General features: G+C 43.4%; 1 protein-coding gene across 6 annotated transcripts; it reads left to right on the top strand.

Annotated features, from left to right (window-relative positions):
- Positions 1-28507: 28507 nt before the first annotated feature.
- On the top strand, positions 28508-115805 carry LOC140189937 (glutathione hydrolase 1 proenzyme-like). 6 transcript variants are annotated; one of them, XM_072246303.1, is made up of 13 exons: positions 28508-28855; positions 34208-34363; positions 36903-37033; positions 41776-41844; positions 50693-50885; positions 60870-61033; positions 65060-65206; positions 71708-71844; positions 74391-74572; positions 79123-79247; positions 82866-82978; positions 93845-93973; positions 114925-115805. In XM_072246303.1, the coding sequence occupies exons 1-13, from the start codon at positions 28737-28739 to the stop codon at positions 114970-114972; spliced, it is 1713 nt and encodes a 570-aa protein (XP_072102404.1). In that variant the 5' UTR covers positions 28508-28736; the 3' UTR covers positions 114973-115805. The 6 variants fall into 6 exon arrangements, with proteins under 6 accessions (XP_072102404.1, XP_072102403.1, XP_072102405.1 ...); XM_072246302.1 differs by lacking the exon at positions 114925-115805 and adding an exon at positions 113212-114911; XM_072246304.1 differs by lacking the exon at positions 114925-115805 and adding an exon at positions 109303-109375.
- Positions 115806-144179: the final 28374 nt, after the last annotated feature.

The raw sequence follows: 144179 nt of genomic DNA, 5'->3' as shown, positions 1-144179 counted from the left end.
GTGCCTCCTACCAATCAGCCAATGCTCTAACCATGGCAGTAACTTTCCTGTGATGCCATGGGCTCTTAACTTGGTAAGCAAACTCTTGTGTGGCACCTTGTCAAAGGCCTTCTAAGAGTCCAAATATACAACATCTACTGCATCCCCTTTATCTATCCTACTTGTAACCTCCTCAAAGAATTCCAACAGGTTCACCAGGCAAAGTATTTGGTATTATGGCAATACTTAACTCCTTTCTTTTTCTTGTAGCACTTGTCAAGATTTGAGCAAAGCACGGCAACGTTACGCTGCCTGCTCACATTTGGCCTTGCCTGAGAAAGTCGACTATCAAATCGACTGATGCTGAAGACTAGCAGTATTCATTTTATACTCAGATATTCCCTTTCAGCCAAGGTGTTGGCATCTAGCTTTCCATTTGAGAGTTTTAGTTAATGGCCCTGTTTGGCCTAGCGTTTATTGTTTTCTTTTCCCTTAAAGTCCCTTTTGCTTCTGTCTGTCTCTCCCCGCACTTGGGCCATGTCCGAGCGTAACTGACAAAAGGGTCTCGGCCTGAAACGTCGACTGTTTATTCCCCTTCATTGATGCTGCCTAGCTTGCTGAGTTCCTCCAGCATTTTGTGTGTGTGTTGCTCTAGATTTCCAGAACCTGCAGAATCTCCTGTGTTTACACTCGCACCGACCTACAATAGAAAAAAGACATTCAAGTTTACCGTTTCTATATAAAGACTGTGTGTTCTGTATTGAATAATCAAAGTGATCTTTAGATTCCCATTCAGCCTTTCCTAACTAACCTGCCTGGAATGATCCCAGAAATCTTCTAACAGCTAACTTTTTCTGCCTTTAATTCACATCAGTAACCAACTGTTCTGTGAAGGATCATTTCTTGATCTTATGGAGGCTACCTCAGTAAATATATCTAAGACAAGATTGAATTGATTTTTGCATTGTAGAGGAATTAAGGGTTATGGGGAAAAGGCGGGTAGGTGGAGACGAGTCCATGGTCAGATCAGTGATGATCCTGTTGAATGGTGAAGCAGGTTTGATGGGCCAGATGGCCTACTCCTGCTCCTATTTCTTATGTTCTTATTGTGTTTTCAGCCAGTGTCCTCTTTTATATAAAATACTCTGAATCTGTCCTTCTTATTCCATTACATTTTATGTCCCATTATCCCATATGATAATTTCTCAAATGCTACTCCTCTGGAAATAATTCAGTGGTAAACAGGCTTAGGAGGCCAGGCTAATCACTTGGCCGAGGGCCAGATCACAAACTGGGTGTTGTTATGTTATGTTATGTTATTCAAAAACATTAAAACTAATTGAAACTAAAATAAGAGTTGGGGCATAAGTTACAAACTTCGCTCTCTCTTTAAGTGAGGTAATCACGTATCATGTGGAGGCATCATGACGTATGCAATTCTGGTATTTTTACATGTAAGAGGTTTCTTCTTTTATGTTACTGCATAGGTTAATCAAAATGGCTTCTTTGTTATTTTATAATTAAAATGGCTTCTTTGTTATGTTAAACGCTGAGAAAGTTCTCTCGCTGCAGCTTGTTTGGGTTATATTATTGATAAGAGAGCGAATGGACCAATGGGTGTCCATGTTATTCTTTTTTTGGGGTGATATTCTGTCTCATATGCCTGGGAAACGGTGTTTTTGGCGGGCTTTTGAAGGAGAGACCAGGAGTAAGATGGATAATATAGCTGGGCGTTACATACATATGGAATACTTAAACAAAGAATAGTTACTCAAACTATAAATGTGCAATAGCATTCAAATATTAAATATACGACACTCCTCTCTGCCTAGCTATAAAATTCAACTCAATAGAGAATGAATGCATCAGCTGTACACACAGTGTGGTATATAGTACAACAACTAAATATAAACATCCATAGCATTGTGTATTTTTAAATTGTCCCATTCAGGCCTAAAGATTTGATCACTTGTGGAAGATTTCTTGTGGGATAACAACTTTCCTGACAAGGGAGGTCACTCTGCTTAGCAGGAGAGACTTGAGGCCTCCTCCATGACGGTTGTAGGAGTTGACTCTGACACTGCAGGAAGTGGTTCTGAGAACTCTGGACATCTATCTTCTCTCTTTTCCTTCTTCTTCTTTTTCTTCTTCTTCTTCTTCTTCTTCTTCTTCGGATTTGTCCATCCTGATCTTGGGAAGATGCATTTAGTTCACTGGAGTGTTTTTTTTATTGTGATTCCTTTATGATCTGATCTCTCCTCTTGGTTTCCTCATCCACAACATCATCTGACGAATCCTCTGTTTTTGTATCTCCATCCACTCCCTTCTTTTTGGCCTTCGCTAGGCTTTACTCTTTGAATTTACTTTTACAAGCAACTTCTTTGACTCCCCCTTGAAGTTCATGCAATAACTTTAATGCACGCAAAATAAATTCTGGTTCTTTATCTGCACAAAAGCTGAATGCTTGCAACTTCCTTGAAGCTCCTTGCACTTTCTTCCAGCACGAAACCAAGCCACTTTCTGCAAGTAACTGCCTGATTAACATATCAAAAGCTTCCTTAGATATGTTGCCTATAAAATCTGTTGTAGCTGAGCCACTGCTTTCAACACTTTCACAGTTCCTCTGAGCAGCATGGTCCTTCATTGGTCTAATATGCTTTCCAACCAGAGGCCCAGAGGTTGGCGCCAACTCTTATTTTCCTTCTGTTGGGCAGTGGCTCATGGTCTACAGCATCGAGATAGATCTGGCATCATTAATTACTTTTTAAAAATTCACTTTCAGTTTACTCTATTGCAGAGGATGAAGCATGCAAATGGTGGATGGATCTCCAATCAAGTTGTAGTTGTCTCAGCCAATCATCCCCTACAATGCTGGCTTTCCTGCTTTAACCACACAAAAAGCTCTGTGGCTTGTTAGTTGTTGTATTTCACTGTTACAAATGGCATTCCCACAGGGGTTATCTTTCCTCCAGTATAAGTTCATAATTGGGTATCTGCAAGTTTCAATTTGGTATCTTTGAATGTTGTTCAAACTCATTTTGTGGAATGACTGAAACAGTTAAGCCAGTGTCCATTTCCATTTTAATTAATTTTCTGTTCACTTCTGGTGTAGGCCATATTATTTATCTATTGTCAGTTTTCACATTGTAAAACTCAAGGCTACTCAGCTATGTGTCTCACTCACCATTATCAGATTTTTCATCAACAGCATGCAGATTAGTGCTCTTTATGAAATTGCAACTTGACTTTTTATCTTTTCCTCTTCCCTGTACAGTCCACTTATTTTTGTCTGCTCAGCATGCTCTTTGAGTTTGTCCTACTTTGTATCCTGATTGAAGTCTATTGCATCTCTCTCTGCTGTTTCCATTGATACTGCAATTTCAACTGCTCTTTTAAATGTAAGTTGTGCCTCAGTTACGAGCTGTTATCAAATGCTTTCTTGTAAGATTCCACAAACTGAACAATCTCTCAGTGCATTATTAAGCCCATCACTAAACTGACAATGCTCAGACAACTTCTTCAATTCAGCCTCAAATGCTGAAATGGACTCCCTTTCCTTTTCATTCTGCAAGTGAAACTCAAAGAATTCTGCAATCAACAGTAGCTTTGGTTCTAAATGTTCCTGTACTACTTTCACAATATCAGGAGAGCTCATTTCAGCTGGTTTGGTTGGAGCAGGTAAACATCAAAGAAAACTGAATGCCTTTAAATCCAATCCATTCAGCAAAATTGGCATTTATTTCTCATAGTCTATTTCATTTGCTTCAAAATACTGTTCAATTTGCTCGATATACAAAATCCAGTTATCTGTTGTGTAATCAAATGTATTAATATTTCCAATGTAGCCAGCCACCTGCTCTTTTTTTATGATTATTATCACCCAGTTCTCACTGTTTATGAACCCATGAATACTTCCATTTCCTACCTTTTGAAACTCGACTAACTTTGGTACATGCAGCGTTGTCTTTTTTTGTAACTTGACCATTTCTCGCTGCACTTTTGTTGTAACTTAAATGTCTTGCTGCACTTCAACAGGTTCGTAGCCATCGCAGGTTCATTTTAAAAATGCCTTGTCACCATATATAATTAATTAGTTAAATTACATAAGTAGTGCAAAAAATAGAAATTTTAGAAAAGTAGTGAGGTAGTGTTCAAGCGTTCAATGTCCTTTTGGAAATCTGACGGCAGATGAGTAGAAGCTGTTGAGTGTCTGCCTTCAGGTCCTGTACCTCCTCCCTGATGGTAGCAATGAGAAGAGCGCACGTCCTGGGTGATGGGGATCATGGAGGGTCCTTAACGATGTATGCCACCTTTTTGAGGCATCACTCCTTGGATACTACAGAGGCCAGTGTCCATGATGGAGCTGACTAAGTGTGCAACTCTCTGCAGCTTACTTCAACCTCGTCCAGTAGCAGCCTCCTCCCCTCACCCCACCCCCAACCGCCCATACCATACAGTGATGCAGCCAGTTAGAATGCTCTCCAAAGTACATCGGTAGAAATTTGCGAGTGTTTTAGCAGACATACCAACTCTCCTCAAATTCTTAATGAAATATGGCCGCTGTCTTGCCACCGTAATAACTGCATCAATATGTTGGGTCCAGGATCGATCCTTGACACCCAGGAATCTGAAGCTGCTCACTCTCTCCACTTATGTTCCCTCTATGAGGAACAAGTCGTTAAAAAATCCAGGTTCTGAATTTTAACGCCTTAGATGGTTGTAAGTTATTCCATTAAAAAAAAATTCCAACGATTGAAGCAGTTCCAATCACAAATTTTGGCAATTCTTCAACTTCATCAAATGTTGCAAACCCACTCAGGTGGATGTTAAGTGCTCAGAAACAATCCAGGTTTTCCTCCATATCTCGTCCTTGCGAACGCTGGCAGACTTCAGGGCTGTCAGCAGCAGGGAAATATTATCGGACAGATTTACGATCAGCGAAAGTGACACCAGATTGTGAGTCCATTCAGACATGTGGAGCTGTGTTTATTTTTTCCGAATGTCATACATCAAAATGCCAACCATTGTTAAAGCAGAAAGAGTGGCTGTCATTCGCAGTGAGTGAGGTTCGAGAGGTGTGTACTTATCTTGTAGAGAAACTGACAAGAAATCAGTTTCATTTTAAATTGATCAACCAAGCTCTCAAACGCTGCAGATTTTCTCCTATTAAGTCAAAGGTCAGAGGCTAGATATTAGGCAGTCACACAACAAGCTCAATAAAGCTGTACAGCGCAACAAAAAGCCCCTTGGCCCAGCTAATCTACGCTGACCCCTAATCCCATGCGCCAACATTAAATAAGCAGATAATGATATTCTAATTTATTCATAAACCCATGCAGCGAAATGCGTCATTTGTGTTGGCAGTCAACACACCCAAGGATGGGGGGGGGCGGTAGCCCACAGGTGTTGCCACGTATTCCGACGCCAACGTAGCATGCCCACTATGCTTAGCAGAGCAGAACAAAACAGAAAATACCAAGCCACGAAGCAACAGCAGCAAAGCCTCCCTCGCACGTAGTGAGTCTACTAACCCCAGGACAGGTGGCGGCAGCACCCCAGTCTCCAGCAGACTCACGGATTCGCAGACATCGTCCCATTAAGCCCATAACCGTCTACACCTTTCCCATCCATGTAGGCATCGGAATTCCTTTCAAACATTGTGATTGTGCCTGTCTCTATTACCTCCTCCGGCAGCTCGTTCCATCCTCCATGTGGAAAAACACGTCCCTCCGATTTCCTTTCAATTTCCCTCCTCTCGTCTTAAACTTCAGTTATAAATTCCCTACCCTAGAAAGAAGACGCTGGCTATCTATGCTCCTCATAATTTTATAAACCTTTTTAATGTCATCGTAGCCTTCTAGACTTCACTAGGAATGGTCCCAGTCTCACACACAAAACGCTGGAGGAACTCAGCAGGCCAGGCAGCATCTGTGGAAAAGAGTAAACAGTCGACGTTTCGGGCCGAAACCCTTCATCAGGACTGAGAAGGAAGGGGGAAGGTGCCAGCATGAAAAAAGAGGGGGGGAGGGAAAGAAGCTAGCTGGTGAAGCGTTGGAGATCACAAGGAAAATGGGGGGGTGTGGGGCAAAGTCTGTCCTTGAAAGTACAGCCTTCCATTCCAGGCAAAGTTCGAGTGAATCCCTCCTGCACTCTCTCTATTTCCACCGCATCCTTCCCGTAGCATGGTAATCAGAGCTGTACTATAAAACTCCAAGTGTTGTTAAACAAATTTGTTGTGCAGCTGCAATATGGCGCCCCGGTTCTCAGTGTCCTGGCCTTTAAAGGTGGGCATGCAAATGCCTGTGTAGCCCCTCCCCCCGGCCACCCTCAGGGTCGCTCGGCTCGCTGTCGTCTAGGGAAACAGCCTCGGCCCCGGCAAACTGGGTAATTCGTTTGTGTGGATGCTGTGTGATGTACCCCATCCCGCCCAAATAATAGACAATACACCAGATACGATTAAATGATTTACAGTTTATAGATATTACTGGAACTATATAATTAAGAGAGAATAAAATATAAAAGGAAAATAAAAGGTGCCACACTTATCAAAGTTCAATCTCTTCATGCACAAAAACCGTTGGAGCTCAAGGACCTTCTTCTTCATCCGGCGACCCCCTCGGACCACCTCGACCGGCCGCCTGGGACCAACAACAGTGGTCGACCAGACGCTCCACACGAGTCCGTCTCCATCTCCTCGCCGAACGCCCTCCTCAGGGTCTGACCCCGTTAGCGGACATCACAGCACATCGTCCATCCTCTGTCTCGCTCTCCCGCCTTCTGCCCCAAAACCCCGCGCATACAGTATCCTCAAATACACCGAAACCATAACAACTATCCCAATGGTTAATATCACTCTCTTATCACACTCTAAAGCAAAACAAGCTGCTAGCGCAAACTTTCTCAGCGTTTAACACGACAAAGCCGCATTCCTCAGATTAACATAACAAAGACGCCATTTTAATTAGCCTCCGCAGTAATATAAAAGTCAAAACCCCCTTACACCTGCACCACCCTACATACAGTCTCTAGAAGTTAAGAAGCATAGATTATACATTTTTTTTATTTGTCTCATGTACAGGACTGTGCAAAAGTCTTAGGCACATAAATATAGCTGGGGGGACTCTGCCTTCCACCTGTGGACATGTAAGACACAGTATCTTTCTGTCTGCCTTTAATTTCTCCCTTTCCCAACTAAACTGTGAAATTTTAACTTTATTCAGTCGGATCTTTCAGAGTGATAATTATAACTATGGCTACCTTGAGAAGCTCTAAAAGGAATCCAGATACAGGTAATGGTAAATCTAAAAAAACTGACAAAGCTTCTGAAGAGCCAGCCTGGGTTAATAGATTAGAGACTCAAATGAGCTCTATTGTCGCTGAATTAACTCACCTAAAAGAAAGTCTTCTTCCTTGGGAGTTTGGAAATCTTGCAGGAGCAACAATTTACTTACTGCCCGTTACGCCTTTTGACGCTTCAGGCAGCAAATGAAGGTCCACCATCTCTGTCTGCCCTTGGTCATCTTCTCTACTGTGCCCCAGGTGTAGTTCAGGGTCCTCATTTCTGCCTCTATGGAATGGCGCCAAGTTGTCTTTGGTCTCCCGCGTCTCCTCCAAACTTCAAGGGTCCAATGAGGTGCTGCCCTGATGATGAAATTGGCCTCTCTTCTCATCACGTTCCCAATCCACTTCCAATATATCCTCATGACGGTTGTGGCCATGTCCTCTTGATGACACTGAAGGAGTAGGGCATGGTTGGAGATCTTTCTAGGCCAGAAAATACGAGGGTTCTTCCAAAGGCCCGTGGTGTGGAATGACGACAGCTCGACAAGATCCTTCTCTGTCTTGCGCCAGCATTCTGACCCGTACAGGAGGATGGACAGAACACAGCTCAGGTACGGCTTCACCTTGGTGCGGACGCTCCCTGTACTTGGTTGATTCCAGTGTGTTGCACTTTGATTTGAAGACGTTTCTAACTGTTGAAACTTCAATAGACATGTAAAGAGAAAAAAAAAAGAAAAAATATCCCAAGTTACTGTGGGTCCCTTATGGAGAAAGGGGAAACTATGTTGGGGAATAAGAAAATGGCAAAAACACTGAACATTTTTTTTTGTTTCTAACTCCATGGAAGAATATGCAGAAAACATTCCTCAGAAGATGGAGTACTGCAGGTTAGTGTGAAGGGGAGCTCAAAAAATTAACATTTGTTAAAAAATTAGTATTGGAAAAATGAATGAGATTGAAAGACAATGAATCTGCAGGAACTGACGGCCGGCTTCCTAGGATTTTGAAGGATATGACTATAGAGGTAATGGATACACTTACTGAAATCTAATTTAAAAAGTGTATAGATTTTAAGTTGATTCTCTATAAGAGAAGGTGGAAAATGTAGTTCCACTATTTATAAGACGGAAAGATAAATCAGAGAGCTGTAGACATCGTATCCTGATAGGTAACAAATAGAATTATACAATCTATTATTCGGGAGTGGTAATGAGGCACTTTGAAGACAATAATAGGATTGGGACCAGATGGATTAATGGAAGGGAACACCATATTTGGCAAAACTGTTGGAAATTCTTGAGGATGTAACAAACGTAATGGGCGGTGGGGTGGAGATACATCTCTACCAAAGAAGTTGTAAGGTGCTCCTTCCCTCTGTTAGCCTGCATATCACAAGTCCTGGTGACGCAACTTCTGACGCCAGGCAGACAATCTCTGAAGAGTATCGGTAATGGCCGGGGTCACCCGTCTTGTAAAGACACTGCCCAGAAGAAGGCAATGGCAAACCGCTTCTGTAGAAAAATTTGCCAAGGGCAATTATGATCGTGGAAAGACCATGATCGCCCACGTCATACGACACTGCACATAGCGAACAATTGAACTAATGTAGGGGAATAAGTTGAGATGGTGTATCAAAACTTTCAGAAGTCCTTTATTAAGGTGCAACCAAGAGGTTATCAATTAAATGTATTGTATAAATAGCAATGTATTGAATTGACTTTATTACCTTCATCCTTCACAGACATGAGGAGTAAAGATCTTTACATTCCAATTCTGTCTAAATGTGCAATGTGCAATTTATATTAGTTTACAATAAATAGTATGTACAACAGAACAGTTAATAAACATAGAAATACAATTGTATCAGCATGAATTAATCAGTTTGATGTCCTAGTGGAAGAAGCTGACGCGGAGCCTGTTGGTCCTGGCTTTAATGCTGCGGTACCATTTCCCGGATGGTAGCAGCTGGAACAGATTGTGGTTGGGGTGACTCAGGTCCCCAATGATCCTTCAGGCCCTTTTTACACACCTGTCTTTGTAAATGTCCTGAATAGTGGGACGTTCACATCTACGGATGCGCTGGGCTGTCCGCACCACTCTCTGCAGAGTCCTGCGACTGAGGGAAGTACAGTTCCCGTACCAGACAGTGATGCAGCCAGGCAGGATGCTCTCAATCGTGCCGCTGTAGAAAGCTCATAGGATTTTGGGGCCATACCAAACTTCTTCAACCATTTAAGGTGAAAGAGGCGCTGTTGTGCATTTTTCACCACGCATCCAGTATGTACAGACCACGTGAGATCCTCGGTGATGTTTATGCTGAGGAACTTAAAGCTGTTCACCCTCTCAACCCCAGATCCATTGACGTCAATAGGGGTTAGCCCGTCTCCATTCCTCCTGTAGCCCACAACCAGCTCCTTTGTTTTTGCGACATTGAGGGAGAGGTCGTTTTCTTGACACCACTGTATCAGGGTTTTGATTTCTTTTCAGTAGGCTGCCTCGTTATTGGTGTGTGCAGAGGTCTGGTTAAAGCACAAAGGAATGAGTAGTAATAACTGAATGAATTTTGGGTTGAGAGGACGTAACGATGGAGTCAGAGCTGGGAATTCAGATATCCACAATCTATATCTCTTGGGTGTCAATATCTCTGAGGACCTGACCTGGACCCAACGTATCGATGCAGCTACAAAGAAAGCAAGACAGCGGCTATGTTTCATTGGGAGTTTGAGGAGATTTGGTATGTCACCTAAAACACTCGCAGATTTCTATAAATGTACCGTGGAGAGCATTCTGACTGGCTGGTATGGGGAGGGGGGCACTGCACAGGATCGAAATAAGCTGCAGAGAGTTGTAAACGTAGCCAGCTCCATCATGGGCACTAGCCTCCGTAGCATCTTCAAGGAGTGATGCCTCAGAAAGGCGGCGTCCATCATTACCGACCCCCCACCACCCAGGACATGCCCTCTTCTCACTGCTACCATCAGGAAGGAGGTGCAGAAGCCTGAAGGCTCACACTCAGTGATTCAGGAACAGCTTCTTCCCCTCCGCCATCCGATTTCTGAACGGACATTGAACCCGTGAACATCAGCTCACTACTTTTTTTTAATTTCCTATTTTTTGCATTACTTATTTAACTACTTAATATATATTTACTGTAATTTAGTTCTTCTCTTTCTCTCTATTAACATGTACTGCATTGTACTGCTGCCGCAAAGACAACAAATTTCATGACATATGCCAGTGACATTGAACATGATTCTGATTCTGACATCAGTTAAGTGGATAAGAGAATCATAAAGAAAAACACCCAAGGTTTTGCAAATAATTCAAAGGGTGGCAAGGATAATGTAGAGATACTTCAGGGAGATATGCAGAGGCTATATGAATGAATAAGAGCAGGGCAGATGGAATTTAGTGTGCAAAAACATAGGCTCATCTGTTTTGGTTGAAAAAAGAGACAGGATTAGTATTTTTTTTCAGTGGGGAGTGATGTAATGGTGTTGGCCTTCAGTGGAACCTGATTGTCATTGTACACACATCAATGAAATTTAACAAGCAAGCAATTAAGGAGACAAATTGAATGCAAGCTATTTCGATCCTTATTAGGTCTATTGTTTTTGACTCTCTTGTGAATTATGCAGTTTTTCTGAAGGCACCTGAAAAGAAGGCTCAATTACTGAGTGTATTCAAGACAAATATTGATAAATTTTCAATCGTGGTGGGCATCAAGGGATATGGGATTAGTTCGGTCAAGAGATTCTGAGGCAAAGCATCAGTCACGGTCTTTCGATAGCAAAGCAGGCACGAGGGGCCAAAAGACATAGGCAGGCTTCTGTTTCTTACATAGACACAGTGATATATGTTCTGTTCAGGAGATCTCAGCTGATATTGGCAATTCTGGGGCACCCTGGTGAGTCATAATCATTCAGGACTGGAATAATAGTGATTGCTTTGATCCTCGGCTCTCCAGTGAAAACTTCTACCGTGCCCAAAGGCTTGTTGGAACTGGACAGTTTTATAGCCAGAAATGTAACCTAATCCTCCTTTCTCAAGGTAGTCTGTGCATAGATTGAGCTCACCAGGCAATCAGTGTCATGTCACTGATTAAAGATTCCCGTTGACGTTGAACTAAATTTCTCAACCCATAGCTGGACAAAGAGCCACAGCTATTATTTAGGCTAAAAAAAAGGAGTTTGGTCCCTCTGTGTTTAGAGACGGTAGCGTAGCGGTCAGCACAATGCTTTATGGTACCAGTGACCCGGTTTCAGTTCCTGCCACTGCCTGCCGAAATTGTACATTCTCCCCGTGACCGTTTGGGTTTCCTCCGGGTGCTCCAGTTTACTCCCACAGTCCAAAGATGTGTCGGTGTACATCTTGTGTACACTCCACACTGTATCTCAATAAATAAATAAACAGATCGATAAATAAATAGATAGATAGATAAATAACATGCATGTTCCTGAAGTGAATTTCTTAGGACTAGAGAAGACCTTTGTATCCATCTAATCATCTCCTTTCTTCACAGAAAACACCCACGAACCAGTCTGTTCCTCCTAAATCCTTTCTTCTTTGAAAACACATCTGATTCCATTATGAATCCAGTTAAAATTTCAATTCTCCATTCCAAGAAGCATTCCCCAAGGCTATTTTCTTTTGGATGAAGAAGATTTACGGCTGACAAATAAAGCCGCTCTTCTGAAATCCTAAGACAAAGCTCTTGAGCGTGCTTGGTGCTGAGAATCTCTGCAGCAACCACTCTAGTAATACCTGACGTTAGCAGTTGGGATTATTTACCTGCTCAACAATGAGTTTATTCAATGTTTCATTTCGCTTTTGAGTTGGTGCTTCATTTTCTGCCACTTCTCTTGCAAGAAGTCTCACCATGAAGAATGCCAGAGATTCCGCAGATCCTGGAAGCCTTGAGCAGCACCGGAGGAACTCAGCAGGTCAGGCAGCACTGGTGAAGGATCTTGGCCGGAAATGTTAGCCGTTTATTCCTCTCCATAGCTGCTGCCTGACCTGCTGAGTTCCTCCGGCATTTTGTGCATGTCACCATGTAGAAGATTATAGGACCATGAGATACAGGAGTAGGGCTAGGCCATTTGGCCCATCAAGTCTGCTCCACCATTTCATCATGGCTGATCCATTTCCATTTCAGTCCCAATCTCCTGCCTTCTCCCCGTATCCCTTCATGCCCTGACTAATCATGAACCTGTCATCCTCTGCCTTGGATGTACCCAATGACTTGGCCTCCACAGCCGCCTGTGGCAACAAATTCCACTGATTTACTATTATCTGGCCGAAGAAATTCCCCCTCAATGGACATCCTTCTGTGCCTTCTTGTCCTATACTCCCCACATCCTCTCCACATCCACTCTTGCCCTTATCCTTTTTTTAAAATTTTGTTTAGTTTTTTTAACTTGTTTACAGTCATCTTTTCCCATTTCTCTGGTTTGATTCTATTATTCCTATGCCATATATTAGATTAGATTACATCAGATTCAACTTTATTATCATTGTACCAAGTACAGATACAAAGCCAATGAAATGCAGTTAGCATCTGACCAGAAATGCAAAGAATAGTGTTATTTACAAAATAACTGCAAATAAAAAGTGCTACAGCACACAAATATAAAAGTACGGAGACAGTACAATATGGGCGCGATACCGCTTAGCACTGTGATGTGAGGTTCAGCAGGGTCACAGCCTCAGGGAAGAAGCTCTTTCTGTGCCTGCTGGTGCAGGAGCGGACACTCCTGTAGCGCCTACCGGATGGGAGGAGAGTAAAAAGTCCATGGTTAGGGTGAGATGCATCCTTGATAATGCTTTTCGCCCTGCCCAGGCAGCTTTTATGGTAGATGTTCTCAATGGTGGGCAATTGGGTGCCGCTGGGCAGTTTTCACCACCCGCTGGAGTGCTTTGCGGTCCGATATGGGACAATTGCCATACCACACTGAGATGCAGTTGGTGAGTATGCTCTCAATGGTACAGCGGTAAAAGTCCATCAGTATCCTGGTGCAGAGGTGAGCTTTCCTGATGCTCCACAGGAAATAAAGGCACTGTTGCGCCTTTTTGACCAGGATGGAGGAGTTCAGGGATCAGGTGAGATCCTCAGAAGTGTGGACACCAGGGAATTTGAAGCTTGATACACGCTCCACTACAGCTCCATTGATGTAGATGGGGACATGAGTGTGGTTCCTAGCATGCCTGAAGCCACAATGATCTCCTTGGTCTTCTGGGTGTTAAGGGCCAGGTTGTTGTCGGCACACCACGCGGCCAGGTGCTAGACCTCATCCCTGTAGGCCGTCCCATCATCCCCTCTGATAAAGGCCAACCACCGTGGTGTCATCTGTGAACTTGATTATGGAGTTAGAACCATGTACAGTATATGTATATATTTTCATGTATGTATTTTCCTCTCTGGCTTTCACAGTATCGCACATTTTACCAGTTCTTTGTTGTCTCTATACTTGATTTAAAACTGATTTCCTCATTGTTTACCAAATCTGAGATATCCAAAGAGAGATCTCTTTTTTTCTCTCACAGCACACATGCTGCCTAATCTGTTAAGTATTTCCCTGCATATTTTGAGCCACACATGATTAATGCTGAAGGAACTCAGATGGCTAGGCAGCGTTTATGGAAGGAAATGAACAGTGACGTTGTAGACTGAGACCCTTCATCCAGACTGTCAACATTTTGGGCTGAGTCCCTTTATCAGGATCGGAGTCACCTCCCCCCACATATTTTCTTTTCCTTTTTTTTTGTTTTTAAGACCATAAGACAAAAGAGCAGAAATAGGCAATTCGGCTCATCAAGGTTGTTCCTCCATTCCATTGGCAGATTGATTATCTCTCTCAACCCCATCTACTGCCTTTTCCCCATAACCTTTGGCGACCTTACTAATCACGAACCTGTCAACCGCCACTTTAAATGTATCTAATGACTTGGCCTCCACAGTCGTCTGCGGCAATGAATTCCACAGACTCACCACTCTCTGGCTGAACAATTTCCTCCTCATCCTTGTTCTAAAGGGATGTTCTTCTATTCTGGGGGTGTACCCTCTAGTCCCAGACTGTACCACTATAGGAAGCGTCCTCTTCACGCCCAGTCTATCTAGACCTTTCTATATTTTAGATTATGAGAACACTCAGTCCTCTTTTTATTGTCATTTAGAAATGCATACATGCATTAATAAATTATACAATGTTTCTCCAGAGTTATATCACAGAAAACAGGACAAACCAAAGACTAACACTGACAGAACCACATAATTATAATATATAGTTACAGCAGTGCAAAGCAATACCATAATTTGGTGAAGAACAGACCATGGGCACAGTAAAAAAAAGTCTCAAAGTCCCCGAGTTGATCGAATCCTGAGTCCCCGATAGCAGGCAGCAAAAGGGGGAAACTCCCTGCCATAAACCTCCAGGCACCGTCAACTTGCTGATGCCTTGGAATCAGCCGACCACAGCCGACACTGAGTCCATCCGTCTGAAAACTTCAAGCTTCCCACCAGCCTCTCCGATACAGCCTCCCGAGCGCCATCCTCTGCCGAGGGCCTTCGACCTCGCCCTGGCTGCTGAAACATGCAAAGCCAAGGATTCGGGGCCTTCTGCTCCGGAGATTCCAGTTACCACACAGTAGCAGCAGCAGCGAAGCAGGCATTTCAGAAGTTTTCCAGATGTTCCTCCATACCCTCACGTCCATCTCCATCAAATCAGAATTGTGCACGGTCTCCTACTTGACAGATAACAGACATCATCACCGAAGTGGCCACGCGCGCTGCCGCCTTGCCGCCATCTTCTCCTCCCTCAGAGTATTTTATAGTTTTCAATGGGATCCCCATCAACTCTGATAAGTGCAGGCCGTGAGCTCCACATAAGCTCACCCTTCCATTCCTAGGATCAATCTCACGAACTTCCTCTGGACTCTTTCCAACGCCAGCACATCTTTTCTTAGATAATAGGTGCAATACTGCTCGAAATACTCTGAGTACAGTGTAACCAATTACTTATAAATCCTTAGCTTTATCTCTGCTCTAGGATTATCAGCACAGGCAAATCGAAACCAGGAAATGGTCTGAATTCTCTATGGAACCATTAGAAGATATGAGGCTTTGAAGCTTCTTTGTAGTTCGACCTCCAGTTTTGTTAGAGAGCAGCTGTAAATGTTAATACAACCTTGCCAACAAATTGGAAAATAGTATATAGCTACAAGACCTTACACTGAAAATATGGTGTTGATGAGGAATAACATACCTTTAAGAAGAAATGAGTATTCTACATTATGTGGTCTAACTTTTGATGCATTGATGTACTAGATACTACAGTGGGAAGTTGTCTGCCTTTCATAATCAATGTTCCGTTTCTGATACTTGCCTTGCAAAGTAGCAACAGGACAGAGCCTACAGGCTTTATAGAGAGCTCATTTACCTTTGATGCTGAAAGATGCATTTTCCTTTATACAAATTAACTGATTAACATTCATTTTCACGCTATTGAATGGAATTGACTATTACTTACATCCTTCAATACATCAGGAGTAAAAATCTTTACGTTATATCTCCATCTATACTTAATACTTCATACTTTATACTTTATTGTCGCCAAACAATTGATACTAGAATGTACAATCATCATGGCGATATTTGATTCTGCGCTTCCCGCAATCTAAATGTGTAATGTTCAATTTATAGTAATTTGTAATAAATAGTATGTACAACAGGACAGTCAATATAGCATAGAAATACAATTGTATCAGTGTGAATTAATCAGATTGATGGCCTGGTGGAAGAAGTTGTTCTGGAGCCTGCTGGTCCTGGCTTTTATGCTGTAGTGCCATTTTCCAGATGGCAGCAGCTGGAACAGTTTGTGGTTGGGATGAATCGGGTCCCCAATGATCTTCCAGGCCCTTTTTACACAACTGTCTTTATAAATGTCCTGAATAGTGGGAAGTTCACATCTACAGATGCGCTGGGCTGTCTGCACCACTCTCTGCAGAGTCCTGCGATTGAGGGAAGTACAGTTCCTATACCAGGCAGTGATGCAGCCAGTCAGGATGCTCTCAGTTGTGCCCCTATAGAAAGTCCTTAGGATCTGGGGACTCAATACCAAACTTCTTCAACCGTCTGAGGAGAAAGAGGCACTGTTGTGCTTTTTTCACCACACAACTGGCATGTACAGACCATGTGAGATCCTCGGTGATGTGTATACTGAGGAACTTAAAACTGTTCATCCTCTCAACCCCAGAACCATTGATTCATTCGTTTGTTGTGTGACATGTTATATGACATCATTATGTGCTTTGTCATGTGATGTGGGTGATCATGGTCTTTCCATGACATGATTGTTCTTGGCAAATTCTTTCCACAGAAGTGGTTTGCCTTCTTCTGGGCAGTGTCTTTACAAGACTGGTGACCCAAGCCATTATCTCTTCTGAGATTGCCTGCCTGGCGTCAGTGGCCACATAACCAGGATACGTGATCTGCACCAGCGGCTCATATGACCATCCACCACCTGCTCCCACGGTTTCACATGACCCTGATAGGGGGTGGGGGGGGGGTTGCTAAGCAAGTGCCACACCTTGCCCAAGGGTGGCCTGCAGGCTAGTGGAGAGAAAGAGCGCCTTTAACCTCCTTTGGCAGAGACATATCCCCACCCCGCCACCCATTTCACACTGTAAATATATACTAGATTTCTGACTAACCAATTATCCAAAAAAAAGGGATTGAATTTTAAACTGACTCAAATTACTTTGCTGCATTCACTGACACTTGTGGACATCGGGTGTGTGTGGGTTGGGGGGGTGGGGGGATAGAGTCTAGTGCAGTCTCATGGTAAAGAAGCTCTAATTGAATCCTTGACAATTTGATTCAGTTAGCTCCTGGATCAGCCACAGTGATGGCCGGCTTCGTGGCTGTGGACTCACTTTCGTGAACTTCAGCTCTGAGTGTTACTTGCACAACTGTTTTCTGTACATTGGCGCGTTTGATGGTCTTTTTTAGAAAATGGGTTCTATTACGTGTCTTTGTTTTGTGGCTGCCTGTAAGGAGACGAATCTCAGAGTTGTCTACAGTAAACATTCTTTGGCAATAAATGTACTTGAACCTTGAAATGTTGTTTCCTTAGAGTCACTAGCTGCGTTCACGCCAAGAATCGTAAAATTACAAAATATCGAGACGTTAACAATTACAATTAGCAATTGTGGTCTGTCCGGAATTGCAACACGATTAAGTTACTGTGACAAAGGCATATCGCTTAGACAACAATGTGAGTACTCGATGCACCAGAGGTTTGCTTGATTAGTCACAGATACGTGACTTAGTACCCAGGGGGATGATTCCACACAGTCAGAATCAGATTTATTATCACTGGCATGTGACGTGAAATTTGTCAACTTAGCAGCAGCAGTTCAATGCAATAAATAATATAGAATAATAATAATAATAATAATAAACAAGTAAATCAATATTGAATAGATTAAAAAATCATGCAAAAATCAGAAATAATATAAATTTTAAAAGTGGGGTAGTGTTCATGGGTTCAATGTCCATTTTGGAATCAGTTGGCAGAGGGGAAGAAGCTGTTCCTGAATCGCTGAGTGTGAGCCTTCAGGATTCTGTACCTCCTACCTGATGGTAACAGTGAGGAAAGGGCATGCCCTGGGTGCTGGAGGTCCTTAATAACGGATGCTGCCTTTCTGAGACTGACATAGGGTGGAGCGCTGGGGGCGGACCCAAATGCAAGACACAGACATTGAAGTACTAGGAACAGGACTTGACTAGAAAGCGGGGACAAGAACACAGACTTGGGCTAGGACATTGGCTAGGCAAGCCGGATCAGGACAAGGAACTGGGGACTAGGAGCCTGAGCTTGGACTCTAAGCCGGAGACCGGACAAGGACCCAGAACCTGGGTCTTGACTCGAGCTCGGACCCCAGAACTAGGCGAGGACATGATGTGGCTGCAGGACTGGACATGGCTTGGGTTCTTCATGGCTTAGGTCCTTCAAGGCGAGGACATGACGAGGCTTGGGTTCTTCAAGGCGAGGACATGATGAGGCTTGGGTCCTTCGAGACGAGGACATGACGAGGCTTGGGTTCTTCGAGGCGAGGACATGACGAGGCTTGGGTTCGGACTCCGAGCCAGAGACTGGACAAGGACCCAGAACTTGGGTCTTGACTCAGTCTCGGACCCCGGAACTAGGCTTGGACATGATGTGGCTACAGGACTGGACTTGGCTTGGGTTCTTCATGGCTTGGGTACTTCATGGCTTGGGTACTTCATGGCCTGGGTACTTCATGGCTTGGGTCCTTCGAGGCGAGGACATGATGAGGCTTGGGTTCAGATTCCAAGCCAGAGACTGGACGAGGACCCAAAACCTGGTTCTTGACTCGGGCTCGGACTCCGGAACTAGGGGAAGACATGACGTGGGCTAGGGAGACAGGACTAGGCGAGGCTACAGGACAGAACAAGAGACTCCAGAGCAAGACCAGGGAACTCCAGTACAGGTCAAGGGAACTCCAGCACAGGACGAAGCACATGGACAGGATGAAAACACAAAGCCTGAGCCTTGGTCTTGGGAGACAGGAACCTCGGAACCTTTGGGACGACAGGAATGCAGAACACAGAGCCTTGCCTGCAACCTGTGTCTGGAGCCTTGCCCACAGCCTTGTCAAGTTCTACCACCAGAGCGAGACCGGAGCCTTGCTATATCAAGATAAGGAACTGTCTATCGCTGAGATCGGAACTATCTCTGTGTCCACACCTTCGCTAGGTAGGTCCGGCTGTTTGCCGCTACCCTAGTGTTGGGAACCGTCTCGTCGTGTTCAGCATTCTGTGTATGAGTCCCGGCCCTATGTCCTGCTCCCAAGGAGGGGTCCCGGCTCTGTGTTCCATGTTCCTGTCTTTCAAGTCCGAGGCTCTGTGTTCCTGTGCTCTAGACCAAGGCTCTGTGCTCCTGTCCATGTGCCTCGTCTTGGCATCTTCTGGACGCGCCGGCATTCTAAACAGTGCACGGTAAGCTGCTCAATCTACCGATCTATCCTAGGCTACAAGACAAAGCTTCGAGCCAATGCTTTCTTTCAACCGATATGTAGCTCCCACAACACTTTAGCTCTCAGTCTGGCTGGTACAGCAACTCTCAATCCTCACAATCTCCATCAAGGGCAAGTTCATCCAGTGCTGGTAAAATTGAGGGGACTGGAATTTCTGTTGCACATTCCCGACTCTTTGCGTTACCATGTATACCTGAGACAGGTGTGAAATCCTTTCTGGTTTCTCTTGGGATCATCTCTGCCATAATAGGAAGAGTTTCTATTTGCATTAGATTAGATTTAGATTATGAGGACACTCAGTCCTCATTTATTGTCATTTAGTAATGCATGCATTAAGAAATGATACAATGTTCCTCCAGTATGATATCACAGAAACACAAGACGGACCAAGACTAAAACTGACAAAAACCACATAATTATAACATATAGTTACAACAGTGCAAAGCGATACCGTAATTTGATAAAGAACAGACCATGGTCATGGTAAAAAAAAGTCTCAAAGTCCCAATAGCCCTATCATCTTATGTAGATGGTAGAAGGAATAAAAACTCTCTCTGCCATGAACCTCCAGCGCCGCAAACTTGCCGATGCAGCACCCTGGAAGCACCCGACCACAGCCGACTCTGGGTCCGTCCGAAAACTTCGAGCCTCCGACCAGCCCTCCGACACCGAGCACCGAGCACCATCTCTGCCGAGCGCTTCGACCCCGGTCCCGGCCGCCAAGCAACAGGCAAAGCCGAGGATTCAGGGCCTTCCCCTCCGGAGATTTCGGATCACACAGCAGCAGCAGCAGCGAAACAGGTATTTCAGAAGTTTCACCAGATGTTCCTCTGTGCTTCTCACGTCCGTCTCCATCAAATCAGGATTGTGCATGGCATCTTACTTAACAAATAACAGATATTCATTCCGGAGTGGCCACCCTCTTCTCTTCGCATTAGGGAGAATACGTCAAGAGGAGTCTCCCGTTTTGTAAATCCTTCAGGTACTTCCTTTTCCAAGGGTAAGCAGGACAATCCATCCATGATTGGGTGCCCTCTTGAATTCAATCTTGTAACTGTGTCCTCCTAGAAACAGAGGCCATCTCTGCACTTGTGCTGCTGCTGTTAGCAGAACACCTTTCTGTGGGTTGAATGTAGGCACTAGTGTTTGATGATCAGTAATGAGGGTAAATTCTCCCATTCAAGAACTGGTTGAAGCATTTTCCACTCCAAACTAGACTCAAGGCCCCCCTGTCAATCAGCGAATAATTTTTCTCTGCAGTGGTAAGAGAATGTAATGCAAAGGCTATGGGGTTCTCTTCCGTCATTCATAACATGTGACATGACCTCACCTGTACCGTAAGGCAAGGGGTCACAGGCAAGCTTCACTGAACCATGTGAATCATAATGTGTAAGTACATTACCTGACGTCACAATTTCCATTGTCTTTTGGAAAACCACCTCACAATGCTTTGTTCATTGATATTTCTTTCCAATCTGTAGTAGTGAGTTCAAGGGGTAGAGTGCAATAGCCAGGTTTGAGTAGGGACCAAGTATAGTAACTGACAAATCCTGAAAAGGACCACAACGGTGACACGTCCTTCAGCCTTGGGGCATCCACTCCTCGAGCTTTCTCAGCACAAATGTAAAACTTGTGTGTCAATGGTGTGACCACAGTAAGTGATGCTTGGTTTAAAGAATTCACACTTGTTGCGTTGTGCTCTAAGCCCATAGTCTTCTAATTTTTCTAACTCTGTCTTGAGCTTTTGGAGATGATCCTTGTCATCCTTACTGGCAACAATGATGTCATCCAGGTAACACTGAGTGCCTGGACAGCCTTGTAGCACCTCGTCCATAGCTTTCGGCCAGAATGCAGATGCAGATGTTACTCCAAGACTAAGCCTATTACAGTGATAAAGCCCTTTGTGAGTGCTTAAGGTGAGAAACACTTTGGACTCTCCTTCCATCACCATCTGTTGGCAGGTTTTCTCTCTGTAGCTAAATCCGCTTTGCTGAAGTGTTTCCCTCCAGAAAGGTTTGCAAAGATATTCTCTATCTTGTGCAGAGGGTATTAATCAAGTTTCACTACTGGGATAATGGTGACCTTAAACTTACCATAGATCCTGTCAGAACCATTTATCTTAACTATCGGGAACCACTAGTGTTGTCCATAGTTTCCACACAACCTTGGAAAATATTCATTCAGACTTCATGAGATCTAGCTTATTGGCTACTTTATCACAGATGGTATAAGTAACCGGATGGGCTTTGTAATACTTGGATGTCGCATTTTCATTTAACATTATTTTTCTCCTGATATGTCTGAGTTCTCCAGTACTGTCTTGAACACTGCTGTGGCATCTTTCAGTACCTTTCTTAATTTAGATTTTTAGATTATGAGAACACTCAGTCCTCTTTTATTGTCATTTCGAAATGCATATATGCATTAAGAAATGATACAATGTTTCTCCGGAGTGATATCACAGAAAACAGGACAGACCAAAGACTAACGCTGACAGAACCACATAATTATAACATATAGATACAGCAGTGTAAAGCAATACCATAATTTGATGAAGAACAGACCATGGGCACAGTAAAATAAAGTTTCAAAAGTCCCCGAGTCAATCGACTCCCGAGTCCCCGATAACGGCGGCAAAAGAGAGAAACTCCCTGCCATAAACCTCCAGGCACCGTAAACTTGCTGATACCCTGGAAGCAGCCGACCACAGCCGACACTGAGTCCATCCGTCTGAAAACTTCGAGCTTCCGACCAGCCTCTCCAATACAGCCTCCCGAGCGCCATCTTCTGCCGAGCGCCTTCAACCTCTCCCCGGCCACTGAAAGCCGAGGATTTCGAGGCCTTCAGCTCCGGAGATTCTGGTTGACTCATAATTCATTTTCAGATGACTCTGTTGCATGGGATGTGGCATGAAAATGGTAGATGGATCTCCAATCAAGTTGTAGTTGTCTCAGCCAATCACATCTCCACAATGCTGGCCTTCCTGTTTTTACCACAAACAAGCCCAATATGGTTTGTTGGTTGTTATATTTCACTCTTGCAAATGTCATTCCTACAGGAATTATCTTTTCTCCATTATAACTTCTTAGTTGGATACCTGAAGGCTTCAGTTCGGTACCTTTGAAATGCCGTTCAAATTCATTTTGTGGAATAACTGAAGCAATGCTCTGACAATCTCTTCAATTCTTCTTGGTACACTGAGAAGTACTCCCCTTACTTGTGATTCCACTTATGAAACCTAGAATGTTCTGCAGTCAACAATGGTTTTGGTTCTAAATGTTCCTGCATTATGTTCATGATATCAGCAAAGCTCATTTCAGCTGGTTTGGCTAGAGTAGTCAAACTTCGAAGCAAATTATATGCACACAGAAAAACTGGCAGTCAGTTTTCATTAGCTATTTCATTTGCTTCAAAATGCAGCTCAATTCACTTAGTATACAATATCCAGTTATCTTTTATGTAATCAAATGTCTATCTTTCTGATGTAGCCAGCAAATTTTGAAATTTTTATGACGACTACCATGTAGTACTCACTGTTTATGAACCCATGAATTTTATCTGTTTTATTCCTTTTTAAAATACTTCCGTTTCTGTCCCCTTTTGAAGAGACATGCACTGCATTTTTAAATACTCAACTATTTTTCTCCTCTTGTAAAGAAAGCATCTTGAACTTCTTTAAAAACTCAGTCGTCTTGCTGAACTTCAACAGGTCATCTAGGATTCATTTTAAAACTTCCTCATCACTGTTATGTTTTGTAACTCCAAAACTTAAAGCTAACTGAATGAAAAGCACGGAGCCAGGGATAACTTGTGTACATAGTTCATTTTACTTTAGCTAGGCGCGCATTTATGACATAGTGGTGTAATAACGTATGCCATTCACGTACTTTTACATATGACTGTAATTAATTATGCAAACAACAAAGAATGCTTAATCAAAAAATATACTTACAACATTACCCAAACATTACTGTATTACAACACAGCCAGCATAGCTTTCTGGGTCATTGAGGCAGGCAAACATCCAAAGCATGACAAGGTTGTGGTCCTCTTTGAGAAGTAAATTAATTAGCCAATGTGAATCACCTCTTGTGAAAGCAAGTGGTAGAATCCACAGGCAGTCGATGAGAATGTGGGGAGAATACAAAAATGGGATTAATATAGAGTTAATGTAAGTGGCTGGTTGACGGTCAGCAGGACCTGATGGGCCAAAGAGCCTGACTCAATGTCACACCTCTCTCTGACTCTTTGAGCATTTTTAAAGTTTCACAAGCTATGGGATCTGAAAATTGATGGAAAGATTTGCCATTTTCCTTGATCATCCAATTTTCAGCATCACGTTGCTCAATGCTTTCCAAGAAGAAAATGAAAAATGTCAGGAAAAAAACAGACCCCATTCCCATTCCTTTAACTAATAAAGTGCACATATCAGGGTATGAACAAGGTCTCAGCCTGACATCATCATCAACATTGTAACTTCAGTTTGCTAGAAAGGGAAAAGATTGGCCTGGTCAGTGGATTCCTGGCACCCGAGGCAAGACAGCACTTAGATTATGAGAACACTCAGTCCTCTTTTATTGTCATTTAGAAATGCATACATGCATTAAGAAATGATACAATGTTTCTCCGGAGTGATATCACAGAAAACAGGACAAACCAAAGACTAAGACTGACAGAACCACATAATTATAACATATAGTTACAGCAGTGCAAAGCAATACCATAATTTGATGAAGAACAAACCATGGGCACGGTAAAAAAAAATCTCAAAGTCCCCGAGTCGATCGACTCCCAAGTCCCCGATAGCAGGCGGCAAAAGGGAGAAACTCCCTGCCATAAACCTCCAGGCACCGACAACTTGCCGATGCCTTGGAAACAGCCGACTACGGCCGATACTGAGACCGTCCATCCGAAAACTTCTAGCCTCTGACCAGCCCCTCCGATACAGCCTCCCGAGCGCCATCCTCTGCCAAGCGCCTTCAACCTAGCCCGGGCCGCTGAAACACGCAAAGCTGAGGATTCGGGGCCTTCTGCTCCGGAGATTCCGGTTACCACACAGTAGCAGCGGCAGCGAAGCGGGCATTTCAGAAGTTTTCCAGACGTTCCTCCATACTCTCACGTCCATCTCCATTAAATCAGAATTGTGCACGGCCCCCTACTTGACAGATTACAGATATCATTCACCGGAGAGGCCGCGCGCACTGCCGTCGTACCACCATCTTCTCCTCACTTGCTGGCTCTGCAAGATGATCTGGCACCCCTGGTCCAGGAACTGATTTCCATTCCCATCCCAACTTGGCCAAGCCCACGAGGAAGCTATTTGGTCTTCTCTCCAGCTTTGATCTTCACCTTTTTCATTTCTCAAACCCTCCTCAAGTGATGACCTCAGTGTGCGTTTTTGCAAAGATGTTTCCAGCTAGTTTTCTCATTATAATTGTTTTGCACTCGATAATACTTGTTTTAATTATTAACAAGTCCCAATTCATTTAATAAATGCAGCTCCAGGGAATGTTGGTTCATTTTAGTATATCATAAAGATGAGAAACCTCAGGAGGATCACAACCTGTCATTGGGTTTGGAGGCTTGCATACCTCAATAACCTAGAGCTATGTTGGTTGGAGTCAAGGCTTTATATGCTTTGTCTCTTGCCAAAAAGGTCAAAGGGTAGAGGACAGACTATGACTGGTCCACCGGTCCTCCAGGTTTTGGGGGTTCAGCTCCGGGCTAGCAACCCTGACTGGTGAAATAAGTTGTCACAGAAACAAAAATGAAGAAACCTTCTATATCTCGGTGTGATGGTATCCCTGAGTCTCCACCCAGGAATTCCATGACTGATGGGATTGAGAACTGAGACGAAGCTACTGACGTGATGAAGGAAGCCTTGAACACCGCCAGGGATGGAAGGCCTTCACTGCTGCCTATACGCCAGCGGTGTATCGGGCAGCAAGTAAACACGAGAAAGTCTGCAGACACTGGAGAAACACACACAAAATGCTGGAGGAACTCTGCAGGTCAAGCAATACCTATGGAAATGGATAAACCATTTCAGGTCGAGGCTCTTCTTTATTTTCGTGTATCTCTCTGTGTACTGTGAACTAATCCCAGTTACTCTGGTTTGTCTCTCCTTTCCTGGGGTTAACCTACAATCTGGCAATTGAGCGGAAAGAGAAAAAACAACACAGATAAGATATCTGCTCTATTTGCAGGAACTTGCATTCTTTCTGGTCACTGAATGTGCCCTTTAAATGGAAACAAAAAAGACAAATCCTTGGGATGGGGGAAGATTTAGTCTCTGGTTACAATGCATGAGCAACATTACAAGTGCAATGGGAAGAATTGCTCTGATTGCTAAAATAAAAAAACAAATTGCCAACTTAGCTTTCACAATGTCACCAACAGTTTTGACGAACAGAAAATATCCTTCCAGTCATAAACTTCATTGGCTGAAGGGGGCTGAATGATTTTATCTTTCTGTTTCACACCTAGTGACTCATAGAACTTAGAACATTAGAGCCCACTACAGGACCTTTGGCCCATGATGTTGTGCCATCCTTTTAGAGTCATAGAAAACTACAGTAAGGAAACAGGCCCTTCAGCCCATCTAGTCCATACCTATCCATTTTGTTATGTTTTGCCACTTCAAAACATGAAACTAAGTCAAAAGAAGATTCAGCAGTCTGAAAATGTGTGTCTAAGTTCGAGTTTACTTTAGGCGAGGCACACACGTATCACATAGTAGCGTGATGACATGTGCAATTAACGTATTTTCACATATAACTTGCAATGAATTATTTAAACAATCAAGAATACTTAAACAACAACATATTTACAAAATTACAGGCAGCACGTTTGCATAGTGGTTAGCACAACGCTATACAGTACAGGTGACCCAAAATTCATTGCCTACCACTGCCTGTAAGGAGCTTGTACATTTTCCCCATGACTGCTTAGGTTTCCTCTGGGTGCCCCATTTTCCTTGCACAGCCCAAAGATGTACTGGTTGGTAGGTTAATTGGTCATTGTAATTTGTCCCATGGTTAGAGTAGGGTTAAATTGGGAGATTGCTGGACTGTGTGGCTCGAAGGGCTGAATCTCAATAAATAACTTACTCAAGTATTAATAGGCATCTGTTAGTCTCGTGAGACCATGGATTTGTGCCTTGGAAGGTTTCCAGGGCGCAGGCCTGGGCAAGGTTGTATGGAAGACCGGCAGTTGCCCGTGCTGCAAGTCTCCCCTCTCCACGCCACCGATGTTGTCCAAGGGAAGGGCATTTAGAACCCATACAGCTTGGCATCAGTGTCGTCGCAGAGCAATGTGTGGTTAAGTGCCTTGCTCAAGGACACAACATGCTGCCTCAGCCGAGGCTCGAACTAGCAACCTTCAGATCACTAGACGAACGCCTTAACCACTTGGCCACGTGCCAACACTACTCAAATATTATTTAAATATTAAATCACAACATATTTAAACTACACCAGAACCATTGCCCTCCAAACCTCTCCCATGCATGTACCTATCCAACCCTATTCCAACTCCAACCTACTCTAAGAGTAATCTAACCCTTCCCTATTGCATAGCCCTCCATTATATCTTCAAGATGACCTTTTTTTTCTGGATCCTGAAGCCAGTATTTGAATAACTATGGCGTTTGATGGATGTGTACATAAATTTGTAGAAAACTATATACCAAATTCTGGAGAGGAGATTTTTGTGAGAGCGATCTTGACTTCAAAGTTCAAAGTAATTTTTATTATCAGACTATATATCACCATATACAACCTTGGGATTTATTTTCCTGCAGGCATACTCGGTAGATCTATAGAATAGTAACTATAACAGGGTCAATGAAAGGTGCAGAAGACAACAAACTGTGAAAATGCAAATATAAATCATTAGCAATAAGTAATGAGAACATGAGGCAAAGAGTCCTTAAAATGAGATCATTGGCTGTGGGAACACCTCAGTGGATGGGCAAGTGAGTGTAGTTATCCCCTTTTGTTCAAGAGCCTGATGGTTGAGGGGTAGTAACTGTTCCTGAACCTGGTGGTGCAAATCCTGAGGCCTCTATACCTTCTACTTAATGGCAGCAGCGAGACGAGAGCACGGCCTGGATGGTGGCAATCTCTGACAACGGATGCTGCTTTCCTACGACAGCACTTCATGCTCAATGGGTGGGCTTCACCCGTGCCAAATTCACCACCTTTTGTAGGACTTTCTGATCAAAAGCACTGGTGTTTCCACAGCAGGCCATGGTGTAACCAGTCAATTCACTCTCCACCACACAGCTAGAGAAGTTTGTCAAAGTTTTTAATGACGTGCCAAATCTCGGCAGGCTCCTGAGGAAGCAGAGGTGCTGCCGTGCTTTCTTAGCAATCGCATTTACATTCTGGGTCTAGGACAGGTCTTCATGAAATGGTAACATCTAGGAATTTAAAAGTTGCTAACCCTGTCCACCTCTGATCCTCTGATGAGGACTGGCTCATGGAACTCTGGTTCCCTTCTCCTGAAGTCTATAATCAGTTCCTTGGTCTTGCTGACACTGGGTGAGACATTATTGCTATGGCTCAACTCAGCCACGTTTCCGGTCTCCTTTCTGCATGCCGATTTATCACCACCTGAATGGGAGTTGAAAGCTGCCGCAACAAAGCATTAAGAAATGCAACTAAGTTGAGGGGCACCTTATTGGCGGAGAAACCCAGTTAGCATCCGAGCTAAAATGGAAGGTGTTCGAAATAGTGTAAGAATGGAAATTAGGAGCATAATGGTCTCACGATGTCCCAAAGCACTTTCCAGCAATAAAGTGTTTTTGAAGTACAGCTACTGTTGTGATACAGGGCAGGCCAGCCAGCAACTGAGAAGAGAAGCAACATTTTGTCGCTAACCTACATTCAAGGCATTAACCTCCTTCTTTTGTCTCAGTTGCTGATGGAACTGGTGTGCGATCTCAACATTTTCTGGTCCCTTCGCAGCTTCCCGGCAATTGCACTTCACTTTTACAGCTGCGCTCGTACAAAATATTGTAGCTGCCAGGGTGACCTAGAATCTATCCCTCCTGAATATTCTGAAGCATGATTATGATTCTGTGAAGGCATTACTACTTACCCTCCCCCACCATTATTTTCACAGTGCCCACAATCTTGCTTTTAATTGGATAAATGCTAATCCAATCATAATCAATGTTGTAGCAAGGTTGGCTGTTGACATCAATATCATGACCAGCAATCTTTTCATTTCAATCCCACTGAAACCTCAACTTTTATTTTAAAAGCAACAGTTGCAAGGCGATTGCCATGGTGATTTGAGGGAGGAATTACAAACGATTGCTGTCAATTGAGAGAAAGGAGCAACTGTTCATGTGAAGAGAGGGCCCTGGTCAGAAAATCTATGCTGCACAGAACTTACTGAGGAAATGCAAAAAAATGGGTGATGAAAATCCATCAGAAATCGGGGCTCTTAATGAGAAAAGCTCCAACATTACCCCACTACAACCCAGAATTCACAGCCCTGCAACTTTTGACTCCGGGCATTTTGGAAACAGGTAAATCTCCTTTTCTTCTCTTGTTATGATCTGGATGCACTGTCTGAGAGGACGGAGGAAGCAGAAACGACAGTAGCTTTTCACAAAGGAATTGGGTGTGTAAAAGGGGGTAACAGAAAGAAAGAGCGCTGTGGAATGGGATAACTTTGATGACTCTTTTAAAGAAGGTGCATAAGGCGCTGAATGGCTGTCAAGTCAAGTCGAGTTTAGTGTCAGTGAGATACAAGTGCAATGGAAAAAAGCTTGCTTTCCACAGCATCAGTTTTAGACGACACTCAGATTAGAATATATAGTACATAAACTATTACCAGACAGTGAAGAAATAAAGATTTGTGCCAAAAAACAAGACATTATTGCAAAACGAGGCAAGTCCATGCTTGTGTAAGAAGTGGTCTGTGACTTTTCCATCAAAGTTTTGTGATTCCCTGTCATACCAAAGAGACTGATGAACGTTGGGATTCTTTTAAGTGATAGTTCTTTAACAGGAAGTCTAAGCTCAGTGTGAGACAAGAATGTTAGCTCCACATTGATTACTTGGAATGAAAGTGTCCTCAGAATATTCTAGACCTAGTCATAGTCATAGTCATACATTATTGATCCCAGGGGAAATTGGTTTTCGTTACAGTTGCTCCATAAATAATAAATAGTAATAGAACCATAAATAGTTAAATAGTAATATGTAAATTATGCCAGTAAATTATGAAATAAGTCCAGGACCAGCCTATTGGCTCAGGGTGTCTGACCCTCCAAGGGAGGAGTTGTAAAGTTTGATGACCACAGGCAGGAATGACTTCCTATGACGCTCAGTGTTGCATCTCGGTGGAATGAGTCTCTGGCTGAATGTACTCCTGTGCCCAACCGGTGCATTATGTAGTGGATGGGAGACATTGTCCAAGATGGCATGCAACTTGGACAGCATCGTCTTTTCAGACACCACCGTCAGAGAGTCCAGTTCCATCCCCACAACATCACTGGCCTTATGAATGAGTTTGTTGATTCTGTTGGTGTCTGCCACCCTCAGCCTGCTGCCCCAGCACACAACAGCAAACATGATCGCACTGGCCACCACAGACTCGTAGAACATCCTCAGCATCGTCCAACAGATGTTAAAGGACCTCAGTCTCCTCAGGAAATAGAGACGGCTCTGACCCTTCTTGTAGACAGCCTCAGTGTTATTTGACCAGTCCAGTTTATTGTCAATTCGTATCCCCAGGTATTTGTAATCCTCCACCATGTCCACACTGACCCCCTGGATGGAAACAGGGGTCACCAGTACCTTAGCTGTCCTCAGGTCTACCACCAGCTCCTTAGTCTTTTTAACATTAAGCTGCAGATAATTCTGCTCACACCATGTGACAAAGTTTCCTACCGTAGCCCTGTACTCAGCTTCCCTTGCTGATGCATCCACCTATGGCAGAGTCATCCGAAAGACCTGGGTGCGCTAGTTAATGCATTTACTGCTTATCTGCTACTGTAGTTTATTGGCTTACTTTTTTTTTCGTCATATCAACAGATATTTGTTGGGGGCAATCTTTTAAAGAGAATGGGTACTGCCCAGTTCTGGAGGGAAGACGCTTCTCTTCAGGAAAATTAGCTTGAGGTGCTCAAAGCTCCAGGGGTCCAAGTACATAACTCCTTGAAAGAGGCTACACAGGTCAATAAGGTGGTTAAGAAGGTTTATGGAATACTTGCTTTTGAGTTCAAAAGTCAAGAGGTTATGTTGTAACTTTATAAAACTCTGGTTAGGCCACATCTGGAGTATTGCGTACAGTTCTGATCACCCCACTATAGGAAGGATGTTGAGGTTTCGGAGAGGGTACAGAAGAGGTTCACCAGAATGTTGCCTGGTTTTGAGGGCATGTGCTATCACGAGAGGCTGGTTAAACTTGGGTTGTTTTCTCTGGAGTGCCGGAGGCTGCGAGGAGATCTGATAAATGTTTACAAGATTATGAGAGGTGCAGATAGAGTGGACATAGAGTAGCTGTTTCCCAGGGTTACAATGTCTAATACCAGAGGGGCAAAGGTGAGAGGGGGTAGGGGTTCAAGGGGGATGTGAGGGGAACACAGACAGTGGTGGATGCCTGGAATGCACTGCCTGGTATGGTGGCAGAAGCAAATACATTAGAGGCTTTTAAGAGGAGTTTGGATAGGCATGTGGATGTAAGGAAGATGGAAGGATATAGACATGGTGTAGGTAGGAAGGATTAGTGTTTGTGTGTTTTTGAATTGCTTTTTAGCCAGTGCAGCACAACATTGTGGGCCGAGTGGCCTGTTCCTGTGCTGTACTGTTCTGTGTTCTATGTTCTAAACTACTACGGAGTTCAGGGCAGGCATCCAGCAGGGAGAACAGATGAAGGGCTACGTCTTCAACACGTGGAAAAAGAAAGTTTGCAAAAAGTATTTTATTTCACCTGGGTTTTTCCAATTAGCAGAATTTGTTGCCAATTTTTCAGGTTCAAGTGGATTTTAAGTGTTGTTCTGAATTAATTGCGGTAGAGCACACAGAAAGGACCAAGCAGCCATTTACTTATCCCAAGGGTTGGGAGTGAAGTTTATGAGTGGTAGACAGATTACTATGAGATGAGCCAACAGAAAATTGTGAGAAGTATTAGGCCTGAAGTACTTAGACAGTGTTGCAAACACTAAGAGCATAAGACGTAGGAGCAGAATTAGGCTATTCGGCCCATCGAGTCTACCTAACCTTTTCTTCATAGCTGGACCATTTCCCTCTCAACCCCGTTCTCCTACATTTTTCCTGTAATCTTTCACACCCTCACTAATCAAGGAGCTATCAACCTATGCCTTAAATACACCCAATGGCCTGGCCTCCACGGCTATTTGTTGAATAAGCACTGTAGCTGAACATATACACAGCAACACTTTTTGAATGGATTCTCTGTCCTTGAGATTGGCAAGTATGGTCTACAAAGTTGCCAGAACCATCCTATTTGTCGTCTGACTTTTAGAATAGGTTTATTGTATCTTCATTGTCATCATCATCATCATGTGCTGTGTCATATGACTTATGGTCTTTCCATGACCACGATTGTTCTTGGCAAATTTTTCGACAGAAGTGGTTTCCCATTGCCTTCTTCTAGACAATATCTTCACAAGCCATGATCAATACTCTTCAGAGATTGTCTGCCTGGCATCAGTGGTCGCATAACCAGGACTTGTGATGTGCACCAGCTGCTCATATGACCATCCACCACCTGCTCCCATGTCTTCATGTGACCCTGATTGGGGGAGGGGGGGCAAGCAGGTGCTACACCTTGCCCAAGGATCACCTGCAGGCCAGCAGAGGGGAGGAACATCATACATCTCCTCTGGCAGAGAGATATCTCCACCCCGCCACCCATTTTAGAAACTGGCCCATTATTCGAAGAAATGGGGCAGGAGGATTAAAATTTTAGATTCAGCAGGTAAAGGTCACTCTTGAAAGTCTTTGGAGCCCCCTGTCATAAGTTTGAGACAGATAAAGAGGCTGAGAAGAACGATTGTTTATCCAAACACCGGCAGATTATCAAAAAATGCTGGACTACGATTTGCTGACGGTTACAAGTTTGAAGACTTTGTACCTCTGCTGGGAGCAACTGGCTCTCCAAATGGTGGAAGTTCTAACACCAATTTCATGACGTGTGGGTGATGATAAACCTGATTCTGATATGGGTCTCCACTGTGGACTGAGAGCGGGAAGGGGGCAGGGAGAGGGGAATCATGGTTGGGAAAAGGGGAAGGGAGCAGGAAGTACCAGAGAGACATTCTGCAATGATCAATAAGCCGGTTGTTTGGAATCAAATGATCTTGCCTGGTGTCTCAGGGCTGGGTGTGTCTGCACCCGCGCCACCCGTCCCCGCCCCGACCCTCCTCTGCTGCCTGTTCCAAACCCATCCCACAGTGCTCCTACCTCGCCATTCCCAACATCCTTTGCTCGCATCAGATTTATATTTACATTTACATTCGCATTCATTGTTTGGAGTTTTTTTCCCTGTTTCGCGGATGTCTGTGAAAAGTAAGAATTTCAGGTTGTATACTGTATACATTCTCTGATATGAAATGGAATCATTAAACCCTTGAACCAAGCTCGCTCTCCGCTCCACATTGACAAATACAGTACTGTGCAAAAGCCTCAGGCAGCTAGCTACATACATGTTCTGTACGACAGGTTGCTGACCAATACTCTTTATGCATCCTGTCTCACGATCCTATCAGACTGGCAGTAAATGATTGATCTGCACTGCCAGTAAAATCGGCACTACTCTTGTCCTAGTCTACTGACGTACCAAGGTCATGATGTTTGTCATGGTTGTAATTAAACATTGGAAACCTACAGAAGCGCAGAAGATTAGCAATGCTTGGGTTTTACACCTAACAAAATAGACCTTAATAACTTCACGGTTACTATGGTGGTGGAAGTAGATATATTCATCATCATCATTGTGTGCCATGTCGGGCGATCATGATCTCATGACCATGATTGTTCTTGGCAAGTTTTTCTACAGAAGTGGTTTGCCATTGCCGCCTTCTGGGCAGTGCCTTTACAAGACGGGTGACCCCAGCCATTGTCAATACACTTCAGAGATTGTTTGCCTGGCGTCAGTGGTCGCATAACCAGGATTTGTGATATGCACCAGCTGCTCATACGCCCATCCACCACCTGCCTCCATGGCTTCACCATGATCAGAGGAGGGCTAAGCAGGTGCTACTCCTTACCTAAGGGTGACCTGTGGGCTAGCGGAAGGAAGGAACCCCTTGCACCTCCTTTGGCAGAGATCTATCTCCACCTTGCCACCTTGTAGCTACATTAGGGACATTTAAGAGGCACTCAGATAGGCACATGGGTGAAAGAAGAATGCAGGGCCATGTGTGAGAGAAGGATTAGGTTGATCTTAGACTCACTTAAAACATCACAGGCCAAAGAGTCTGCAGTGTTCTGTGTTCGAAATTTGTAAGTTTGCTGAAAACGATAATCATCAAAATTTTTGATTTAGAAGAACCCTGTTGGTCAAGTCTTCAGGCTGTTCATTTGGCCTTTCTCTTTCCACCAATTTAATCAATAAAGCAAAGTTGTGTTCTATTTTGTATCATTTCTTAATGCATGCATTACTAAATGACAATAAAAGAGGACTGCGTGTCTTCATAATCTATTCCAGTTATTAATCTCCCTAGGAGCATCTCCTCTACAAATTTAGAACTTAATTTAGACTACAGCCACAAAGATGGAAAAAAAAACACATTTGACAAAGTACCTTATTACGTGTTTGCCATCATTGCAACAACTTGATTTGATGGGTCTGAATATTATTCAAATTTATTGGAGGCTAATCCATGACGCCTGAGTTGTTCTTCCAGAAAGAAGATGGGCTACATCACTGGGATCCTCCTGATTATCACTGTTATTATTAGTGTTGGAGCAATTATGCATCTGACCAGTGGATGTACGGCCTGCGAGATCCATGAAAACACCGCAGTGGCATCCGATGCAGCACGGTGTTCTAGAATTGGCAGGTAAGCCACCGTGGTTCTTCATTGGAATATTGGAGAGGCATCTGTAATGCATCAAAATCCATGTGTTTCTCGGTAATCTTTCAGTGAAAAACATGATGAAGTGTCACCTTGGTTAGTTGAAAAGTCTTGGATGTGGATGTGCTTAAGTTACTTTCAGTTTCAGGGGAATTGGCATGAGAAGTGTATTGCTTAAGCCAAAGTTGTAAAAACACTGTGATGTGACTTCACATTGAAATCACACACCCCTGCCTGTACCACTTGTTTACGCCCTGAACTGCCAAGCGCTACACCCTGCCAGAGAAACCGCCCCAGAACCGCAGAACACAACCACGCCATTTTAATTCCTCTGGTCCGTTTCACCATCAAGTGAAATCGTGGCCGACTTGTAAATTAACCGTCATTGAGCCACATCACTTGGATTACAAATATTTCTCAGGTTTAAAAATTAATCAGTATCATCCACCATTTGCAAAGAGAGCTCAAGGGGTCTTGTATCCAGAATGAAATGTTTCTGAACTTTCCTCCGAAGAGACCTGACTTGATCGTCTAAAAAGTTCAAAGTTCAAATTAAAATTTATTATCAGAATATGTGCACGTCACCACGTGCAACCCTGTGATTCTTTTCTGTGGGAGTATGAAATAACAGGATAAAGAGTCCTTACATAAGAAAATAAGAATATAAGAAACAGGGCCAGGAGCTGGCCATCTGGCCCATTGAACCTTCTCCGCCATTCAATAAGATCATGACTGATCTGGCTATGGACTCATCTCCACCTACCAGCCTTTTCCCCATAACCTTTAATTCCCCTACTGTGCAAAAATCTATCCAAAGTGAGATAATTAGTCATCTGCCTTGATTGATAGATAGATACTTTACTGATCCCAAAGGAAATTACAGTGTTACAATAGCATTACAAGTGCACAGATATAAATATTAGAAGAGAAGTAGGAAGAATAAAACTTGAGTTACCACCGAAAGTCTAACAGGAGGGGGTCATCACTTCCCCGGCTATAGGTTCACTCTTTATGGAGCCTAATGGCCAAGAGTAAGAATGAGTTACTTTGGAGCAGCGCAGTTGTCTTAGTCTATTACTAAAAGTCTATTACAGTGGGATCAGCACCGGACTCCGGAGCAAAGGTTCCCGAGTTCCAATCCAGGTCGGGCCACCCCCGAGCACGCTTTCCATCCGTGCTGGGTTGAGTGTTGAGCCAGCCACTCGGCCTGGTAAAAAATACAAGGGTTGAGTCAGGAACGTTCAATACGTGACCCAGTTAATCCTGACACCATGTGCCAGACAAGAATGGCTGAATGTCTGGTACGACACATTTAAAAAAATCTATAAGTGCTCCTCTGTTCAGCCTAGGTGGCACGCAGAGAGTGAGAAGCATTGTCCAGAATTGCCAGGATTTTCTGTAGGGTCCATTGTTCTACCACAGCCTCCAGTGGGTCCAGTCTGACTCCTATAACAAAGCCAGTCTTTCTAATCAGTTTATTGAGCCTGTTGGCATCACCCGTGTTGATGCCATTGCCCCAGCACACCACCGCATAGAAGATTGTACTGGCAACAACGGTCTGGTAGAACATGTGAAGGAGAGGCCTGCATACTCCAAAGGACCTCAGCCTCCTTAGGAAGTAGAGGCAACTCTGGCCCTTCTTGTACACAGCCTCTGTTTTCGTGCTACACTCAAGTCTGTCATCCAGGCGCATTAGATGAGTTTAATGATTTTATTTATTTATTGAGGTGCAACGCGGAATAGGCCCTTCCGGCCCTTCGAGCCATGCCACCCAGTAATCCCCCGATTTAACCCTAGCCTAATCACAGGACAATTTACAATGACCAATTAACCCACCAACCAGCACGTCTTGGAACTGTGGGAGGAAACCCACGCGGTCACGGGAAGAACGTACAAACTCCTTACAGTCGGCAATGGGAATTGAACCTGTTCACTGAGTAGTGTTCGAGTTACCTACCCTCACGTGGATCTGGTACAAGACTCTTTAGATTTCACTTCAGGGTCAACTCAAGTTTTAAAATCTGATTTAGACTATACAAGATTAGAACCATTTTGCAATGATACTCAATTTTAAATATAACTAAATCCTACCACTTCCCATAGTTCCGAATTCAGAGGGCATCAAAATGAATAAAATTGTAGCCATACCTTTCCTGTCAATGCAGAGACCATCTCCCGGTTTTGCCCCAGGACTATAATTTGAATAATTTTATGAGACTTAAATGGGAAAGGGATGGCCATTGTAAACGTCTGCAGGGAAGCGTTATAATTGCTCTTCTGACATTAAGGCTGCTATTCATGTTCCCTGCCAGTGGACCAAGGAGAGAGGAAAATGTATGTCTTTTGAAATTTGCACTTGCGTCAGGAGCAAAGAGGGTTTACACAGCTTTGTAGGAAAAGGTGGAAAGAGGGCAGATTAATTGGATAGCTCTTTCAAAATAATGAATACAGTCATATTGAGTCAAATGCCTCTTCCTGCACTGTACGATTGCTCCTTGACCTTTGCATTTCTGTGTGGTTGCAGAGACGTCCTGATGTGGAACGGATCAGTGGTTGATGCGACCATTGCAGCTCTGCTCTGCATTGGACTGGTGAACGTCCACAGTATGGGAATCGGTGGAGGGCTAATCCTCACAGTCTACAATGCATCTACTGGTTCACTTCTCATCATTGAATGTTTCCCTCTTGTTTTGATTCTCTCATGCTTTTTTTTAAATGAACTGATGTTATATAAAAGGAGTAAAATGTAAAATGGAGGAATATGTGGGGGAGAGAAAAAACAGCTTTATTTTTAACACACACAAAATGCTGGAGGAACTTGGCCCAAAACGGCGGCTGTACTTTTTTCCATGGATGCTGCATGGCCTGCTGAGTTCCTCCAGCATTTGTGTGTGTTGCTCGGATTTCCGACATCTGCAGATCTTCACTTGTTTGAGCGTTACTTTTAGCATATTTCACTCGCATTGCTTCATTCCTTCTTCCCAACTCAGCAGAGTTTGCTTCCAACATTGCGTGTGCTGTGAATTGTACAGTTCTTTGGAACATAGAAGAGCACAGCTCAGGAACTGGCCTTTTGGCCCACAATGTTATGCTGAACCAGCTAAAAAGCACCTAAACACTATCCTTCCTACCTCCACCATGCCAAATATCCCTCCATCTTCCTCACATCCATGCGCCTATCCGAACATCTCTTAAAAGCATCTAATGTATTTGCCTCTACCACCATACCAGGTAGCACATTCCAGGCATCCGCCACTCTCTGAGTGAAAAAGCCTACCCCCTCTCACCCTCAATGCCACCCTCTGGTAGTAGACATTTCAACCTAGGACGTCCACTCTATCTACGCCTCTCACAGTTTTGTAAACCTCTATCAGATCTCCCTTCAGCCTCTGGAGCTCCAGAGAAAACAACCCAAGTTCATCCAGCCTCCCCTGATGGCATATGCTTTGGCAGTGTTCTGGTAAACCTCCTTGACACCCTCTCCAAAGCCTTAACACCTTTCCTATAGTGGGGAGAACAGAGCTGTATGCAATACTCCAGATGTGGCCTAACCAGAGTGTTATAAAGTTCCAACACAACTTCTTGACCTTTGAACTCAGTGCCTCGACAAATAAAAGTAAGCATTCCATCAGCCCTCTTAACCATTTTATCGACCTGTGTACTGAAGTGCATTTATGCACAACGTTATCGATTGGCTCTGACTCAAACGGCGGCTGTCCAGACTGGAGCCCATTGGGATCTGTCTTAGTATCACCTTGTGACCAATTTACCTACTGACCCCTATCCGTTTGGGATGTACGAGGAAATCGGAGCATGCAGTCACTCATTCCTGATGGTGGCAGTATTGATCCTGCTGCTGTAATGGCATTACGCCAAGCACTACTCTACCACGCCGCCCCCAAAACCTATTGGGTGTGGGTTGGGTATTACCTTGACGTTGCAGTTATACCCAGCCAGATTTCAAGTGCTTTTACCTCTGAGCCAGAAGCTTGTGGGTTCAAGTCTTGCTTCATGAAAAATCATGATGATGTTCCAGTGCAAGACTGAATGGACGCTGAGTTGTTCGATTGTGCCATTTCTGGATGTTCTCTCTTGGGCAGACATAAAAAGCTTGAATGGCACTCTTTTGAAGAAGAGGTCAGGAGTTGTACCTCATGTCTAGCCAAGACTTGCCTCTCACTCATTATTAGTAAAGCATGTAATCTAAGCATTATCACATTATTGTCTGTGTGAGCTTGCTGTGTATAGATTGGTTCCTGCATTTCTTGCATGGTAGAGTGGCTGCGTTTCAGATAAACTTTATAGTACCACACGCAAAAGGCTATGACTCAGCAAGTCAGGCAGCATCTGTGGAAGTTAATAAAAAGTCTATGTTTCAGGCCGTGACTCTTCTTCAGGACTGGAATGGAAAGAGGGAGATGCCAGAATAAAATTTTGGGGGGTGGGTGGATGAGGATAGTTAGAAGGTGATTGGTGAAGCCAGGTGGCTACAAAAGGTAAAGTGCTGGAGAGGAGGGAATCTGATAGGAGAGGAGAGTGAACGATGGGAGAAGGGGAAGGAGGAGGGGCAGCACTTGGTGGGGGAGTGATAGGCAGGTGAGAAGAGTTAAGAAGCCAGAGTGAGGAATGGGGGGGGGGGGAATTTATTTTACTGGAAAGAGAAATTGATATTTATGCCATCACGGTGGAGGCTACCTAGATGGAAAGATGGAATATAAGGTGGCGCTCGTTCGCTCTGAGGGTGGCCTCATCTTGGCACAAGAGGAGGCCATGGACCAACGTGTCAGAGCAGGAATTAAAATGCTTGGCCATAGGGAAGTTCTGATTTTGGCGGTTGGAGCAGAGGTGCTCAACAAAACGGTCCCCCACTTTACGACGGGTTTCACCAATGTAGAGGAGGCTGCGTCAAGAGCACTGGACACAAGAAATGACCCCAGTAGATTTACAGTATACATTATATATTTTATAGTGTATAAAGTGGCTTGGAATGCCCTAAAAGTGTGGTGAAATCATGCTATCAATTCTGGTTCCTATTTTTATGAAAAATAGCAGCTGCTACTACGTATGAAAGACTGATTTGTCAGAAAATTTATGAGATTGTGTCCTTACCAGTCAAAAACAAAATTGACCCAGTCTAGTTCCAGCGTCCAGCACAAAGTCCTCGTCCCCTGCAGACCACCTCTCAGTGAATGCACATCCCAATGCTTTTCGAATGTAATGAGGGTCTTTCTGTCTACCACCTTACAGGCAGTGATTTCCAAAGATCATCTGAAAATGTTTCTGTCCTTTCCCCTCCAGTCCTTTTCCCAATTATTTTAAATCTCTGCTCCTCGATTTTGTGTCTGACTCATTTCACTAAGAGGAAGCAAAAGATCCTTTCTCTTCCATTTGGGTCCTGCGTAGTTGAAATAAAATCACTGTTATAATGTGGGAAACTTTCAGTGAAGTCCCCTCTTCATGGAGTGATGGCATAATGTTCAATAGTGATGTAGAGCTGGGACACGCGATAGTTTTATATAAAGCTCCTTGGCAGTGGTCGCCCATAAAATGGGAGATCCTAGTCTAAAAATCTTTCCTTGACAAGCTTGGAAATCGTGGAGGAAAAGAACACGATTTCGTGGAGAATCAGGGAAGTGTTGGCTCAGAGGAACTGCAGGACATCCACGTTGGGGCAGGAGTTGGAAGGGATGTTCCTAGCAACCAAGGTCTGCAATCACACAGAAGTCCTACTAGAAGGAAAATTAACATGTTCAGTTGCTTGGAAGTGCCACAGGTCAGACTGGAACACTTCGTTAGGTGAAGTTGAAAAGGGTGACATTGTAACATCGCAGCTAGCATAACACTTTACAGTAGCAGGGCTGGGGGTTCAATTCCCACCACTGTCTGCAAACAATAGGTACCTTCTCCCTGTGACCATGTTGGTTTCCACCGGGTGCTCTGGTTTCCTCCCACATTCCAAAGTTGTACGGGTTGGGCTTAGTAGGTTGTGGCATGCTGACTTGTCACTGAAAGCATGGTGACTCTTGCCGGCTGCCCCCCAGCGCATCCTTGGACTGTGCTGGTCATTGACATAAATGATGCGTTTCACTGTGTGTTTTGGCATGCATGTGACCTTTAACCTCAGCACTCCCATTGAGACTTGCTTCATTGTGTGAGAACTGAGACCTTTACGTAGAATAAATTTGTGCTAATGATGCCCAGAGGTCTTGGAGAAAGGAATTCAGAAATAGGCTGTTTGGATATTTCATAATGTTCGAATGCACAGCACGCAAAAACATTGGTAGAATTCCTTGCGTAGGGTATTAGAGGAACGAGTGGTGAACGGTTTTCTGCTTGAGATCATTAAGGGTAGCATGTTCGCATGAATAAAAGAACTGATTACAGGAGATGGGATGTTATGTTGAATTTGTATAAGATATTGGTGAGGCCGAATTTGGAGTATTGTGTGAATTTTGGTCACCTACCCACAGGAAAGATATGAATAAAGTTGAAAGAGTACAGAGAAATTTTACAAGGATATTGCAACGACTGGAGGCCCTAAGTTTTATGGAAAGACTGAATAGATTAGGAAATTATTCCTCAGAACGTAGAAAATTGAGGAGAGATTTGATAGAGTTATTCAAAATTGTGAGAGGTATAGATAGGGTAAGTGCAAGCAGGCTTATTCCACTGAGGTTGGGTGGGACTATAATTAGAGGTCATGGGTTAAGTAGGAAAAGTTTAAGGGGAACATGAGGTGAAACTTCTTCACTCAGAGGGTGGTGAGAGTATACAAGTGGTGCTTGCAATCTCGATTTTAACGTTTAAGGGAAGTTTGGATAGCTTCATGGATGGTTAGGATATGGAGGGCTATGGTCCAGATGCAAGTTGATAGGACTAGGCAATTTAAATGGTTTGGCTCGGTCTAGATAGGCCAAAGGGTCTGCTTCTGTGCTGTAGTTTTTTATGACTCTAACCGCAACTACCTAGTCATCTCACATGACTGACAGCTCTGACGTTGAAGAAGTCCCTCAGGGCTCCACTGATGTCAGCTTAATTTGAGAACTCGGATTCTGAAGATGGGCATGAACAGAAAATGCATTGACATCAAGCTGACAGTGTAATTTTACATGGAATTAGATTGAAGTTCCTTTCTTCCTGACTGGACATTAATCTCTTCAATCAGAAAGAAAGGAAATTCCATCTTGGTCTGCATATTCCGTAGTCTGCCTATTAACGAGTCATTGCCAAAAGCAGCATTGTAAACAACAACAAGCTTCGTTGATTGTCTCTGATTGAGGACACAAAATAATGCAAGAGGAATGTAAATCCATTAATATTATTGAAATGTGTAAAAGTGATAAATCTCCCCTTGTGATTTAATTCAACTTTTGTTAATATAATTTTTTTTTCTTCAGGAACTGTTGAAATTATCAATTCAAGAGAAGTGGCTCCCGAGCAAGGCATTCGCAGCAACGAGGAAACAGGTAAAACATAAGATTCAGAAGCGAGGCACAGTTAAACTATAATCGGTTCAGTGATGCACAAAATAATTACAGCTCAGGGCGCCTGAGTTCGGAGCTCATTTCTGGCGCCGTCAGGGAGGAGACTGTACGTTCTCCCCGTGTAACCATGTCGGGGGGTTTCCTCGGGCTGCTCCGGTTTTCTCAAACCGCCCAAAGACGTACCAGTTAGTAGGTTAATCGGTCATTGTAAATTGTCCTGTGGTTAGGCTAGGATTGAGTAGGTGGGTCACTGGCTCAGAAGGGCCTGTTCCACACCATATCTCTAAATAAGTAAATGGAGTGATAATGCTGGCACATGGCCAAGTGGTTAAGGTGTTGGTCTAGTGATCTGAATGTCGCTAGTTCGAGCCTTGGCTGAGGCAGCGTGTTGTGTCCTTGAGCAAGGCACTTCACCACACATTGCTCTGTGACAACACCAGTGCCAAGCTGTATCGGCCCTAGTGTCCTTCCCTTGGACAACATCGGTGGCGTGGAGAGGGGAGACTTGCAGCATGGGCAACTGCCGGTCTTCCATACAACCTTGCCCAGGCCTGCGCCCTGGAAACCTTCCAAGGCGCAAATCCATGGTCTCACAAGATTAACGGATACCTAAAATAAAATGCTTTGGGATTGCAGTTAATACCATTCTCAACTGTATATATGAGGAGGTGGCTTCTGCTCCCATTGTTATGTCAAACACAAGGTAAAATACATTATGAACCTGGAGGAACTCAGCCGGTCAGGTAGCATCTATGGAAAGGACTGAAACCCTTTATCGGAACTGGAAAGGAAGGAGGAAGAAGCCAGAATAAGAAGGTGGGGGCAGGAGAGGAAACAGTTCCAGCTGGAAGGCGATATGTGAAGAATAGGAGAGCAGCAGAGGTCATCGAGGGGGAGCAGTGAGAAAGGGTCTCGCTGAACTGCCATTGAAAAGGAGATTTCTTCTTCTTCGGGGTAGGCATCTCTTGAAGAGACTTCACAGTGGAGGAGAAAATGATAAATTCTCAAGAGATGCTGTAAGTCCAGAGAGACGCTCATTAAACACTGGAGGAACTCAGCAGGTCGGGCAGCAACTATGGAAGGGAACAAAGAGTCGGCGTTTTGGGCCGAGACACTTCATCAGGACCGGAAAAAGACGAGAAAGAAGCCAGAATAAAATGTTCTTGCAGTGCCATTGATCCCTCATTCGAAATGAAACCACTTTACAGTCCCGCGCAAGGTTTCAACCCAATATCTCAACGTCCCCTTTCCTTTGGCAGATGCTGTTTGCCCTGTCGTGTTCTTCCAGCAGAGTGTCTGCTGTTGTTCTACAGAAATTGTATATGGATGAACACAATGAACAAGAAGAGACCTCATTCCTTTAGCCACTTATATAGTGCATCTTTAAACTAGAGATTGCTATTAGCAGTGTGTCATAGTGCTTTACGTATTTAATAGTTTACAAACAGTTGAAGGATGTTGTCAGTGCAGTTTTTATTGAATACCAGGTTATTTCTGACAACTTTGTTGGTTTGGTGTCTGAGCATCCTTGACATCTATTGTTCATTCCCAGCTAAGATCACTGGAACAAGCATCATGGGTAACTATTAACCCCTCAAGCCTGCTCTGTCACCAGGTAGATCATTGGCTGAGATACATTGATCTCAAGTCCAATAACAATTGCTGTGGTATATTTTTCTCATCTACAAAAACACATAAATAACTAGCTATATTGATGATAAACATAAGTTGCACCATATATCAACTTTTGAACCTGTATTAGTGAGGAACACAGTAGCTTGTTAAACTTTGAATTTTCCCCACAAGATGTTTCCTTAGGAACCACTGATTGGCCTTGTAATGAATTTCTACATCTAGGAAGTATATGGTGCTTTAATTACTCATTGTTAAGTGGACTATAGAGGGTATGTTTCATATATTTAGAATAATTGAGATATGTCTCCTAAACCTGTGACCTCTCTACAGCAGAGGATGAGGGCAGCAAGACCATGGGACTGGCATCACCTTCATTTCTAAGTTGCACACTATCCATTTGTTACTACGTTATGTGCCGTGTCATATGATATCAGCGATCATGTTCTTTCCATGACCATGATTGTTCTTGGCAAATTTTTCTACAGAAGTGGTTTGCCATTGCCTTCTTCTGGGCAGTGTCTTCACAAGAGGGAGCTAGGGCTTTACTCTTTGGAGAGAAGGAGGATGAGAGGAGATATGATAGAGGTGTACAAGATAATAAGAGGAATAGATAGAGTAGATAGCCAGCACCTCTTCCCCAGGGCACCACTGCTCAATACAAGAGGACATGGCTTTAAGCTAAGGGATGGGAAGTTCAAGGGGGACATTAGAGGAAGGTTTTTTACTCAGAGAGTGGTTGGTGCGTGGAATGCACTGCCTGAGTCAGTGGTGGAGGCAGATACACTAGTGAAGTTTAAGAGACTACTGGACAGGTATATGGAGGAATTTAAGGTGGGGGCTTATATGGGAGGCAGGGTTTGAGGGTCAGCACAACATTGTGGGCCGAAGGGCCTGTACTGTGCTGTACTTTTGTATTCTACTTTTCTATAAGACTGGTGACCCCAGCCATTATCAATACTCTTCAGAGATTGTCTGCCTGGCGTCAGTGGTTTCATAACCAGGACTTGTGATGTGCACCAGCTGCTTACACAACCTGCCATGGCTTCACATGACCCTGATCGGGGGTGGGGGGGAGCTAAGCAAGTGCCACACCTTGCTCAGGGGTGACCTGCAGGCTAGCAGGGGAAAGGAGACGTATCTCTACTGTGCACACTATCCCGTCCTGAAAATAAATTGCCATTCTTTTCCCTGGGCTAATTCCAGGATATCCACCCAAAAACCTCTGGGATTGCCATCACACTACTGAATGAAACAGTCAAAGAAGATGGTACAGCAGAGCTCCCTAACTAATGCTTATGGATGGGCACTGAATATTGGCCTTAGCAAAGATGCTCTCATCCTGTAAATTAATTCAAAGGGTCACATGTAGCCATACAGCCTACAGGAGTTCAGTAACTGGGAGAGTGTAGTATTCATCAACGTATCAAACATTGGGCAGCGGTGTGGAGATATGTCTCCGCCAAAGGAGGTGTGAGGTGCTCCTTCCCTCCACCAGCCTGCAGGTCACCCTCGGGCAGGGTGTAGCACCTGCTTAGCACCCCCCCCCCCCCCGCTGATCAGGGTCACATGAAGCCATGGGAGCAGGTGGTGGATGGTCGTATGAGCCGCTGGTGCACATCACAAGTCCTGGTTATGTGACCACTGACACCAGGCAGACAATCTCTGAAGAGTATTGATAATGGCTGGGGTCACCTGTCTTGTAAAGACACCGCCCAGAAGAAGGCAATGATAAACCACTTCTGTAGAAAACTTTGCCAGGAACAATCGTGGTCATGGAAAGACTATGATCGCCCACGTCATACGACACTGCGCATTATGATGATGAAGACCAAACATTAGTGGAAGCATTAAGTGAATATTAAATAAATAATTGAACTAAACTATGTAAAAACAGTTTGAATACCACTTTTTCTCAAATAGAAAACAGGGATGCCTAATCTTCATAAATATTTAATACATGAAAGTTACATAAAATGTGATCACTTAATACCTCAGAAGCCATCATCCATCACTACGAGGTCTCACTATTGTGTTCGCAGACTAATACAATCCTGCCTAAACTTTGGTTCTAACTTTCTTTGAATTGTAGAAGTAAGTTGTTCCTGAGCCAGCTCTTTGAAAGAAGAATAATGAAAATCAGAATGGAGTGCAGATCAGACATTCATGATCCAAACAGACATTTGACACAGAAACCTCCAAGAGGTCAACAACTTTGTTGTGGGGTTAGGTGCCTCAATGATCCAGAGAGCTATGTTGGCTGGAGACAGGGCTTTACATTTTGGCTCTTGGTAGGATCAACCATGCCAAGCAGGTCAAAGGGTAGAGGCCAGACTAAGAGTAGTCCACCGGTCCTCCAGGTTCGGAGGTTCAGCTGAGGGCTAACAGCCCTGACCGGTCAAGAGACAATTGTTACCGAAACAGCAAAGAAGGCTTCATTGCTGCCCTGAATACCAGTGGCATAATGGGCAGTAACTAACTAGTACTTGGTTCATGGCACCTGTTAGGAAACGTAAAAAAAATGTAGAACAAATGTATTATGAAGAAAAAGAAGTCTACAGAAAGCTTTTCATTGATTAGAGAGTTTTCACTGACTGATCAGTTCCCTTTCAATATCTGATAGGGTGGACCTCTTTTAAAACAATGTTGACCCACACTTATCAAGACCTCCACAAAAATGCTGCCCTCTTCAGCCTGGAGTGTGGAAATCTGTTAGTCTTCGATGAACGTTTTCTAATTTCAGGCAAAAATGCTTCATCTACTTTCATATTTTCCCCTAAATGGTCATTGAAATAGCAAAATAGCTGCATTGAAATAGAAACTACCTGCTAATACCCGCCAGGTCAGACAGCATCTGTGGAGGGATGAACCAATTCAATGTGTTAGCTTGATTCCCTTTCATCAAAACTAAGAAAAGTTTGCTGGAAAACAACAAGTTTTGAGTTGCAGAGAAATAGTGGACTTGGGAGGTGGGGGTGTGGTGTTAGGGTTGTGGTTAACTCTTAAAGGGAGATTTATTGGTGATGAAAGAGGCGATGGTGTCAGATTTCAGAAGGTAGTGAATAAAGAAGAGAGAAGGGGGCTAATTAGGAAGAAACTAATAATATCTTAAATTACTCCAAGATGGAAATGTTTGAGAATATTTCCATTGGCATTCAGTGTCCGTGCACTCCACTCTTTCACAGACCATCTCTTTTTCTCTCCCCCCCCCCGCCCTCTTTCTCTGAGAATTAAAATTCATTTTATCTCTCATTTTTCCCAGCTTTAGGGAAAGGTCTGATTCTCTCCCTTCAGAAGCTGTCCGACCGGCTGAATACTTTCAGCATTTTCTTTACTTTCGGATGTCCAGCATCTGTAACTCAAAGTACATTTATTATCGAAGTATGTATGCAGACACAACTCTGAGATTCGTCTCCTTTCAGGCAGCCATGGAACAAAGAAACACCATGGGACCCGTTCTGAGAAAACATCAAACACCCTACATGCAAAAAAAACACACCCAATGCGTGTAAAGACCATAAGACCATAAAATTCAGGAGCAGAATTAAGCCATTTAGTCCACCGAGTCTGCTCCACCATTTCATCATGGCCGATTCATTTTCCCTCTCGGCCCCAATCTCCCCATTTCCCTTCATGCCCTGACCAAGAATATAAGACCATAAGATGTTGGAGAAAAAAAAAGGACATTTTGCACGAATGGCAAAAAGCAAGTGAACTACTCGTTCAGGCATCAAGTACTCAGCTAATCACATGTTTGTGAGTTCTTTATGGACGTACCCTGTTTGAACCAGCAAGCCTTGCATCTGACGGAACCAAAAGTGTTTCTTCAGCCAACAAGCTTGATGCCAAGCAGTGCATTTGCTATACTCTGTGTCTGGCCAGGGTTTCATTTCAAGCCAACAATACCCAAGCAGCTCAGAACCGATGCCGTAATACAGGTATCTCCCTGCTGGTCAGGATCAAATTGACGCCCTTCAAAGGACAGCAGGGCTTGGAGACTGAGGTGAAAATGAGGGAACAGTTGCTGGGAGGCTCACCACCCTTGGGGGGCGGGGTAGTAAAACTACTCTTAAAAGGTAGAGAAGATTCTGCTGACTTAGAGCATAGAACAGTACGGCACAGAACAGCACTCACAACGCGCTGGAGGAACTCAGCAGGTCGGGCAGCATCCGTGGAAAAGATCGGTTGAAGTTTCAGGCCGGAACCCTTCGTCAGGACAGCACAGAACAGGCCCTTCGGCCCACAATGTGGTGCCAACAATTTGACCTACTCCAGGATGAGTATTATTGCTTTATGGATTAAAATGGTGGAATGAGAAATGTCAAATGAACAACCTGAAGGCTTGACCATCATGGCTTCTAAATCAGAAAAGGGGAATGCTTATTTATTTACTGACATACAGCCTTCCAGCCCTTTGAGCCATGCCACCCAGCAGTCCTCTGTTTTAATCCTAGCCCAATCGCAGGACAAGTTTACAATGACCAATTAACCTGGCAACCGCTAGGATTATGGGAGGAGCCCCACGCGGTCACGGGGAGAACGTACAAACTCCTTACAGGCAGCGTCAGGAATTGAACTTGGGTCACCGGCACTGTGAAGCATTCTGCTAACCACTATGCTGCCGTGTCACCCTTTGATGGCGATCCTTGTAACAAATGGACAAATTTAGAACATAGAGCTTAGAACAGTACCGCACAGAATAGGTCCTTTCAGTCCACAACGTCATGCTGACATTTTAACCTAGTGCAGGATAAATCTATTGTTTCCCTCCCACATGGCCCTTCATTTTACTTTCCTTCATTTGCCTGCCTAAGAGTCTCTTCTATGTCCCCAGTGTACCTGCCTCCACCACCATCCCTGGCAGTTCTCTCTGTAATAAAAAAAAAACTACCTCTGAATTCCCCCGCTATAACTTTCCTCCGATCACCTTAAAGTTATGCTCTCTCACATTAGCCATTTGTGCCGCTGGGTAAAAGGCACCAGCTGTCCACTCTTTACACTGTGTACCATCTTATACACCTTGTACTCCTCGTATGCTTTGTGAATTTGCTTTGTTTTCTGGCTGACCCACCACACTTTTACCATCAAATGTCATTCCTTTGAGGCCGAGCTTTCACAAACTTGACAGCAGAAGCATTTACATCAGCACTTGCATGGGAAGGTCGGAACATGTTGACCTTTGTAGAAGTGAAATGGGATCTCATTTACAGAGGATTCTGGAATTTCATTAATACTTCAAGCAGGCTTCAATTATCGGTGCCTGAAAAGAACACGGTGACCTGTCTCTTTGACTACCATCCAACAGCACTTGCATCCAAGTGATGAAGTGTTTTGAGAGGTTGGTGATAAAACATATCAACTCCTGCCTGAGAAGTGAATGGATTTATTCTAATTTGCCTCCCAGAGCAACAGGTCCACAGCAGATGCCATTTTATTGACTCTTCAATAAATTCTGGAGCATCAGGACAGCGAAGGTACATACATTAGTATGGTCTTCATTGACTACAGCTCAGCATTCAATACTGTCATCCCCTCAAAACTAATCAATATGCTTCAAGTCCTAGGCCTTATTACCTCCTTGTGCAACTGGATCCTCAATTTCCTCACTTGCAGACCCCTGTCAGTTCAGATTGGCAGCAATATCTCCTCCACAGTCTCCATCAGCACAGGTGCACCACAAGGCTGTGTGCTTAGCCCCCTGCTCTACTCGCTTTAGACTTCTGACCGTGGGGCCCCAATGCCATATTTAAATTTGTTGACAACACCACTGTCATTGGCCGAATCAAAGGTGGTGATGGATCAGCGTATAGAAGGGAGATTGAAAATCTGGGGAGGATTATAGACTTCAGGAGGTGAAATCCCGAGATCTATGATCCATTCCTCATTGGGAACCAGAAGTGGAGACGGTCAGCAACTTTAAATTCCTCTGCGTTATAATTTCAAAGAATCTGTCCTGGGTCCAGTATGTAAGTGCCCTAATGAAGAAAGCATGGCAGCACCTCAACTTTCTTGGAAGTTTGCAAAGATTCAGCATGTTGTCTAAATCTTTGACAAACTTCTACAGATATGTGTTGGAGAATATATTGACTGGTTGCATCATGGTCTGGTATGGACATACCAATTCCCTCATATGGAAAAGCCTGAAAAAACAATAGATATGGCCCAGCCCAGCACCAGTAAAGCCCTCCCCACCATTGAGCCTGTCTACATGGAGCGCTGTCGCAGGAAAGAAGCATCCATCATTAGGGACCCCCACCACCCAGGTCATACACTCTTCTCTCTGCTGCTATCAGGAAGAAAGTACAGGAGTCTCAGGACTCGCACCACCAGGTTCAGGAACAGTTATTACCCCTCAACCATCAGGCTTTTAAACCAGAGGGGATAACTTCACTCAACATCACTTGCCCCATCACTGAAATATTCCCACAACCTACGGACTCACTTTCAAGGACTCTTCCCTCATATTCTCGATATTTATTGCTTATTTATTTATTACTACTATTTTTATTTCTTTTTCTTTGCTCTTTCTTTTTATATTTGAACAGTTTGTTGTTTTTTCTTGCACATTAGTTGTTTGTCCTGTTGATTGCGGTCATTCATTGATTCTGTTGAGTTTCTTCTAATGACTGTGATTGCCCACAAGAAAAGGAATCGTAAGCTTGTATATGATAATATATACAGAATGTAATTTGATAAATTTACTTTGATTGTTGAATTCTGAACTTCCATAGGTATTTGGGAAAATGTCAACATCTGCGGGGAACTCCAGGAATATCATCATGTTTGCAAAAGGGCAGGAACTTGTCAAAATGGAAGGACTGAAATGGAACACTTCCTTTTTAAGGCCATTTTCTCCCCTCCATACACAAGAATGTTTAATGTACAGTTTTTTGTAAATTCTATTCTATCTTTTTTATGTAAATGCCTGCAAGAAAATGAATCTCAGGGTAGAATATGGTAACATATTGCATACTTTAATAATGTATTCACTTTGAACTTTGAGGATATGAATGGCGTTACTCCCAATCCAATTACAGAAAGATTATGTCAATTAATATGCTGTAATATTCAATGTTACACTCCATATAGCTAGTCATTGCTGACTTGTAGGTTCCTCTAGTGTGTAACTTTTGAATGCTGTGATTTTTTTTAAACCTCAGTCCAGGCATATTTTCATCTACATTCCCCCATGTTGCAGGAGGGCCGTCAATTGGAGTTCCTGGTGAAATCCGAGGATATGCCCTTGCACATCAACGGCATGGCCGGTTGCCGTGGAAACAGTTGTTTGAGCCATCCATTAGGCTTGCGAGAAAAGGTTTTCCGGTCGGTAAGAGCCTTGCTGCCGCCCTTGAAGCAAATAAAATGCAAATAGAAGAAAGTGCCTCGCTATGGTGAGAGCAAATTCCTTTATAGTTGCAGATAATTCCTTGCTGTAATTTGACAAGCCATATTGTGTTCAACTGCAGACTGCTGCAACATTCATGGACTCAGGGTCTTGGACGATATATATTTTTTAAATGTATTTTTACTGATATCTTACGAGCTTGCTGTCTTGTATGTGCTTTGTGTTGTGTATGATGGTTGGTACTGTGTTTTGTACCTTGACCCCAGAATAACACGATTTTGTTTATACTCTCATGTGTGGTTGAAGGGCAATTAAACTTGAACTTGAAATCGATTTAACATTTGACTTGGTAGAATCAAATGTTGAATTCAGGATGCAATCTGATAGATTGCCTGATACCTGTTCTGATAATCTCATAATTCTTTACAAAATAAGGAATATACACCCAGTGGCCACTTTATTAGGTACACCTGTACACCACTTTTATGCAAGTATCAGCCAATCATGTGGCTGTAACTTGATGCATTAAAAACATTGACCGAAAGAAAAATGGAGACACCTCCTTCTCTCTTATTAGGGAGAGAGAGAGAACCTGGGGGATGTTGAACAACAGGTGAAAGACAAAGTCTTTGGGATAACTGCAAGTCTGTGTCTTTGCTATTGCTTTGCTCACGCTTGAGTGCTTGGCGGTGGTGCCGACGCCTGCTTTTATTTTGCCGGTGGGGGGAGGGGGATTGTTGCTCCCTGCTGCTTACGTGCGGGAGGGAGGGGAGCTGGAGGGGTACTTTGGTGTTCTTACGTTTATATGTTATTCATTCTTTGGGTCACTTCTCTGTTTTCGTGAATGCTTGCGAAGAAAAAGCATTTCAGGATGTATATTGTATATATTTCTCTGACATTAAATTGGACCTTTGAACCTTTGAACATCATAATGAGGAAGAATAGTGATCTAAATGATTCTGGCTGTGGAAGGATTGTTGGTGCCAGATGGGGTGGTTTGAGTGTCTCAGAAACTGCTGATCTCCTGGGATTTTCGTGCACGACAGTGTTTACAGAGAATGGTGCGAGAGACATCCAGTGAGCAGCAGGTCAGTGGGTAAAAATGCCTTGTTAATGCGACAGGTCAGAGGAGAATGGCCAGACTGGTTCAAGCTGGCAGGACAGCAACAGCAACTCAAATACAACAGTGGTGTGCAGCTTCGGAATCAGGTTTAATATCACCGGCATGTGTCATGAAATTTGTTGTCTTTGCAGCTGCAGTACAATGCAATACGTAATAATAGAGAAAAGAAACTGTGATTTACAGTATATATCGATATATATTGTAATTCACAGTCTTTTCTCTATTTTATATATATGTGTGTGGGCACCTGGACAAGTGGTTAAGGCATTGGACCAGCGATCTGAAGGTCATGAGTTCGATCCCCAGCTGAGGCAGCGTGTTGTGTCCTTGAGCAAGGCACTTAACCACACAGTGCTCTGCGATGACACCCGTGCCAAGCTGTATCGGCCCTTGCCCTTCCCTTGGACAACATCGGTGGCATGGAGAGGGGAAACTTGCAGCAGCGGTAACTGCCGGTCTACCATACAACCTCGCCCAGGCCTGCGCCCTGGAGAGTGAAGACTTTCCAGGTGCAGACCCATGGTCTCGCAAGACTAACGGATGCCTAAATTAAGTAGTGCAAAAATAGAAATTTAAAAAAAAGTAGTGAGGTAGTGTCCATGGGTTCAATGTCCATTCAGAAATCGGATGGCAGAGGGGAAGAAGCTGTTCCTGAATCACTGAGTGTGTGCTTTCAGGCTCCTGTTCCCCCTCCCTGATGAGAACATTGACAGTGTGACCTGAATAATGAAGGTCCTTAATGATGGATGCCACATTTTTGAGGCATCGCTCTTTGAAGATGTTCTGGGTACTACGGAGGCTAGTGCCCATGATGGAGTCGGCTAAGTTTATAAGTCTCTGCAGCTTATTTCGATCCTGTGCAGTAGCCCCTACCCGCCCGCAGCAGACGGTGATACCAGACCAACAATTCAACACCTAATCTGCTGCCTCGCAGTCATCCAAAGATACTCGTGTTTTGTCAGTCTTCTTTCATCGCTAAGGTCCCCTTCGCTGGATATCAATCTTGTGACTTTCCTCTGAACGACCTTGAGGGATAGAATTTCACTGATCAAAGCACAGAATGTTGGAGTATAAGTTTGATTCGGTCAACAGCCTCTGCGGTTGTGTCTCTTCCCCCTCCCCCCACCTTAATATCCCACTTTATTTAAGGTCACATTGAGCTGAAAAATCAGGATTGGGGATGCATGAGTCAAATGAGTTTCTAGACTTTGCTTAACAATTGACAGTCAACTTCTGCCATGCAGTGGGTCATCTGGGAGTTCTGCATTTTATGTTCAGCCATGCATTGCTTAAAGAAGCTTGCAAGCAAGGAGGTTAAACAACCTACAAAAGGCAAACTTCTGATTGATGAAAAGCTTTCTGTAGACTCTTTCTTTATGACGCATTTGTTCCAAAGCAATGTATCTGTGTCTAAATGTCTGTTTGAATCGTGAACGTTTGATCTGCACTCCATTCTGATTTCCATTATTCTTCTTTCGAAGAGCTGACTCAGGAACAACTTACTTCTACAATTCCAAGAAACTTAGAACCAAAGTTCAGGCAGGATTGTGTTAGTCTGAGAGCACAATAGTCAAACCTCGTAGTGATGGATGATGGCCACTGAGATTAAGTGACCACATTTTATTTGTCATTTTAATATGTTAAATGTTTATGAAGATTAAGCATCCTTGTTTTCTATTTGCGAGAAAATATTATGCAAGCTGTTTTTACATAGTTTAGTTCAATTACTTATTTAATGTTCATTTAATGCTTCCACTAATGTTTGGTCTTCATCATCATTACGTAATGTGTCAAATGACATGGCTGATCACGGTCTCTGACCATGATTGTTCCTGGCAAATTTTTCTACAGAAGTGGTCACCTGGGCAGTGCCTTTACAAGACGAGTGATTCCTGCCATTATCAGTACTCTTCAGAGGCTGTCTGGTGTTCACGTAACCAGGACTTGTGATAAGCACCAGTTGCTCATATGACCATCCACCACCTGCTTCAGAGTACAAATATGTCACCGTATACAACTCTGGGATTCATTTTCCTGCGGGCATACTCAGCAAATCTATAGAATAGGAACTGTAAACAGGACCAATGAAAAATCAACCAGAGTGCAGAAGACAACAAACTGTGAAAATGCAAATATAAATAAATAGCAATAAATAATAAGAACATGAGATAATGAGATAAAAAGTCCTCAAAGTGAGATCATTGGTTGTGGGAACATCTCAATGGATGGGCAAGTGAGTGTGGTTATCCCTTTGTTCAAGAGCCTAATTGTTGTGGGGTAACTCCTCTTTATTTTGTAGTTTAGAGTAATTTTATATCTTTGGGCTGTACTGCTGCCACAAAACAACAAATTTCATGCCATCTAAGACAGTGATAATGACCTTGAATTGGATTTTGCTTGCCCTCTTAGTTTGCTCCCATTGATGAATGTCCAGGTACTTAGTAACAAATTGTAATATTGAGGATGTAGCACTTTAATTTTAATTACTTTACTTTACTTTATACTTTATTGTCGCCAAACAATGAACGTACAATCATCATAGCGATATTTGATTCTGCGCTTCCCGCTCCCTGGATTACAAATCGATGGTAAATATTAAAAATTTAAATTAAAAATCATAAATAGAAAATAGAAAAATGGAAAGTAAGGTAGTGCAAAAAAAAACCGAGATGCAGGTCCGGATATTTGGAGGGCACAGCTAATTTGTGTTTGAATGGAGTCCTGAGATGGCCTCAGAGTGGGAGGTTGGTCAGGAAGGTTGGAGGAGCAGATGTGTAGAGATGTGGTTTGGGGTGGGGAAGAAACCTGTCTGCATCAGTATTTAATTTGAGACAGCTGTGGCTATTCTACCAAGTGACAATACCCTTTTAGTGGGAATGTGGAATCTCAGAAGTGTGACTGGGTGCCTGTAGCACTGGCGTACACTCGGACGCCACTTACAGTACACCTAACACCTTGTTGATGCAAATATCTAACCAGCCAGTCATGTGACAGCAACTTAATTCATAAAAGCATGCAGACATAGTCAAGAGGCTCAGTTGTTGTTCAGCCCAAACATCTGGAATGGGGAGAAAATCTGTCACTTTGATTGTTGGTGCCACCTAATAATGTGACCACTGAGTCTAAAGGCTGGCACAACAGAGCATAATTTCAACAAGGGAGTAGCAGGCAGGTGAAGGGCAAGGATGTTTCCTCTGGTGTGGGGGGTGGGGGGTCTAGAACCAGAGGACACTGCGTCAGAATAGAGTGACGTCCAAATTAGAATGGCGATGAGGAGGAGATGCTTTCGCCAGAGGGTGGTGAATCTGTGGAGTTCGTTGCCACAGACGGCTGTGGAGGGCAAGTTATTGGGTATATTTAAGGCAGAGGTTGATTACTTACAAACTGCCTTTTACGCCGCTGGCGTTTAGAGCAGCAATGAAGGTCCTCCATCTCTGACAGTGTTCAGGGCTTCCTTCTTCATGTCAGCAGCTCAGTTTTCACCACTGTCAGTCACACAAGTTCTGGGTGGAAACTCAGGAATACTTGCGTATTAAACAGTAGCTCAACATTGACCTGAACAATGTTATTCTTATCTGACCTCTCATAAATTGGGATCATCCAGTACTGGCCCAATAATTTACATGGGGCTGCTGGCCTTCAGTTAAAATTTAAGTGAAGTTAGTCATTTGCTACATTTCAAATTAAAATTCACACTTTAAAATAAATTTACCTGAGTTTAATTAAGCTTTGCATTTCTGTGACTAATAATTTAGTAATTAATTTTTTAAAAATTAAGATGCAGCTCAGACTAGGCCCCTCTGGCCATTTGGGTCACGCCACCCAGCAACACCCGCCCCCCCCCCCCCCACCCTGATTTATTCATAGCCTCATGACAGGACACTTTACAATGACTAATTAACCTACCAAGCAGAACATCTTGGACTGTAGGAGGAAACTGGAACACCCAGAGGAAACTCATACGGTGACAGATGGAACATACCTGTTTCGTGCGAGCAGCACCTACCACGTGACACAGAGCTTGCGTTGCCAGCAGTCAGCAGGAGCTCAAGAAAAGCAGCTACGATCTGCGGAAGGCTATCAGGGCTGTGTAGCAACAATACAGTGACAAGACTGGGTCAAGATTCACAGCGAACAGCACACGTGACTTGTGGCGAGGGCTGCATACCATCGCAGACCTCAAAGCCAAACGTTGTGGTGCTGTCAACACCGCGGACTCTCTCTCAGATGAGCTCAATCTCTTTTATACTCGGTTCGATGTCACCAACTCTGAGCCTCCAAGGAAAGCCACCGCTACAACCTGCAACCTGGTCATCTCTGAGGCTGAAGGACGCAGATGTTTCCAACAAGTGGACAGTCACAAGGCTGCAGGACCGGACGGCATCCCAGGGCGGGTACTCAGGATGTGCGCAGCACAACTGGCAGGTGTGTTTACTGACATTTTTAATCTCTCCCTCTCCCAGTGTAGAGTGCCCTCCTGCTTCAAAACATCCACCATTGTCCCTGTACTAAAAAAGACCAAGGTAACGTGCCTGAACGACTGGCGCCCTGTCGCACTCACCTCAATAATAAGCAAATGCTTTGAGAGGCTGGTCAAGGATTACATTTGCAGCTTGCTACCACCCAAACTGAACCCCCTACAATTCGCCTACCGACACAACCGATCGACAGACAACGCAATAGCCACTGCTCTACATAGCATCCTTACACATCTGGAGAAGAAGGATGCTTATGTGAAAATGCTGTTCTTGGACTACAGTTCAGTATTCAACACCATAGTCCCATCCAGGCTCGACAAGAAGCTCAGAGACCTTGGCCTTGACCCTGCCTTGTGCAGCTGGATCCTGGACTTCCTGTCAGATTGCTGGCAGGTGGTAAGAGTGGGCTCCCTCACCTCCACCCCTCTGACTCTCAACACAGGAGCTCCTCAGGGCTGTGTACTAAATCCCTTTATTTACTTCCTATATACCCATCACTGTGTCGCCACCCACAGCTCTAATCTGCTAATTAAATTTGCCGATGACTCTATATTTCCTGGACTTATTTCCTGGCATAATTGACATATTACTATTTAACTATTTATGGTTTTATTACTATTTATTATTTATGGTGCAACTGTAACAAAAACCAATTTCCTCCGGGATCAATAAAGTATGACTACGACCATGACTATGACTATGACTATTGATTGGCCTAATCTCAAGCAATAACAAGGTGGTCTACAGGGAAGCAGTCACCTCCCTGACACAGTGGGGTCAAGAAAACAACCTCTCCCTCAATGTTGCAAAAACAAAGGAGCTGGTTGAGGACTACGGGAGGAATGGAGACAGGCTAACCCCATTGACGTCAATGGACCCAGGGTTGAGAGGGTAAACAGCTTTAAATTCCTCAGCATCCACATCACCGAAAACCTCACATGGTCTGTACACACCAGCTGTGTAGTGAAAAAGGCATAACATCTCCTCTTTCACTCAGACAGTTGAGGAAGTTTGGTACGGGCCCCCAAATCTTAAGGATTTTTTACAGAGGCACAATTGAGAGCATCCTGACTGGCTGCATCACTGGCTGGTATGGGAACTGTACCTCCCTTAATCGCAGGACTTTGCAGAGAGTGGTGCGGACAGCCCAGTGCATCTGTAGTTGTGAACTTCCCATGATTCAGGACATTTACAAAGACAGGTGTGAAAAAAGGGCCCGAAGGATCATTGGGGACCCGAGTCACCCCAACCACAAACTGTTCCAGCTGCTACCATCCGGGAAACGGTACCGCAGCATAAAAGCCAGGACCAAATTACTAAGATGAATGCTGAAAGGAAATATCCCAATCCTGGTCTGGGCTTCTGTAACAATCTAATTTTTATGAACTTTATGGAGTGAATTCTTCAGTCCAATCATTACAGCTGTTTTGTACATTTAACTTAATATTATGCATTAGCAAGGTATATTTTGAAAGGCTGATGATGTACGGTCAGTGGACACTATATGAGGTACCTCCTGTAATTAATAAAGTGCCAACTGAGTGTATGTTCATGATCTTCTGCTGCTGTAGCTCATCCACTTCAAGGTTTGATGTGTTGTGCATTCAGAGATGCTCTCCTGCACACCACTATTGTAGTTCATGGTTATTGAGTTGCTGTTGAATTCCTGTCAGCTTGAACCAGTCTGACCATTCTCCTCTGACCTCTCTCATTAACAAGGCACTTTAGCCCACAGAACTGCCACTCGCTGGATGTTGTTTGTTTTTCGTACCATTCTCTGAAATCTTCAGAGGCTGAGTGATGAAAATCTCAGGAGATCAGCAATTTCTGAGATACTTAATCCACTGCATCTGGTACCAACAATCATTCCACAGTCAAAATCACTCAGATCACATTTCTTCCCCATTCTGATGTTTTGTCTGAACAAATGAACCTCTTGACCATGTCTGCATGCTCTTATACATTGAGTTTCTGCCACATGATTGGCTGATTAGATATTTACATTAACGAGCAGATGCAGAGGTGTATCTAAAAAAAATGGCTACTGAACGTATCTGGGAGGCACAAATATCTTTGTCAGATCACAAGGGTGAATGACTTAGGACAATGTGAGAACATCTACAAAAGTAAGACATTTTGGTTAATCCTGGGTTCATCTACCATCGTTATACCTGCAGTATTGTGCATAAGTCTTAGTCACATATACAGTACATGTAGCTAGGGTGCCTAAGACTTTTGGACAGCACTGTATTTGTCAGCGTAGACCAGAGAGCGAGTTTGAGAATCTGGTGGGAGCAAAGGATGTTGAGAATGGTGAAGATGGAGTGTCAGGGGAGAGGTGTGGGACGGGTGGCAGAGAAGGAGTGCCAGGGGTAGGGGTGCAGCGTGGGTGTAGACACACCCAGCCCCGAGATGCCAAGAAAGGTCACTTGATTTGAAATAATTGATTTATTGATCATTACAGAATGTCTCTCTGGTGCTTCCTGCTCCCTTCCCCCCAACCATGATTCCCCTCTCCCTGCCCCCTTCCCACTCTCAGTCCACAGAAGAGACCCATATCAGAATCAGGTTTATCATCACTCACATATGTCATGAAATTTGGGTTTTTTTTGTGGCAACAGTACAGTGCATTACATAAAATTACTGCAGCACTGTTCCAAAGTCTTAGGCACCCTAGCTATATATATATGTGTGTGTGTGTGTGTGTGTGTGTGTGTGTGTGTGTGTGTGTGTGTGTGTGTGTGTGTGTGCGCGCGCGCGTGTGTGCGTGTGTGCGTGTGTGCGTGTGTGTGTGTGCGTGTGTGCGTGTGCGTGTGCGTGTGTGTGTGTGTGCGTGTGTGCGTGTGTGTGTGTGTGTGCGTGTGTGTGTGTGTGTGTGTGTGTGTGTGTGCGTGTGTGTGTGTGTGTGTGTGTGTGTGTGCGTGTGTGTGTGTGTGTGTGCGTGCGCGCGCCTAAAACTGCACAAGCCAAAACTGGGCAAGTTTAGCCTACCTTTATCTCTGAGAAAATGAGGGGGTCAGACTTCTGCCTGTTACATACCCAGAGGATGTGACAATGTTGTTAAAATTACAAAGGGCAAGTGTAACATATCTATTTCTTTCCTGATGGGCAAAGGATTTGGCCGATGTTTCTGAGTGATAACAAACTATTTCTCAGAAGATTTCATTATCCTTGTCAAAGGCAACTTTCTATTGTGGACTTACAGAAAATAGAGTTAAGCCCATTTCAAGCATAAATAAACTTCAGCACATGTTAGATTTTATTTACCATTTTACCTTCAAGCAGGATTTGAGTTATCACAGTTGGGAGTTAATTCCTGTATGCAATTTAAATTAAGTAGAAGTCACACTTTTACTTAAAGCACTTAGAGAATGCCCTTTGTATCATTGCTAATTGTCCTTCATGTTATATGTGACCAGGAACTCAAAGTTCAAAGTAAATTTTTTATCGAAGTATGTGCGTGTCACCATATACAACTCAGATTTATTTTCCTGCGGGCATACTCAGCAAATCTATAGAATAGTAACTGTAAACAGGATCTGTGAAAGATTAGTGCAGAAGACAACAAACTGTACAACTGCAAATATAAATAGCAATAAGTAATGAGAATGTGAGATAACAAGATAAACAGTCCTTGAAGTGAGATCACTGGTTGTGGGAACATCCCAGTGGATGGGCAAGTGAGTGCAGTTATCCCCCTTTGTTCAAGAGCCTGATGGTTGAGGGGTAGGAACTGTTCTTGAACCCAGTGGTGTAAGTCCTGAGGTTCTTGTACCTTCTACCTGATGGCAGCAGCGAGAAAAGAGCATGGCCCGGGTGGTGGGGATCTCTGATGGCGGCTACTGCCTTCCTATGGTGGCTGGTGGTAATAGCTGAGATATAAGTTATGCAAGTCAGTAGTTTTTTAAATTCTTGGTGCGATTTGCTAGCTTAGAAAATACGATGAAAGAAAATAATGCCTTTGCTAATGTTGCATTTAAAGTAGAATGGTTGAGTAATTCACCCCAGTTGGGAAGTCAAAGGAATGAATTTCAGATACAATATGCTAATGTAACAATACAACATGTTTGGTACTATTAACCCAAGGACATATTTCAACAGAATCATCTTTACATGAATAGAAAACTTTCAAGGATATATTCAGCAATCCTATGCTCTCAGCGCAGAGCTTTGTTTCAATAGAACTAAAGCCAGAGATTCTGTGCTATAATGGAGTACTTCTTACCCATTCTTCTGTTCTTCTAAGGCATCCCACTGGAAGAATAATAGAAAATGCTGAAATTTCTCAGTAAACCAAGCAGCTTCTGCGGAGAAAGAAATGCCCTTTCCTCAGCTCATCCACTGGGAGCATGGAATTGTTGAATTTACCCTACCGCTCACCACGAGGGGGAAAATGATGATCATTAAAAAAAATCTTTTATTTCCACAGTGATGTGTTCTGTAAGAAAAACAGCAACAGAATTTTGAATGAAAATGACCTAATATATTTTCCACAATTAGCGGATACACTGCAAACGATAGCAGATGAAGGGCCAGACGCTTTTTACGACGGACCTATTGCTGAGGACATTGTTCATTCTGTTAGCCAATCAGGTACAATTCTCTGAATTATAAACATGTCAATTAACTAAAAGAAAATATAGAATCTGTCTCCAGTGCTTTTGTCTTAATTATGTTTCAGTTTTAATTATATAGCTGTGAATACTTCCAGAATCTATTATTTAATATGTCAAGCTCTGTGCAAAATAGGAAATATTCAGCAGTATTTTAGCAAGTGCTTGATTTACTCTCACAAAATAGACTGATCTGAACGTTAAAGCCCCATGCAATTCAATGGAAGATGGCAAGTAGGATTAGAAATTGAATTGGCATCAGCTGGGAAAGGGTAATTGTGAAGGGCAAAGGTTCAAGGTTCATTTATTATCAAAGTATGTATACACTATACAACTCTGGGATTCATCTTCTCCAGATAGCCACAGAACAAAGAAAAACCATGGAAACCATTCAGAGGTCCATCAGACCCAACCCCCACACAAAAAAACAACAGCAACCCAATCATCACCCCAAAAGCCCCCTCGCCTGCACTGAAAAACAACTAGCAAAATGGAACAAGTACATTGAACTCCAAACCCCCCTGCCACACAAGTGTACCAAAAACATTGACACCCCCCCCACCTCCGCACAAAAAAACTAACAAAGCCCAATAAAGGCATCAACCCTCAAACCCCCTTCCCCTTGCACAACAAAACAAGAAAGAATGGGCAAAAACACAGAATATAAAAACTATAAAACTAAAAAGTCTACAACCCATAAACTCAATAGTCCAATCCATAAACACAGAACTGCGGTAATGTCCTCCAACATCATTGAAAGAGAGCGACACCACTTGACAGCAGAAATCTAGCTACTGGCCACTAATATCTAAATGACCCTGAGTTCTTGCAATTGAAAAGGAAGCAAGGCATTGTTACTGTAACTGGTTTGGACTTAGTAGTGGGTGCCTTTGGTAAGAAGGGTGCTGACAATGCCAACACTGGTACTATAGTTGTTTCAGAAATGGAACCAGAAAACCTAGGTTGGATCTGGTGGAAATATGCACATTTGGAGCTTCCATCTTGCAGATATGACATTAAACAAGAGTTCAATCAGTGCTCTCACTGGGAGAGAAAGGTTTATGAGATCATAAGACATAGGAGTAGAATTAGGTCATTTGGCCCTTTGAGTCTGCTCCGCCATTCCATCATGGCTGATTTATTACCCCACTTAAGTTTATTCTTCTGCCTTCTCTCTGTAACCTTTGACGCCCAATGAATTAAGAACCTATCAACCTCTGCTTTAAGTATACGCAATAACATAATCTCCACAGCCACCTGTGGCAATGAATTCCACAGATTCACCACTCTCTGGCTAAAGAAATTCGTCTAACTCTATTCTAAAGAGATGTCCTTCTGTTCTGAGTCTCTGCGCCCTCCTGTCCTAGACTCTCAACCACAGGAAACATCCTCTCCATATCCACTCTCACTAGGCCTTGTTGGGCATGGAGCACAGCACCCGGGTCAGTCTTCATAGCCTCAGCGCCATGGAGTGAAGAGTGGCCATCACGGAGAGCGAATGAAATCGGCTCTTGTCAAGACTAACTTTTCACTCTATTGGGGCCAGCGTTTGAATGAACCCAATGGCAGAACAGTGAAAGGCTCCAGCGCTCTGGAGAGAGGAGTGAAGACTGCGGAGAGAACCAATCAACTGACAATGTCTCCTCACACGGTGACAAAACGTTTGCAAGTAAATTCCCAAACTCAGAGAGCAACTCTTTCCTCGGATAGTGGTTTTGCTGTACGAGGAGAGAATGGGTGGGCTAAACCTAAAATTTATGAGGTTTAGAAGAACGAATGGTGATATTATTGAAATTTACACCATTCTTAATAGACATGATGTTCTACCTGACTGAGGACCCTAAAATCAGGAATTACTTTCTCAGAATAAAAAGTTGGACATTTAGGATTGACGTGAGGAGAAATGTCTCCACAGAGATGGTGATGAATCTTTGGAATTTTGTATCATATAAGATTGCAAATGGGACTATCACAAGAAAACACTGAGCGACTTGGGATTAAGGGTTTTTCTCCATGCCGTGTAGCTCCACAACTCTATGACTGATCATTGCCTTCAAAATGGAGATTAACTTTTAAGCATTGAAGAAATCAAGGAAAATGGCACTGAGAGAGAGGGAAGAGGTGAATGATGGAGCAGACTGAAGTGCTTGTTCCTAATTCTATTGATATGTGATATGCTGGGGGGAAAATTGGTGAAAATGTTCTACCCAGTATCACAATAAATTCAGCTGCCTTACTCAATCACACTTGCTCATGGATGTGATGAGTGCCATCATTTTTATTGCGTCCTTTCCATTCAAATACCAACTACCAGCCCCAGATAGTGATGCCAACTGCATGCCAATCGTGTATATTCTCAACTGGTTAGGTAGGGGTTGTGGAGAAGAAGAGTGGAGCAGAAAAGGTGCTTGGAAGTAGGTACAAGGAGGATGAGTGGTGACCTGATCGAGGTGTATAAGATGATGAGAGCCATTTGATCATGTGGATAGTCAGAGGCTTTTTCCCAGGGCTGAAATGGCTAACATGAGGGGCACAGTTTTAAGGTGCTTGGAAGTAGGTACAGAGGTGATGTCGGGGGTAAGTGGTGGGTGTGTGGAATGCACTGCCAGCGACAGTGGTGGAGGCAGATACAATAGGGTCTTTTAAGAGCCTCTTAGATAGTTATATGGTGCTTAGAAAAATAGAAGGCTATGCAATAGGAAATTCTAGAATAGGTTACACGGTCGGCACAATATTGTTGGCTGAAGGACCTGTCATGTGCTGTAGATTTCTATGTTTCTATGAAACTCTTGAATCAGAGTTGGAAAATATTAGAGATGTAGCAGGTTTTAAATACAGTAAATGCAAGGTCTGTATTTATAGCCGGCCGGTGGTGTAGTGCTATCAGCACTGGACTTAGAGACGAATGGTCCCGGCTTCGAATCCAGCCAGCTCTTGCACGTTTCCATCTGTACTGGCAACTCAGCCTCATAAAAAAATAACGGACAAATGCTAAGGAAATGGCTGCCTGATGTGCCACAAGGCGCAATAAGGAACAAGCAAAAAAGTGTGCAGGAGGGGAAAGAGCAAAAGCAAAGTGCGTATGGCTGGAGGCGTTAAGTAACAGTAATAGTGACCGTGCAATGAACAAGCAGAGATAAGGGGGTAAATAAAGAAAGCAACACAGACTTTAGGAATGTAAAATTGGGAGAGAAGAATCATTATCAGCAAAAGTAGGAGCCACAGACCATTGCTCCACACAGAAAGAGGCCTTTTGGCCTATTCAATGTATGCCAGCTCCCTGGTTCATTTTAATATCAGAGAATGTATACAGTATACAACCTGAAATTCTTACTCTTCACAGACACCCACAAAGCAGAAGAAAAATCCCAAAGAGTGATTGACAGAAAAACGTTAGAGGCTTAGAGGGCATGTTCTATCATAAGAAGATGGACAAACTTGGGTTGTTTTCTCTGGAGTGGCAGAGGCTGAGAGGAGATCTGATGGGGTTTATAAGATTATGAGAGGCATAGATAGAGTAGACAGAGAGTATCTTTTCCCCAGGGTGGAAATGTCTAATACCAGACAGCATGCATTGAAGGTGAGGGGGGTAGGTTCAAGGGGGATGTGAGGGGTAAGTTTTTACTCAAAGAGTGGTGGATGACTGGAATGTGCTGCCTGGTATAGTGTATTAGAGGGTTTTAAGGGAAGTTAAGGTAGGCACATGAATATGAGGAATATGGAGGGATATGGACATTGTGTAGGAAGAAACAGTTTTGGGGTGTATTTTTAATTTACTTTTCAGCTAGTTTGGCACAAGATTGTGGGCCAAAGAGCCTTCTCCTGTGCTGTACTGTTCTCTGTAGAGAGAGCAGATTTAGCTCAGCATCTCAGAGGTGGCACCTCCTACGTTGATGTGTCCCTTTTTCTGAAGGGATTGTTCAATTAAGCTGCTTTTTTGGTAAAGAACTTACCCCCCCATCCCACTGTGATTGGATTGGTCACTTGTGCCCGTGTTTCTCTCTAGGTGGTCTAATTTCCCGAAAGGACCTAAAGCAGTACCAGGCGAGAGAGGAGACACCAATAAACGTGACGCTGGGTGACTACACCTTGTACGTTCCTGGTGCTCCATCAGGCGGACCGGTCCTCGCTCTCATTCTGAAAATCCTCGAAGGTAATATTCAACCTCCAGGTTCATGCATTCAACGTTGTTTTGTGAATCTTTGACGGTCTTCCAGCCTTCAGTAGAGGAAGTGGTCATTTGCTCTAGGCAACTCACAAGGTGATGGGGGTTCTTAATGATGGATGCCATTTTTTAACCCTAATTGATTGTCTAACCGGAAAACTCACCCCCTGAACCTCACGATGAAAATAGAATCAGGGATCAGTTTAAATCAGCCTGGGCTGCCTCACTGTATGGGAGGGTTTTAACCTGCAGCATTGAGAGTAGAGACACTGTTTATATTACATATCTTTTGTCTGAACACAGAGTCCCAGCAGAGTAGGCCAGCACTGGTGGATAGTATTGAAAATGTCTCGCTTTTCCCTGACTGAACAAAGTGAATGATTAATTTGAAACTTGGCTGCATTTAAATGAGACTTGGGAGTTAAAATCGGGCACGCCGCTTTTAGGGGAACATGTCGCTCTGAAATGACTTCAAAATCCTTTCTGGGTAAAAATGGAATCAAAGTCTTATGCTGCATTAACACTGATTGGACCAATTGTTCTGTACGTTAACTGGAAATTATTATAACCCGGTCACTTAACAGGACTCTTGTGCTGACGGCAGAGAAAACTCACTGAAGCTTCCAATTACCAAGGACGTCAATACAGAAACAACACTCTCAGAGTGTTTCTTTGTTCACATTGTGTGGTTAATGTTCGAATCAAAGCTACAACCTTGGAGCGTTAACTATTGAGGGAGTCTGGAAGCACTGTTTGCCTTTGTTAGGTTACTCCATGGCTTAAAATGAAGGCTCGGGGTAAACATGATCATCAGATGGATGTTTTTGAATAACTAGTTTATTTTCAGAGCTAGCTGTGTGGAAGGGGTATCTGTATTTTTCAACGTACACTATCACCAAGTGCCAAGGAACACCGTGTACTGATTTGAAGTTCTATGAATGCTAGAAGACAAATATGGCAGTCTCTCTGCGCACAGGAAGATCTTATAGTTGGCAGATTCATCTGGCCTTTGTTTGATGAGATTATTGGGATGAATAATCCTGCAGTTTTTCTTTTGAGTGGTAAGTGGTTCAGAGGAGTAACTTGAGATTCTAAATTCGAAGGGTAATTATTCCTCCTCCAGTTCAAACACGTACCGGTTGGTAGGTTAATTGGTCATTGTAAATTGTACCGTGATTGGGCTAGGATTAAATCAGGGATGGCTGGGCATTGTGGCTCGAAGGGTCAAAAGGGCCTATTCCGTGCTGTATCTCAATAAACTGTCCAATTTCATTGACCTCTGATCAAAGGTACTTTTTCACTTACTGCTATTGTTACTGCGTATGGACTCAACCTGAAACTCGGTCACAAGCATTGAATTGCCCACTCACGGTGGCGGCTGTGCTCAGGTTATCTTTCTTGGTCACTGCACCAGCACGGAAACGGGCTACAGATTTTCAGTGAATTAATGAAGGAAGTGTTTACCATTTTCTACAACTCTGGTGCTTAGAAAATAAAAACTCGATGCTTGCATTATTTTGTACATAGAACATAGAACAATACAGCACAGGAACAGGCCATTCGGCCCACAATGTTGTGCTGATCCAGCTAAAAACAAATTAAAAACACCCAAACACTGACCCCCTCCTGCCTACACCATGTCCATATCCCCCCATCCTCCTTACATCTGAACATCTCTTAAAAGCCTCCAATGTATTTGTCTCTACCACCATACCAGGCAGTGTATTCTGGGCATCCACCACTCTCTGAGTAAAAAATCCCCTTGAACCTACCCCTCTCACCTTCAATGCATGCCCTCTGGTATTAAACATTTCTATCTTGGGAAACAGATACACCCTGTCCACTCTATCTATGCTTCTCATAATCTTGTAAACTTCTTTCGGATCTCCCCACAGCCTCCAGCGCTCCAGAGAAAACAACCCAAGTTTATCCAACCTCTCGTGATAGCACATGCCCTCTAAACCAGGCAGCATCCTGGTGAACCTCTTCTACGCCCTCTCCAAAGCCTCAACATCCTTCCTGTAGTGGAGCGACCAGAACTGTGTTGTAAAAGATAAATGGGGAGAAAAATCAGACTGACAGGATCAATCTACATTTAGAAAGACAAGGATTGACTGGGGATAGTCGACGTGGCTTTTTGGTGGGAGATCCTGACGAAGTAACTTGATTCCGTTTTTCAAGGATGTAACTAGAAATATTTGTAGGTTTATAAAACATTGGTGAGCACTCATCGGGAATACTGTAAGCAGCTTTGGTTTGCCCGAGTAAAGAAAAGAAATTATTGCGCTGGTGTGGGTGCAAAGGAGATTCACCAGGATATTGCCTGGGATGGAGGGTCTCGGTTAAGAGGTGAGACTGGATACTCTAGGCTTGTTTTTGTCATAATGCAGAAGACCAAGGGGACACCTGATGGATATGTGCAAAATAATAGGGTAGATGTTATCCTCACCAGAAGTATCTACAATCAGAGGACAAAAGCATAACATAAAGAGTAAGACATTGAGCAGGGATACAAAAAAAAGTTTTTCTTTAGATTATGAAGACACGCAGTCCTCTTTTATTGTCATTTAGTAATGCATGCATTATGAAATGAGACAATATTTCCTTCGGTGTGATATCACAAAACACAGGACAGACCAAGACTGAAAAAAACTAACAAAACCACAAAATTATAACATATAGTTCCAACAGTGCAACAATACCATAACTTGCTGAAGAAGTCCACGAGCACAGTAAAAGTTCAAAGTCTCTCAAATGTCCCACATCTCACGCAGACGGAGAGGAGGAAGAAATACTCTCCCTGCCGTACCCGACCACGGTCCGACTCTGAGTCGTCTGAAAACTTCGAGCTCTGATCAGCTTTCCGACACCAGGTACATGAGCGCCATCTCTATCCAAAGGATTCGACCTCCTTCTTGGTCACCAAAAGCAGGCAAGGCCGGGGATTTTGAGGCCTTCCCTCCGAAAGATTCCCGGCTGCGCAGTAACGACAGCAGCGAACGAGCGTTTCAGAAATTTCTCCAGATGTTCCTCTGTGCTTTCATGTCCGTCTCCATCAAATCAGAATTGTCCACGGCCCCTATTTAACAGATATGATATCATTTTTCACCGGAGGGCTGTGCACACGCGGCGCGCTGCTCTCTCTCCTCCCGCCTTGCTCCAAGGAGGAGTTGATTGGGGTTATAGGGAGTAAGAGGTAGAGAGGGGATATATGCAGAATTTTTTTCCACACACAGAGTGTTTGAAATTTAGGACGTACTGTTTGAAAATGGGTGGCAGGGTGGAGATGTAAGAAGGTGTAAGGAGCTCCCGCCTGTAGTTCACCCTTGGGCAAGGTGTAGCGCCTGCTTAGCCCACCCCCAAAGCCATCGGAGCGGGAGGTGGATGGTCGTATGAGCAGCTGGTGCACATCTCAAGTCCTGGTTATGCGAACACTGACACCAGGCAGACAATCTCTGAAGAGTATTGATAATGGCTGGGGGTCACCCATCTTGTAAAGACACTGCCCAGAAGTAGACAATGGCAAACCACTTCGGTAGGAAAAATTTGCCAAGAGCAATCACGGTCACGGAAAGACCATGTCATACAACACGGCACATAATGACTGAGCTGTCTGAAAGAATGGTGGAGGCAGAGACACAATATTATATTAAAAAAATACGTAGACAAACACTTGAATTGCCCAGGCATAGAAGGTTATGGTATTGATTAACACTATTGATCGGTGCTTGATGGTTAGTTCCGACAGGATGTGGCAAGGAGCTGGTTTTTGTGCCCAATGACTTCATACAAAAAGATTAAAATGAAATACGGAACAACTATGAGATGTGTCTCCTGTGTTTGAATTTGTCCAAAACTTTGGATTCATGACTGATAATTTGACATTTGTTGCTTTTTTTAATCGATGGCCCCTTAAAAAGGCAGTGCCAGTTACCTTGTGGAATAATTACTCTATGGGAGGTGAAGACACTTGCACAACGCTGTCATGAAGAATTGTCAAGAAACAATGGCGTGTGGGTGGGGTCAGAGAGTCAGATGCAAAAGTGTTCCCTTACATCTCTGATTCTGGTTTACTTAGAGAAACATCACGGTAACAAGCACTTCTGGCCCAATGAGCCCAAGCCAACCCAATTACACCCACATGACCAATTAATCTACTAACCCGTACATCGTTGGAATGTGCAAGGAAACCAGAGTACCCAGAGGAAACCTACATGCTCATGGGAAGAACATACAAACTCCTTACAGAGAGTGGCAGAATTGAACCCAGGTCACTGGTTTAAGATGGCACTGGTGGGTCTCAGCGACTTCTTGCTTGTGACCAAATTGGAAAGGTCGAATCGAGGCGGTGGGTTCCTAAAGGCTGAATCAAGGTGACGGCATCCAGTCCTAGATTAGATTAGATTATGAGGACACACAGTCCTCTTTTATTGTCACTTAGTAATGCATGTCTTAAGAAATGATACAATATTCCTCCGGTGTGATATCACAGAAACACAGGACAGACCAAGACTGAAAAACTAACAAAAACCACATAATTATAACGTATAGTTACAACAGTGCAACAATACCATAACTTGATGAAGAACAGGCCATGGCACAGTAAAAAAGTTCAAAGACTCTCGAAAGTCCCACATCTCACGCAGATGGGAGAAGGAAGAAAACTCTCCCTGCCATGCCCGACCACAGTCTGACTCTGAGTCGTTTGAAAACTTCAAGCTCCGATTAGCCCTCCGACACCAAGTACCGAGCACCATCTCTGCCGAACGCTCCAACTTCAGCCTCAGTCGCCAGCAGCAGGCAAAGCCGGGAATTTTGGGGCCTTCCTGCCAGAGATTCTCGAACGTATTGAAGAGACTGAACCCAATGTTTGGACAATGATTTAGGATCTGGGCTAGATTGAAAAGGTCTGGGTGCAAGGGCTGAGCCAAGGGACGAGCTGGTTAATCTCACTGCGCCATCTCTGCGCTGAACTAAGCGTCTGTGGACTCTTTGTGGACTTCAGTTCTGAACGCTATTTGGTTGTTTTTATTGTTCGCATGATTTGTTTTATCTCTCTGCACATTGGGTATTTGACTTTTTTAATGGGTTCTTTTGGGTTTCTTTGTTCTGTGGTTGCCTGCAAAGAGAGAAATCTCAAGCTTGTATAATGTATGGTTGGCATCCATCTGTCTCGAAGGACAATGCGTGATGATCATCATCACAAGCCTGGTCAGATGGTATGGAGATCCTGAGATGTCCAGTCATCAAGATCCCCCTCTCAGCCTCACCAGTGTAGTCCAAAAGAAAGCTTATGAAGCAATACATTTGGCACCAGCTTGGCTATGGGAGCTGCTGCAATGATGTTCAATGACTTCCAACCACCTTAAGGGCTCCACTCTGGATTTACTGTCTGGGTTTACTCCCGTAGCCTTCGTCTCTCACGAGGTTGCCGTCACGGCAGTGGGGCTATTTACCAATAGCTGGTGATCTGATTCACGAGCACCAGGGCGTGTCCACACACTGGTGGGCCTACGTGTTACGTGTGCAGGGGCCAGACCTCCTCCCCGTCCTCTGTAGTTCAGCCTGAATCCAAAAGGAGTTCAGTTTCCTTGTGTCACCAGCAAGGAGGCACTACATGAAGCTTGCTGTTGGAGAGGCTGTGTACTGGCAGGGAGAGACTTACACACTCAGCTCTCCTTCTCACAAGACTGCTAGCCAGTGGTAGAATCTGAAAGTGAGAATGACAAGCACTACACTACTGCACTAGAGGTGTCGTAAAAACCATTTTGACATATGGATTCCATCCTTGGACTCACTTTACACCACACGCTGTCGGAGCAGTGCTGCCAGGATAATCAAGGACACGACCCACCCAGCCAACACACTTTTCGTCCCTCTTCCCTCCGGAAGAAGGCTCAGGAGCTTGAAGACTCGTACGGTCAGATTTGGGAACAGCTTCTTTCTAACTGTGATAAGACTGCTGAACGGATCCTGACCCGGATCTCGGCCGTACCCTCCAAATATCCCGACCTGCCTCTTGGTTTTTTTTGTACTACCTTACTTTCCCTTTTCTATTTTCTATTTATGATTTATAATTTAAATTTTTAATATTTACTATCGATTTGTACTCCAGGGAGAACGAAGAGCAGAATCAAATATCGCTGTGATGATTGTACGCTCTATTTGTTTGGTGACAATAAAGTAGAAAGTATATGCTTTGTATACAAAGCACATACTTTAATAATAAATGTACTTTGAACGTTGAACTTTTGTGCCACAATAACATGGTAACCACTGAACCCATGTTGTTCTTCAAGTTCATGGAGGTCACAGGTTTGGAAGATGCATTCAGAGTCAGTCTAGAGGAGTAGATTCCTTTTTGATTTAATATCAAAATCTGCTGTAATGTTTGTTTGCATGGATTCATCCATTGCTCTGTGAAGCTCTCATCTGGCTTTAGCTGACCAATTTTTGCATCCAGTTTTTACTTTCATAATCTATTTTTAGGATACAAATTTTCCAGAGAGAGTATATTGTCTTCGGAAAAGAAAGTCTTAACATACCATAGAATAATCGAAGCTTTCAAATTCGCGTTTGCTGAGAGAAGCAAGTTGGAGTATCCAAGCTCCAGTGACCACAAACAGGTAGGAAAGAATTGTCTGTGTGAGCTTGCTGTTTAGTGTCAGTTTTCCATGCGTAACTTCCTATGGCCTTGTTTGGAATGGAAACTTGTGTGTGGAAACATGTCCTGGATCATGAAACCTTCTTTTGCCCTCTTAGCCAGTCTCTTGAGATTGCACTTTGGTTCCTCATTGGCGAAGACAAGCTTGGGTGGGACAGCAGGTGCCTGATGAGGTGGACAAGTGGGCCGTGTGTGTGAGGTGGTTTACGTTGGGCCTTGGGGCTTGGTGTGCCGAAAATCTGCTGATGCTGGAAATCTAAAGAAACACACACACACACACACACACACACACACAATGTTGGAGGAACTCAGCAGGTCAGGCAGCATCTATGGGAAAGAGTAAACAGTTTCAGGCTGGGACCCCTTCATCGGGACTGGGAAAGAAGAGGAAAAAGTCAGGGTAAGAAGGTGAGGGGAAGGGGAGGAAGTACAAGGTGGCAGGTGATAGGTGAAACCGGGAGAGAGGGAGGGGGTGAAGTAAAGAGCTGGAGTTGATTGGTGAAAGAGATAAAGGGATGGAGAAGGGGGAATCTGATAGGAGAGGACAGTAGACCATAGAAGAAAGGGAAGGGAGAGGAACACCAGAGGGAGGTGACAGGAGTACTTAAGATTCTCACTGCTCTTTTTTCATTTTGAGTGGTCATCACACCACCTCCTCAAATTTACTTGTCCTAATCCCTTACTCTTTGCTGAAGAACAGTCCTAATGCTTTGACCAACTTTTATTTCTGAACTTTCTTTAAGTTTCTGTAAGTATTTCTTTTCAAATATCATCCAACTCAATATGAATGATGGCATTTCATTACTTGTTTGTGTAACAGCTTTACACTGGCTGCATATTCCATTCAAAGATTGTTAATAGATTGAAGTTCTGATTTTTTTTCCCAGCTTTGTCCTTAGGAGCTCCAGTTCTTGTTACCAGGCAGATGCGCATATTGGAATTCACCTTCCATTCTGTTGTTGAGATAAATAGTCACTGTGTTTAATAATTTTAGTACATTAAGTATTGCCCATCGCAGTTCACTCACTGTATAATTGCTTTATTGGTTATAGAAAATGAAAACACAGAACGCTGGAAGTTCTTTACAGATATATACATAAGACCATAAGATATAGGAGCAGAATTAGGCCGTTCGTTTCTTTGAGATGGCTTCACCATTTCATCAAGGCTGATTTACTTTCTATCTCAACCCCACTCACCTGCCTTCCCCCGTATCCCTTCATGCCCTGATTAAGAACTTCCTCCAGCCGCCTTGGACCTCACCATACAGCTGGATCCTGGAGGGGATGTCGAGGGGGTGGGTCTGGACCTGTGCAACCCCCTACTCACCTAAAATCCACTCACGCACACGCTGTTCCTTGAAAGGAACCACCATCATCCTTTGGGATGGATAGCCAGAGAGAATTAAGAATCTATAAACCTTTGCCTTAAATATTCATAAAGACTTGGCCTCCACAGCTGCCTGTGGCAATGAATTCCGCAGACTCACCACTCTCTGGCTAAAGAAATTCCTCCTCATCTCCGCTGTAAAAGGACACCCCTTTATTCTGAGGCTGTGTCCTCTGGTCTTAGACTCTCCCACCATAGGAAACATCCTCTCCACATCCACTCTATCAAGGCCTTTCAACATTCAATAGGTTTCAATGAGTTAGGGTGCTCTTGAAAACACACGTTTTTTCACTATGCTGTTATATATGCTATGACCTGTTCTTGCAAAGACATCTCAGGCATGTTACTCTGTTTAAGTAGGTACTACTTAAAGTAAATTGTTCCTTTTACAGTACAGTAGCAGGCAAGTTCCACCAAGCGGTGTAATATGAAAGGCAGGAAGGGATACAGGGCGAAGGCAGGAGATTGGAGCTGAGAGGCAAATGGATGGTGGAGCAGAATTAATGGGCCAGACTGCCTAATTCTGCTGCAAAATCTTATAGTCTTATGGTCTTTCTTAATATAGGAATCTGTGAGCAAAGTTGATCGGATTTAAGACTAATAGAACATAGAACAGAAATCTACAGTACATTACAGGCCCTTTGGCCCACAACGTTGTGCCACAATGTAACCTACTCTGGAAACTGCCTAGAATTACCCTACCACATAGCCCTCTATTTTACAAGTTCTGTAAGTAAGCGCCTTAAATTAATTGGTACATCGGAAATATGTGTCTGAGGCCTGAAACATCGACTGCTTATTTATTTCCATAACCAGCTGAGTTGCTCCAGCTTTCAGTGTGTGTTGTTTTTAATTAACTGGTGACTCATTTAGTATCAAGTGAGCAAGCCTGGCAGACTGGAAAGTCTGTGAAGATTCAGGCAACAAAAAGTCAGCATGAAATGCAAGGAGTGCTTCTCTTGTTAAAACACTAGATACTTTGACAGGTCACATTGGAAATATGATTCATGTTCCAAACTAAGTTTATAAGTTTATTAACGTTGTGAACTTTACCATGGGTGGGTGGTATTTATTGTCTTTTATTTTCTTTGTTTTAACTAAATTTTGTCAATAAAATAGGCCATTGAGATGATCTCGAAAGCCAATGAAATTCGAGGAAGGATCAATGATGGAAGAACCAGTGAAGAAATTGATGACTATGGGATAAAATGCCTTTTACCTGGGCAGAGTGGAACATCTCATCTTTCTGTGGTGGCAGAAGATGGCAGTGCTGTGTCAGTTACTAGCACCATCAATGGCTAGTAAGTATTGCCTATTTTTATTGAGTGGTTTTGGAGCTGCCCTGAAGTGGGCTGATTGCGATATGACTCACGCTTAAAAGCACAGAAATACTGTGGTAAACTTGTGTTTCTTCAGACGCTTGAAATCTTGAGCAACACTCACAAAATTCTGGAGGATCTCAGCAGGCTAGTTAACTGTTGTGTATTTGATATTTCAATAATATTTGAGCAATCTTCCATCTCTATCTCCAATCAATAATCTTCATCTCCAATCATCTCCATTTCTAATCATCTCCATCTCCAATCATCTCCATCCCTGATCATCTCCATCTCCAATCAATCATTTCCATCTCCAATCATCTCCATCTCCAATCAATCATCTCCATCTCCAATCATCTCCATCTCCAATTGTCTCCATCTCTAATCAATCATCTCCATTTCCAATCAATCACCTCCATCTCTTATCATCTCTATCTCCACATCTTATCATCTCTATCTCCGTCTTGCATTTTTGTTTAAGTAATTCATTCCCGGTTGTACGGTGGTGCTAGAAAGTTTGTGAACCCTGTAGAATTTTCTCTATTTCTGCGTAAGTATGACTTAAAATGTGATCAGATCTTCACATGTCCTAAAACTGGATGAAGAGAACCCAATTAAATAAATAACACAAAAAACATTATACTTCATTTATTTATTGAGAAAAATGATCCAATATTACATGTATTTGTTGGAAATGTATATGAACCTTTGCTTTCAGTAACTGTTGTGACCCCATTGTACAGCAATAACTTCAACCAAACGTTTCCAGTAACTGTTGATTAGTCCTGCACACCAGCTTGGAGGAATCTTAGGCCATTCTTCCTTACAAAACTGCTTCAACTCTGGGATGTTGGTGGGCTTCCTTGCATGAGCTGCTTGTTTCAGGTCCTTCCACAACATTTCTATAGGATTAAGGTCAGGACTTTGACTTTGACTCGACCATTCCAAAACACAAATTTTCTTCTTTTTAAACCATTTTGTTGTTGATTTACTCTTGACTTTCCGATCATCGTCTTGTTGCATTCTCCAACTTCTATTAAGCTTCAGGTGATGGACTGCTACCCTGACATTCTCCTGTAAAATGTCTTGATACAATTTTGAATTCATTGTCCCCTCAATGAATGCAAGCTGTCCAGGCCCTGAGGCAATCCCAAACCATGATGCTCCTTCCACCATGCTTCACAGTTGGGATGAGGTTTTGATGTTGGTGTGCAGTGCCCTTTTCCCTCCAAACATAGTGGTGTGCATTTCCACCAAAAAGTTCAACTTCTGTCTCATCTATCCACAGAACATTGTCCCAGAAGCATTGTAGAACATCCAGGAGGTCTTTTGCAAACTTGAGACGCGCAGCAATTTTTTTTTTGGAGAGCAGTGATTTCCGCCATGGTGCTTTTCTTATAATGTACACATCAAGAGAGACTTTAGCAAGCTCTAGAGATTCCTTCAGGTCTTTTGCTGTTACCCCTGGGTTCTTTTTCACTTCCTTCAGCATTGCCCATTGTGCTCTTGGTGTGATCTTTACAGGATGCCCACTCCTAGGGAGAGTAGCAACGGTACTGAATTTCCTCCATTTGTAAACAATTTCTCTTGCTGTGGACTGATGAACACTCAGGTCTTTAGAAATGCTTTTGTAGCCTTTTCCAGCTTCATGCATCTTTACAACTTTTCTTCTAAGGTCCTCTGAAAGTTGTTTTAATTGAGGCATGGTGCTCATAAACAGAGATTTCTTGAGAAGAGCAGGCTCTGTCAGTAACCTGACTTGATGTATCTTTTTTTATAGGGCAGGACACCTCCACAACCCACACCTCCAATCTCATCTCATTGATTGGAACACCTGACTCCAAATAGCTTTAGTAGAAAGTAAGAGAGTAACTCTTACTTTTATGAGAGTAAGAGTTCGGCACGGACTAGAAGGGCCAAGTTTCCATGCTGTAATTGTTATATGGTTATATGGTTAGAAGACATTACCCCAGAGATTCACATACTCTTTCCAACAAATACATGTAATATATTTGTTGCCCCAAACATTCTGTCCAGGTGAGCCAACACTTCACATGTCAGTCTGCTGGCGTCATACACTGTGCCTGGTGCTCCTGGTGCAGCCTCCTTTATATCAGTGAGATCCGACATAAATTGGGAGACCACTTCGCTAACCACCTAAGCTCCATCTGCTAGAAAGGGCAGGATCTCCCAGTGCCCACCCATTTTAACTCCACTTCCCATTCCCATTCCAATATGTCTATCCATGGCCTTCTTCCCTGCCGCGATGAGGCCACACTCAGGTTGGAGGAACAGCACCTTATATTCCGTCTGGGTAGCCTCCAACCTGATGGCTTGTAGGTTGATTTCTCAAACTTCCAATAATGCCTCCCCCCCTTCACCATTCCCCATTCCCTTTTCCCTCTCTCACCTTATCACCCTGCCCACCCATTACCTCCCTCCAGTGCTCCTCCTGCCCGCTTTTTCTTTCTTCCATAGCCTTCTGCCTTCTTCTAGCATACTCTACTTTCTCCAGCCCTGTATCTCTTTCACCAATCAACTTCCCAGCTCTTCACTTCACCCCCTTCCTTTCAGGTTTCACCTGTCACCTTGTGTTTCTCTCTCCCCCTTCCACCCACCCTTTAAACCTACTCCTCAGTTTTTTTATCTCCAGTCCTGCTGAAGGATCTCAGCCCAAAATGTCGACTGTACTCTTTACCATAGATGCTGCTGGGCCTGCTGAGTTCCTCCAGCATTTTGTGTGTTGTTTGTAATACAGGACAATTTTTCTCAATAAATAAATGAACAAGTATAATGTTTTTTGTGTTATTTGTTTAATTGGGTTCTCTTTATCTAATTTTAGGACTTATATGAAGATCTGATCACATTTTAGGTCATATTTATGCAGAAATAGAGAAAACTCTACAGTGTACACAAACTTTCTAACTGTCGATATAAATATATTAAATGCATACGTTATCACACTACCACATGATAAGTGCACGCCTCATTTAAAGTTAACTCGAACTACACCCATGTTTTCAGCATCCCGTGAGTTTCTTTGAATTAATGTTTTGAAGTTTCAAATCATAACAGTAACACCTATGGCAGGGGACTGAACAGTGGACATTTTGGGCTGAAACACTTCATCGGTCCCAAGGAAATGTTGACTGTTCATTCCCCTCCATAGATGCTGCCTGACTTGCTGAGTTCCTCCAGCGTTTTGTGTGCGTTGTCACAGAAATTCTGACACATAGCCCGATTTTCTCAAATGCTGCATAACAGAAAGTTACCTGAAAGCTGATCACTAACCATGGTCAGCACCTACCAAGTGGGCCCAGTGTGCTCTGGGAAATGACATCATGGTCTCCTCATGCAAGACATAGAAGCTACGAAAAACATGACAAGCATCAGTTTTCGACGGTGTAGTAATGGTTTCCAAAAGATGCAGCTTAAAAGCAGAAAGTTGAAATTATATAAGACATTGGTGAGGCCTAATTTTCACCTACCTACAAGAAAGATGTAAATAAGGTTGAAAGAGTACAGAGAAAATTTACAAGGATGTTGCTGGGTCTTCCTGTTTTTCTTCATGGGATTCTACCAGTCATCACTCTGGGTGCTCATTTCTAATCCCGTGCTTTGCTATCTGATGTGTGCGGCTACCATCCACAGTACACATCAAGCCAACACTTCTGCCGGAGCATGTAGCGTGGCAAACATCATACAGATTAGAGACCCCACTTCTCAACCTCCAAAGGGGTGTGGTTAAAAATAGGGCATTCATCATTAGTCCAAGAGGTTTCGTGAAGCACGAAGGTTGGTTTTGTGAGGTTACCTAACTCTTCACAAGGTTAAATCAGTTTGTTACTACCTGTTATATTATTTTTATTGGCAATTGTTATTGAGTATATCAATATGTCAAGTCAAGTCAAGTTTATTGTCATTTAACTATATACATATATACTGCTAAACGAGACAACGTTTCTCCAGACCAGGGTGTAAATCACAGTAACACACAATAAATTAGGGAAGTAAGAATTAAATCTACTGATGAATTATGCATAGATAAACAAAGTAAAGTGCATAAATTAAATATGTGATGCCAGTTCTAAGAAAAGGGCATTCGTTGAAGTTGGGTGAGATGAGAACTAAAGGTCATGGGTTAAGGGTGAAAGGTGAACATCAGAGGCAGCTTCACTCAGAGGGAGCTGCTAGTGGAAGCATGGGTGGACGCAGTTTCAATTTCAGCATTAGGGAGAGATTTGGAAAGATACATGGATGGGAGAGGTATGGAGGGCTGTGGTCCACATGCAGGTCGATAGGACTAGGCAGCATAATAGTTCAGCATAGATGGGCTGAATGGCCTGTTTCTGCGCTGTAGTGTATGACTCTGTAAGTCTAAAATTTTTTAAATTGTTGGCACTAGGTCACGGATGAGCTAAATATTCAGCCTTTATGTTCCAAACTAAAAAACAAAAGATTTCAGGAATGAGACCCCCATCTGCGTTCCTGTTTCCCATTTTCCTCTCATTCTGGCTTTTTGCATTTTGCAGTTTTGGATCGTTTGTCCGTTCTAATGTGACTGGAATAATATTCAATAACCAGATGGCCGACTTCTCCTTGCAAAATGAAGATGAGAGCAGTCTTCCGCCGTGTTCTCAAAACTACGCTCAACCCGGTACAATTCATTTTTAATACTTTTAAACCTGTACATTTTCTAAGGGAGGAAGAACAGAATCGATTACTCGGCTAAGTAAGCATCCAAATTGATTCTGAGTTCATTTTAAACGATTTACCGCCCCTCATGCTAATTATGTAATTATGTGCCGGAATTTACTTTCCTTCTTACTATTGAAATTACACATTGCACTCAAACGCCTAAGTATCTGTGGTAACCTGAGAGCATGCTGGAACCTCTGCTGCTCTGGAATCTACTTTATTTGTGCCCATGGGGTAATTTTCACAGCGGCCTCACACACAACCAAAATTAGAGTGTGCATGCCTATCCGCTTTGACCTTATCTACGTCTTTAAGAATCAAAGTATTCTGAATGATCATTCTGTCCACACCTCTTCCTCCAAATTTTTCCACTGATGGACAGGAGTTCTACCACCTACCAGCCTCTGTCCCACCCACCTCTCCCCCATATTCTATATTTATATATTGAGATACAGCATAGAAAAGGCCCTTCCAGCCCCCTCAATGATCTCCCAATTTAATCCTAGTCATGGGGCAATTTACAATGACCAATTAACTTACCGACTGGTACATCTTTGGGCTGTGGGAGGAAGTTACCAACTCCTTACGGGCAGCGGCGGGAATTGAACCTGGGTCGCCTGTACTGTAAACCGTCGTGCTAACCACTACACTACCGTGCCGCCCTAGGTTTCTCTCCCAGTCCTGATGCAGGATCTCGAGGGGAAACTTTGACCCACAGCTTTCGCCTCCACAGATGCTGCTTAACCTGCTGAGTTTAGTATTTTATGTATTTTCTTTTTTATTTAGAGTTGGAACATAGAAGAGTACAGCACAGAAACAGGCCACTCGGCCCACGATGTTGTGCCGAACCAGCTAAAAACCAAATCAAAAACACGTAAACGCTAATTCCGCCTACGTACATCATGTGCGTATCCCTCCATCTTCCTTACATCCATGTGCCTATCCAAACATCTCTTAAAAGCCTCTACCACTATCACAGGCATCCACCACTCTCTGAATAAAAAACTTACCCCTCACATCCCACACACAAGAGAAAATCTGCAGATGCTGGAAATCCGAGCCCCACACACACTGAATGCTGGAGGAACTCAGCAGGCCAGGCAGCATCTGTGGGGAAAAAAAAAGTACAGTCGACGTTTCAGGCCAAAATATTGACTGTACCTTTTTCCATAGGTGCTGCCTGGCCTGCTGAGTTCCTCCAGCATTTTATGTGTGTTCCTCTCACTCCCCCCTTAGACCTACGCCCTCTCACCTTCAATGCGTGCCCTCTGGTATTACACATTTCAACACAGGGAAACAGATACTCCCTATCCACTCCGTCTATGCCTCTCATAATCTTATAAACCTCTATCAAATCTCCCCTCAGTCTCCAGAGCTCCAGCAAAAACAACCCAAGTTTATCCAGCCTCTCATGCTCTCAAAACTAGCACCCTGATAACTCTCTTCTGTGCCCTCTCCGAAGCCACAACATCTTTCCACCGAGATGCACCACAGAGCATCATAGGAAGTCATTCCTGCCTGTGACCATCAAATTTTACAACTCCTCCCTTGGAGGGTCAGACACCCTGAGCCAATAGGCTGGTCCTGGTCTTATTTCATAATTTACTGGCATAATTTACATATCACTATTTAACTATTTATGGTTCTATTACTATTTATTATTTATGGTGCAACTGTAACGAAAACCAATTTCCCCCGGGATCAATAAAGTAGGCTATGACTATGACTATAGTTCTCCTAGCGTTGTGTTTATTTTTTGGTCCCGAGTCCAGCATCTACATGTCTGTTTCTATTCACTATTGGCCAGCATGAACAGGTTGTGCGCAGTTTAATTGCTCGGAAACTTGGTTTTGCAGGAGTGGTTTAGACAACGTGGCCCGTAGGGCGTGAGATAAAAATAGGTTAGGTGGATTTATGAGGGCAAATCACTTGAATTGTAAATAGGAGGGCCAGCTTTGTGCGGTTTTTTTCTCTTGTTTTATATAATTTCTCCTCCTGGAATGATCTTGGTCTGTGCTATGGATTAAGTCGGCCTTCTGGGAATGGTCCAGAAGGCTTTAATGTCTCATGCCTGGAGATATTTACTCACTGCCTGTTATGCCACTGGCACTTAGGGCAGCAGTGAAGGTCCTCCACCTCCAGCAGTGTTCAGGGCTTCCTTCATCGTGCCAGCAACTTCCTATCAGTTTTCATCACCGTCAGTCATGTGAGTCCTGGGTGAGGACTCGGAAATGTCATTGCACTGAGATGTAGAAAGATTCTTCATTGGTGTTTATATAACAGCTTTATTTTACAGTCAGGGTTGTTAGCCCTGAGTTGAACCCCCAAACCTGAAGGACTGGTGGACCACACTTTACCTGGCCTCTACCCCTTGACCTTTGGCATGGGTGACCCTACCAAAAGCCAAAGGACGAAGCCCTGAATCAGCCAACATGGCTCTCCGGGTCATTGAGGCACGCAAGCCTCCAAGTGCTATGACAAGTTTGAGGTCCCCTTGGAGGATTGTCTGGAGGTGAAAGGGTAGTAAATGTCTCCAACAGGAGATGTAGTCCCCGAACCTTAAATATCAGTATAATCCATTATGTTATCCAGTTATTATTTATAGCCTTCAATAAGGTTCAAAGGTTCATGCAACCCAGAGTATGCAACTCTGAAGTTCTTCTTCTCCAGATAGCCACAAAGCCAAGAAAGAAAACAATGTTAGTATGGTCATCAACCCCCAAATCCCTCCTCCCCGCACAAAAAAAACAGAACAGGTACATTGACCCAAACCCCGCTCCCCCCCCACACACACAATAAAACAAGAAATATCGGGTGAAAAACACAAAACATAGAACACTATTAGACTGAAAAAAGTCTATAGTCCAGGTTTATATCCAAAATGCAGAAAACTCGGATAACATTCTCCAGGCACGGCAGCAGCCTCTCCCCTCTCCAGTAGCAGAGCAATCCCCCAGCAATCAAAAGGCAGTCTCCCCTCTCCACAGCAGAGCGATCCCATCAGTGATCAAAAGGCAGTTTCCTCTCTCCGTAGCAGATCGATCCCCCAGTGATCAAAAGGCAGTCACAGTCTTCCTTCTCCGTAGCAGAGCGATCCCACCAGCGATCAAAAGGCAGTTTTCCTTCTCCATAGCAGAGCGATCCTATCAGCAGTCAAAAGACAGGCAGCCAGCGCTCACTTTCTGCATTCGCCTCATTCAATTGGCAAACCATGGAAGCTTTATTCGGTGAAATGGAGTCGAACATCGGCTTGTGACCCATCCCGGAGTCTTCTCACCACGAGGTTCCCACACGCTCCCTCTGCCTCCCGGAATCCTCTCGGAGACTGCAGAGCGCTGAAACACCCAAACTACCTCCAAACCGCAAAACACAAGCTCTAACTGTTCCAGGATCACATTCAAGATGAAAAACAAACATAAAAGACATAAAAGCAGTGAAATATCTGGTTTCATGATCTACCCAGAGATGTCAACCGAAAGAGCACTGTATGCAGGCAGCACCTTGATAATAATGAGACTAAATTAGCAATTAATTAGCAACTGATTGTAGTAACACCGATATCTCCAATTTCTACCAGGCAGAAGACCTTTCTCTGCTATGTCGCCCGCAATTATACTCAACGGAGATGAAAATGTGAAAATGGTTGTTGGAGCTTCAGGCAGCTCAAGGATAATCACAGCCACTGCTCTGGTATGTAACGAGGTCATGGGTGCTGAATAATCATCGGTAAAACATTACAGCTCAGTAAAAATTCCCTCCTGCCTCCATCAAAACCTTTCCTTCTTGCTATAATTTACAAGTTTATTTATTTATTTAATGATACAGCACAATAACAGGCGCTTCTGACCCGGTGACCTTGCACTGCCCAATTACACCCCTGTGACCAATGTATTTACTAACCCTTACATGAGCCTCCTAATGCTCATCATCATTATGTGCCATAGCATATGACATCATCATTATGTGCCATGTCATGTGATGTTGGCAATCATGGTCTTTCCAAGACCACGTTTGTTCTCGGAAAATTTTCTCCAGAAGTGGTTTGCCATTGTGTTCTTCTGGGCAGTGTCTTCACAAGACGGGTGACCCCAGCCTTTATCGATGCTCTCCAGAGACTGTCCGGCTGGCGTCAGTGGTCACATAACCAGGACTTGTGATAATGCAGCAGCTGCTCATACGACCATTCACCATGGCTTCACGTGACCCTGACTGGAGGGGCTAAGCAGGTGCTACTCCTTGCCCAAGGGTGACTTGCAGGCTAGCAGAGGGAAGGCACGTCTTACATCTCCTTTGGTAGAGTCGTACCTCCAACCCACCACCTGGCGCCACCTAGTGTCCTTAAATGGCCAGATCACACTGCTTGTCTTGTCCTCTCTCATCAGAGTGAAGTTTTCCACAACAACCTATTCATTTTTGACTCATATTTTCTGATGGCATGGGAAGCCACTTTGGCCCATTAATTCCATGTATGTTTATAGAATAACCCTAATTCTTAACCCATCCTCCTCCCATGAAATTCATATTGATCAGAGAAGACATGACAACTCCATGCAGACAAAAGAGAATTTGAGAAATGAACGCAGTTTGTGGAAGTTGTATTAGCTGTGCCAATATGATATCCAGGAAGAAAAGGTGATTTACAATAAATGAAACATGTGCTTCTATTGTATAAAGAGTTCCTTGTTCAACTGAAAGGCACTGTGAGCCCGACACCATAAAACATCATCCCTTTCATATGACCCTGTGATCCTCACTGTCATCCACTGCAAAGTGTCCTCTCCCTCTCTGGATCTCACTGCTCGTCACACCTTCACTTATCACCCGCCCACCATCACCAGTCAATTATTGGTCCATGGTTGTGCCTGTGCCTGCCTTTCACTGGGCCATTGTTACGTTTGTTCTCCGCCACAAGGCTGCGATGGTGCAGCTAATATGAAGTGAGAAGGCAACCCAGGAATTGAAAGGTTCGTTTAGTATTAAAGTATACAACTCTGAAATTTTTCTTCCCCAGATAGCCATGAAACCAAGAAAGAAAAGACTGGCAGTATGACAATCGACCCCCCCCCCCCCCCCAATCCTTCCTCCCCGCACAAAAAAAAAACAAAAATGGAGTAGGCACATTGACGCCCAAATCCCCCTCCCCTGCACACAAAAAAAAACAAGGAAGATCGGGCGAAAAGCACAGAATACAAAAAAACATAAGACTGAAAAAAAAAGTTCTCATCCATTCATTTCTGACCATTACGAAAGTCAGTGCCTCCTAAACTAGTTTCTCTCAATGTGTAGCGGCAAAACCCAACCGAAACAATTGCCGCTGGCCTGTGACCCTGCAGAGTTGTTATACTTGCACAATGTGACCCCCAGCTTCAACGATCGCTCCAGAAGTTGAATCCTTTATACAATCCTTTATTAGCAATTAGTGAGCATACAATCTTGAAGCGATGTACGCGTAAGTTTCATAAGCTAATCATTAGTCAGTGATACTGAGCGTTATCTCAGCGGTCAGCAAAAGATATGACCTCCACCGGCCCCAAGCTACAAACTACCACGAAATAAGCAAGAATACGAAACTTATTCCCTTCATTTCTACCACGCCCCCACTCATGTGACTAGTTACCATAATAAATGCCCAACACAGAAAATACAAAGCAGATAGAGAGCAGATTCATGGCTCCTACACTGTCCATCTTGTATCTTCATACTCATTAACATCTTATCGACTTTTTTAAGTTCTCATAAGCAAGGGTTCCCAACCTTTTTAAGCCATGGAGCCTTACCATTAATCGAGGTGTCCATGGACCCCAGAATGGGAATCTGTGATTCCATCTTCTGGTATCATGGTGCCCCACTTAATTCTTCTAATTCCTGCTGAGATATTTACATATATTGTGTAACTCACGTTCTTTTGGATGCTTTTGGCTCTGTTTTATGTCACACACTTTTTTTTATTTATTCATTTACGGGATGTGGGCATCGCCAGCTAAGCCAGCATTTATTGACCATCCCTAGCTGCCCTCAAGAAGGTGGTGATGAACTGCCTTCTTGAACCGCTGCAGTCCCTGAGGTGTGGGTTCACCCACAGTGATGTTAGGATATCAGCTTCTGCCTTAGTCTTCTGTAATAGTAGCATGGCGAAGGTAATCTTTGCTTGCAAAACAATAAAACAATGATTAATCTATAAATGTGTGTGCCAAATCTGTCAGAAGTGGTTGGGTGGTGCTTTAAAATTCTTACTCATTGTGAAAACAACTAAAAGATTTCTCTTTGAGATGATGCAGTAGTCTGTCATGCATTGAGAGCGGGAGATTGAAGTCGCTTGCCTTTGAGGCAGTGGGTGAATTCTGCTGACTGTGGTTGGCACTATTGTTGAAGGGAGCTGTTGGGAGTTCAGTCCCTCGACCTGAAGTAGGTCCTGATCCTCTGTAGGCATACTGCAAGTCCGGATCTGGCGGACAGATGTGGAGGCTGAACATGTCACAAAGCCTCCCATGGGGTCCAAACAAGGGAGAATCTGCAGACACTGGAAATCCTAGCAGCACACAAAAAATACCAGAGGAACTCAGCAAGCCAGGCAGCATCTAAGGAAAAAAGTACAGTTGACATTTCGTGCTGAGAGCCTTCGACAAGACTGGAGAAGAAGAAAATGAGGAGTAGAGTCCAAAGACGGGTTTAGTCTTCCTAGGTGCATTGTAGGTATTTGCTACTTGGATCTTACATCAGGTGTTGTACTAGGACACAAAACTCAGATTGCAACAGGAAGTGTTAAATACATTTTGATCAATTTCTTGACACTTTACGAAAAGTTTAATAACGGTAAGCTACAGTAGATAATTCTTAATGCCGCTGAATGTCCGAAGATGTTTTTAAAATGATTAAATTAGCTAAGGGCTTTGAAAACTTTCTTACCCATGTGATAGTCTCCATGGTTGCACTTCAGGGCAGTGTTTCTGCTCTACACTCCTGACCCTGTAGCTGTTTGCGTCCAATTACTGCCTCCAATGCTGAGGACCAGGTTAGACTACAGAGGCTGGGGCTATTCTATCACCGTCTGTGGATGATTGATATTTAGTTCTTATACACATTGTGAAGACATGTTTCAAATTAAGACGACTGTAAAAGCTGTTATTATAATCTACAATTGTTCATGCTCAAGCTATTCATGGCTAGAACTCTTTTAATTAAGAAAACCTTCCAATCCAGTTTATCTCGGAAAAAAGGGAGCCTGCGGAAGAAGAAAGAGGAAATGAGGATTGTTTTTTAAATACCAGGTTGCATTGTGTGAAAAAGCGGAGGATTCAGTGGGAGCTACTGAAAATGAATTAGGTATATTTGAAAAAGAAAGCTGTAAGGAAAGAATTGGGATGTGATTAACACTTGTACAATAATTGTTGTTCCTCTCTGTGCCTTGTGGCGGATCAGGTGGCAACCTTGCCATATCTTTAGCGTTCTTGTCTGAGTTGCTAGATCGATGTGCGGAGGGAAAGCGTGCAAGGAGCCGGCCAGATTTGAACCCAGGACCACTTGCCTCCAAGTCCGGTGTGGATATCACTGCACCACCGGCCGGCTTTTTACAATAATTGTAGGAATACAATGGTCTACTGCTGTGCCATGAAGTTTTGTGATCTGATGCTAACTTAGTGGACAGATTCAGCTGGGAACATTTAATGACTTAATAATAATAGGCATCCGTTAGTCTCATGAGACCATGGATTTGCACCTTGGAAGGTTTCCAGGGCACAGGCCTGGGCAAGGTTGTATGGAAGACCAGCAGCTGCCCATGCTGCAAGTCTCCCCTCTCCACGCCACCAACGTTGTCCAAGAGAAGGGCATTAGGACCCATACAGCTTGGCACCGGTGTCGTCGCAGAGCAATGTGTGGTTAAGCGCCTTGCTCAAGGACACAACACGCTGCCTCAGCTGAGGCTCGAACTAGCGACCTTCAAATCACTAGACGAACACCTTAACCACTTGGCTACATGCCAACACAATGACTTAATAAAAGTTGGAAGAATTGCTACTGTCTTCACTAATGGGTAACAAGGTGGGAATACATCTCTACCAAAGGAGATGTGAGGTGCTTCTTCCTTCCACTAGTCTGCAGGTCACCCTTGGACAAGGTGTAGCACCTGCTTAGCCCCCTGATCAGGGTCACGTGAAGCCATGGGAGCAGGTGGCGGATGGACGTACGAGCAGCCAGTGCATATCACAAGTCTTGGTTATGTGACCACTGACACCAGGCAGACAATCTCTGAAGAGTATTGATAATGGCTGCGGTCACCTGTCTTGTCAAGACACTGCCCAGAAGAAGGCAACAGCAAACCACTTCTGTAGAAAAATTTGCCAAGAACAATCAGTCAGGGAAAGACCATGATCCTCTATTCCATACAACACAGCATATAACGAATGAATGAATGGTGGACTCACACATTTAATGGGTACTATTTTGAAAAGTGTTTTTGATAGCAACTGGTTATCTGTGGGGAGAGGGAGGAGAAAGCAGTTGGGTTTTTCATAAAAAGAGGAATTTTTATCCAATTGAGTTGGATTGTGGTCGGGCATGGCAGGGAGAGTTTTCTTCCTTCTCCCATCTGCATGAGATATGGGATATTCGAGAGACTTTGAACTTTTGACTGTGCCATGGCCCGTTCTTCATCAAGTTATGGTATTGCTGCCTTGTTGTAACTATATGTTATAATTATGTGGTTTTGTCAGTTTTTCAGTCTTGGTCTGTCCTGTGTTTCTGTGATATCACACCGGAGGAACATTGTATCATTTCTTAATGTATGCATTACTAAATGACAATAAAAGAGGACTGCATGTTCTCACAATCTAATCTAATCCTATCTAATCAATTGGAAAAATCAATAGTTCAATGGTACCATTTAAATTCAGATGTATACAATACACAACCTGAAATTCTTGTTCTCTTCATACATCCACAAAACCGAAGAAAAACCCCAAAGAATGAATGACAAGAAAATATTATAATGCCAAATCCTCCCCTCCTCATCCCACACTCAAGTAGTAGCAAAGCAACAACCCTCTACCTCCCCCCCCACTTAATCCAGCTGAAAACATTAGCCTCCCCATCACCCACCATGCAAGCAATAGCAAAGCCCCCAGAGAGTCCATCAAAAACCACCGCTCACCCAACATCTCAACATGCCACAGGCTTTCTCTCTCGCTAACGAGGGAGAGAGAGGTCACTATTGACTTTGGGACAAAATTGATGGAGATTAACCCCAGAATATATAACTGGCCAGCTAGTACACGCTTCATTATCTATTCATATTTTGGATTTTTAGACCTGAATTTATTGTCTATCCTTAATGGATTTTGAAAGAAAGTGGTGGTGGTGCTACCACCTTGAACCACACTAGTCCTTCAGTGAAATGCATTCACATTGGGGAAGAGGTTTCAAGATTTAGATGCAGAAACAATAAAGGCCAGGTGATGTTTTTTCAAGTCATAATGGGGCAGAACCTGCAGTGGTTATCCCAAGACAATGCTACCATGTGCTTGGTGTCAGATGCTGCAGCTTCAGGAGATGGAGCTTGGGTGAGTAACTGCAATGCACTTTGTAGATGAGTCATTCTGGAGCCATGGTATGTATGCCAGTGGTGGCTGGTTTAAGGTGGTGGTTAGGAGGGGCAGGTAGTTGTTGAGGAAGCAGAGAGGCTACAAAAGGTCAGATGCTACACATGGTGTGAGCAGAATTACCTGCAGCTTAATGTGAAAAAGACTAAGGAGCTGGTGGTGGACCTGAGGAGGGCTAAGGCACCGGTAACCCCTGTTTCCATCCAGGGGGTCAGTGTGGACATGGTGGAGGATTACAAATACCTGGGGATACGAATTGACAATAAACTGGACTGGTCAAAGAACACTGAGGCTGTCTACAAGAAGGGTCAGAGCCGTCTCTATTTCCTGAGGAGACTGAGGTCCTTTAACATCTGTTGGACAATGTTGAGGATGTTCTACGAGCCTGTGGTGGCCAGTGCTATCATGTTTGCTGTTGTGTGCTGGGGCAGCAGGCTGAGGGTAGCAGACACCAACAGAATCAACAAACTCATTCGTAAGGCCAGTGATGTTGTGCGGATGGAACTGGACTCTCTGACGGTGGTGTCTGAAAAGAGGATGCTGTCCAAGTTGCATGCCATCTTGGACAATGTCTCCCATCCGCTACATAATGTACTGGTTGGGTACAGGAGTACATTCAGCCAGAGACTCATTCCACCGAGATGCAGCACAGAGCGTCATAGGAAGTCATTCCTGCCTGTGGTCATCAAACTTTACAACTCCTCCCTTGGAGGGTCAGACACCCTGAGCCAATAGGCTGGAGTTGGACTTATTTCCTGGCATAATTTACATATTATTTAATTATTTATGGTTTTATATTGCTATATTTATACTCTGTTCTTGGTTGGTGCAACTGTAACGAAAACCAAATTTCCCTCTGGATCAATAAAGTATGGCTATGACTATGACTATTAGGAGAAAGGCAAAGAAATGGCAAATGGAATACAGTGTCAGGAAGTGTATGGTCATGCACTTCGGTAGAAAATAAATAGAAGCGTAGTCTGTTTTCTAAATGGAACGAAAATTCAAAAATCTGAGGTGCAAAGGGGCCTCATGCAGGATTCCCTAAAGTTTAATTTTCATGCTGATTCAGTGGTGAGGAAGACAAAAACAATGTCAGCATTCGTTCTGAGAGGACTAGGACATAAAAGCAGGGATGTAATGTTGATGATTTTTAAGGCATTGGTGAGGTCTCACTTGTACCTTATCTAAGGCAAAACTATGAGCAGTTTTGGCCCCCTTATCTAAGAAAGGACGTGCTGACATTCGAGAGGTTTCAGAGGAGCTTCACAAGAATGATTCCAGGAATGCAAGGGTGATGATATGAGGACCAATTGATGGCTCTGGGCCTGTACTCACTGCTATTCAGAAGAAATTTTGGGGAGTGGGAGGAGATCTCATTGAAACCTTTTGGCCTTGAACAGAGTAGAAGTGGAGAGGATGTTTCCTATGGTGGGGGAGTCTAAGACCAGAAGACGCAGCCCCAGAGATGAAGAGGAATTTCTTTACCCTTAGGATGGTGAATCTGTGGAATTCGTTGCCACAGGCAGCTGTGGAGACTGTCATTGGGTATACTTAAGGCAGAGGTTGATAGATTCTTGAAGGGATATGGGAAGAAGGGTTATGTTGGCGCGTGGCCAAGTGGTTAAGGTGTTCGTCTAGTGATTTGAAGGTTGCTAGTTCGAGCCTTGGCTGAGGCAGCGTGTGTGTCCTTGAACAAGGCACTTAATCACACATTGCTCTGCAACGACACTGATGCCAAGCTGTATGGGTCCTAATGCCCTTCCCTTGGACAACATCCATGGAGAGGGGAGACTTGCAGCATAGGCAACTGCTGGTCTTCCATACAACTTTGCCCAGGCCTGTGCCCTGGAAACTTTCCCGGGCGCAAATTGATGGACTCACGAGACTAACGGATGCCCATTATGGGGAGAAGGCAGGAGACTGGTGCTAAGAGGGAAATGGATCAGCCACGACGAAATGGACGGATCAGACTCGATGGGCCGAGTGGCCTAATTGGACACCTATATCTTATGGTCTTGTGGCTATGAATCCGTTCAAGCAGATTACATTATCCCGAGTGGTGCTGTGCTCTTGAGTAGTTACAACTGCACTCATCTGGGCAAGTAAAGAGAAAAGCATTCTGTTCCAAAGTAGAGCATTGCCAATGGTGGAAAGATTTTGAAAGGAAATCAGCCTTGGATAACCAGCCCATGACCTGTTCAAGTAACCACTATTCATGTGGGTGAGCACTACTGTGACTATAGATTTAGTCAAGTCAAGTCAAGGTTATTGTCATCTAACTATATACATGTATACCGCCAAATGAGACAATGTTTCTCCAGACCAAGTTGTAAAGCACAGTAGTACACATAACACACATATAACTTAGGAAAGTAAGGATAAAATCTACAGATGAATTACATATAAATTACTAAAGTAAGGTGCATAAATTAAATATTGTAGGGTACAGAACAGATTATCTGGTGGCACTTTGAATGTGATGCGGCAGGAAGTTCAGAAGTCTAATAGCCTGAGGGAAGAAACTGTTTCCCACCCTGACTATTCTTGTCTTTGTGCATTGTAGAAAGTCAAAGAGGATGCTGGATGGATGGGTGGGATCCTTGATAAAACTAAGGGCGCTGTGTATGCAGCACTCCTGTTAAATGTCCCTGATGGATGGTAGGCAGACCCCTATAATCCTCTCAGCAGCCTATTCTCAGTCCTTTGTGGGGACTTCTGGTCCAATGTTTGGGTACTCCCATACCAGATGGATATTATAAAATCCTGGTTTATTTCATTATTTAAAATTAATCCAGGATTAAATTTAAATCATACCTGCTGAGGTATGATTTAAACTCATGCCTCCAGTTTGTTAGTACAGGCCTCAAGATTACTAATTTGGCTGCACTGACCCTAGTGATGTCATGCTATATTGTCAGAGATGAGTACACTGTGTGTTACAAGTGTCACCCATTGTAATAATGATCAGGGAGGCACCGAGAAAATCTGTAATTACTGACAAGTACCTTTATTGTCTTAATAGAAGAACAAGTGAACTTACACAACCAAATACTACATGCACACCTACTAAGTTTTTCTGACCTTCCATGAACAGTTGAGTAGTAGAAAATATAATATCAGTTAAAAAGGGATTTCTACTTCTGACCACATGTTCTTCTTTGTCCCGTTTTGAATCTTCATGTTCATGGGGCACCTCACGTCCACAATAGTTGGTCTCTGGAGAGTTATTGATATTTTTTATATGAAAACCTCTGCTTTTGTATCCATTCCTTATCATTTAGAATGTTTCCTTTCAGTGTTATTGGCTTTGGTCTTTTGACTGACCTTTAGATTATGAAGATACGCGGTCCTCTTTTATTGTCATTTAGTAATGCATGCATTAAGAAATGATACAATATTCCTCCGGTGTGATATCACAAAAACACAGGACAGACCAAGACTGAAAAACTAACAAAAACCACATAACTATAACATATAGTTACAACAGTGCAACAATACCATAACTTGATGAAGAACAGTCTATGGTCACAGTAAAAAATTTCAAAGTCTCTCGAAAGTCCCACATCTCACGCAGACGGGAGAAGGAAGAAAACTCTCCCTGCCATGCCTGACTACAGTCCGACTCTGAGTCGTCTGAAAACTTCGAGCTTCCGATCAGCCCTCCGACACCAAGTACCGAGCACCATCTCTATCGAACGTTTCGACCTCAGCCTCGGTCGCCAGCAGCAGGCAAAGCCGGGGATTTTGGGGCCTTCCCTCTGGAAAATTCTCGATCGCACAGTAACAACAGCAGCAAACCAGGCCTTTCAGAAATTTCTCCAGATGTTCCTCTGCTTCTCACGTCTGTCTTCATCAAATCAGAATTGTCCACGGCCCCTATTTAACAGAAACGATATCATTTCACCGGAGAGCTGCGCGCGCTGCGTCGCGCTGCCATCTCCCCCTCCCGCTGATTTCACCTTCATATTGGTCCTAATCCACAAGTGACAACTGGTAATTCATGGCACCTGGTCGTTAGTTCTCAATCAACGACCAGTTCGAATCACTCAGGCCAGACACAGACCCCAACATTCACAAACCTTCATGTTATATCCAACCAAAGAACGCCTCACAAATAACTTCTTATTTGGAAATGATCCCTAGTCCAACAGATCACCTATGTCTACTTTAAAACACTGAAAGCCAAGCAACTTCAGCTCACAAAATGAAGAACATAGAACAGTTCCACAAAATGGCAGCCTCCATCTCCAAGCGCATGACAAGAACAAAGACAATTGTTCCGTCTATTTCCACTGTACTTGACCCATTTGTGTTTGATGTTTTCTTCCATATTTTAATTTTGCCATGGCCGATATGTGGTTCTAATCATAGTGACAGTACCCCTGGGTCTCTACTCGCTGGAATGCAGAAGGATGAGGGGGGACCTTATTGAAACCTTTCGAATGTTGAAAGGCCGAGACAGAGTAGTTGTGTGAAGCATGTTTCCCATGGCAGGGGAGTCTATGACAAGAGAGCACAGCCTCAGGATAGAGGGGCATCCATTTAAAACAGAGATGTGGAGACATTTTTTTAAACAGAAGGTGGTGAATTTATGGAATTTATTACCACAGGCAGCTGTGAAGGTCAGGTCATTAGATGTATTTAAGGCAGAACTTGATAGGTTCTTGACTGGAAATGGTATCAAAGGTTACCTGGAGAAGGCTGGGGAGTAGGGCTGAGGAGGAGAAAGTAGGATCAGCCATGATTGAATGGTGGAGCAGACTTGATGGGCCAAATGGCCTAATTCTGTTCCTATGTCTTATGGTCTTAACAAAGTTTTGAAGAGAAAACAGAAGGGTTGGTATTCTGGAATGATAAGATATTGGAGTCATGAGACAGAAGAAGGACATTTATCTACATTGTCCTTTGAAGCAGGGCTCATTCTCAACAAGTGAACACTTTTCTTTTGTTTCTTTAGGCCATAATAAATGCACTCTGGTTTGGTGATGACGCTTGTGAGGCTGTGAACAGACCGAGACTCCATCACCAACTACTGCCAAACATTGTTCAATTTGAGTCTGAGGAACTAGAACAGAACATAGAAGAGGTTAGTAAAGTGATTTAAAATACAACATTTTGAGCCATTAAGCTGTACCAAACATTCGTCATCAGTGATTCTACTTTTATTTCAAATGGTTTAAGTCTAAATAAAAAAGTTTTTGATAGTCACGTGACAGTGTAGGAGTGTAGTTGGTGTGTCCCCATTAAAAATAAGGCATCCGTTAGTCTTGCGAGACCACGGACCTGCGCCTGGAAAGTCTTCACTCTCCAGGGCACAGGCCTGGGCAAGGTTGTATGGAAGACCAGCAGCTGCCCATGCTGCAAGTCTCCCCTCTCCATGACACCAACGTTGTCCAAGGGAAGGGCATTAGGACCCATACAGCTTGGCACCGGTGTTGTCGCAGAGCAATGTGTGGTTAAGTGCCTTGCTCAAGGACACAACACACTGCCTCAGCTGAGACTCAAACTCACGACCTTCAGGTTGCTAGTCGAATGCCTTAACCACTTGGCCACGTGCCCACTAGTGTCCCCATTAGTGACTACTAAATGTGCCATCCTGTGGAAGATGATTCACCCAATGCGTACTCCATCTTATTGCCCCATAAGCTTCGATTTCTGAAAATTACAGATGCTCTATACTGTATTCCATAAATGTCCTTGGCACAGAATCATCATCAAATGCCTGTAACACCACTAGCACTTGGGGCAGCAATGAAGGTCCTCCATCTCTGTCTGTCCTTGGCCATCTTCTCTATTGTACTTCCAGTGTGGTTCAGGGCTTCCTTCATCGTGTCAGTAGCTTGCTCTCGGTTTTCACTGCTGTTAGTCATGCAAATCCGTCACACACAGAAATAGGATTCTCCATTGCTGTTTCTGTAACATTTTTTTTTTCGACCAGTCAGGGTTATCAGCCCTGAGCTGAACCCCCAAACCTGGAGGGCCGGTGGACCACTCTTAGTCTGGCCCCTACCCTTTGACCTGTTAAGCATGGGTGACCCTACCAAGAGTCAAAGCTCAAGGCCCTGACTCCAGCCAACATAGCTCTCTGGGTTATTGAGGCATGCAAGCCTCCAAACCCTACGACAAGGTTGTGGTCCTCTTGGAAATTAGTTTTTTTTTTGTTTTTTTATTAATTTCTTTATGAGTTTCTACAATACAACAAAAGAAAAACCCACCAGCAAAAAAGAGATTTATACAGTGCAAAACAAACATGACTAATATACAATTCATAACAATAAAGAAAAAGCACCCAAAATGAATTCATATAAAGTTAGTATCCTCCCCACCCTCCCACTACGCAACTCCAAGCCAACCATTTCAATGTAAAGAAAAGTTAAACAGAGCTTTTGTCACCACAGAGCTGTAAATATAAAAAAAGTATATAGCCTACTACCTAAAGTATAATATATTTCACATGAAAAAAACCGTAAAACTTAATCAGAAAAAAAGCTGAAAGTAAGGGAATAAAATACAAAAAAAAGGAAGATAAACCTTTAATCTAAAGAGGAATTATGAAAATATTCAAGAAAAGGTCCCCACACCTTATGGAACTTAATGTCCGAATTAAGAAGTGAATAATGAATCTTTTTAAGGACTAATCAGGACAAAATGTCTCTAAGCCATTGAGCATGAGTGGGTGGGGCAACATCTCTCCACTTAAGAAGAACTAAACCTCTAGCCAAAAGAGAGGCAAAAGATAATGTTCGACGTTTAGTCATACTCAAATGCATATCAACTTCACCCGAGGTGCCAAAAAGGGCAATCAAAGGGTTAGGTTCTAAGTGGCAATTAAGAATATGGGATAAAGTTAAAAAGACTTCTCTCCAAACTAGGACAAGCCCAATGCATATGGATAAGAGAAGCCTCGCCCACTATACACTTGTCCCAAAAGGGTCTGATATCAGGATAGAACCACGATAATTTAGTTTTAGACATATGATCCTTATGTTTAACCTTGAACTGCAAAAGACAGTGGCGAGTGCATAAAGAGGTTGAGTTAACTGAATTAAGAATTGAATTTCAAACCTCGTCGAACAGAGAAATATTTAAATCTATCTCCCAGGCAGTTCTAATTTTATCAAAGGGGGTACACCTCAAGGTCGCTAATTTATCACGAATAGTAGATATTAAACCTTTACCCAATGGATTTATACAAAGAAACAAGTCCAGAACAGTTTTTTTCCAGCATCTCAGGAAAGTTTGGTATTAAAGGGTTGATAAAATGTCTAATTTGAAGATATCTAAAAAAATGAGGTAGGTTAAACTTTGCAGGCAGTTGTTCAAAAGTTGCAAAGCGATTATCTATGAAAAGATCTTCAAAGCGCCTAATGCCCTTTCTGTACCAGACATGAAATGTTAAGTCTTGCATAGAAGGTTGGAAAAGATGGTTATGTAAAATAGGACTAGGGAGAGAGAAACTGTGAAGACCATAATACTTTCTGAACTGAGCCCATATTCTCAGAGTATGTCTAATGAGGGGATTAACAATTAGTTTAGGCAAATGACAGAGAAGTGCAGATCCAAGAAATGTGGAAATGGAGAAATTCTTATTAGAGTTGAACTCCATTGCCACCCATTTTTGGCACTCAGACTGATTATAAAAGAAAGACCAAAAAGTAATACAACATATATTGGCTGCCCAGTAATATAAGCAAAAATTAGGCAAGGCCATGCCACCTTCCCTTACAGATTTTTGAAGGTGAACAAAATTTGTACAAAATACAAATAATCTATTAGCATGGTTAATTGGATTCAAAGTGATGTGCTAAATGGTGAAATTGCTTAGTTCATCTTACTTTAGTTTTAACCATTTTCTTGCTTTAAATTATCCCTGTTTCTGTATTCCTTCTATTTTTCATCGAGTGTCCAAGGTTTCATGCACCAGTCCCTACTTTCTCACAGCTATAAAAATTATTCCTGGTCAAGTGAATCATTTCCGGTTGCAAATCACTTTCCACTTTCTGATTTTGATCCCCCCCTCCAGCTCCGTCGGTTTCGAGAGGAAATGGAGAATGCATTAAAGAAGAAAATGCACCTCACTGGTTTTGCCGATATGCCTTCAGTGGTGCAGGCTATTGTAAGAGAAGGGCGCGTTTGGCATGCCGTTTCAGATACCGTGCGTAAAGATGGTTGTCCTGCAGGATATTGAAGTGCTCAGAGGCCTTTTCAACTTCTGCCCCTCATTGTGTGAATTATCGTAGAATATTTTGGTGGATATGAATAGGATATTTATCTGTGAATTATTACCACTGTGTGGCTCACTGAAGACCTTAACATTGTGAAACGAACCAAACCAAACCATTTTGTTGAAAGCTAGAAAGACCCATGTTGTGATGCACCCAGAGGGCTGTAAATCACAGGACTACAAAGCCAGGGGGTAATTAGTCTCAACAAAGATTTTCAGCCATTCGGAGTCCAGTGTGCTCCATTCAAGCTTTTCCAAACCAATCATTTACAATGATGCTCTCAAATGTCCTCCCTGCTCCAATGGGAGCAAGAAGTTGGGAAGTGAACTATAAACTGCCTTTAACGAAGACCATGCTAGCTACAGTACATTGCACAGTGTGAACATATCATATTTAGATGATTTTTAGGGCTCAGGTTAAAGCTTATCAGGAAGCTGTGTGAAAATTTAAATGGTGTCAGTGAATGAACTGAATTCTCTTAATATTTCTTCTTGAATATCTATGAGGGTAACAATGAAGGTTCTGTTGGTCTTACAATGAGGGTTCCATTGAGGCTTCCATTGGTCCATTGAGGGTTACAGTGAGGGTAACAACGATGGTCCCATTGAGGGTAACGATGGGGTTCCACTGATCCTTCAATTGGTCCAATGAGGGTTTCATTGGTCTTACAATGAGGGTTAAAAAGAGGGTTTCATTGGCCCATTGATAGTTACAATTAGGGTTCGATTGGTCCTTCCATTGAAGATTCCATTAGTCCTTCCATTGGTACATTGTGGGTTACAATGAGGATTCCAATGGCCCTTCCATTGGTCTATTGAGGGTTAGAATGAGGGTTCCATTAGTCCTTTAACAAAGACCATGCTAATGTAGGTTTTCACAAATAAAACGGCATGAGACATTTTAAGTTTAGGAAAGAACCGTAACAATGCATGCCTTGAACTCCAAAACCTGAACACAAAGAGCACAAAAAGTCCTTCATGTAATTCCCTCATCACATCAGACCAGCCTCTAAAGTGAACCCCCAACCCCATGTCAGTGGTTGTGAAGTCTGTACATTTCCACCAATTACATTATCCAACACAAAATACAAAGTGCTGAATATATCATATTTAGATGAGATTATTTAGGGCTCAGGAAACCATGTGGAGTTTAAGTACAGATATTAATGTATGACCTGAATTCACCTAATATTTCTCCTTGAATATCTATGACTACTTACAATGAGGGGTCCATTGGTCTCCCATCAGAGTTAGCGAAAGTAACAAGTTGAACCCTCAAAGAGTTTCTAGACTTTTAATGCCTGGGTCCATTTCTTCACCACAGGACAAAGTAATGAACGTCACCAGTCTTTACATGGCCAGAACATTCCATTCTTTAGTTCCCTGAATCATTTTATTGTCAAATGATCAGATTAATGAAGCTGCTATTTTTTTGATTTCAAAGGCACAGTTTTGTAATAATGAGCATAAACATCTGATCACAAGAACAATATTGTCAATTAAGATGGGCTGCCTTCATGAATAAGCATTACAGCAAAGTTTACCTGGACCTTTCTAAGATTGCACATAAGTTATTCCTCTCTCTGCTAACACACAGAAGCAGAGATCAGTCAAAAGTGGCAGAGTGCAACACCAGATAAGTACGACCGAAATTTCAGATCCATTTGTATTCTTGCTATTGAGCAGAAACTAATTCACTGGACTTCTCAAAGAATTTCAGAAGCTTTGACATTCGGGTCCATTTTAGCCCCAGCGTAAAGAACTGAAAGACCAGGCAGCAATGAGAGGGTTAATATTGCCCTTCAGCTTAGCCGCTCCTACGGTGTACCTGTCAGTATGAATATTAACCTTTCTCCTTTGAGCAGTTGCCGGAGAGCTGTCATAAGGTAGCAGTTGTCCATCATGTCCGACGATGACAGGAAACCTGTGCGGGAGAGCTTTTAAATTGGAAGAGCCGCTGCACTGGGGCAGTTCCACTCTCTCGAACTCAGACGTCCAAGTCCAGTAGTACAAACATGTGTCACAAACTGGGGTCTTCCTTGGCTGCAGTGGATGACCACGTACCTCATCATGCCCTTCACTCTCCACTGAGTGTTGGGGTACCACCTTCCTGGCCATTGGATCTCACTGTAGATCTCATCTGCCCAGCTGACTTTGGATGCTAGGACAGGTACGCCCCTATCTCACCAGGATATGAGGCCACCATCTACCCTCACCTGGTTTAGCCCTCCTGTCGATCTGCCAGGGTGTGGGCACTGCTGTATGCAAACAGCTACTTGGGGCCGGCAATGTCCTTTCTTAGATATGAAAAGAAAAGCATCCAATGACATCATTGGGCCTGATTTCAACTGAAGCATGGAAACAATTGAGAAATGTGTTTGTCATTGTCACATGTACCAGGTAAAATGGAAAACTTGGTTTTATCTGCCATGCGTACAGATCATCTTATCACATCAGTGTTTTGAGGTAGCATTAGGGAAAATAGTGCTGAAAATGTCCAAAATAGAAGGTCCAATACGATACATGACTTTTAGGTGTATTGTGTGACAGAGAAAGCAAGAGAAGAGAACCTTAACCCTTCCCAAAATGGTTCTTCAGATCCTCCCAAACAACTTATTGCCTTCTGATGTCCTATTCTCACTTCAGTTAGGAGACAGAGAAACCAAATGAAATGCAGAAGTTAGTCTTCTGGCTTTCAAAGATGGAAATAACATGATATTTGCCAATTGCTCTTGACTTGCACTCCATAACATCACCTTTTAAAATTCTTCTTTTGGCTCCATAATAACTTTTTGCTGAACAGACAAATGTTTACCAAACAACATGATGAAATAACCAAGACTATATGACAAATCCTTTGGCATGTAATTTTCCTGCCACTAAACAAGAAAAGTGCTTTTTCCATCAACAATGTGCATGCTCAGATTTGATTGAATCAAATGTTCTGTTATTCTGTGCTCAGATTTCTGCTTGACTGCAGTAGGTGTTGTCTAATTGCAAAACACAACGTTAAATTGCACAGATTGATATGTGTTGTAATTGTGGCACAATGTACTTTAGGAAGGTGGATAATGTCTCTTTGTCTACACATTAATTTATGTGTACTTAGCGAACTGTTTAATCAATTTAGAATTAACAATTTTACTTATTCTTAATCCCACGTTCTTTTTTTTGTGAAAAAATATGGTTTCTAACAGAGTGGAAACTAAAGGTATTTACAATTTAAAGAATTTCGAATAAAAAGTCAAAATATTAGAAATGCACAGCAAGTTGTTCAAGTTAATAATTTCTGACCTTTAAAGAAATCAACTTTTGACATCTTTCTCATTGTCTCTTTTAATTTTAAATTCTGGATCTTTAACATTTTTCCCAAATATTTCCTTCTTGCGCAGTTTACTAAATGGAGAGAAAATTCAAAAGTCTGAGGTGCAAAGGGTCTTGGGAGTCCTCGTGCAGGATTCCCTGAAGGTTAATTTACAAGTTGACTTGGTGGTAAGGAAGCCAAATGCAATGTTAGTATTCATTTCGAGAAGACTAGAATATAAAAGCAAGGATGTAATGCTCAGATTTTATAAGGCACTGGTGAGGTTTCACTTGGAGTATTGTGATCAGTTTATCTAAGAAAAGATATGTTGACTTTAGGGAAGATTGAAAGGAGATTCACAAAAATGATTCTGGGATCGAAAGGCTTGTCATATCAGGAGTGTTTGGTGGCTCTGGGCCTGTATTCACGAGAATTCAGAAGAATGAGAGGTGACCTCATTAAAACCTATCAAATGTTGAAAGGCCTTTATAGAGTGGATGTGGAGAGGGTATTTCCTGTGGTGGGAGAGTCTAGGACCAGAGGACACAGCCTCAGAATAGAGGGGCATCCTTTTAGAATAGAGATGAGTGTTATATACCCCTAGGGTTCATTTTTTTCCTGTGGACTGTCACTTTAAAACACCGAGAGAATGAGACTGACTTTTGGACACTGTTGGGTTTCTATTGACTACAAAATTGCTTGGTTACTACGGTGAGAGAGGTGGAGTTATTTGATGGACAATTGATTGTTTATACAAGTCCACGGCTTGTTTTGAATAAGCAAGGTCAGATGATTCTCTCACGGAGACAGGGAGACACGTGGTCAGAGTCCAGATGGGTTCGATCATGGAAAGACACCAGTGAGTGGGGTCGCTGGTTTAAACTTTCAGTAGCCCAAAGGGGTGAGTTGAGATCGATCCAGGGTATTGATAAATGACTCTCATAAGTGCTGCAACTAGAAGAAGTTTGCAGAGAGGAGGGGAGAGGAAGGTTTGAAATAGAAGAAACCTAGTGACAAAGGGGTCACTGTTTGGACTCTCTCCTAGTAGCCCGTAAGGGTGAGCATGATTCCAGCGAATACGAAAGTGTGATTGTCACAGGAGTGGGTTCTCTGGTGAAGGGAAAACCTTTGTGAATACCACATGTGTGTTTACCCTTTGACTGGGTGTGGTAGTTCACTGAAGAAAGGCACCCCTGTGGCAAATCACTGTTGGAGTTATTTCGCATGTCATGATAAGTGGCTATCACATTGTGTGATTGGGGTAACCGTGCGGAATCTACCGGTGTGTCTACCCTTGCCTGGGTGGTAGTTTTCCCTCGAAGAGGGTCCCCTTTGTGATAAGCTACTGTTGGTGATAATCCATACGCGGATTGGGTTTGAGTACCCTGTGGTCACCACTTTGGGATGACCCGTAGCTGAATTCGGGCGTGGTATTGTGGTAACCACTCATGAGAAAGGATATTCTGTGAAGATCACTGTCGGTGATACTTCACGTGTGGATTCGGAGCTGATGACGGAAGACCGACGACACTTGCTTACTTGTTTTTCTCCTATCGTGGATTTCGCCTCGGATTACAAATTTCTCTCTCATAACCAGAACAACTCGGTGCATTGAACTGAACTTAGTTACATTACCATCGCATGACTTTAAATCTTGCCACCCGAGTTTGAATGAGTTTTGGAATTATATTCACACACATATATTGAGATAACACTGCTAACTTTTGGTTATCTTATTTAAGGTACTATATTAAGTAGTTACTAATAAAGATAGTGTTGTTCAACATCAAAACCCGACTCCAGGTGTGTTCTATTGCTGCTGATGCTTTTACAGGGTTGCGTGTACATAACATGAGGAAGAATTTCTTTAGCTAGAGAGTGATGAATCTGTGGCATTCATTACCACAGGCGGCTGTGGAAGCCAAGTCTTTGGGCATATTAAAGACAGAGGTTGATAGATTCTTGAATGGATACGGGGAGAAGGCAGGAGGTCGGGGCTGAGAAAACAAATGGATCAGCCATGATGAAATGGTGGTAGAGACTCGGCCCAAGTCTGCTCCTATATCTTATAGCCTTACAAGTCTAACTTCCCAGGCAAAATGAATTTTGGTGCAATGTGATACATGTAGTTATCAGACTTCTACCACGCAGCATTGCATTTGCAGAAATAATGATGGCAAAATCGTCAGCACCTGACGTCATCACTCCTTGAAAAGTTCCTCTATGTTATGGCAGTAACACAATAACAGCAGTTTGCCCGTGTGGAGTAACGTCAATTCACCCGTGTGGAGTAACATCAATTCGCCCATGCGGAGTAGCGTCAATTCGCCCGTGCGGAGTAACATTAGTTCGTCCTTGCGAAGTAACGTCAATTTGCCCGTGTGGAGTAACGTCAATTCACCCCTGCGGAGTAACGTCAATCCGCCCTTGTGGAGTAACATAAATACCACAAGTTTTGAGAAATGGAATAAAGATTTTCTTTGATCAAATTTATATTGATAAAAGGAATAATTTCACTATGCATACAGAAAATTAAACTAGTTTACCAAGAACAATGAATGCAGTTGTTGATTTACAGCAGAAGGCCACTTAATAGATTTGCCTTGAAAACAAATACAATAGGGTCTTTTAAGAACCTCTTAGGTAGGTACCTGGAGCTTAGAAAACTCGAGGGCTATGTGGTAGGGAAACTCTAGGCAGTTTCTAGAGCAGGTTACATGGTCGGCACAACATTGTGGGCCGAAGGGCCTGTAATGTGCTGTAGGTTTCTATGTTCTATTTTCTAATGGCAACCTCCTCTGTTAATACTTACATAATGATACTTTAACTAGAAAAATGATCTTACATTTTTTGTAACTTAAATGAACTACCTTTCCTCTTCAGCCTACAATAAAATCAAAGTTCCCTTGCCTTTAGATTGTGCATCCGCAGCGGTTTATGTTTGAGAGCAAGTCTTCCTGTAAGAACACACCTTCATTTATCAAATACATGCCATGGTAAATTGTGTTGCAGACTGTTTTCTGGGAATGAAAACCCTCCTGTATTGAGAAATTGCACTATTCAATGCAATCCTGAACTCAGTGTGCTCATCAAGAGAGTGAGAGCTGATTGCCCTCTACTTGAGGAAAGAATGCACACAAGTATTGGTTGCCAGGTCTGAGGAGACACTGTTTTTCCGTTGATTTAAATGTAAAAGAACAGATGTGCATGTTCCAAAGACTTGCCTGTTAATCTAAAAATACATTTTCAGTGCTTTAGACATTTTAAATTCTTTCCGAGATCCCTGTTTCAATCTTCATAGTGATTCGTTAATGAACCAATGCTTCAAATAATATGAAGTGATTTAATATTTTTAAGTTTTCAAAGCTTTTGAAAGATCAGAAACATCTCAGAACTATTTTGAAAAATCAAAATGTTGTTCAAAGATTGGTTCTCAATCTGGGGAGGAATAAAACTGCTGTCGGACCTGATTTTAAGAACCATTCGTCTTTACTCTTGTGCATGATATCACGGAAGTTTGCGGGAAAGAATCAAATGCAATAGCTCTGTTTATTGTCTGCTGAACCCTAACTCTTGGCCGTTACATATCCAATTATTGCACCCAGGTGTAGCCACAGAAATCTAGTCAGAGGGAAATAGATGCAAAAATATTACGTTTATATAGCAATGCACACAAAATGCTGGAGGAACTCGGCAGGTCAGGCAGCATCTATGGGAATGAACACATAGTCAATTTTTCGGGCTGAGGCCCCTCGCCATATATATACCTTTCAAAACCTTGAGCTAGATCAAATGATCAGAATCACATGTAATATCGATGGCATATGTTGTGAAATTTGTAATCTTTATGCCAGCAGTACAATGAAATACATGATAAATAAATATAGATTAAAAAATTAAATTTAATTAAGTATATACTTTATATATATATATATATATACACATATGTATATGTAATATATGTATATGTATTATACATATATATGTCCATTAAATAGTTAAGTTAAAATAAGTATTGCAAGAAGAACAAAAAATAAAACGTAGTGAGGTAGTATTCATGGCTTCAATGTCCAATTACAAATCAGACGGCAGAGGGGGAGAAGCTGTTCCTGAATCACTGAGGTTGTGCCTTAATGCTTCTGACCTCCTTCCCAACGGTAGCAATGAGAAGAGAGCATGTCCTGGGTGGTGGGGGTCCTCAATAATGAGCGAGGTCTTTCTGAGGCACCACTCCTCGAGGGTGTCTTGGATACTAGTGATGGAGCTGACTAGCTTTACTAGTTTCTGCACCTTACTTCAATCTGGTGCAGGAGCCCCCTCCCCCCTCCCCATACCAGACGGTAATGCAGCCAGTCAGAACGCTCAACGTGGTACATAGGTAGATGTTTTCGAGAGTTGGAGTTGACAAACCAAAGCTCTAACTGTGAAGTGTAGTCACAGTTGGAATATTAAGATTTGCTGCAGACAGTTTGCACGCAGAAAGATGTTAAGATTGGTGGCCGATTGATATTTGTTGAGCTTTGTAGCCAATTGATATTTGTCGAGCTTTATAGCCGATTGATGTTTGTCAAGCTTTATCAAAGTAGACAGAAGGGTAGCAGAACATATGGAATGACCAATATAGTCTGGTCAGGAACAGCTTATAAGGAACATTGATTCTCTGCTTTCTGATGAGTATTATTGGGGAAAAAGCAGTTGAAGAGAGATTGAAAAGGAGTTTGAAACCATTCAACTCCAGAAGTGGCCTTTAAAGAAATTGTACATCAAATAAAATCAGTGAAAAGGCAGTATTTTTGATAGCAACACACACAAAATGCTGAGAAACTCAGCAGGTCAGGCAGCATCTATGGAAATGAATAAACAGTTGACATTTCAGGCCAAGACCCTTCTTCAGGATTTCAGTACTTTTGATATTCTACTTTACTAATTCGAAGTCCGTTTTCTTATTAAAGTATGCATACTTTGTACAACTTTGAGGTTCGTCTCCTTACAGGCAGCCACCAAGCAAAGAACCCCAATAGAACCCGTTAAAAACAAAAAAAAGGCCGTTCAATCCCCGGTGTGCAGAAAAGGGGGAAAGCAAACAAATTGTGCAAACAATAAAAGCAAGCAGAGAGCATTCAGACCTGAAGTTCGCAACGCCAGGCATCGCAGCCGACGATCCAGAAACCCACTAGATGCAGACTACAGCCGCAGTCCAGCCCAGAGATCAGCAAACCTTGCAGTTGGAGGAGCAACACCTCATATACCGTCTCGGTAGACTCCAGCCCCTTGGTATGAACATAGAATTCTCCAACTTCCGGTAATTCCCTCCCCCTCCCTTCCCCTATCCCTATTTCACTCTGCCCCTTCCCCCAGCTGCCTATCACCTCCCTCATGGTTCCGCCTCCTTCTACTACCCATTGTGTTTTCCCCTATTCCTTCTTCACCTTTCCTGCCTATCACCTCCCTGTTTCCTTTCCCCCACCCCTTTGTCTTTCCCCTTACTGGTTTTTCACCTGGAACCTACCAGCCTTCTCCTTCCCGCCCTCCCCCCACCTTCTTTATAGAGCCTCTGCCCCTTCCCTCTACAGTCCTGACGAAGGGTTCCGGCCTGAAACGTTGACTCATCGTTTCCACGGATGCTGCCCGACCTGCTGAGTTCCTCCAGCGTGCTGTGAGTGAGCCAAACCAGCCTGTCTCTTGCCTCTGAGCCTGACACCCCAGCCATTTAAGTGCTTAAGTTGTCTAAACCTCGGGTCGTTCCCCGCTCGCGGGTTCGTGCTCCGCCACCTTGATTGGGCCAGTACCTGACCTTTCCAATTCAGGCTCGACTCTTAACCCCTCACCTCCGCCGCATTGAATTGCCTCCGAGTCCACTCCAGCAACTCCAGCCCAGACATGCTGCAATGGCCCCGCCAAACGAGACTCCATCCACACTGCCAAAATGTCAGATCGTACAGCTCAACTCCAGCGGGGAAACCATAGGATACTGTCTGCAGCGATCATTTAACAGAAAAAGTGTGAATAACAAAGTATTTAGTTGCTTCCTTTGTTTCATTGGCCACCAGAAAGTAGTCACTTAAACCAGCAAGTGGGGCCATCTTAAACTGGAGGACCAAGCAACAAAAGACGATATTGATTGTGAAATGTTAGGTCATTTGCTTACATATATTTGCTTTGTTGGAATAATATAAATGTCAGTCAAGTGTCCATACATTTGGTTTAATGTGGGTAGGAATCTTTATGTCATTATTTGCACGAGGGCAAATTGTACTTTCAGCCCTCTCATACTCTTCTAGTTGTAAATTTGCCAGGCAGTGCAAGAAACTACCCAGACGATATTTCTGTTCGGCCCTTCTTTCTATCCAGCCTTGGGCCAGCAGAACAGGGTTCAGAGAAGCCAAGACTTGAACCTGCAGCTACATAGGAACCAAAAGAGCTTCTGGTAAGATGGCATTGCATTCGATCGCAGCAACTTCTATAGGGTCAACCAAAAGTGTTATTGTCCTTTTTAAATGTATTTGTTACAATTGCAAGACCCTGCTGGACATTAAGAACTTAAATGACTGCAGGTCTGCCCATCAGCGAACCTCCTCTGCACTGTCTCTGCAGCATACGCATCTTTCCTGTTGTGAAGTGACCAGAACTGAGCACAGCGCTCCAAGTGGGGTCTTATATAGCTATAACATTACCTCACGGCTCTTGATCTCAATCCCATGGTTGATGAAGACCAACACACCATACACCTTCTCAACAACACTGTCAACATGCAGCAGCTTTAAGTCTCCTATGGACACGGACTCCAAGATCTCGCTGATCCTCCACACTGCCAAGAGTCTTACCATTAATATTATATTCTGTCTTCAAGCTTGACCTACTGAAATGAACCGCTTCACACAGGTTGAACTCTGTCTGCCACTTCTCAGCCCAGTTCTGCATCCTATCGATGTCCCGCTATAACCTCTGACAACCCTCCAGACTATCCACAACACCTCCAACTTTTGTGTCATCAGCAAACCCTTCAACTTCCTCATCCAGGTCAACGTGTCACCCTATTCTAGAAATACAGATCTAGAATAGGGCAGAAAAGAGCATGGCCTGGGTGGTGAGGATCTCTGATGATGGATGCTGCTTTCCTACGACAGCGTTTCATGTAGATGTGCTCAATGGTTGGGAGGGCTTTACCCATGATGTACTGGGCAGAATCCACTACCTTTTATAGGATTTTCCATTCAAAGGCGTTGGTGTTTCCATACCAGGCCGTAATGCAGCCAGTCAATACACTCTCCTCTACATACCGATAAAAGCAGAAAATGCTGTTTCTCCCCTCACAGATGCAGCCTGACCTGCTGAGTATTTCCAGTATTTTCTCTTTTTACTCTCGGTTTCCAACACCTGTGATTTTTTTTCTCCATTTGCTCCTTGGTCTTTATTGCAAGAGGATCTGATTGCAAGAGTAGAAGCGTTTTGTTTCAATTGATGGGCTGCATCTGGAATATTATTACTGATCTGGGCTCCCTACCCAAGTATGAATATATTTCCAACAAAGGGAGTGAAACAAATATACTGCAGATTGATTTCTGAACTGGTGGACTTCTCCTGTGAAAGATTAGTAATAGTAATAATAATCATAATGAACGAGTAGTCTTCGGGGTGCTGCAAGTCTGTGTCTTTATTGATGCTTTGCTGTACACGTGAGTGTGCTGTGGCGGGCGCTGATGCTTTTTTTGCTGGTGGGGGACGGGGGAGTCGTTGCTTTGCTGCTGTTTATGTGTGGGAGGGGGAACTGGGGGGGCTTTGTGTTTCCAACATTTAACTGTCATTCATCCTCTGTTTTCGTGGATGTGTGGGAAGAAAAAGAATTTCAGGATGTACTTTGTATACATTTCTCGGACATTAAATGTACCTATTGAAACCATTGAAACCCCTAGAATAATAATAATAAGTACTTTATTGATCCCAATTGAGAAATTCTTTCGTTACAGCAGCAATATTTAAAAACACACTTAACAGCGTGAAGACAACAAATAATAAAGTAGGGAATAACAATATACACAATAATAATTTACCAATGTGCAATAATAATGTACAAAATAATAAAGCAGAGAATATTGTACTGTGATGTGTGTTCTCCTGTTGCACAGAGATGAACTGTTGTATATGCTTATTGCATTTGGTAGGAAAGATTTTCTGTAACGATCCTTGTGACAGTGGAGCTGAATGAGTCTGTTTGAAAGGGTGCTCCACTGCTTATTCAGTAGGTCATGGAGAGGATGTGCCTGATTGTCCATAATGGATAACAATTTGTTAAGTGACCTCCTCTCCACCACTAACTCAAAAGAGTCCAGGCTGTAGCCAAGGACAGACCCAGCCTTTTTGATGAGTTTATTTAGTCTAGACCGATGCTGCTCCCCCAACATAAAGCCCCAAAGAAGACTGCACTCGCCACAACCGACTGGTAAAAGATCTCCAACATCCTGCTGCACATATTGAAGGATCTCAGCTTCCTTAGAAAATAGACTCTGCTCATCCCCTTCTTGTAAGCAGCCTTGGTGTTGGTTTTCCGGTCAAGTCTGCTGTCGAGGTGAACCCCCGGGTATTTGTACTCCTCTAACCACCGCAGCTTCGTCTCCCAGAATGTATACAGGACTCGTCACAATCCTTTTCCTCCTAAAATCAACAGATTATTCTCTAAAATTTGTAAGAATGAAAGGTGATCTCACTGAAAAACACATACTTCCAGTTTAAGATGGTGTTGGTGAATCACAGCAATGACTTGCTGGCAGCAAGTACCTTATTAATAACATTTTTTCTCAAAAACAGTCACTGCAATCAGTAGTAGCCTGTAACTTCCCTTTTGGAGTTGAACTTTTAAACTGCCTGTATGACTGGACATTTTTTGCAGTGTGAACTGAAGTCTTGAAGGTGCAAGATGGCAAGTCCAGGCCCAAGAACAATGGTCAGCCTGACATTTGACCGATTTAAGCAAAGTCAGGTAAGGACCGAATTGAGTCAGCCAGGCCGAGGCCTGCGAGCATGTCGAACAGCAGGACCCGGGTCTGAGGGCAAGGGACGACTGGAGATTTGGCCGACCAAAGTGCTAGGCCTGGTTGAAAAGGTCAGGGTGTTGGGGCCTGAGGTGAGAACCGGACCGGTGTTCAGCTCACTACTCAGCGAGGTTTACTCGTCTCTGCGCTGAACTGAGGATATGACCTGCAACTAACAGGCTTGCGGATCGCTTGTGACCAGCTTCGTGTCCGCGGGCTCACTTCCGTGAACTTCAGTCCTGAATGTTATTTGTTTACTTTTATTGTTTGCACGGTTTGTGGTTTTTTTCTGTGCATTGGATGTTTGACAGTCTCTTTTGAAATGAGTTCTTTGCTTTGTGGCTGCCTGTAAGAAGACATATTTCATGGTTGTATATAGTAGTAAATGTAGTTTAAACTTTGAACTTCAGTTCTCACAGAAGTCCTCTGGAGCATCAGAGGCTGAGGAGAGACTTGACAGAAGTTTATAAAATGAGGATCAGGTAGAAAACCAATGTCATTATTCCCATCAACACACACAAAATGCTGGAGAAACTCAGCAGGCTGGACAGCATCTATGGAAAAGAGTAAACAGTTGATGTTTCAGGCCTGCTGAAGGGTCTCGGCCCAAAATGTCGACTGTACTCTTTTCCATAGGTGCTGCCTGGCCTGCTGAGTTCCTCCAGCATTTTGAGAGCGTTGCTCGGATTTCCGGCATCTGCAAGTTTTCTCTTGTTTGTCATTATTCCCATGGTTGAAACGTTTAATACTAGAGGGCGTACATTTAAGGTGCGAAGGCGAAAGTTCATTTACACAGAGAGAGGTGGGTGACTGGAATGTGCTACTAGGTGTGACATTTAAGCAGTCCATATAACCATATAACAATTACAGCACTGAAACAGGCCATCTTGGCCCTTCTAGTCCGTGCTGAACGCTACTCTCACCTAGTCCCACCGACCGGCACTCAGCCCATAACCCTCCATTCCTTTCCTGTCCATATATCTATCCAATTTAACTTTAAACAACAACATCGAACCTGCCTCAACCACTTCTGCTGGAAGCTCGTTCCACACAGCTACCACTCTCTGAGTAAAGAAGTTCCCCCTCATATTACCCCCAAACTTTTGCCCTTTAACTCTCAACTCATGTCCTCTTGTTTGAATCTCCCCCACTCTCAATGGAAAAAGCCTTTCCACGTCAACTCTATCTAACCCCTCATAATTTTAGAAAAGCACATGAGAGTGCAGAGGATGGAGGGAAAAGGAAGTTGTGTAGGCAGAAGGAACCAGTGTAAATAGCTTGGCTCAATATTGTGGGCTGAAGGACTTGTTCCTCGCGGTACTGATCTATACTCCATGTACGTAGGATACATGCAGACCTGATGCTTCCAGTTCTAGCAACGGCACTCTCTTGTGTCTTCATTTTGATGTTTCAGCTGACTGGTCTAACTATAATTAAGGTCATGATTCTATAAAGGTACAGTGGTTTGCACCTCTTATAGAACACCCCTTCTCCCGGTACTAGGCAGACCAGTCAGCTGAAATACAAGGTACAGTGACTTGGGACAGAAATGAGAAGAATGACATAAACATGAGGAAGCCTGGAGACACTGGAACCCAATGCAATGCACACAGCCTCAGAATAGAGGGGTGTCCTTTTAGACTGGAGATGAGGAGGAATTTCTTCAGCCAAAGAGTGGTGAGTCTGTGGAATTCTTTGCCACAGGCAGCTGTGGAGGCCAAGTCTGTATGTATCTTTAAGACAGAGGTTGATAGATTCTTGATTGGTCAGGGCATGAAGGGATACGGGAAGAAGGCAGGAGATTGGGGCTGAGAGGGAAAATGGATCAGCCATGATGAAATGGTGGAGCAGAATCAATGGGCCAAATGGCCTAATCCTGCTCCTATATCTTATAGTCTAAAACACAGCAGAATACAGCAGGTCAGGCAGCATCTATGGAAATTAAGAAACAGTCGATGTTTTGGGCCAAGACCCTTCTTCAGGAAATGAGAAGAAATTTCTTTCCCCCTAGAGAGGTCGTGAATCTTCACTGAAAGAAGCTGCGCTATTAAGTATATAAAGGACAAGAGGTTAATAGATTTTTAGTTATGAGGAATTTGAGGGATGTGGTGCAGGTCGTGTAGTAAAGTGACATGAAGGTGAAAGGCCAGCCATGATCTCACTCTCGGCAGTCAAGAGGGGTGAATAGTCATTGCTCTACTCTCTCTACAGCCACGGTTGCATGGCTAGGCACAGCTCAAATGCCTTCTATAAATCTGCCAAGGACACAACTATTGTTTGCAGAATTTCAGATGGTGACGAGGAGGTGTTAAGGAGCAAGATAGATCAGCTGGTTGAGAGGTGTAGCAGCAACAACCTTGCACTCATTGTCAGTGAGACCAAGGAATTGATTGTGGACTTCAGGGAGGGGAAGTCGAGGGAACACACACCAGTCCTCACCGAGGGACCAGCAGTGGAAACGGTGAGCGGTTTTAAGTTCCTGGGTGTCAATATCTCTGGGGATTTATCCTGGGCCCAGCGTTTTGATGCAATTGCAAAGAAGGCACAACAGCAGCCATATTCCTTTTGGAGTTTGAAGAAATTTGGTAGGTCACCAAAGATATTCACAAATTTCTTCAGCTGTATGATGGAGAATGTTCTATCCAGTTGCATCGCCATCTGGTACAGAGAAGACACTGCACAAGGTCGGAAAAAGCTGCAGGAAGTTGTAAACTCAGCCAGCTCCATCATGTGTCCTAGCTTCCCCGGAATCCAGGACACCATCAAAAGGCAATGCCTCTGGAAGGCAGCGTTCATCCTTCAGGACCCCCATCAGCCAGGACATGCCTTCTTCTCATTACTGCCATCAAGAAGGAGGCATATACAGGAGCCCAAAGACACACATTCAATGTTCCAGGAACAGATTCTTCCCCGCCATTATCATATTTCTGAGTGGGCAATGAACCCATGAATTCTAGCTCACTATTTTCTCCCTCTCTTTTTGCACTATAAATTTAATTTAATTTTTATATATACTTCTTATTGTAATTTATAGTTTTTATCAGTAAGTATCACAATGCACTACTGCCGCAAAACAACACATTTCACGCGATATGCCAGTGATATTAAACCTGATTCTAGTCAATTCCTGTTCCATTTCATATATCCTGAACATTAACTGGTCTTCTCTGAAAACTCTGTCAGAACATCCTGTCCTTTTACAAGATTTAGTGCACGCAGCAGGATTGTTTTAATATTTCATGTAAATCCAATACCTTTGGCAATTCTGCTTTCTTTGACTGTCTGGTGCAGCACTCCGACATCTGAGTGAGATTCTGCTGTCACTTTTCACTGAAAGGAAGGTCTCACTTCCTCGTTACTCATCTTTACAGTCTGCAGTCTTGTGGAAAGTATTTGACTGCAGCAAAGGTCCCGGGAGGATTTTTGAATAATCATGAACAAAGATTGACGGAGAAAACTGTGCAAGTGTTTACCTCAGAAACAGAAGTGGTTTTGTGGCCCACAGCTTTACATTGAGAACATTGTCATTCTGAGTGCATGGCCAGAGACAGGTTAAGAAAACATTTATTTTTTTAAGTCATCGATGGCAGCACATTTCAAATAGTTTCCTAACAAAGGTAACCTCTAATTATTGATAGTCAATATCATCAATCAAATTGAGCTAAGTGTAATTGTTTCAAGGCCAGTGCTTTGCTGTGTAAAGAAATAAAATGTTTACAACCTAATTATATCCCAAAGCTTTAAAGTATTTTTTTATTCATTTACAGGATGTGGGCATCGCCAGCTATGCCAGCATTTATTGCCCATCCCTAGTTGCCCATGAGAAGGTGGTGATGAGCTGCCTTCTTGAACCGCTGCAGTCCCTGAGGTGTGGGTATACCTACGGTGCTGTTAGCGAGGGAATTCCATGATTTTGATCCAGAGACAATGCAGGAACAGTGATATGTTTCCAAGTCAGGATGGTGAGTGACTTAGAAGGGGATTTCCAAGTGGTGGTGTTGGCATCTGCTATTCTCGTCCTTCTAGATGGTGGCAGTCGAGGGTCTGGAAGGCGCTGCCTTAGGAACTTTGGTGTGTTGTTGCAGTGCATCTTGTAGATAGTACACACTACTGCAATTGTTTGTATATTTCTGCTATAATGTTGCAGAATGTATACTCAGAAAACACCCATAACCAGTGAAGTGACGAACAAATTAAACTTATTTTTAAATATAATGTTCGTTGAGGACCTCCAATTCCAACATCAAGGATTCCCCACCATCCACGCCACGCTCTCTTCTTGCTCCTGCCATCGTAGGAGCCTCAGGTCCCACACTACCAGCTTCAGGAACAGTTATTACCCTTCAGCCATCAGGCTCCTGAACCAGTGAGGATAACTTCACTCACCCTGACTCTGAACTGATTCCACAATCTATGGACTCGCTTTCCAGGACTCTCCAATTCATGTGCTCGGCATTATTTATTATTATTATTATTATTAGTATTATATAGTTTGCACATTTTATCTTCTTTTGATTGTTGGTCAGTCTTTGCTTGTTTGTAGTTTTTCATTGATTCTATTGTATTTAGAGTCAGCCCCTTTGTCCCATCTAGTCTGTGCTGAACCATTTAAACTGCCAACTCCTTTGTTCTACTGTAAATGCCCGCAGGAAAATGAATCTCAGGATAGCATATGGTGACATATACATATTTTGATAATAAATTTACTTTTAACTTTGCACTTTGAGTTCATATTATGCAGAAACATGGGAGTAACTTACTGTTCCGCTTCTCGCTCTCTTTGTGCTCTGGTGTTGTTTACTTGGGGGATTGTCAAGGGCTTGATTGACATCACCTCCAAAGGACAGCACCCCAATGACACTGATGCTAGCAGTGTCAGTTTGGCTCACGGGGTCAACTCTCTAGAGTGGGGCTTGAACCAACAAATCATCTGGCTCAGAACTAAGACAAGCCAAGCCCAATTTGATCAATTTTATATCATCTAAAGTCAATTGAAAAGAAATAAGGGCCAACCTTAATCCGTATATTGGATTCAGGGCACAATCTGTTGGGCAAAAGGCATTTTTCAATTGCTGTGCATCTTCTTTCACACGGACCATTTAACTTGTAACTCTCTGGGAATAAACAACCAAGTTTTCCTATACTTCATATTTTACAATAAATTACTTTGGGGCTTAGTAAATACATCATTACTGAAACTGCTTAAAGCTTCATTATAAATTATAGTGAAGTGTCCAGTTGAATTGCGCAGAGTTGTCGCGGAAACAAAGTCACTGGAGAGACGCGGCTGGTAGGCATGAAATAATCTCTTTATTCCACAACAGGCATCGTAATGAGATCCCCTTCAGGGGAAAAGGCCTGCTCCACCCAACATTACATGGCATTTTATATGCTAAAGACCAAAGGTATTTACAATGTATCTACAATGCTTCCTTTGAATTACATACAACTTTCACATCTTCTTCGCTCCCACACTACAGGCACCCAAAATAAATGCTAAATCAGCATTGTCCGGCTTTTCCAATTAACACGGATCATGGCTCTTTGGAACCCATTGTCTGGAGCTTCATTTTAAATTTAATCTACAGTCCATATTCAGATCTGAAGATTGGTGGCTGAAATTAGTTGCTGAAGTTAATAGTCAATATTTTGCTATACATCCTAATCCCAAAAATGTCCCCAACCCTCAGTTTGATTGTGAAGCCTACTATAATTCTGCATGAAGTACAACAGGCTATGTTAATCTGAAGTTTCAACTGTAGTTTGTATTGTTACGTGTCCTCAGTTTCACTTTACTTTGAGTCCACAGTTTCATTTTTGTGAGCGTTATCATATGATGTATGCCGACGGTATAAAAGAAATGTAGACATTTTGTTGAGAAGGGAGTCAAAGGAAAGAGAGAGAGAGTGAAGATCGTAGGCTTCAAGCTGGCTTCAGGGAATAACTCACGATCGAGAAGGGTAAAGTCTAATGCTTACCCATACCCAAAGGATTAGGTTAATCAGCAGCACACTGAGCATTGTGGAGAAGCGTCTGTCTTTTGTATGATCCATGGGTGTGGATTTTGTGACAGTTACTTTGCGAAATCGCTCTTCATGGACTTCAGAACAGTATTCCTCAGCTGGGATCTTCAGTAACCGTTTCTTCGTTCAATAGCCGAGGAATCTTCGGGATTCGTCGTGATCGCCTCGTCACTGCATTGTGAATCCACAAGTCTCTCCTCTCACCTATCTCGTGAATTACTGGGACTCTCTGAACTGCTACTTTAAGACTGAGCTTGAGTAAGATTTGTTAAGAACGGGTTCTAGGTTTGACTCTTTGGGAGCCATAGACGCATAACACTGTTAACTTCTGTTTAAGAAAGTAGTTTATTTAATTTTCTATGTTTTTGAGTAGATGTAAATAAATATAATGGTTTTAATATTAAAACCCGACTCAATTTGTCATCTCTTGCTGCTGGTTCATTACAAAATCGTGACAGTATAATTGCTTAGAATTTGTGAACTCCTGCTAACTGTGGTGATGCACCCTCGTGTTCAAACTCTCAGAAGATTAATTTAATCAACTCCTTTCAATTTTTGTGAAAAATTGATGGAATAAATCCTACAGGCAGTGGAGTTTATATTAATGCTGAGTTTTCATACAGCACTCCTATAAATGATAAGCTCTTATTAAAACTATTTTAATATAGTCAGCAGTTCATCTGGGAAGCTATTAGAAGTATAAGAAATGTGAGTATTGTAGACAGAGCAAGCCTCAAAAGAAAATCAGTTCTCATTTACAAGGTGACCTGATCTATTAATGCAGAGTAGAGCATGGCATAACAAGACAGGTTCACCTTGCTATTCTCCACGTTCTCGTCTGAGGGACCTCTCTTTGTACAAGTCACCTTCCAAAGAGATTAGTATCCATGAATTGAGCTGCATTGGGATGACCTTGACATCCATTTTGGAGAGTGGAGGACCTACATTTTACTTAGGTAGTGACTGAAGGAAGACTGACAGTGGGGTGGGAATATATCTCTACCAAAGGAGGTGTAAGTTGGGCAAGATGTAACTCCTGCTTAGCCTCCCCCCCCCCACCCCGATCAGGGTCACGTGAAGCCATGGTGGATGGCCGTATGAGCGGCCGGTGCATGTCACAAGTCCTGGTTATGCGACCACTGACGCCAGGCAGACAATCTCTGAAGAGTATTGATAAAGGCTGGGATCACCAGTCTTGTGAAGACACTGCCCAGAAGAAGTCAATGGCAAACCCCTTCTGCAGAAAAATTTGCCAAGAACAATCATGGTCATGGAAAGACCATGATCGCCTATATCACGCAGTATGGAAGCAACACGCTGTGAATTTGCTGGATTCAAGAGAAAAGCAATGATAAATTCAGATTCAAGCCCAGTTCATTGTCGTTCAACCATACACACGTATACCACCAAGTGAAACAACTTTCCTATGGACCATGCAGCATATAACCCACACATACAACACATAAATAATATTCCCACAAATAAATTAACAAATAATAAGGTGCATTTATGACACAAGTTAAAAAGTAAAAAGTACAGATAGATAGTTACTTTATTGGTCCGAAAGGAAATCATAGTGTCACCGTAGCATTACAAGTGCACAGATATAAATAGTAGAAGAGAAGTAGAAAGACCAAAAAATGAGTTATCACATCAGTTTAACAGGAGGGGTCATCACTTCCCCGGCTATAGGTTGACCCATTATAGAGCCTAATGGCTGAGGATAAGAATGACCTCATATAGCACTCTTTGGAGAAGCACAGTTGCCTTAGTCTATTACTAAAAGTGCTCCTCTGTTCAGCCAAGGTGGCATGCAGAGGGTGAGAAACATTGTCCAGAATTGCCAGGATTTTCCACAGGGTCCTTTGTTCTACCACAGCCTCCAGTGGGTCCAGTCTGACTCCTATAACAGAGCCAGCCTTTCTGATCAGTTTACTGAGCGTGTTTGCATCACCTCTGGTGATGCCGTTGTCCCAGCACAACACCACATAGAAGATTGTACTGGTGACAGCAGACTGGTAGGACATGTGAAAGGACCTCGGGAATTAGAGGCGACTCTGTCCTTTCTTGTACACAGCCTCAGGGTTGGTGCTCTGCTCAAGTCTGTCATCCCGGTGTACCCCAGGTACTTGTAGGTCCTCACCACATCCACGTCATCACCTGTGACAGGGCACAGATTAGGCTTAGTCTTCCTAAAGCCCATCAGCATCTCCTTTGTCAAAAGTGATGAGACCTGGGTCGTGGCAGGGAGTTCAGCAGCAATGTTCCCTCTAATTTTTAGTAGTCAGTGTACTCAGAAATCTTACGTCGTGCAAACTTTTTTCCTGTGACAAAAGTATTTGTGCACTGAATGCCCACATGGCACAGTTTATGTTATTTTACAAAATATTTGACATAAAACTGCACAGAATAACAACAAAATAACATACATATTTAAGTCACTCAGTTATTTTTTCTCTCTCCTGTCTTTGGCATTTACCCATTCTTTGTAAACTCTATCTCAACCAATAGAACTTCCATCCAATTGATAGCTTTTGATTCTCATTAACATATCCAAATGACATTCACCTAAACGGTTTCTCAGCTTGTTCTTGAGTTGATTCATTAGGCTAAAACCTCACTCACAGTCCGCACTAGATGCAAGAAAGGTTCCCCCAGTGTCCATCAACTGTGCAAGGTCGCAAAACTGTTCATTTTGAAGTACAAATGTCACCATTTGAGCAAAGTTTGAAATCAGTTTGGATTTTATTTTTTCTTGCACAGAAAATTTGAAATCATTAAACTATCTAACTATTACAGTATTTTCAACTAGAAAATCATGATATTTTAGACATGAGGCATTAACTTGTTCATCGCCAAATGTGAAGTCACAATCTGCAATAGCAGAGAAATCAAAAGCTGACCATTCTTGTACCTCAACTTCAGGAAACCTTTCTTCTAAATGAACACAAAGACTATAAAGGTCAACAGCGAACTTGTATCTACTGTGATGTTTTTTTCACGTTGTTGGCTTAGCAAAACTTTAACTTTGTCACTCCACGAAACATTGTCTCACAGATACTGCTTTCCTTATCTTGTTAATTTTGCCTTGTGCAAAATGAAGTGAGTCAATTGATGACGTGCATTGTGGTATTTGAAAAGCCGACTAACTAGTTAACAGAAACATTTAGCTAAAAGATTATTTTCAATAAGTATAATTATTAATTACTACATTATTTTAGGTAACTAACCTTTTGTGCACACATTAATTTCCTTTGTGCTCTGGTTGAAAAACATGTGCGCGCGCACACGCACACAGCTTAGAGGGAACATAGTTCAGCAGTCTTACAGCCTGAGAGGAGGAGATGTTTCTTCCAGGACAAAGATATCTAGTTCTGAGTTACTGACATGTTCCACAGCTGGCATCCTTTTAATGCAAAGATTTAGTTTCTCCCATCTCCCTGAGATCAGTCACAACCTAAACTATTCAATCCTGTATTTGTTGTACTAATCCAAACTGGAAAGGAAAATATCTTTTCAATAATTGCAATAAGGTTATGGATTATTAATGATGGTGGTCATAGATTAATTCCCTGTTGTGAAGGGCCGTATTGGGGTCATACATGCTCTACTCCACACAGTTTAGTACTTATGGTATTCCATGTCTCGTGTGCAGCAGTAAAACTTTTTAAGAAACAAACTGGACAACTTATTTGCCCGGCAATTTGTCTTAAGATACTGTAGAATACATGACTTTCCCCTGACTCTATAATCCCACCAATCTCTACAGTGACCCCAGTATTCATTAAACATTATTATTGATCTTCTAAGTTCAAGTTGAAGTTTTCAAAGTTCAAAGTAAATTTGTTGTCAGAATTGAAAATACACGTGGACTAAGATGTTAACTGTCCTGTGCTATCACCAGAGGGATCATCAGTTGATCTGCCACCTGTCTTCAGGAGTTTCGGCCCACTTATGATCAAGACTCCCTCGAGGTGGTGGGCCAGCAGTGCTAAAGCACCACCTCCCACTGGTGAGCTTGAAAACTTGGCATCTGCCTCTATCAGAGTTGTTGGTCGCTTCCGTCCAACAGATAGTCTGCTCTTTAGGTATCTATGCAACTACTGAACAGGTTGCAAAAGATGTATACACTGTCTGACTATCTGCCCCTCTGGACATATTTGGTCCACACCCATGCTGATCCTTTCTCTGCTGCCTCAGCTACAGCCCTGCTGGTTGACTTGATCTCTCTTCTAGTGAAGCCAAGGTCACGCAGCCACTTCTGGAGAGTGAACGCAATAAACCCATGGCAGCCTACTTCAAATGGATAGCATGAGACCTTCCACCCTCTGTCTCTGCACTCTGATCTTAATTCTGCACACTTAGTTAACTTCCGCTCATGGGCTTCATCAATGTTGTCTTCCCAGGGGACTGTGAGTTCACCAATAACCACTTCTCTACTGGTGTCAGATGGTACGATTATATCTGGACGCTATGTGGTGAAAGGTATTTGCAAAGTACATATATTTCACCTTATGCAACCCTGGGCTTGCTCAATAAATCCATTGAATGATAACCATGATAGAATCAGTGTGCAAAAGACAAAAAACTCAGCAAGTACATAAATAAATAAAATATATAAACAAACAAACAGGGATGCAAGCAATAGATATCGAGAACATGAGACAGATAGTCTTTGAAAGTAAGTCCATTGGTTGTGGGGACATGTCAATAATGGGGCAAGTGAAGTCATAAAGTTATCCCCTTTGGTTCAAGAGCCTGATGTCTGAGGGGTAATAACTGTTCCTGAACCTCTTGGTGTGGGACCTGAGGCTCCTGTACCTTCTCCCTGATGGCTGCAGTGAGAAGAGAGCACGTGCTGGGTGGTGGGGGTCCCTGATGATGGATGCTACTTTCCTGCAACAGTGCTCTGTGTAGGTGTGCTCAATATTGGGGAGGGCTTCACCCGTGATAGCCTGGGCCATATCCATTACTTTTTGTAGGGTTCTCCATTCAAGGGCATTGGTGTTTCCAGACCAGTCCATGATGCCGCCAGTCAATATACTCTCCACCACACATCTATAGAACTTAGTCAAAGTTTTAGATCTCATGCCAAATCTTCACAAACTCCGAAAGAAGTAGAGGTGCTTCACCAGCTTCTTTAGTAAAATGAGTCAATAAAATCATTAGGCTCACAGTGAAATGACTATCGACCTTTAACGTTTTGCCTTTTGCCCCGACCTTTTGCCTTTTACGCATTTTAGGACTTGTTTCAGGTCTACACTGATCAGCTGACAGGGCTGAAAGTGAGTTAAACTTGCGCACTCTCAGTCCTGTTCCTATAGGACATATAGTCCCACTAGAAACTCGAGAATACCTGCCGATGCTGGAAATCAAAGTGACACACACAAAATGCTGGAGGAACTCGGCAGGCCAGGCAGCAACTATGGAAAAGAATAAACTGTCAATGTTTGGGGCCAAGACCCTTCCTCAGGACTAGAAAAAAAAGACGTGAAGTCAGAATAAGAAGGTGGGGTAAGGGGAGGAAGTACAAGGTGTTAGGTGATGGGTGAAACCGGGATAGGGGAAGGGGTGAGGTAAAGAGTTGGGAAGTTGATATTTGAAAAAGATGCAGGGCTGGAGAAGGGGGAATCTGATAGAAGAGGACAGAAGACCATGGAAGAATGGGAAGGGTGAGGAGCACCAAGGGAGGTGACGGGCAGATAAGGAGGAAAGATGAAAGAGGAAATGGGAATGGGGAATGGTGAAAGGGGGAGGGGGGATTCCGGAAGTTCAAGAAATCAATGCTCATGCCATCAGGTTGAAGGCTACCCAGATGGAATATAAGGTGTTGTATTGCCTTTTCATTCTTAAGATCATAAATATCAGATTACTGTATCACAAAGACCGGGGTACAATTTTAACTTAACCTGCTGAGCACGAGCCCACAGAATCAAGAGATCTGCTATTTTTACAATCTGTCCAACATTCTCTCTATTGATTTTAATGTGGGTGTGATGTGAAACCTTTAAGATAAGATTTTAAGATTGAGTTTATTCGTAACATGTATAGGGTGAAATGTGTCGATTGCGTCAATGACCAGCACAGTCCGAGGATGTGCAATGGGCTGGCTTGATCAGACGCAAATGAATTCAATAGTCCAGGAGATGTGACAATAGGCGTACAAGCCCAACAAAGTAACTTAAGCTTAATTTATTATCACAAAACTGAGAGGGCAAATAAACCTCACAAAGTACTACGTAGTAAGTTACAAAGGTTTCAGGGCTCACAATTGTTAGCCTCCACTTGATTGTTGCCATCGTCAGGGGACTTGATTGTCGATGTTGTCGAGGGAACTCCGAATTCCAATTCGTGAAACCATCCTGGGTCTCCTAGGTATCGATTGCAATTCCGCCAGTCCAGGTGAAGTCCCAAAAATTGAGTGAAAAGTACCCCAATAAAGAGAGTTCCACAAGCGTGGCGAGACATGCAAAAAACAAATAAACTCTTTGATCATTTATTCTCATGTCGCTAACTCTACATGGTTTCTTTCATTCAAACAACTCATGTGTCACCAACAGACATCCTGTTGCCACTGTGCCTTGAGGCCAAGAAAGACTCCAGCCACTATCAGCAAACATTTAACTAACCTACAGTGCTTAACTTGTACAGACACCTTGACATCTTACACGCTGCAAGCTTATAAAGAGTTATAAAGTATCACTTGGAGCTGTTCAAACTTTCAAAGATTCAAAGCACAATATCAAAGAATGTATAAACTATACACCTTGAAATTTGTCTGCCTGCAGGCAGCGACAAAGCAAGAAACTCAAATAGCCCAATTTTTAAAGAAAGGAAGACCTAAAACACGGCAGAGAAAAAGAGAGAAGAAAAATCATGCAAACAATAGAACCAAGCCAACAGAATTCCAAACCAGAATGAATCTGCAGATCCTCTCTCAGTGCAGCCAGAGTAGGCCCAAGCCTTGGTCCCAGTTCATCACACCAGTGGGACAGAAATGCACAACAGCTGGATCAGTTCACAACCTCGTCGCCGCAGAGAAAGAATGAACATTTGCTGGAGAGCAAAGCAAAATCAGCCCGAAGCTTGCCCCTGTTCCTGACTCTCAGGCTTCCAGTCTACCTGTGCCAGCGTTTAAATTGTCCTCACTCTGGGGCCCAGATTCCAGCACCACAATACTCTTCAGCTGCCCATCCCCAAACCATTCTCGATCTCATCAAACCGGCTCAGCGCTTGGAACAATCCAAACACACACTCAGGTTAGGTGGGCAGGCATCGAAACTTTCCCACATCAACACCTCTCCACATCACTCACTCCACCTCTGGCATCAATACCACCAGCTCCATCTGCCACCCTGGCTTGAACAAATGCCCCCGCACAGCCCATCCCGTTTCTGCCTGCTCCCTCACTGTCTGTGGTGACCACTCACCATAACATTTGATACTTTGCAAAATTTACCACACCACAACGCAGGGCACGGTTGGGAGGGCGCAAAGGTGTTGCCATGCCACCAGTGCCAACACAGCACATCTAGAACTTTCTAATTCGTATGTCTTTGGACCGTAGGAGGCAAACAGAGCACCCGGAGGAAATCCGCACAGTCACAGGGAGGACATACAAACTCCTCACAGAAAGCCAAGGGAACTAAACCCTGATCAGTGGAGCTTTAAAGCATCACACTAACCACTACAATACAATCTGTAGGTTTCCAAGAAGGTTAACTTTGCCCCTTTTATCGATGCTCTTTATGTGGGCACATGGCTAAGTGGTGAAAGCATTCGACTGGCAATCTGAAGGTCGTGAGTTCGAGCCCCAGCCGAGGCAGCGTGTTGTGTCCTTGAGCAAGGCACTTAACCACACAGTGCTCTGCGGCGACACTGGTGCCAAGCTGTATGAGTCCTAATGCCCTTCCCTTGGACAACATCGGTTGCGTGGAGAGGGGAGACTTGCAGCATGGGCAATTGCTGGTGTTCCATACAACGTTGCCCAGGCCTGCGCCCTGGAGAGTGAAGACTTTCCAGGCGCAGATCCATGGTCTCGCAAGACTAACGGATGCCTTTAAGTTTAAGTTATGATGGATTGCGATGCACCAGTTTTCTGCTATATTTTCATGCATTTTAGAATACCTTGTAAGTGTTTCCTTGGCTTGAGTGTTTTAAGATATCCTGAGCTTACAAAAGAAGTTATCTAAATGCAAATTCTTTCTTCTGCAATGCATGTACAAGATATTCAATTCCAACGATAGTGAGCTTGGTGCAATCAGGCCGATAGCAATTGCACATCAAACAGAATGTTTGGCGGACTGGTTTAGAAATAGCCCAAAGACGTCTCCTCAGAAGAGGGATGATTTGATGATCAGAGAGGAAGAGTGTCGATCAGGCACACAAATCCAAGGACTCTGAAGCAAAGAAGAGTGGCTTCACTAGTGGACTATGCGAGGAGCATGAAATGCGCACTGAAAGATCAAAGGAAGAGCAAGTTTTGAAATGAGTGACAAGTGAACAAAACGACAAAACTTAAAAGAGAACAAAAGCTTGAAGCATGAAGACTGATTTAAAAAAATATATAATTGAGGGAAATCAACCACCTGTGCTCTGACATTGCATAAATATTTTAAAAAGTGGTGATTTTGGATTTAAGTACTTCAAGTACTCATGAAGTGGAAATAGCCTTGACATTGGGCAGAAAGCAGGGGATATGAAAGTTATGTTAACTCGCCCATTGTGGTTATAACAAGCATATATTCCAACTGAAGCCTTAGGCAGCTCTGGAGCTTGGGTATATTTAAGGCAGAGGTTGATAGATCCTTGATTAGTCAGGGCAGGAAAGGTTACGGGGAGATGACAGGAGACTGGGGCTGAGAGGGAAATGGATCAGCCATGATGAAACATAGAAATCTACAGCACCTTCGGCCCACAATGCTTTGCTGAACATGCAACCTACTCTAGAAACTGCCCAGAATAACCCTACCACAGAGCCCTCTATTTTTCTAAGCTCTATGTACCTGCCTAGACTTAAATGACCCTATCGTATCCACCTCTACCACTGTCACTGGCAGTGCATTCCACGCACCCACCACTCTCTGTGTGAAAAACTGACCCCTGACATCCCCTCTGTACCTACATCCAAGCACCTAAAACTATGCCCCTCGTGTTAGCCATTTCAGCCCTTTCAGCCCTGGGACAAAGCCTCTGTCTATCCATGCCTCTCATCATCGTATACACCTAAGGTAGAGCAGACTCAATTGGCCAAATGGGCTAATTTTGCTTCTATACCTAATGGTCTTATAAATAAAGGCATCCGTTAGTCTTGCGAGACCATGGATCTGCGCCTGGAAAGTCTTCACTCTCCAGGGCACAGGCCTGGGCAAGGTTGTATAGAAGACCGGCAGTTGCCCATGCTGCAAGTCTCCCCTCTCCACGACACCAGTGTTGTCCAAGGGAAGGGCATTAGGACCCATACAGCTTGGCACCAGTGTTGTCACAGAGCAATGTGTGATTAAGTGCCTTGCTCAAGGACACAACACGTTCCCTCGGCTGGGGCTCGAACTCACGAACTTCAGGTCGCTAGTCCAATGCCTTAACCACCTGGCCACGTGCCCACACATTATTGTCTGTGTGAGCTTACTGGGAAAGATTGGTTGGTGTATTTCTTGCATTGTATAGCGGCTGTATTTCAAATAAACTTTATAGTGTATAAAGTGGCTTGGAATGCCCAGAAAGTGTGGTGAAATCATGCTATCAATTCCAGATCCTATCTTTATGAAATATAGCAGCTGCTACATGGTATGAAAGAAAGATTCATCATTTAGGATCAGTGACAATTTACGGGATTGTGTCCTTACTGGCCACCAAACAAAAAACTGACCCAGTCTAATTCCCCCGTCCAGCACGGAGTCTTTGGTCCCTGCAAGATCAAAACTCAGTGAATGCACACCCCAATGCTTTTCGAAAGTAAGAGGGTCTTTCTGTCCACCACCCTTACAAGCAGTGATCTCCAGAGATCAGCTGGAGAATGTTTCTGTCCTCTCCCCACCAATCCTTTTACTAATTATCTTAAATCCCTGCTGCCTGATTTCACTTCTGACTCACTTCGCTAAGAGGGAGCTCCTATATCTTATGGTCTCATGGTAATGTTCGCACAACCATGTACACGGCTCGTAGAAGTTCAAAGGTCACACACATGCAAGGCCCACAGCTCTTGGCTGTAGTCACCTATTGCAGATCAGAACATGTCCAGGATGTCCTCTCCAAAGGATTTTGAGCCCTTAGATCAAAGACGTTCAGCCTGACAGAAAAACTCAGAATAACAACTGATCATTTTCACCTTGAGACTCACCACAAGCAATAAAGATTGTTTCTGATCATTAGCAGCAATGATCCAGGACAGAGCCACTTGTGAGCCCAAGGCTGCGTTTATTGTCGGTCGTTCTCACTTCTCAATGTGTCAGGCTAGATGTTCCTGCCGTGGTGCGCCGCCCACACTTGCTGCTGGATCTACAATAAAGGCTTTCATGAATCCTTCTTTGTTAACTGCTGGGAAGTATGGGAGCAACTCTCAGTGGTGCCACTACACAGCGGCTTTCTGTAATCGTCCGGGGTGTGGGCGAAGGGCAGTGTTCAAGGGAGAACAAGGCCCTGGCCTTAAAAAAATGTTCGATAGTTCATTTAGTATTTTACAAAAGGTCCCCTGTCCCTCTGGATGGACAGAATTCACACGGTAATTTGGGGAATAGCTGAATGGTCACCAAGAGGAAATGGTTGAAGAGGACCCTGGTGGTAACTGTCTCTGTGGTGGGCAGCACAGGGGGGGGTGGGTGATCTCTTGGTAGTTACTGCCTTTGTCTTTTGTATCCTTTCTTGAATGTGGGTGTGACTACCACAGTTCTGAAGCATCCTGCGAAATATAGGGTGGTACAGTCATAGAAAAGTACAGCACAGAAACAGGCCCTTTGGCCCATCCAATCCTTGCTGAACCATTTAAACTGCCTGCTCCCATCAATCAACACCAGGACCATCGCCCTCCATGCCCTTACTGTCCATGTACCTATCCAAACCTCTCTTAAAGTTGAAATCGAGCTCGCATGCGCCACTTGTGCAAGAAGCTTGTTTAACACTCCCAGCATCCTCTGAGTGAAGCAGTTTCCCCTCATGTGCCTCTTAACCTTTTCACCTTTCACCCTTAACCCATGACCTCCAGATGTCGTCTCACCCAACCTCAGTGGAAAAAGCCTGCTTGCATTTATCCCATCTATACCCCTCATAATTTTGTATACCTCTATCAAATCTCCTCTCAATCTTCTACGTTCTAAGGAATAAAGCCCTAACCTACTCAATCTTTCCTTATAACTCAAGTCCTCCAGTCCTGACAACATCCTTGTAAATTTTCTCTGTGCTCTTTCAACCTTGATTGCATCTTTCCTGTAGGTAGGTGACCAAAACTGCACACAATACTCCAAATTAGGCCTCACCAACGCCTGATACAACTTCAACATAACAACCCATCTCCTGTACTCACTACTTCAATTTATGAAGGCCAATGTACCAAAATCTTTCTTTACAACCCTGTCGACCTGTGACACCGCTTTATCTATCGTTGTCTTCCCAGATGTGGCCGAAGAGGCTATGGATTTGTCTCTCACGTTTCAGCAGAAATCCTCTCAGTACAGTGGGCGTGATCATCGCTGTGCAGCAATTCAAGAACAGTTTGAGGAGAAGCTCCAGCCATTGTGCGTGTCCTTTCTTGGCCTCACCAAAGTCTTTTGGTTTCATCAATCAAGAGATACTGTGGGAACACCCTCCTCAAATTCAGCTGACCACTGAAATTGAACTCCTTTGCTCCCACCAGATTTACAAACTCGCTCTCCGCTCCACTTGGACAAATGCAGGACAGTGCAAAAGTCTTGGGCACCCTAGCGATATATATGTGCCTAAGACCTCTGCATGGCACTATATGTCTTTAGAATGTGGGAGGAAACTGGAGAAGCCAGAGGAAACCCGCACAGTCATGGCAAGAACTTACAAACTTCTTACAGACAGGAGCAGGGAGTGAAGTCTAGTTGGTACTTGCTGACGCTGGAACGTGTTGTGCTAATTGATGCACTATTGTTCCACCCTATACAATACTTAGGAAGACTTTGTAATATCTTCCAAATTTACAGGAAAGACGTAAGAATCATAATCATAGAACATAGAAATCTACAGCACATTACAGGCCCTTCGGCCCACAATGTTGTGCCGACCATGTAACCTACTCTAGATACTGCCTAGAATTTCCCTAGTGCACAGCCCTCTATTTTTCTAAACTCCATGTACCTTTCTAAGAGGCTCTTAAAAGACCCTATTGTATCCACCTCCACCATTGTCACTGGCAGTGTATTCCACGCACCCACCACTCTCTGTGCGGAAAACTTCCCCTTGGCATCCCCATGGTACCTACTTCCAAGCACCTTAAATCTGTACCCCCTCGTGTTAGCCATTTCAGCCCTGGGGAAAAGCCTCTGGTTATCCACACGATCAATGCCTCTCATCATCTTATACACCTCTGTCAGGTCGCTCCAAGGAGAAAAGGCGAAGTTCACTCAACCTATTCTCATAAGGCATGCTCCCCAATCCAGGCAACATCCTTGTAAATCTCCTCTGCATTCTCTCTATAGTATCTACATCCTTCCTGTAGTGAGGTGAGCAGAACTGAACACAATACTCCAAGTGGGGTCTGACCAAGGTCTTATATAGCTGTAACATTACCTCACTGCTCTTAAACTCAATCCCATGGTTGACGAAGGTCATCGCACCATACGCCTTTTTTAACAACAATATGTGTATGAATCAAAGTCAGTGTCCTTTTACAGTCCAAAACATCCACTATCGAAGCCATATTGCCTACAAGACCCTTGCCAGTCTCCTCAAGAAGACACTCTGCTTTGAGCTCTTCCATGGGAAGAGAGCACCAGCTGGACAGCAGAAAAAAAACAGTTCAAGGATTTGTTTGGTTTCTCCTTGAATAAATACAAGCAACAAAAATACTGCTGGATGAACTTGGGTCAGGCAGCATCTGTGGAGGGAAATGGACAGTGTTCATTTTCGATTGAGAATTCTGGTCTGAAAGATAGAGAGGGGGGTGGCCAGCCAAGGGGAAGGTGTTGGAGGAAGAGCTGACCAAGGTCTTATATAGCTCGTGGCTCTTGACCCCAATCCCACGGCTGATGAAGGCCATCGCACTATACGCCTTCTTAACAAGACTGTCAACATGTGCATGAACGAAGGTCGGTGTCCTCTTTCAGTCCAAAATGTCCACAGTTGAGGCCATTTTGCCGACAAGACCAGATGAGGAGGAAGGAAAGGTGAAACGGCGACAGAGGCTGAGAGGTGATAGGTAGAGGCAACAAAGGGCTACAGGTGATGAACTCGAGGAAGGTGAACTATAGAAATGAATAAGGGAGATGGAGTGGGCAGTAGGGGGAGAGGACACAGTGGGAGAAGTGTGTGGGTGGTGGGCAGATAGAGTGCATAGAGGAAGGGAAAGGGTAAAGAAACATTCCATATCTTTAATAATGGGGATGTGTAAATGTGAATGTGCTGTTTGTATACCGTATTTAAGGCAGACATCTGTTTATTTTGTAATATGATTGTAATACATTGTGGAGTGCATTAATTTCTGATTCATGTGTAGTCTTTTGCTGGTAATTAAAGATGATGTGTCCTGGAGCCTAAAGAAAAGCTCATTGTCCTCAGTCGGAGAGAGATAGGGGGCTGCCAGGAATTCACACTGGACTAAGAATGGAGCTATCATTGTGCTTTCTTGTAAATACCATTTTGTAACTACTGGCATTTTTCTTTTCATGAACTGTCACCAATTTTTGTAAGTTCAATTTTCGACACACCTAATAAACACTCTTGCACTAAAGCGCAAAGGGACGCTATCCATTTTTCTTTGGTCATGACCCACGTGTCTATTCATCTCCATAGACGCTGCCTGACCTGCTGATCTCCTCCAGCATCTTGTGCGTGTTGCTTTGGACTTCCAGCATCTGCAGGCTTCCTCACATTTGAGAAGATGGGGTGCTGGGATTCAATATGACTAATGCAGATGAATCTGCGTTCAGGATGGTGCTAAGAACTTCAAGTCCATGCCCACCAGGAGGATAAGCAGCCCATTTAACTGATAGAAGGAGCGGACCATCTCAGAAACCCATGCGCCCTGTCAGCCATTTTCAGTCCAATCTATGGAAGAGTCTGTCCGTTCCCATGTTGGCCTCAATCAGTCCCCTCAGAACACACAACTCCAAAATAGAACCTTGTTCCTGAGGGAGAATTCCAGCAGATGTTTTTTCCTCCTTTTAAATTTGGTTTGGAATGATTTCTTGAACTGTAGAGATAAAGAGTGCAATCAAACTACAATTGAAGATAGACTGTGTGATTTGTCACTCACATCAGGCCAACAGCGAAGCTTCATCCAGATCTTAAGTCAAAGAACTGAAAGATAAAAGGAGCAGTCTCTGCAGGGAGCACAATCTCAAACAGCGTCAGCTTTACTGACATTCTGTAACATTCAAAACTGTTAAAAGTCAATCACAAAGCTAAAACATTTTTTAAATGATTTAAAGTGTCTAAAAAGCAAGACGGAAGCACTGAACAACAACTGAAAAAATAAACTCAATCGATTAAAAAAGAACATCCCCAGACTTTGCTCCCTATTCAATTGCCAGGCCTCACCAGGGCGGTGGCACAGTATTGTAGTGGCTGGCATAGTATAAGTGACACGGGTTCAATTCCCGCTGCTGCCTGTAAGGAGTTTGGCCATTCTCTCCGTGACTGTGTGGGTTTCCTCCCACAGTTCAAAGACCTACCGGTTGGTAGATTAATTGGTCATTGTAAATTGTCCCATGATTAGGCTAGGATTAGATCAAGTGATTGCTGGTGGCACACCTCAAGGGATGGAGGGTGTGTTCCGTGCTGTATCTAAATAAATAAATCAATCAATCAATCAATCCAGTGGGAAGGTTCCCCTCTCCTAGTCCTAGAGGTGTCCAGTGTTAGAATACAGTCAGGAAGATGGAGGGGTACCACTTCCAGTACAGAAACCTCTATACTGGCAGGCTCTTCAATGGGTCTGCAGTTGACCTTCAATGGATCAACTTCAATGGGTCTGCAGTTGAGAGGGTGAGTAGTTTCAAGCTCCTTGGTATACACATCACCGAAGATCTCACCTGGGCTGTACACACTGACTGTGTGGCAAAAAAAAGAAGCACAACCGCCTCTCTTCCATCTCTGGCGACTGAAGAAGTTAGGCATGGGCCCCCAGATCCTCAAGGCCTTCTACAGGGGCACCACTGAGAGCATCCCGACTGGCTGTATCACCGCCTGGTCCAGGAACTGCACCAACCTTGATCGCTAGGCACTGCAGAGAATGGTACGGACAGCCCAGAGCATCTGTGGACATGAACTTCCCTCCACTGAGGACATTTACAGCAGCAGGTGCAGAAAGAAGGCCTGGAAGATCATCAGGGACACCAGTCGCCCCGACCATAAACTGTTTCAGCTGCTTCCATCTGGCAAATGGTACCGTAGCATTAAAGCCAGGATCAACAGGCTATGGGACAGCCTATTTCTACAAGCCATTAGACTTATAAATTCACGTGTCTGTACATTGCAACAGAGTCATAACACAAAGACTTTTACTCCCTCACATTGTGGGATGCATGCAAGATTTAAATTTTTCAAAATCAGTTAGGACCACCAGCATTTCTTTGCAATATCTTCAAGTCAGGAACCTGGGATCCCAACATTACCTGTTCACTGTTAATAGACAGATAGATTCAAAGAAATGAAGGCTATGAAATTATATGCCTGTTTTTATTTACAGTTTAGCAGAAACTGTAACAAGAGTGTAGGAGAAGTAATGGACAAAATAATTTTAAATACACACTTGCCTTTCTGGATCTCTGCTCCCTTGGATCCCTTGAAATCAAAATGTTGTTTGGATCAGTCTCACCGGCCAATCTTTGAGTATGTTCATCATTGCAATAAGATCCAAGTATGGTTTGAAAATTGATTTCTCAAACTTCCGGAAATTGCCCCCTCTCCTTCACCATTCCCTATTCTTGTTTCCCTCTCACACCTTCTCACCTTACCCACCCATCACCTCTCTCTGGTGCTCCTCCCCCTTCTCTTTCTTCCATGGTCTTCTGTCCTCTCCTATCAGATCCCCCCTTCTCCAGCCCTTTATCTCTTCCACCAATCAGCTTCCCAGCTCCTTACTTCAACCCCTCCCCCTCTTCCGATTTCACCTATCACCTGTCACCTTGTACTTTCTCCTCCCTTCCCCCTCCACCACCTTCTTATTCTCAACTTCTTCCCCCTTCCTTTACCGCCCTGATGAAGGGTCTCGGCCTGAAACGTCGACTGTTTACTCTTTTCCATAGGTGTCGTCTGACTTGCTGAGTTCCTCCAGCATTTTGTGTATGAGTTGCGTTGGATTTCCAGCGTCTGCAGACTTTCTTGTGTTTATGTCTTTAGTGACAGGCTTGTAATTAAGAGTCCTGGAGTCAATGAGCAATACAGCACAAATATTGGCCCCAGTCCAGTCATGGTGTGCATCAAGCTGGTCCCAACTTCCGGCATCCAGCCCACATCTCTCTCTAAGCGTTGCCCCTCAAGACCACTAACAAGAGAAAGTCTGCAGATGCTGGAAATCCGAGCAACACACACAAGATGCTGGAGGAACTCAGCAGGCCAGGCAGCATCTTTGGAAAAAAGTACAGTCGATGTTTCGGACCGAAACCCTTCAGCAGGATTCCATATTACTATCCAAGTTCTTAAATGAATACAACATTGCATACTTGGGACCAGTTTGGTTATTTCTCTTTAGATGAGACTTAAAGATCCAAACCAAGTTCATAAAAATATCTTGGTGGTTGTCCACCATGTGCTACAATGACAGGAAAGTTGTGCAGGTGAATTTTTGAAATGGAAAGGCCTTTGCACTGGGGTATTTCCTCTCTCTCAACCTCAGACGTCCAGGTCCAGTGTTCTGAATAAGCATCACAAATTGGGGTCTTCCTTGGTTTCAATGGGTGACCATGACATCTTCTGTGGCTTGTCATGCCCTTCGCTCTCCATGGAGCGGTGCAGAACCACTTTATCAGCCTTTGGATCCGCCTCATGGGTGCTACCTGATCTGAATCAGAATCAGGTTTAATATCACTGGCATATGTCCTAAAATTTGTTGTTGTGTGGCAACAGTACATTGTAATACATAACAATAAAAACTGTGAATCACAGTAAGAAATATGGTTGGTTGGCATCCGTCTTTCTTGAAGGACAATGGGTAATGGTCATCAACATCACAAGCCTGAGCGGAAGGTATGGAGACCCTGAGATGCCCAGTCGTCAAGATCCCCCTCTCGGCCTCACCAGTGTAGTCCAAAGGAAAGCTTATGAGGCAATATATTTGGCACCAGCTTGGCTTCAGGAGCTGCCGGAAGGATGTTCAATGACGTCCAGCCCCCTTAGGGGCTCCACTCTGGATTTGCTGTCTGTGTTTACTCCCAGTAGCCTTGGTCTCTCCCGAGGCTGTCCACAAAGCTGTGGGGCTATATACCCGTAGCTGGGGGTCTGGTTCACGAGCACCAGGGTGTGTCCACACACCGGTGGTCCTGTGTGCTACGTGTGCAGGGCCAGACCTCCTCCCCATCCTCTGTAAAAATAGTAATATAAATATATATAATTAGTGCAAAAAGAGAAAATAAAAGTAGTGAGGTAGTATTCATGGGTTCAATGCCCATTTAGAAATCGGATGGCAGAGGGGAAGAAGCTGTTCCTGAATCGCTGAGTGTGTGTCTTCAGGCTCCTGTACCTCCTCCCTAATGGTAGCAATGAGATCCTGCTGAGTTCTTCCGGCATTTTGTGTGTGTCGCTCAAGATTTACTGCATCTGCAGATTCTCTTGTGCCCAGATAATCCGGTCTTTATTAACAATGTTGATTGAGAGAGAAATCTTTTGTAGCACACAGCAGATTACTCTGAATCAGTCACTTGTTATAGTCATAGTCATAGTCATACTTTATTGATCCCAAGGGAAATTGGTTTTCATTACAGTTGCAACATAAATAATTAAATAGTAATAAGACCATAATAATTAAATAGTAATATGTAAATTATACCAGGAAATACGTCCAGGACCAGCCTATTGGCTCAGGGTGTCTGGCACTCCAAGGGAGGAGTTGTAAAGTTTGATGGCCAAAGGCAGGAATGACTTCCTATGACGCTCAGTGCTGCATCTCGGTGGAATGAGTCTCTGGATGAATGTACTCCTGTGCCCACCCAGTACATTATGTAGTGGATGGGAGACATTGTCCAAGATGGCATGCAACTTGGACAGCATCCTCTTGTTAATGCCACTGTCAAATCTGTGGAGATTGTTTTGAATGCTAAGATTGCCCACTTCACTAAAAGTATATGGACTTCTTAAGACATGTAAATATTTTACACATCCAACATCGGTTTACGACTGGGCTGTCAGGCAGCTCCAAGGAAGTAGCTACATTGCTTCGTTCGTTCATACGCTCTGTGTCGTAAGATGTGGGCGATCATGTTCTTTCCATGACCATGACTGTTCTTGGCAAATTTTTCTACAGAAGTGGTTTGCTGTTGCCTTCTTCTGGGCAGTGTATTCACAAGACTCATTATCAATACTTTACAGAGACTGCCTGTCTGGCGTCAGTGGTCGCAAAACCAGGACTTGTGATATGAACATCCACCACCTGCTTCAATAGCTTCGTGTGACCCTGATCGGCAGGCGGGGGGGGGGGGGGGCGCTGGCGGGTTGCTTAGCAGGCCCAAGGGTGACCTGCAGGCTAGCGCAGAGAAGGAGCATCTTACACCCACTTCGGTAGAGACGCATCTCCACCCCACCACCCTCGCTACAGTAGACAATAGTTCAGAAAATAATTAGTATCTATTTTCTCCTTTTTAATTCCTATTTTAGGTTGAATTCTCACTGAAAAATATACTTACAAGCAGTTAATCCTAGCAATTTTTTGGATATATTGATAAAGTTATAAAGTGATTTGCAAAAATTGATCATACTGCATGAAAACTCCTTCTTGCATTAAGGAAAATCAGGTTCTGCATAATTTAATTCAATATTTTAGGAATCAATATGAATGAACATATAAAATTAAAAATCTTAAACTCTATCACTTTCTGTGTTAACGTTTGTGGTAATTATGAGAATTCTACTGGGGCGTATTCTGAAGTTAGGGTAAATAGCAAATATTAATTTCAACAGCAACCAATCTTCAGATCTGTACGTGAATTGTAGGTTGAATTTAAAATACAGCTCAGGACAATGGTGTTCCTGGTGCTGCGGACCAGGGTTGATCACCTGAGATGTCTGCATTTGCATGAATGCACCTAAAGAGACAATGAGGATTAACATTAATTTTGAGTGTCCAGAGTGTTGGTGTGAAATTGGAGGTGTTTGAAAATTATATGTAATTCGAAGGAAGCATTGTAGATACATTGTAACTATAGCATTGTCCTGCCGTTACCTTTATTCTTCAGCATATAAAAATGTCATGTAATATCGGGTCAGGCAGGCCTCTTCTTCCAAGAGTGTTGCGAAGGCTGAATAAAGAATTCTATATCCATCAGCTTCAGAGTCTCTCCGGTCACTTCATTAATGAACAGAGATATTAAAAAATCTCTGTTTTGTCACTTATTGTGTTAACGCTTCTCGTGGTTATGAAAAGTCTTTATGAGTCTTAAAATTGCAGGACACAGTAAATATATTTACAAATCTGAACCAAATTGCAGAACATGAGAAAGAAAGAAAGAAAGAAAGAAAGATAATAAGGTATTATTATTAATGGAACAGTGCAGAAGTTTAAGTGAGCAAATAATTTTTTTCTATTTCTTTTCATACACACAAAATTTAATTTCTATATCCTCTGATCTATTCTAAATTTATGAGAAAATAAATCTCGCAAGTTTATTGGTGCTGGTCGATTGGAGTAGGCAATTTAAATGTTTCAGTGCAGATTGGATGGGCCGATTGGCCTGTTTCTGTGCTGTACTTTTCTATGACTCTAGGTTTCAATGGTTCAATTTAATATCAGAGAACGTATACAGTATGAAATTCTTACTCTTCACAGACATCCACAAAACAGAGAAAAAAAAACCCAAAGAATGAATGACAGAGAAATGTTAGACCCCCTCCCAAATAGACTCTATAAATAAATTGGTTGACATAGGTTTTCAAGACAAAGTAAGTTGGCTTGATTTTGACAAATCATTTGAGGCCCTTCGTTGGTTGAGGTCACGCATGGATGTTGTGTCCTGGCTGTCCATGTGAAGCAAGACAGGGAGTACAACATGGAGAGCAAGCTGTTGCCCATGCAGCAGGCTAACCCTTCTCCACACATCTGATGACTCCAAAGTAACAGCAGAAACCGAAGCAATTTGACACCAACGGCGTCGCAGGAGTGGTCAATCAGTGTGGAACTCAACATGAGATTGCCTTAGGGAGTCCAGCTCCGCATTGTTCCTTGAGGTTTACGCCTGAAGCCTTCCCCATGAGTGGGCATAGTTGCAAGGCAGCGGAGGCTTGAGATCAGAGCTTTCCTTCTCCTAGATCAGCTGCCAACCACGGCTGACGAGCCCCCTCTGCCTGAACCAGTAACACAACTCTGCCCTGCTGGTTCTGCTGGGCTTAGTAGTTAATCCACAACAGAAGGCCAGAAGCTGGACTTGGTTGTCAAAGGCTACTGGAAACACTTGACATTGAGATCACTTAGTAGGTAGTGGGAGCTTATCCCCATTTCTACCCCTGGCTATGACAAGGAAGGGTTGAATGGGATCTGGGATTAGCCATGATGTAATGGCGGAGTGGACTCGATGGGCTGAGTGGCCTAATTCTGCTCCTATATCTTATAGTCTAATGGTCTGAAATATTTCAAAGTTGCTGGTGAACGCAGCAGGCCAGGCAGCATCTGCAGAATTCCTCGTGTTTACGGTCTGAAACATTTAAAGCTTTGTAACACCTCAAGCGCCCAGCAGGTGGCACTGACACCTCCAAGAGCAATGATGACATCTGTCTGGGCAGAGATCATCACCCCAAATCTCTGAGAGGAATCTCAGTTGGACTACGAGACTCAGTTGAGATTGATTGAGAGGTGTTTAAGGTCGGTGACTGCGTCTACCAGTTGCTCAGCCTTGATACTTGCTCTGCTTGTGAGAATTAACCACTAGAATCAGTCTTTCGCTGTGGAATTGCTTACCTGTGTCGGTACTGAGAAGACATACTTGGGACCATCCCGTTTGTTTTGCAGACTGACTGCCCGATTTTCTCCCGAAGCCTTGAATCCTGCGAGACAGCTTACCTGAAACCGTTTTGTTAATTTTCTCAGTGAACTCTAAAGTTGCCTGTGTATTTTAGTTGGAATCTGAACAAGTGATTGTAGCAAGACAGTTGTACTGACTGTCTCTGACTGTTGAAGTAAAGTTTAAAGTCTTTGACCAACATCATTGCTCTCTCTGTCTGAAATTGTGCTTACCTACATCGTTACAGGCTTAAAGATTAAAGATGGCACCAGCAAACATCATGACTAAGGGTGACATCCTCCAGACGGTTCGTGAAACTACTTTCTTCACTCCTTTTATGCCTTTTTCTTGCAAAGGTGGCTCAGCTACTGTTGGAGCCTGTGATCTACATTTTGGTGGTGTGATTTTGGGCCGATTGAGTGATCTGGCGTTTTGCTGTCTCCAAGTGAGTTCAATGAGGTATCAGGTGAAGTGTGGGGGGTAGAGGCCAAGAAGCCTGGAGACAGGGCACAAGCCTGTGATTGGTTCCATTTCGCACCAATTATGATTATGATTATGAGGACACGCAGTCCCCTTTTATTGACATGTAGTAATGCATGCATTAAGAAATGATAAAAATGTTTTTCCAGAATGATATCACGAAAACACATGACAAACCCACTTAAAAACTAACAAAAACCACATAATTATAACATATAGTTACAACAGCGCAAAGCAATACCATAATTTGATAAGAATAGACCATGGCACAGTACAAGTCTCAGAGTCACTCGAAAGTCCCATCATCCCACGCAGACGGTAAACCTCCAGTGCCGCCAACTTACCGATGCAGCATCCCGGAAGCATCCGACCCCCACAGTCCGACTCCGAGTCTGTCCGAAAAACTCCGAGCCTCTGACCACTTATTCGACACCAAGCACCGAGCACCATCTCGGCCTAGCGTTTCAACCTTGGCACCGGCAACAGGTGATACACAAAGCCAAGGATTTGGGGCCTTCATCTCCGGAGATTCTCGATCGCACAGTAGCAGCGGCAGCGAAGCAGGCATTTCAGAAGTTTCACCAGATGTTCCCCTGTGCTTTCTCATGGCTGTCCCCATCAAATCCGGATTGATGCACGGCCCCCTAGTTACAAATATCGATATTCATTCAGAACGGCCGCGCGTGCTGCGTCGTGCCACCATCTCCTTCTTAAAGCATTGAAGAAGGATGAAACCATTGAGGACAAGAGCGGAAGACGGGTGGGTTTTCAGCACTGACTCCCTGAGGGTAACTCGTCCCTGTCTCCATCTGGCTCGCTGCCTCCAGGGGAAGGTGTCTGTGGGTAACCGGTCTCTCTTTTCCTCTCGCCCGATGTTCCCAGAGGAAATAGTCCGTTTATGAACAATACTCTCTTCCTTTTGCTCGATGCTGCTGGAGAGTCTTGGGTCCTGGGCCTTGGACAAGGTTTAATGAATGTGATTTGTGGTTTAGTCTCTGCAGTTCATGTTATTATGTGTTTCTGGTTTCTGGTCACTCCTTTTATTTGTTGCTATTTTTCTGTGATATTGATCAGAGCGGAGTGGCACTGTGACCTGCAGATATCAAAGACACAACACCGGGTTAGCCTGTACTGAGATGGGCTGAATATGCCTGGACTGTTTTGGTAACTTGGTGTTTGATGTTTTATATTCTATGCTTTTTTACTCTTTGCTGTTTGCATGATTTGTTTGTTTTTTTTTGTGTATTGGAGTTTGATGTTTTCCTTTGAACAAGTTCCATGGTTTTCCTTTGTTTCAAGGCTGTCTGCGGGAAGACAAATTTCAGGGTTGTACACTGCATACATACTTTGATAATAAATGTATTTGAATCTTTGAATTAGAGGTAGTCAAATTAATAAGAAATTAGTGAAATGGATGAAAATGTTACTAGTGATAAATGAGAGGTAATTCTGCAATGGAACATAAATCAGCAGAATCCCAGAAGTGTAGTTTATTCCTAATTGTAATGGAAGTAATTTTACACATGTTATGTTTCTGTTTTAGTTTAATTTGTCCATGCGAAACATACGTCACTGACAAGAGCAAAATGTATTGTCCATTCCTAAACTAGCTCCAGTAAGGATCAGCTGCTCTAGTTGGTCGGGAGTCATAGATAGATCAGACAAATAAGAAAGTTTGTGAGCCGACAATCTTAGTAGGTTTCAATGGGTACATTTAATGTCAGAGGAATGTATACAATATACAACTTGAAATTCTTGTTCTTCGCAATCATCCACGAAAACAGAGGAGTGTCCCAAAGAATGAATAACAGCTAAATGGTAGAATCCCAAAGTCCCTCCCCCAGCTCCCTCCTCCCACACACTAGCAGTGGCAAGGCAATGACAACGCCCCCCACTAGCAAAAAGCATCAGTGCCCTCCACCGAGCACTCAAGCACGCAGCAAAGCATCAATAAAGACACAGACTTGCAGTACCCCAAAGACTACTTGTTCACCTGGTAACTGAACATACCACAGGCTCTCCCTAATAAAGGAAAAAAGGTGTCCCCGTTTCACAGCGAGAGGGCAGACATAACTAATAACTCGCTGATTTATGATGTTAAAAGTCTGTTGTGTCGCTTTTTCCGAGCTCTGCACGGAAAGAAAAGGGGGAGGGGGTAAAACCAGAGGATGGGCAAGGGCCCCCTTTTCTTTCTCCCTGGGCCTCCTGTCCCATGATCCTCTCATATCCCTTTTGCCAATCACCTGTCCAGCTCTTGGCTCCATCCCTCCCCCTCCTGTCTTCTCCTATCATTTTGGATCTCCCCCCCACCGCCCACTTTCAAATCTCTTACTAGTTCTTCTTTCAGTTAGTCCTGACGAAGGGTCTCGGCCCAAAACGTCGACTGTACCTCTTCCTAGAGATGCTGCCTGGCCTGCTGTGTTCACCAGCAACTTTTATGTGTGTTGCTTGAAATTCCAGCATCTGCAGATTTCCGCGTGTTTGCGTTATCAAGAGAGTGTTCTGATTCAGGGAGCCTATCAATGATGAAGTTTACCATATTCTATCTGTGGCCGGTCCTTGCAGCAACCAACTTGACTCAGCAATAGCACACTTGCCTTTTGAGTCAGAGGTTTGAGGATTCGGGCACCTTTCCAAGGCTTAACCATATAATCTATGCTGCCATTCCAACAGAAGGCTGCATTAGCAGACGTATCACCTTTCAGAAACAATTCCCAAATGCCTCTTCAAATGATTGTAAAAGATCCCCTGGCACCATTCACAGAACAGCAAGTTGCCTTGGCTCAGAGCAGCACCATTAATGTTGTCAATCGTTGATCTCTTGTGTTATTGATGTTGTTTCTGCACACTGGTTGATGAAACCATTTGCAAAATACCGATGTGTCACACTTGATAATATTTCAAATTTATTAACGTGTGTTGCAGAGATTTTATTTGTGCTATATGAACAAATTTTTATATAAAACCTATTCAGAAAATGCTTTCAGGTTATTTATATACACACATGGGTGGTGGGGTGGAGACACGTCTCTATCAAAGGAGGTGTAAGGTGCCTGCAGGTCACCCTTGGATAAGGTGTAGCACTTGCTTAGCCCCCGATCAGGGTCACATGAAGCCATGGGAACAGGGGGTAGATGGCCGTATGAGCAGCTGGTGAAGTGACCACGGACACCAGGCAGACAGTCTCTGAAGAGCATTGATACTGGCTGGGGTCACCTGACTTGTAAAGACACTGCCCAGCAGAAGACAATGGCAAATCACCTCGGTAGAAAAAATTGCGGAGAACAATCATATTCAAATCTATAGAACAGTAACTGTAAACAAACTGTTCAAATGCAGATATAAATAAATAGCAAAGATAATGAACATGAAATAACAAGGTAAGAGTCCTTAAATGAGTGTAATCATCCCCTTTTGTTCAGAAGCCTGATGGTTGAGGGGTAGTAACTGTTCTTGAATCTGACAGTGTAAGTGCTGAGGCTCTTGACCTTTCTAACCGATGGAAACAACAAGAAAAGAGCATGGCCTGGGTATTTAGAATATTTGATGATGGATGCTGCTTTCCTATGGCAATGTTTCATGTAGATGTACGCAATGGTTGGGAGAGTTTTACCATGACGTACTGGGCCGGATCCACTACATTTTGTAGGATTTTTCACACAAACGCATTGGTGTTCCCACAGCAGGCTGTAATGCAGCCAGTCAATACACTTTCCACCTGGCATCTAAAGAAGTTTGCTGAGCTTTCTGATGACATGCGAATATCCGCAGACTCCTGAGGAAGTGGAGGTGTTGTTGTGCTTTCTTCGCAATTATATTTATATGATGGGTCCAGGACAGGTCCCCTGAGATAGTGACACCCAGGAATTTAAAATTACTGAACCTCTCCACCTCTGTTCCTCTGAATACTGTCGTATGGACCTCTGGTTTCCCTCTTCAGAAGTTACAATCAGTTCCTTGGTCTTATTGACACTGAGTGAGAGGTTGTTGTTATTACACCACTCGGCCAAATTTTCAATCTCTCTCCCATGTGCTGATTCATCACCACCTTTGATACAGCCCACAACAGTGAAGTCACCAGCAGACTTGTATATGGTGTTGGAGCTGTACTTAGCCACACAGTCATAGGTGTAAAACGAGCAGAGCAGGGGCTAAGTACACATCCCTGTGGTGCGCCTGTGCTGATGGAGATTGTGGAGGAGACTTTTTGGGAACCAAACTGACTGGGGTCTACAAGTGAGGAAATCCAGGATCCAATTGCACAAGCGGGTATGGAGGTCCAGGTCTTGGAGTTTGCTGATTAGTTTTGAGGGGATGGTGATGTTAAATGCCGAGATGTAATTGATTGAGAGTATCCTGATGTATTATTCTTTGCTGTCCAGATGTTCCAGGGTTGTGTGAACAGCCAACAGACCTGTTGCTTCAGTAGGCGAACTGGAGCAGATCCAAGTTGCCAGTCAGACAAGAGCTGATTTGCTTCAACAATTCATCACTGTGGATGTAAATGCCACTGGCCGATAATCATTTAGACAGGCTACCATTCTCTTGGGCACCTGTAAGACTGAAGCCTGCTTGAAGCAGGCGGGTACCACACACTGCCAGAGCGAGAGAGTGAAGATATCTGTGAATACACCAGCCACTTGGTCATCACAAGTCTTCCAAACTAGGCCAGGTTCTCCAACCAGACGCAATACTTTCCTTGAATTCACTCTCTTGAAGGCAGCTCGCACGTCATCTTCAGATATTGAGACCAAAGGATCAGTAGGAGACCTCAGGGTGTGCGATGGTTCCTCCCTGTTCTGGTGATCCGAGTGAGCATGGAAGGCATTGTGCTCACCTGGAGGGGACAGCAAAGCTTTGCTTATGCCGCAAGATTTAACTTTGTTGGAGGTGATGGCGTTCGAACCCTGCTACAGCTGTCGAGCATCCCTCATTGATTCCAGTCCAGTCCAGAATCTCCTCTCCGCCCGGGAGATGGCTTTCCGCAAACCATTCCTGCACCTCTTGTGGCATTCTTGACCTCCACACTTGAACGCCTCTGACCTGGCTTTCAGCAGATTCCGGATTTCATTGTTCATCCAGGGCTTCTGACTGGGGAACGGCCTGAATGATTTTGTGTGGACACACTCATCCACAGCTGTTTTAATAAGGTCAGTAACAAACCTGGTGTAGTCATATTCAGGTCCTCAGATGAGTTCTTAAACACGGCCCAGTCCACTGACTCAAAGCAATCCTGTAACCATTCCTCTGCCTCCCGTGACCACCTCTTAGCTGTTTTGATCTCTGGAGCCTTGCTCGTTAGGCTCTCTCTATATGCGGGTAATGGGCCAACTTGCCAAAGCGTGGTCTCCGAAAGAACAATAGTCATTCCTTACCATAGTGCAGCAGTGGTCCAGTGTGTTGGGACCTCTGCTGCAACAGGTTACATTCAGGTGATAACTGGACAGGGTTTTCTTCACGCAAACACGAGGAATTCTGCAGATGCTGGAAATTCAAGCAACGCACATCAAAGTTGCTGGTGAACGCAGCAGGACAGGCAGCATCTATAGGAAGAGGTACAGTCGACATTTCGGGCCGAGACCCTTCGTCAGGGTTTTCTTCAAACGGGCCGGGTTAAAGTCACCGACTCTAATCTGAAAAGCGTTGGAATGGGCCGTTTCTTGTTTACAAACAGCATCGTGCAGTTTTGCGAGCACTTGCTTATAGTCAGCCGCTGGTGGTATGTAAACCACGGTCAGGATCATGGATGAGAACTCCTGAGGCAAATAGAATGGTCTACATTTAATCATCAGTTGTCCTAGGTCAGGGAAAAAGAAGCCAACAAAACCCCCAATGTGGAATAATTTATTTGATGCAATTCTGCATTAGATATTACAGGAATTCTGGATGGGCTGATGCAGTGGTTACCAGTAAGAAAGGCTGAGACAATACACATAAATAGGTTAAGTCAAGATTGCTAATGATACAATCGTACTAGTAAGGAATTTAATTTAATATCATCCCTGTTATGGATGTAAACTACTTAAGAGCATTTCTTTAGAAAAAGATTAAGGAATATGCTGTGAATGAAGTATCAAAGAAGAATTATGTTAATTGAGCTTATTGAGCAGAAATATTTTTTAAACATCGGTAAAATAATTTATCAATTCAGACAGTTCAATTAGTAGGTCTATTCAAATAAAATTATAATCCAGTTGCAATTCCAATGAAAATATTAACTCATACACAAGTATTGACATATTGGGCCATGTTGGGATTTATGTTAATGCATTTGGTCATTTGTGTAAAGAATGGAAGCCAACATGAGAAGTAGTTGATGGGAATAGTGGATGACATTAAGCAGCTATATAATTACCAACAGAAGATGTATTAATTATTGAAATAATGGGATTAAATATCTAAGAAAATACATGTGTGATCGGTCCCTGATGTAGAAAGCTTGTAAATCATTTTGCAACATTACGAGGAAGAAATAGCCACAAGCTGTAGATTGTCATTAAATTGTTAGCTTAGTGAAAATATCTTCTTGAGCCAAAGCAAAAGTACAGCAGAGGCTGGAAACCAGAATTAAGGGCAGAAAAAGACTCAAAATGTAAGGCAGCAGTTGTGGAGGGAGAAACAGAATCTAATCTGAGTCTTAACTCTGTTCATTTCCCTGCGATGGTGCCTGACCTTCTGAATATTTGAGGCATCCTTTGTTCTTCCTCCACACGGGACCTGACAGGGAGCTTTAAGAATCTGATGAGCTAATAAATTAATTCCCAGGAACACACGTAAAACAAACCTATTAACAAATTGAAAACTGAAAAAAATTAACCATGTCTCCTCCCACAGATGCTGCCTGACCTGCTGAGTATTTCCAGTATTTCCTATTTTTATTTCACGTTTTCAGTTTCTGCAGTATGATAT

Source organism: Mobula birostris, chromosome 29, assembly GCF_030028105.1.
Source record: "Mobula birostris isolate sMobBir1 chromosome 29, sMobBir1.hap1, whole genome shotgun sequence".
Taxonomy (NCBI): Eukaryota; Metazoa; Chordata; class Chondrichthyes; order Myliobatiformes; family Myliobatidae; genus Mobula; species Mobula birostris.
The sequence above is the reverse complement of the archived record's forward strand: the minus strand, read 5'-3'. Positions and strand labels throughout refer to the sequence as shown.

Excerpts from the sequence above, each read along its gene's own strand:
- LOC140189937 (XM_072246300.1), top strand. The coding sequence starts at position 28,737 with ATGGGTGATGAAAATCCATCAGAAATCGGGGCTCTTAATGAGAAAAGC. Across the intron at positions 79,248-82,865 it reads TCAAAACTACGCTCAACCCG|GCAGAAGACCTTTCTCTGCT; the intron begins GTACAATTCATT and ends AATTTCTACCAG. Across the intron at positions 93,974-96,910 it reads TAGAACAGAACATAGAAGAG|CTCCGTCGGTTTCGAGAGGA; the intron begins GTTAGTAAAGTG and ends CCCCCCCTCCAG.